Genomic DNA, 137112 nt, shown 5'->3' with positions numbered 1-137112 from the left:
GATTTTCGTTTGGATGTAGCTTATAGTGTCGGCGTGCGGCTCTCCGTGTTTTTCGCTGATCTTGGTTACGAGTTGTTTCACAATGCGCGATGCTGATGGCCCAGTGCTGCCCGAGCAAGCAAAAAACCAGTGCGTTGAAACTGCTTTGTTCGGATTCGCGGATGCGCTCTTCGTACTTATTTCGCTTGATGCTCTCGTGATATTTGTATGCATCTTTTATGGTCTTAGGGCAACTCTTCGCGTGAGGGTTGAAAATCTTCACATCGAAGAAATTGCTATTAAACCGACCGTTTGCCTTGATGTCCAGTTGCCTTCATGAGAGAGAATGGTCAAATTACCGATGTAGAGATGAGACGGGTGGCTATAGGAATTCTGTAAGTCAAAATGCAAAGATGGGCTTGGAGCTTTCAAGTTCTTTAATGCTGTCCGTCTATTGAGCATTTTAAATGCGTTTTAGGCATCATTTAGTAGAATTGCTTCATTTCCGGGATCATCAAAACTTTGGCGAAGTGAATGTATGGCATGTTCTAGGCCGCATTTCTGGTCCGGGCAGAGTTGCGTGTTTCCACCGAGAGATGTTAGATCTTGCCTGATACAGTCGAAGTTTATGCGTCAGGTGATGCGACGCATTAATTCACCAATACCAATATGTCTCACACCTGGACATTTATCCAGAGCCACTATTCGACAATCATTGTATGCAATCAAATCGTCCGGTGGTTTTATGGACGTGGCCAGCCTCTTAGCAAACTTGGCAACAAGCTTGCACAGGTTCGTGTAGGTTTGCCCGAAAGCAGAAAGTAGACTACGCCAGTCATCGGCATCAACGCCTGAGGGCCCGGCACTGCCACGAGTCATCATTGCATGCTTTTGGATGCGCCCAGCATTGATTTTGTCTAAAACAGCTATGTGGTAGTGAAGCGAGCGTGGATGTTCCCTCTGAATGCAGTTGGGCTCCAAGGGTTGCCCTTCAGGATGTTTGTTGCGTAAAATCTTGAGGACCGGTCTACTGTCTATGAGATGGGTAGATGCGAGCACGCCGCCTTATCCAAAAGAACGCGAATAGCATAAATGATCTTACCATGAAATCGTTGAACATCTAGAGAGCTGCTTTTTGTTCCTCGAATTCATTCTCATTTGGATTGCCTTCGCTTCACAGAACAGTTCTGAGAATTTGCAGCTGTGCCATGCACGCAGTCTGCGCTTGATGGTCTTATTTTTGATCCATCGTCCATGTTGTTTGTTCGACTGAGGGTTAGGTGCGGAAGTATCAAACAGAGGGTCATGGATATATCGGATGTATCCGTGTTTACGGCAATCGAGGAGAGGAAAATGTGAAGGGCTTCGGCGAATTGTTCCCATTTCTTGGTCTTACTGAGCATGAAGAACCAGGGCTTCCATGTGACGACCGCGCGGTGTATTTCACGCATTGTTACGGCGTGATGAGGCTGGAATTTATCCCAAAAATTATCCGATGGTGCGGCGACGGAACTTTCAGGGGCGTGCGATGTTTCAGGATCTATAAGTGTAGTGTCGGGAACGGTCAAAGCCTTGTGTGGTGCCAGTGTTGCGATTGCTGTGTTCGGTGGCTGTGGTGACCTCAGAGCAGCTTTTGCAGCTGAAGTTTTCGATCCAATCTTTCGCTACGGCTAAACCACTGCGTTTCACGTGAAAATATCTAACACGCATGATATCAGACGCCTCCCCTACGTAGGGGACCCTAATATTGTGGACAATGGGTTTGATCAGCCATCAGGCTATGGCCTGGGAGTGGGGAAGGTGTACTTAGGGGGACTAGATTAAGTTATTTACAGGAGCGTAATAACAGCATCGATATTTGAAGTATTGAATGATGTTAAACAGAATAATAGTGAAAAAATGGTTTCCATGAAAGGAGAAGTGCACGGTGTTTTTATAGAACAGTTTAGTTTCAAGAACATTTCTAAATGAGTATGAAACAATAAACAACTTTAAAGCACAAGAATCAATATAATTGTACAAAGCGCAGTTAAGGGCACTGATTCTCTTACTTACGATGCGATTACAGCTGGTGGGTATAACTTTGGGAACAATCAAAATATTTGGGCTAAGTTTAACAAAAATGAGCTGATTGAGAAATTTCCAATGCTCTATAAAAGTTTCAATACTACTACGGTGATCATTGAAGCCAGCAATTATTACAACAATGTTCAGCTTCTGATTTGTGTATTGATTGATAACAACACAGTGAGCTAGCAGTTTAGCACCTCGATAGGAGTGAACGCAACCCTGTACTTGACCCTCGTCTATATATTTGGTACGAGAAGTACCCAAGACCAAGTCCGAGGAGCTGGAGGGAGAGGGTTGACATCAAAACGTCCCATTCACGGAGCCTGCTAACATTCAAAAAACAAGAAATTGTTCTAAAAATGGAATCGGTTAGAATGGTACAACCTCATGTGATGAAGAAGATGGTTGGCATCAAAGCATCCCGTTCACGGAACCTACTAACATTCAAAAAAACAAAAAATTGTTCTAAAAATGAAATCAATTAGAATGGTACGACCTGATGTGATGAGGCGGGGTTGAAGATTGGTTCAGTCACCTACGGCTGGGGTGGCGAAGCTTGAAAAGGTGTAGGTTTGATTCATCCAAGCGCGCATACGTATTTTAAAATACAGCGGAGGTAGATTTGTTCGGGGGCTATTTTATAAGCTTATCACAACAATTAGGCTAAGTTTTATAGTGAACCATAATGTATGACATGCTCATAAATTACATATTAAACGCATAAATCGAAATTTTCACAAACAAATAGGAGAACAAAAAGAGATGGTTACTAATAGTAAACCGGATTTTAACAATATAGAGAAAGCATCATAAATAATGATGGGAATCATCATAGAATTTCATATTGACGGGACACGTCAAGGAATGTTTGTTCATGACGGGATTCGTCAAGCAGGTAAACCTGTTATCTGTTAGTTTAACTAACAGTGACCCGTGCGGTAGAAAATAACTATGAGAAAATCCCAAGGAGATTAACGAAAATCGGTAAAATTAACCTAAGATTAATTAACCATTGATAGGATTGAAACCAAAGAACATATTCAAAACTAAACCTTACACAATGGAGCTGCCTCTCTTTAATTGCTTTACATCTCTCATCTTCACAAAACTTCTAATATTTACAAGCAATAGATCTAACTTTGTATTAAACTGATTGTACATTTACATCTGCCCAATTAAATTCAAGTCTGAAATTTGGAAAATTTTCCTCAGTAACTCCGAGGTTTAAAGTGCTTAAGAATAACATCCAACCCAAACCGTAACCGTAGACAGTGCACGGATATTACACTGGCGACAGAGATTTAAAGGAAAATTAACATTTTAAAATCTTTACCAAAATTGTCGGTAGGGAGACGCAAATAAAAAGCACTTTAACCCCAAAAACTCCGAGAATCGAATTATTCTCGAAGCAAACACAAAGATTTGGGATAACAAATCTTCAATTACCACCAATTGCCACCAATTTTTGTGGGAATCAATTGCAGAAGCCACACTGGAGGACATCAATCACAGGACATCAGTCGCAGGAAAACAAGTGAGAAATTACTCGCGTGGCGCTATCTTTTACTCGTTGGTGGAGACAGAAACTTCCCCGTAAGGAAAAACCTCTTCAACCAAGTGAGTAGAAGTAAAGGGTTCCTTCCTGTATTTGTCGTTCGTAATTGTAACTGATCGCCACTGCGTAATTCTGATTAGTCTAGGAAATATTTTTTTCTTCTGACCTTAGTTACTAAATTGACTTTTAGAAAACGAGCGGCATAACCATCGGAAAAAAACAGTGCGGCATAGTCGCGTTGTTAAACCAATTGAAACAGTTGCTGAAAGTTATATATTGACTTTTTCTGAAACTATCATTAAAAAAAGAGAATATATAACGAAAAAAGTTGATCAGGTAACAATAAGCAGGCACCTAATATCATCCTTGCCGTAAATAGAAAAGAAAATATATTGAAAACATCAAAAAAACAAGGAAAATCGAAGTTCAGACAGAATCATATTAAAATAAAAAAGAGAAATTAGGTGGGACAGTCGTCTATAAGACTGTAAATTAAAACTTCCTGAAAAAGAAAGAAAAATAAATAAATAAGTAAAAAAAGAAATACCGTATTGAAATAAGCGTTAGATTTTTATAAACAAGAGTTTTTTTAAACATTAAAATAAAGAGACTGCTATAGAAATTCAAAGATAAAAATAGAAAACACCTTCCAGTGACAATCTAGGAAATATTTTTTTCTTCTGACCTTATTTCAAAAACTTAACAAAGTTTTAAAAGGGCACGATACAAGTAGGGGAACAAAAAAATGTCAACGGGCTCAACCTCTAGAATGCTATTACTGGAAGCATTTACCGGTTCAAACGACTTGGAAAGTTATGTGACGCATTTTGAGCTATTAACGGAACTACAAAAGTGGAGAAGAACTGAAGGAGATCCGGCTCGCGAAGTTGATGAACGGCCGCATTACTTTGCACTTAGGCTACAAAAATCTGCCATAGAGTTCTATCGAACTCTACCGCAAGCTAAACGAGAAAATTATGATGAATGCGTTAAAGCTTTTCGAGAACACTACAGCGAAAAACCGGTCGTTTTCCGCGGACGACTAGCTCGCCGCGTACAGCAACCAGGAGAAAAACTGACAAATTTTCTGGGAGATTTGAAGCAGTTGGCTTTGAAAGCTTACCCAACGGAGTCGCAAGACATTAGAGACCATCTCGTTCTGAGAGGATTTCTAGAAGGAATCAACCATAGTCAGGTGACGTTAGATCTCAGAAAGCAAATCGACGACAAGGATATGAAAATTGAGACAGTTTTGGAAAGAGCTTTGCATCTGGAAGCTGTAACAAGAATAGAGGAGGAAGAGCAAACACCAAAGGTTGCGGTAATTTGACGAGATGAAACAAAAGATTTAGTGGAGGCCGTCACCAAGCTTGTGAACCAATTGTCAGTAGATGACAAACAGCGAGAAAACCGTCGAAATCAATCTAGGGAGCGAAGCGGTTCCCGTGGACGTTGGGGTGACAACAGACGTGACAGAGGACAGCAACAAGATCGTGGGTTTAACGATCGGCGGCGAATTCCAACGCCACGACCTAGTCACCGAGACAGATCTTTTGGAAGAGAGGAACCGTCTAGGAGGAACGACAGGCAGGGTTTCAAGTGCAGAGCTTGTGGACAAGAAGGACACATTTCGAGGAATTGTCGAAATTGTTTCCTATGTGGAAGTTCCAAACACTTGAAAAGAAACTGCCCTTTTAAAACGAAAACCACCGAGAACTGCAGTGTCATTAGAGTTTGTTCGACAAACACAATTAAATGTCTAAACGCAGAAATCATACTTCATGGGAACAGATGCGTTGGATTAAAAGACAGTGGAAGTAGTATATCGCTTTTTAGCTGGTCCACATACGAAAAACTGGGAAAACCGGGAATTGTACAAACATACACAAAACGAGTGTTAACAGCCAATAACTCAGCTGTCAAAATAATAGGCAGAGTAACGCTTTTGGTATAGTTGCAACCAAGACTACCGGAGGTTGAACAAGAATTTGTGATAACGGCAGACGGAGGTATAGAATGTCTGTTGGGAATTGATTTCCTGAAAAACAATAAATGTGTTTTGAACTTACACGAAGAGAAACTATATAGCAGTCACTTTAAAATTTCAATACGGCTCACCACAGAGAAAACGCAAGGTGTTCAAATTTTTGCAATTGCGGGACAAAACACTTATATAAAGAGTGAAAACGAAAATCAAATGAAAATTAGATTAGCTGATGAAAACGGAGAAGAAATTCCGGGAGTGGAAGGATTACTGGAAGCAATTGAAGATTTTGAATTAAAGACTGGTTTACTTTTAGCCGCCTGTATGATATCAATGGAAGATGGTTGGAGTTTGATAAAAGTGTTAAATCTAACGGACGCAACAGAAACCGTGTATAAAAGCACTAAAGTGGGAACTTACTTTGAAAACAAACAGAACTTAGTTTGGAATGGAATTTTCACAAATCAAAATAAGCCATAAACATTGGAAACTTTTCAAATGGGAAAACACGCAAACTTGGAAGGTTCTAAACTAAATGACCAGCAGAAAGAGAAAGTACAGGAATTGTTCACGAGACATCAACAAATCTTCTCACGAAACTCAAATGACTTAGGATATTGTGACAAAATTAAACACCAAATTAAACTCAACAAAGATGCCCAGCCGTTCAGAAAAATTTATTGCAGTGTGAGCTTTGATAAAAAAAAAGCAATGAAAAAAATTGTCGAAGATCTAGAGGATGCAAAATTAATTGAACCAACCCATTCGTATTGGGCAGCACCATCAATATTGGCGAAGAAGAAAGATGGCAGCTACAGACTAGTTGTAGATTACAGAGGTTTGAATAAACAAATCGAGAAAACCAGTTGGCCGCTACCAAGAATAAATGACGTTATTGATTCTCTAGACGGAAATTGTTACTTTTCCAATATTGACTTGACATCGGGATATTTTCAAATGGCACTCGATGAAGAGTCACAGAACGTGACAGCTTTTTTAAATCCAATGGGACTCTACAAATGGAAGAGACTACCCATGGTGCCAGGAGCTTTCCAAAATTTAATGGAATTGATCATGTCGGGACTCTCCTGTGAAGTGGCTTTAGTATACCTGGATGACAAAATCGTCTTCGGTAGATCCTTTTAGGGGCATCTCAACCACCTAGATCTCGTCTTGGGCGACTAATAGACGCTGGATTGAAACTAAAGGCTCAAAATGAAGGTTTTTTTCAGAAAAAAATTCATTTCCTGTGACACATTGTATCAAATAAAGGCGTAGAAGTGGATCCGGAGAAAGTAGCGGCAGTCAGTAAAATGAAAAGCCCACGAACAATGAAAAAATTGAGAGCTATATTAGGACTAGTAGGCTTTTACAGAAGATTCATACAAGATTTCGGAAAAATAGCAGACCCGCTTTATAAGCTATTAAACAAAAAAGAACGTTTTACTTGGAGCAAGGAATGTGAATCAGCAGTTGAACAACTAAAACAAGCTTTACAGAAAGCACCAATTTTGGGTTATCCGAATGACACGGATCCCTATACTTTAACCACCGACGCCTCTTTGTTTGGCATTGGCGCAATTATTTCCCAAAGACAACAATGGGGTGAAAGAGTTATTGCACACGCCAGCAAAACGCTCAGCAAAAGTCAACGAAACTATTCTGCGACAAAACGAGAACTTTTTGCAATAGTTTATTTTAATCAACACTTCAGAAATTATCTTCTGGGACAAAAATTTTTAATTGTTACTGAACATAGGGTCCTCACGTGGTTATATAGTTTTAAGGAACCAGAGGGTTTATTGGCCAGATGGATAGAAAAGCTCGGACAGTTCGATTTTTAAATCAAACACCAAGCGGGAAAAAAGATCCTTCACGCAGACTGTCTGTCAAGAGTTCCACAGACAGAAGACCAAGTCAAAGACTGCGATCAAGTGAACCAAATAAATACGGAAGAAAAAAATATCTGGTCCATTGGACTAGGTAAATCTGTTGAACAACTAGTTGAACATCAGAAAAATGCCACCGACCTCATTATACTGAGAAACTGGAATGAGAACGGGGAACGCACTCAAAGAAATCACATGGCAGAAGCCTCTAGGGCACTGTGGAAACTTTGGACTGATTTCAGAAACTTATGGATTGAAAAAGATCTAATCAAGAGACAGAAACGTATTGACGAATTTAATAACTTAACACAAATAGATAGTCATTCAGAGATCACTTTTAAAAGAAATTCTACCTTTCCTTCATGAACATTGCGGACACTTTGGTATGGCCAAGACATTTGATCGGGTTCGAGAACGATTCTACTGGCCCGGGATGAAAAAAGATGTCCACGAGTGGGTAACTTCTTGCGACGAATGCTGTCAAAAGAAATCTCCAAACCAGAAACACATACACAACTTGACAACGTGGAAACCAAGTCATCCGTTCTGGCAAGTTGCCTTAAACATTATGGGACCTTTACCCGAGTCCAGCGGAAACAAATACATTCTGTTAATTGGGGATCAGTTTACAAAATGGTATGAAGCAATTCCCATGAGCAACCAAGAAGCTTCAACGGTAGCTAAGGCTTTTGTAAACGTATGGGTTTCAAGGTTTGGTTGTCCGGCAAATCTTCATAGCGACAATGGCAGTAATTTTATGTCGAATCTTTTCAAGAACATGGGTAAAGAGCTGGGAATTAACAGGACTTAAACAACAGCTTATCACCCTCAAGGAAACGCAATGACAGAGCGCACCAATCGCACAATCGAAGAGAGTCTTGCAAAATATGTGGGTGAACATCACAACACCTGGAGCGACTGCCTTCTGCTAGTAATGATGGCGTACAGATCATCAATTCACTTTGTTACGAAGTACAGCCCCTTTTACCTCCTTTTTGGACGATCATGCGCGCTGCCGACTGATTGCATGTATCAAACAATACAAACCAAAATCTACCCTACTTTGAGTGATTACGTTGGTTGCTTGAAAGACGAACTACAAACTTGCCATGAGCTGGTACGCGAAAGCGTGGATGTGGAGCAAGAAAGACAAAAAAACCTACTATGACCGTAGCACATTTGGACCACAATATGAAGTAGGTGATTTAGTAATGGTGTTCAACCCCACAATAACAACTGGCCAGACCAAAAAATTTAAATCTTTTTACAGCAGACCGCAGGTAATACGTGAAATAAAAAACGATCTGAACTTTGTTATTGAGGATGTGAAAACAAAAAAACAACAAAAGGTCCAATACGATCGACTCAAACGTTTCAACAGTAGAATTGCTACCACTGATAAAAAAGAACCTAAGAAGGGAAAGATTGAACCGAGAATAACACAAAACGAACTTACGGAGGACAATGATTTTGTGGAAATTGAAGTGGTAAACCCAAAATTGAATGATACAGAAAGAAGAGAAATTTTCCTGGGACAATGAGGTTTATATGAGCATGAGACTCTAGAGTATTTCAACACGGACTTAGAGTACAATAATCAGTTGCATGAATTGCTGATTTTTGAATACTTGGGTAATGAAGTGAAACAAATCTGGCATGTGGCCAGGGAAATAACCATCAGTTTGATGACTATTTTTATTGGATCTAAAATCATATTTTGTTTGGTACGCGTGCTTCCTTCAATCGATATGCTACGCAGTGGCACCAATCCTGTAATTGCACTGCAACCCATTAACCCAATGGGGGAACTAGGTTATTTTCATCATCTAAAACAACGTACAAAGGAACAAAAATTGACAAGAAAAAGGACAGTTGAACGGTGTGATGGTGAAAGAAACATCGTAGTTATAAAAGCAAAAAAAGCAAAATCTGTACCAGATATAGCAGAAATTGAGATTGATACATTAGACTAATTTACGTGTATGATATGTAAGAATGGCCGAACCAAAAGTTGGTGATTATTGCTACTATCTACCCGAGTTGTTCGAGGTCAGGTCGATAGTCAGGCACCAAGTGTATCAGATTGTTGGAGTAACCTCAAACAAAAGGTACGTGGTGCCACTGACGCAGCATCAACCACCCAGTATAGTAGATAGAGCCGCAATTAGCGTTGGGGAGTTAAGTGAGATGCAACACAGAATCGAGGAACAACAAAAGAAGATTGACAACAGCGAAATGCTGGGAACAGCCGGGGCTCGGCTCGAAGAGGAGCTCCGGCAGTTAAAATTTGAAAGTCAAAGATTAGGTGATCGATTGCTGGAGACCAAACGACAACTTGAATACCTGGGAATCAGCGGGAGTCCTGCAGGGGGCAGGTGGAGGCATTGAAGAAAAAGTTGGAGGAGGTTACAAATGTAGCCGAAACAAAAACAAGGGAATGTATCGCTCTGGTGGACGATCGGGAGTGCTTAGCTCGGGAGTTGGAGAAAGCCGAGATAGACAATAGAAAGCTAAGAGGTAGAGTAAAAACAGAGCAAACCTCAAAGGAGGTCATACAGAGGAGGCTGGAGGCGATCAACGCGCAGAGCGCGTTCAGTCGACCTCCAAACTTTTATGAACTTCTATTCCTGCCACAGGGGGCCACAACCAGTACTATCCAGAAACATTAAAAAACGTTGGCAATGCTCTGTCATCCGGACAAGGGTGGTCGTGACGACATGTTCAAAATCATTTTTCAAGCGAAGAAAATTATGGAAGACGAGGAGGCCCGTAATATTTATGACAAGTACGGGATTGAAAAAGCACAAGAATATATGAACTCGAAAATGGACATTTGAAACACTTGCTGTGTGAGTGAGTGGAACACTCACATTGTCTAAGAGGGAGGCAGTATATTGAACCATAATGTATGACATGCTCATAAACTACAAATTAAACGCATAATTCGAAATTTTCACAAACAAATAGGAGAACAAAAAGAGATGGTTACTAATAGTAAACCGGATTTAAACAACATAGAGAAAGCTTCATAAATAAGGATGGGAATCATCATGGAATTTCATCTTGACGGGACACGTCAAAGAATTTTTGTTCATGACGGGATTCGTCAAGCAGGTAAACCTGTTATCTGTTAGTTTAACTAACAGGGACCCGTGCGGTAGAAAATAACTATGAGAAAATCCCAAGGAGATTAACGAAGATCGGTAAAAATAACCTAAGATTAATTAACCATTTATAGGACTGAAACCAAAGAACATATTCAAAACTAAACCTTACACAATTGAGCTGCCTCTCTTTAATTGCTTTACATCTCTCATCTTCACAAAACTTCTAATATTTACAAGCAATAGATCTAACTTTGTATTAAACTGATTGTACATTTACATCTGCCCAATTAAATTCAAGTCTGAAATTTGGAAAATTTTCCTCAGTAACTCCGAGGTTTAAAGTGCTCAAGAATAACATCCAACCCAAACCGTAACCGTAGACAGTGCACGGATATTACACTTTCTTCTATTTAATAGGTTTATCACAACAATTAGTTCCGATTCCTCTGGATACTGATTTTTGGACCAGCAAGTTTTTTTTCTTTTCAAGAGCTTGATCGAAGGGAAACCAATTAGATGTTGCATTATAAACCCTGTGAACCGTCCCTTGATTCACATTTTTCTTATACGGAAGCGGTGTACAGCTGGGAAAATTCAGTATTGTTCCTGTGTTAGTTGGTTTTTGATATCAATGGCAGTTGATATTACGTTTGCTGCTCACATTTACGTTGATATCAAGAATAGCCAAATCACCTTCCATGTTCACTTTTTCAAAGGCAAATTGCAGGTTTTTGTGTAATGATTGTGCAAATTTTAAGTGCTTGTCCGGGTCACCACGAACCGTGCTGATAATGTCAACCGCCCCTCTGTCTATTGATTGCTGCACGAACGTACAAATCCGAACATCCTGCATGTTGGCGAATTCTTTGTCTCTGTGGCTTCTGTAACCCTGCCAAGAAAATTGTGCCAGCTAAAGACTGTAGGGTGAATTTCACCCCTGGTCTCGTCCTAAAACCTATCTGCTACGACTACATTCCTCATCTGTTATCTTTTGGAATTTAGTAATCTATGGTATAATCACCCATTCAAATTAATGACTGACAGTTCAGGATAGCATTTTCGTTGTTTTTTGTCAAGTTGAAGAACGCATTTAGTTTTCTGAGGCGAACAAACAACGGTTATTCAAAATTTTTCCTTGCATTTTTTGTCAAGAGTTTTCCAACAATCCACCCAAATTGACTCATAACCACGTGACGCAAAAGAAATTCCGAATCATTTCGGTTTTTCAAGAATTTAGGTACGAAAATTGCGGGAGCTCCATAAAATCGCTTTACAGTGTTTTTGTCAGCTTTTATTTGTCTCAATGTAACTTGGTGATTTTTTTGTCGAAAAGTTATACTAGAAGACTTTTCGGCTGTATGGCACTGACGTAAATTTATGTTCTGATAATTTAAATGGTTTTTTGGAGAATGGATATCTGCTTTAGGTTGGATGGAGTATCCGAGCAGCAATATACTGCGGCAAAAGTGGAAATCTCAGTCAGTGATGGAGGCTCTTAGATTTTACCCTGATGAAACTGTTTGGACAACACTCAAAGGCAAACTTTCGGTAGTAATCTATTTGAATAAGGTGCGGATGAAAAGCAGGCGCCAGCCTGGGGACTTTGTAGCGCTTGCTCCTGCAAATAACCGAATCTCATTCAATTTCAACAATGTAGATAAAAGAGAAATCTTATGGTCAGATGAATCCGATTGCATAATGGTAAACGCAAGTCCTGCAGTAAGGGACCATTCCATGTTTATCCCTGATAGGCAACTTATTTTACCCCAACTTGTAACTTCTAGTTCACTGGAAAAAGCCATGAGAGTCCAACTGAATTTAAACTCCAGTCAATTTGTTGTCGGATTCAATTCTCCTTTCGCTGGTGCGACCGTCAATCATCTGCATTATCACATTCTCTACTTGCCGTCATTCAACCTGCCAATCACTCAATTCAACTTTGAAAAACTGGAGGAGTCAAATTGCAAATTGTTATTTTCGGATAGTTTTTATCGGCGGCAATATAAAATAGTCATTGAACTGAAATCGGACTCTTTAGCGTTCTGGGCAGGTATTATCACACGCTGGGTAGCAAAATTGACTGAACTTAATCTGTCATACAACATGGTTATCATGACTCCAGAGAGTGGGTCTTTAGAACTATTCTTCTTACCCAGGAAGCCAATCGAGCTGCGCGGTGACTGGATGGCAACTGGGTTTCTGGAGTTAACAGGATTTGTTTTGATCAGTACAGACGAGGAATACAAAAAAGTGTGCGAAGAAGACGTGGTAAGATATCTCAAAGAGTGGGCCGAACTGTCAATAGATCAGTGCAATGAAATTGAGGCTATATTCCTGGATTCTTTGAAAGAGTCCTGAATTCTGATAATTAATCTGGTGCATTAATATATTTCAAGGTGGTAAACTTGGCACATAATTGTACATCTTGTATATTGTATCATATATTAGTATCCGAACAAAAGTTAATAGTAAAATGGACGAGTAATTTATAATTTCACGCGTGGTAATCTTTTTTATTATAGCTGTTTAATTTGTAGCGATGGCCATTGCCCGTTTTAGCAACCACAGTGTTTTTTTGAGGGGTCTGATTCTTGACTCCATTGGATTAAATGACGGTTGTTTGGCTTGAAATTGGTATGAAAGTAGTCAGGTGTTGCTTTGGGCATGATTTACATTTTATTGTTTCAACATTTTTAAGAAAATGTATGGAACTAAATTGTTGGAACTTTTTTTCTCCAGCCAAAATCGAAATTTTTCGTACGCGTTCTAGAAAGATAACGCGTAGGAAAGTACTATGCCTACAAGTACCATGATTCTATTAAAAAGAACACATATAAACAAAGAATAACTGAGGTTGAGAAAGCAGCATTTTGTGCGCTTGTCTTCGCATGCACTGGTGGAGCTGGCACATCAGCTTCAAAAGCGTTGAAACAAATGACAAAGCTCTGCGCGAAAAGAGACCAGCTACCCTGAGGAGTTCATCCTGGGTCCATTCGTGGGTCAAGGAAGCTTAGGCGGCGCAAAATTGTTGATGCTTCGATGGGAGCTGTGGTTGTAAGAAGGGAGGTTGTTAGTTTGACTCATCTACTTTCGCATTAGTTGTTTGTTTTCTAATGCTGTCTGTCGTTTGTTTTACTTTCTCAGCTGGTGTTTGTGTATATTATCATTTTTTGATAGATTTAAACAATATGAAAGTCTTTATATAGACGTAGCGGTGGGAGGGCCCCCGGACCAGCCAATATTCACCCAGTGTTGGGGAGGGGGAATTTCTTAATGTACCTTTTAGAATTAAAAAAATTGAAAGATAAAGAGTGGTAAATAAGAAAGCTTATTAGTTGTAGATTTGGAATCCAAAATTTTAAAAATTTTTTATCTCTATTTCTATTTTTTATCTCGAAATTTTTATCTCTATCTCTCTCTCATGCGTACCGCATGAATACGGCCAGCAGTGGTGCTGGGCGTATTCATGCGGTACCACTGCTATCAATTCTTTTGATTTTTTCAACAAACAGCACGCGAAGCAGTAAGCTGCACTCATACGTTGACTATTTCGTCCTGGTGTACTGCACTCAAACGTGGCAGCCGAACAAATAAAACGTTGTGAAGTTCGAAATAAAAACAGGAAATTGCAACCAATTATACTTAACGCAAATTTGCATTAAACAGATCGACTGGTACAACTTAACCTGTTGCATCTAAGCTTGTTCGTTGAGATGCACACTCTACTTCTCATTTCTCTGGACAGCAATGGTTACGACGCTTTCGGGGATCTACTTAGAGTTACTGAAGATAAAACCCGACACTAGAGGTGTCACGCCCCTTTTTTCGTACCTCATAGTTACGTGATGTTTTCCCTAAATAAAGTACTTAATATCCTTAAATAATTGCTATGATTTGGCTCATATTTAAGTATTTCCCAAGGCCATATTTTTTTATGCATATTTCATCTAGGACTGTGATCCCTAATTTGTTTATGTTTATAGAAAACAACCCCAAAACGACTGATTACTGATAAACATGTTTCGTACCCAAAAGCCTCAATGTTTTCCTTTTTAAGTTCGATGAAGATTAATTTGTATAATTGGTAAATACTGCGAAGAGAAGTTACGTACTTGGTGAAGTAATTATGCTGATAAATTACGTGCTATTACGCAAACGTATATGTACTTTAATAAAATCAAAAAACTTACAAAAGCCGGAAATTAACTTGTAGATCAGTAAATATTTATGAAGGACCAATACTACTCGAGGTACAAAACTGCGAATCAACAACCCGGAGAACCAATGTGATAGCGAAAACTAACATATTGTAACGAAGCTAACCTATTGTGAACTGGAAATCTTTGTCCAATTTCTAGTAGACATTAAGGAACTTGTCGACTAGTCGATATATCACACGTTCTATCCGCTCAAATGAAAGCTATTACTAGCTAATTGTATTCAAATTATATCCACTAAAATTGCACTCTAAAACAACTATTATAAGTCCTTGTAAATTGACGATTATTCTATAAATAATCCGAACATTAACTCTGAATATACCGATTTAATATCTTTCAAAACTTAGACCCTAACAAGAGGTGAATTTACCAGCGGAACAAATCGTTTAATTCAAAAGGGACAAATTTTTCTTCCATCACGCAAAATTGCGCTACAAAATAGTTGTCACTGTATACGCCCGCTGCAAAAAAAATCTCAACAAGTACTCTGTCTTGAAAAAATTTTCTGGGATTACTCTAGCAGTAAATATTACACAAATGCAACTTATTCGTAAATTTGACCACTGCAACAACTGGAGAAACCTATACTCAACTGAAACTAAATCATGGACTTAACGCAAGTAGTTGACAAACTCATGGATATATATCCGGAAGTCTTTACCACCACCACCACCATTTTTTAAATAAAAAACTCTGCTCAAAAATGCCCGCCAAAATTCATGTAGATCCTGTTTAAAAAAATAGTAATTACAATTTTTCCAGTTATTTAATGTTTGATAGTGGGCATACTGCACTACTAATTATGGGCCTGCTACTCAGCGCACTAATTTTGGAAATAGTTTATCAATTTGATTTTAGCAACAATAATTCTTTTAAGGGCAGAAATTTCTTGTCATATAAGAAATAAACATAGAAATAAACATAGCAGAAATTGTCAAATAAAAAAAAATTTCAATGTAACTGTGTTTGGTTTTTCAAATGCAAAATGTTTGCTTGACTGAAAGCGATAGCGAGGGATTGCAAATGGAAGCCAATGTAGCTGAGTAGTTAAGATATCAGACTGCCAACCTGGAGGTCAGTACCCCTGTGTGGTCGTGTTCTTCGCACCCATAAAACACTTCCAAGCTACACCCCCTCTAAATTAGATCCCTTCTGGTGGTGCGAGACCAATTCATCCGACGTTAGTCCGTTTATGTTTATCTCCTAAATTACAATAATTTTTTCTGCTGGACTATTTTTTCTGGGTCCTTGTTTTGCAGGCTGAGGAAACAACTTATTGGTCTGGAAGAATTTTCATTTGAAAAAAATGAATATTTGTCAAATTTTCTATTTTTATCATTCAGTCTATTCATCTGTATTTTGGTCTCAAAGCATTTCAGAGTGGTTTTGAATCAACTGGGTGTGCTGCGAGAGCAGAAATTTAAGGTTAAGATGTAAGGTTTTGAAATTTTGCCATTTTTGATGTTTGGTTTGGCCGACAAGTTGGTGGCTTTTCCTAAAACACTTGAGCATTTTATAAATTTTCTTTGAACATTTTTGGAGCCATATCTACTGTAAATGACAACTTGATAAATTATCCGGATTTTTTCTGAAAAATCTTTTTATAACTCCAAAAAATTCTCAAATTAATGGCGGACTATTTTTTTATCAGATGAGTTAAGGAGTAAGTTTCGGCAGATTAAATGTATAAAGATAAAAACTGGTTATCACCTATGTTCAAAAGAAGCAAAATAAGCTGACGACTCTAAAAAGTTTTTTAAATAAAAAAAATCAACGCGAGAATCAAAATCACTCTTTGCCTTTTTCTCTTATTTCTATTATTCTACATTTCACAATTCCACCCACTCGTTCGTGAACTGATCACCTCTAGATTTTTTTTGGATTTTTTGGTTTGCGTTTCCTCGTTTTCTAGATTCTCAATCATCACTCGCTCAGTTTTTCACTTCAATTTTAGCGATTTGTCTCAAAACGTTGTTAAGACTGTAACAGGTTCTAAATGGATCACATTCTCGTTAAAACTGTTTTGTTGGGGATCGTTGTCTGAAAAATAAATTGATCTACTGATATACTAATGTGCTGGTCGTCATTTGTTTTTCAGAGTTTTTAAATGTGTATAAGTAGTAGTCCTGTTTTTACAAAAAATGTAAGAAACAATGATCAACAGAATTAAGTAGCACCTCAAATTTGGACATTGATTAACATTCAATAGTTTTTGAAGAAAAACCTATTATCAACAGAAATTAAAGCTGTGTGCAATCAATTAATTTTTCGCAATATTGATTTCGACATCAGGAACAGACGAAGAAACCCAATCGCAAAATGTCTCATCGGAAAATCCACTTTTCTCGATCCGAATTTGTCTAACTTTGTTCTGAGAATGCTACCGGAGACTTATACATCAGGATAATTAATTGATGGATTTTAAACCAGTGTCTAATAGCTCTCGAACGAAATTTGAAAGAAATGTAGAGATGAGCTTAACGTAAGATCTATGCTGGATCGCCTGACTCTGACCTTGATGTTCTCGGAGCAATTCTCAGACTCCGCTTAATGGGTTATAGTCGTTATGTCTTTATCAGGATGGGTATTTGCGTTCAATTTTTCTTGGTGTGCTTCGTATGTATACCAACTTACAGTTTCCGATTACAGGGTGGTGAAGGAAATAATTCCCCATTTTCTAATTAGTTTTCTAGGACCGTGAAAATTAGTGAGAATCCCTTATTAGCGAAATGATGGCGGTTTTTCATCATCAAAGTTTTCCAAGATTGCTTTTTTCAGAGCTGTGAGAGCCAATTTTTGCCATCATGTTATAGGGTAATGGATTAAAAAATAACAGCTGGCAAAGCCTTCTGACCTTTCACGCCTTTTGCATTTTCCCGCGCTCAAATGCTTACAAGTCGATGCGCTACAAGTATCTCGAAAACCAAAAGTCGGTTATCCACATTTCATTCTGCCCTTTTAAAGATTGCTGCGCTCAGCAGATCATTCATTTTTTGAAGATGAAAACAACTAATCGACTTAGTAGTAGGCAATTTGAACAATTCGGCGCACAAAACTATGGTTTCACTTTTTTCCAATTTTTGAAAATATACGCGTGAAATAAGAGCAAAATGGGGGATGCAAAAAACTGACAACTTTTCACCCTCTTTAGCACTTTCTTGCCGAACCGTTACGTGGGCAGTTTTAACCAAAAAAATATATTAAAACCCAATTACAAGCTTGCTTTTAATGTCTACAATCTTCATCGCCGAATTTTTTGGCAGCTTGGCTCTCCGAAGTTAAGTGTTTGAACCCAGACGACAGTTGTGATGTTTATCCATGAATCCGTTGAACTCTCTTTTTAATTGTAAAGAACATATAGAAGACCTTTCGAAACAGTTTTTTTTTACTCCGGTTGATTTCTGTTATGCAAGCGTTTTCCAAATAGCGTACAAATATTTTAAGCTTACGTTCGATGACATTTTTTGAGTTTCTGCATAGATCTAGGACATTAGTTGGTTCTATTTAACCTATTATTTTGGTAGTATGTTATATGGCCGATAAAGCCATGTGTTGTATTTTTAGAGAGAGAGCATCTCAGTTTCAAACCACTAACAGCATTTTAATTATTTCAATATGAATGCATATAGGAAATGCATAGTTGATGAGGCTATGAAACACCTGCCTGTGGGAACAAGCGTGCGTGCTCCTGTTTTTGACATAGGGAGTTTTGTGGTTTAAGACACTCTAATACCATGAACACGCTTACAGCCATTGCTTAGTTGCGCAGTTGAGTCTAATCCAATCCCCTCTGTTGTTTATTCTGTTCGCCTTCTCTTTCTATATTATTAATGCTTTCACCTTTGTCTAAAAAACCTCAATGTAAACCATGGGTCATAATCTCGACAGTCTGTGCTTCTTCTAAGGGAATACTCAACCGATTTATATCGGTTCTTTCTCATTAACCCCCCTTTTTCTCTTTTTCTACAAATAAAAATCACGTCTTTGAGCCCAAGCCCCGCCATTAATCACCGTATACCATTACTGCAGCCTTAGCGGGGCTGTAATGTTGTGCGGGGGCTATTATTTTGTTGTATGTCGGGGCTATAATGGTAAAGACCACTTTTTCTTTTTAAAGTGTTTTAATAATACTCGATCGATGTTTTTTAATAGTGTTAAATGAGTGTAAATAGACAGATTTATTTAATCAGTTCACACATCATAGTTATATTTATTTAACACAAGGGGATTTTAGGCTTTAGGTTCTGGCTTAAGAAGCTAGAGAGCTATAATGGGAAAGAGCCGTAACCAGCTGCTCTAGAATCTTGACTCCTAATAGTCCTGCGCAAGAGTAGTTCAGATTCGCTTTGTGAGTTTTTCCAAAGAAGTCAGAATTTATTACCTGCCAAAATGTCTCTCGTTAGTGGCAGCGTATTTTCTATCTCAGTTTTACTTGACTTTTTAATTCAAACCTTTTGATTTTACAGTTCTAGAGCTATGTATTGGTGCTCTGAAGTTAACTAGCAGAGAGTTCCTAGAAAAGTTTGTTTCTCGGAATTAGTCCCGCGCTTAAATTTTACTTGCCATATTCCATTACTTGCCTGCAGTGATTATGTTCCCTAAGCTTGCTATTGCTTGATCAGTTTCTCCATTAGTGCTTTTTATCTGATACTATTAATTTACTCCTAAACGTCTTTTTCAAACTGATTTTTGTTTTTCTACTTGAATAAAAGTGTAGAAAGAACATCAGTTATGGCGGAGGCAGTTAAAGTTATCGTGCGTTGTCGGCCTATGAACTCACGTGAAAAGAATCTGGGTTGCGAGGAGGTCGTGTCGATGACGTCACAGACCCAGTGCACCATTGTGAACCCGGATGCGCCCGGTGACCCTCCGAAAGATTTCACGTTTGATGGTGCCTACTTCACAGAGAGCACAACTGAACAGATTTACAATGATGTGTGCTTTGACTTAGTTGAGGTCTGTCCTTGGGTGCTTTGTAAAATAATGCAACTGGTTTAATTTGCTGGTAACAGTTATTGGGGTACAACTTGTTGAAAGTGTTGGTAGTTTTGTCTTAGCAAAAACGTCGGTATGATCGTTTATAATTGGTTTCTTACGAGAATATCATAAGCCATGCAATCTCCTAAGAGGAAGAACAAAAATGCCGAACAAAAAGAACAAAAAGTGGAGAGATTTGTATGTGTTCAATAGGGCTTTAAACTTGACCTGACGAATTTCACTTCTGGAAATGTTTTGTAATGTTAGGAAATCCTGTCTGATGTGGAACTGCTTTGGCTTTAACTTCCTAACATGGCATCCCCGTGGGAGTTAGTGTTTTATGTCAAGTAGTTTTTTACTTTCAACTAATGTTTTTGGACCTAATGGTGTTCTCAAATATTAACAAGTACCGTGACCATTGTAATTGTTATTTTTGACCATTTTCAGCATATTTTAGACTTCTAAATGCAATTTTCAGCTTTTTTGTCATTATGCCGTTTTAGATACTTTCGAGCAGTTTTTATATTTATTTTGGAGTTTCATGTAGTGTATGGGTGGTGGATTTTGGGTGCATTTCATCTTTTTGTTTTCTGAATGTGGTCTGATCCGTATCAATTTTAGGGTGTTAATGATATTCATACTTTATTCAGAATTGATATACATATTTTGTTACCGAGAACACCTCGTAGAAATCTTGATTGGACAGTTTTTGCCAATATGGACCAAATATTAAAGTAAGTTTTGCTTCATTTGCTTTCGGCGGTTTTTATTTTTGTTTATTGCTCCGTCCATGTTGAGATGGTATGGGGAGTTTTCGGCTGAATAAATATTGGGGCGTGGTAATTTGCGAATTTTGAGATTTTTTAAAGATGTAAACAGATCTAGTTTTTCTTGTCATCATTTCTCTTCGGTTATCTCGATATTCATCATTTTCATTGATTTAATCTATCATGCTGTTGTATTTAGTGATCGGATAATCTTGCAATTTATTGATAAATATTTGTGAGTAGCAATTTGTTGTGAATTGCCAAAAAGAAGATAACATATTCGCCTTTTTGTGTTTTCTTGTTTTTTGCGTCGAAATCGAAATATATTGAAGTAGAGTAGATAGCTTATTTGTAGGTTTTAAGTCCAATCGTTCGATTACTTTTGAACTCAATTGAATGTGAATTTGAATTGATTTTCAATTGACGTTATATAAGCTAATTAAATTTAAGGCTAAATTACTCCAAAAACAAGTGTTTGAACTTTGATTAGCTTTTTGGTTTTCTTTTTGATGCTCCTTTTTAACTAAGGGTTTGAATATTTAATTGCGCCGTTATTGCCCGGCAATCTGCTGTCTATGTTGAAAATTTTCATAAAAGATATGAGAAGCTTCAACGGGCAGTCAAAGCACATGGTTTTAAACTAATTATTTTAAAACAACTGCACTGAATCAAGCAAATGATTTTTTGAACGAATCTGAAAACTGCAGCTGCTCACAACCGTAGTTAAGTTGTTACTTCAGAACGTTAATTGTTCCGACCCCACTTGTGGGTTGGGGGCTATATACTCAGTTTTTTTTCAGTCATTTTTGGCTGATTTATATATCGTAGAGAAATGTGAGTGGAGTCATTAAAAGGCCTTCAGCGTAGAATTTGAAGATTTTTTAGTTTCGTTTTTTGGGGTGATATCGAGGTTTAAATATTTGTGTGAACACGTGATATTTGGAATGATTTTGATCACTTTTAGGCGTGTTTTTTGCCCAAATTAAGATATTTTCTATCAAAATTAGATTTCACTCTAAAAAATGAAACAATTTTATGTTCCTAATAGACGAAAGGCAATAAAAAGGGCTAGTTTTAGTCTCATCGGGAAATTTAATATTAAAAAAATCGAAATCCATTGGAGAGCTTTTTTCTTTTAATCATATAGTATTTTTTCATACGCAGATTTCATTAATGACAAACCTCATTTACAATCAAATGAGGCCCAATGAACAAATAATTTGTTTTCAAGGAATACCTCATGTTTTTTTGCTTACACTTTTGTAATTTTTATTAAAATTTTAATTTTTTTAAAATGTAATTTGTAGTCCTATGGTTAAGTGAACTTATTTAGTGCTCTGAATGGAAATCTAATGGCTGTTATGGCTTTAAAAATTATTTTTCAAAAAAAATTGTTTATATACCAATTTTAAACTTATTCATGTGAACTTATATTTCAGTCCCACTAATGACAGAAGCCATATACTTTCTACTGAAACCAAATCTGAATTGGTTTGGTTTATTGTTCTAACTATTGGTTTTATGACTTCGATGCTACAAATTTTTATATTTTTTATTTTGATGTTTTTTTTAATTTTGTTTCTTTTTCATATCTTATCAACTTATATTAACCTTGACGGTTTCCATTGGCTTTGAGAAGACGTTCAATTGAACATAGATAAAGTTTTCAGAAAATAGCTTATGGTTTTAATAGCATCAACATTTTTTCTCCGACTTTTCTACTGAAGTTTTGACTTTCGCCTGTATTTGTTGTTATCATGGTCATAATTTTTCTGGTGATTGATGACAAATTTTTTGCTTAATGGCAGATCTCATTAGATTGCCGTGTTTGTGGTTTTTGCATAAATTTGTAATTTTTTAAAAGTTTTATATTTGTGTTTTTGAAGTCACAGTATTACAATAATAAGGATCCCATTGGTCATGAAAAAAAAACTATAAAAAAGACATAAACGTGTGTTAAGAAGCGAGCGTTGTATATGTTCATTTACACCTATTGAGGTGTAAATGAACATATTCATTGCTGTCAGCTGATAGCTTAATTTTTCAAAGTTTATGATATTCTTTGTTTGCAAGATTGTATTTTTTTTAGTTTTCAGTTTTTGTTGTTGTTTTGTCAACGCGTAACTTATTCATACCATTGAGAGATCGTGTTCTCTTTGTTGTTTTTAAATATTAACATAAATATTGATGTTTTGTTTGTTCAACAATATGCGTTTTCAGAAAAAAAGGTGAATGGTCAATATTTGCTTCTTGTTCATGTCTTATAGCGTTTTCGCTTTATTAACAGATCTGAATGATTTTCAAAAGAGACCCAGATGAACATATTTGATCGTTCGGTTTATTTTTAACTTGAATATTAATAATGATCGCTGGAATAATAAAATAAAGTTTTATGATTATAGAACATGGTTTCAATGGCTTCAATACGTTGTGTTTTCGTAAAGTGCTATTTTTTGAGTATTTCTGCATCTAGTCCGGTTCTATGGCTTAGTCTAATAAAAGACATGTCCTATTGGTTTCTTAGGGATTTAAGTAAATTTATCAAGAAATTTTTAGTTGGAAGGTAATGATTCTCCTGACTTTAAATTTTTTGGTTTAAAAATGTGATGGATTTTTGAACATCGCCTCTTTTTTCTCCTTTTGGTGACTTGTTGTCCGAACCTCTTTGCAGTTAAGTAAAAATAAGTTGTACCCATTTTTATAAATTCAAACATCTATTTTTAAACATTTCTTCATTTAGTTGACAGTTGCGTCAAAAATGTAGATGAGCTCGGGTCGGAACATTCTGCCAGCACACATGACATGGCCTTCTTGTTTTGTTTGTCTTTCAAATGGCGAATTTTTTTCGCTCTAATTTAAAGTAGAGTGAGAAAACGGTGTTTGAACAAAAAATCGCTTTCTCTCTAGTAGTTTTTTGTTCACATGTGGCAATTTCACTTTGATTTTTACTGTTGTTTTTGATTTTTTATCAATTTTTTTCTAAATGTTTTTCCCAGTCCATTGATAGTTTATTCCAGGCCTGGCTTATTTAACTAAATTTAAATTTCTCGTTAGTGTTTTTTGTTCACATGCGGCATTTTGACATTTTCTTTTTAAAATTTTTTTGTCCTTTTTTTTACAAATGGTTTTCCCAATTCACTCGTCCGTTCTAGGTCTAGTTTTTCGTTTAGTCAATGAAAATTCTTTGAAGTTTACGTCAAGACTTGTCCTGCTATTTTTTTTTAGAATTCGAAGAATTTGAATTGTATTGGGGCGCTGTGTTTTTTTACGATGTGTTCACACATTTTTCAATGACTTTGATCTTTCAAAACGGGTTAAACAGGTACAGCCCAGCGGGCATTAAGTTTTATTAGAGGCCCAAAGTGGGTTTTAGTCAACCTCTGAGTGCTTAGAGTGGTGCAGCTGCTCGGATGGGCTTAATTTAAGGTTGAAAGGTCATTTCTAAAGAGTTTTTGGGCTCAAAATGGTGCAATTTTTTGTGTTTGTTTTGAGTTTTTTGTTTGATTAGTCTTAGGTTGAAGTTTTTAACAGTTGATGAAGGCCTTTTGCGAGACAAAATTACTTGTCATGACCATTTAATGAGATATATGTTTTGGTACTACAAACACAAACTCGCAAAATGATACTAATTTTTGTAATTTTTTCAAGGTTTTGAAAATTTTTGACAGTTTTCCAGCTTCTGGGGCCAGGGAATCTCCTTTGAGATTTGGTAATAGAGCACTGCATAGTTTCTAGTAATAATGGCTTGGTTCTCCATATTTAGTGTCTCGAATTTCAGCATTATTTTTTGATAAAATTTGCAATTTTTTTAGGTTTTCTAAAGTTTTTGTCAATTTTTGATATTTGTCCATTCTGAAGTGCCAGAAAACCTTTTCCACGGTGTAATTAAAAAATTACTGCATGGTTGTTAGTTTCAATAGATTTGTTTTCAACAATTTAACTTCGAATTTTATAATTTTTTTGATAAGATTTGCAATTTTTTTCAAGTTTTTTTCGAAATGTTTGTATTTTATTGTTTTTTTGCCTCAGTAGCCAGGTAGCCTCATCCAGGGTTTCATAGTACGTTATTAAATAGTTGCTAGAGGTCAATGGAATGGTTTTCAACATTTTAATGGAACGAATTTCGATTGTTTGAAATTTGAAATTTTTATAAATTATTGCCTATCGATCTTTGAGCCCATGAATTTTTAGGGCTTGGAATTGGGTTACTGTATAGCCTCTCGAGACACAGAAATTATTCTGAAGGTATTTATATCACGATTTTCATCAACAATTCATTTAAATTTGCGATTGCTTTCTTTAGTGTTTCGGTCATTTTCGAGTTTCAAGGGCCAATGAATTTTTTTCAGGTCATGCAGATATAATACTGGTGTGATTTCAAAAACTAAATTTGGTCGTGAACATATATTTGAAATAAATATATTTAAAGGGATCAAATTTTTCTTAAGGGGGTAAAAGCTTCAAGAGTTTTAGCAATAAGTATGTTTTTGTTTAGTTTGTTTGATTTAGTTTCTCAATTTTTTAGATGATTTTGTTTGTGTTTTGGCTTGCATTGTTCAGTTGATCTGCTGGTCAGGTAAAGTACTTCTAAGTTTTTCATTTTGTTCTTTGAATTGTGTTTCAGGACTTGTTCTGCTATGTTTTTAAATTCGTCGTCTCCATCGATGATTCTTACGACCTGACTGCTTGGAATTGACTTTTTCAAGGACTTCAATGACTTCTACTACTTCGCAGTTTAAATTTGTGTGCGTGACGTCATTTCTGCTTCTAAGTCAATTGCGTGACTTACCCCACTAAAAAATGACTTCTGAACTTGCTAATGGAACTTGCGCATCTAAGTAGTGCCAAACTTATATGCCCTAATTCTTGAGTATTATTCTTGAGTTTTTAATTTCGAATATCAATTTTCAAAAAGCTCTTCTAGGGCTTTTTCCTTATAGACCGTATTTGTCATAAAATTGACAGACCAAATCTAACCCAAAAAGTCTAGTGGTCTATTGAAGGACTGGTGGTCGATCTGTCTATCTCATTTCTTTTGTTTCAATTCATGGAAGGCACAAGCGTCTATCGCGGCCATTTTCGGGCAATCTACCGGCTGTGTTGTTTTATCGTTGGTCTAGTTTTCCTCCATGTCTCCTCAATTGCGTGTCCTACTTGGCTGCAATTTTACTGCATGCGTTGAAAGGCTCTCGCTTCTCAATTTAAATAATTTAAGTGATCAGATGGTAACATCCAATACCATCTTTCGAGGCCCTGTAGTGAGTTTATAACCTCATGTTAAAGCAGGTTACAAGTCTTTGAGAGACATTTAGTCAAAGCTAGTCAGTCAGGTAGCTAATATAATTTTCAACATACTCATTTTAGGTATAGAAGATTACAATCTTTGGTGGGATTTTATCATAATTTTTGTCGAACATTTTTACGTGTTTTCCAATTTTTTGTACCTATCTTAAGTACTGTTTAGATCTCAACGATTACCTTAGAAGTTGCCAAAATAACGTGGACTATGTTTTCAGATCAGTGAGTGTTGTGCACGATTTTATTTGGGTCATTTTTTGATCGGGCTAACAGCTGACCATTGAAGAAATTCAGTTAACTGCTTTTACAGAATGTTCTGGAAGGTTACAATGGTACTGTGTTCGCATATGGACAGACTGGCTGTGGGAAGTCATTCTCAATGCAAGGAATCCCAGATCCTGTCACGCAACGGGGAATCATTCCCAGGGCGTTTGATCACATATTTGAGGCAGTCGCCATTGCTAAGAACAAAAGGTAAATGATATAATGTCAACTTCTTTAGATAGTTCAACAACTCTAAAATACGGAAATACGAATAGATAGAGACAGTCCGAAAATATATACAGAGGAAGAGATGAAGCTTCAGTGATATAAAACGAGCAATGTTCCTTAGATTGAGATGCTCGATCATTTTTAAATTTAACTAGAAAACGAAATTCAAAATGTTTTTAATTCCATATTCTACGCTGGACGGGCCTTAATGCTACCACTCACAGCTCCCTGCAATTGACTGAACAAAAAACAGTTGTATATAGTCCCCCCCCCCCCCCCCCCCTCAAGAGGGGGTCGGAACGATTAGCTTGCTAAATGAAATGTGGTGGGAGATTAACCATGATCTAGGTAATACACAATGCTGTATTAGGAAATAAAACGCAATTTTGCTGAACGTATTTTGCTGAACGTAATTTAAACAGCTGTTGACAATTTTTGTTCCATTCGTTAAAGCCATACTCAGTCAAAATTGTGAAATGAAATTGATGAGACCTACTTTTGGGCATCCGAAGTTCCAAAATTGAATTGACCTTACAATTTGAGATTACGATTTATATTTTGAGATCTACTGTATCCAAAATGCATTGTTTGTGAAAGAATGTTTTGTTGTTTGTAGGTTCCTTGTATACGCCTCGTACCTAGAGATATACAATGAACAAGTGAGGGATTTGCTGTCGAAAGATGCCAAGAAACAACTCGACCTCAAAGAACACCCGGAGAAAGGAGTTTATGTGCACGGTAAGTCGAAGTTACTGTGTTTCAATTGTTGCTTCTGACATCGCAGAATAGCCATCTTGGAAGACCCGTAGTTATTCGGATTAGGGCATCTTTAAGCTTGTGCATTTCAGTACGAGTCTTGTAAAAATCTGATGGGAAATCATGGTTATTTTGAAAAACATTACGCTTGAATTGTCTTGCAAGTTCCATGCCAAAACGCTATCTTTTTCGTCCTCAAAGCCTTACTAAGTGTAGAATCAAAAAAATCTTGTCAGATTTAATTTTTGTAAATATAAGATTTTGCAAGAGTCGGTCATTTGTTGCCACGATTCCCATTCAAGCTTACAGGAATAAGCAAGACTTCATTTTCATTAGTATGATTGAGGCAGACCAAGGACTCGATAAAAGGATATTTCGTAACTCTAAGAAAACCGTTTTTCCAAGCCACCAGAATCCTGGACTTAAGCAATAAATTGAAGCAACAAGATTTGGTAGTGTTTCAACAGGAAAATTAAGACAACTGTTGAGGAGGCATGAGTTGTGAGGGCAGATCTTAGAGTTTGAACTCCCAGGACCCCCCCCCCGCTCCTCCTCGTCCATCTCCCCCACTGCTCCAGCCCACCCTTCTCAATTAGCTTAAGCTAGCCTATCAGTGCCGCAGCTGGATACTGAAGAAGTCAACTGCTCGCCAGTCGTTTGAGAGATATTTGTCCAACGTTTCTGTCAGTTATGTTTCATATTGTTAATCCGGTTTTGCTGTTTCATTTTGGCGAGGGCGTTGATATTTGCAACTCATAATGATAACTGCTCTCAAATGAAGTTTGTGATCATAAGTCTTGTGGTCTTTTCTATGTGATTGTTCTCTTGACCGATTTGAGGTTCGGGCTTTTTGACTTTTGGTCATCCAAATTGGATAAACAGGTAAACCCAGAAGGTATTAAGGGTTCTTAGAGCCTTACTCGACTCTAAGTATGTTTTTCATCAAAAATGTTTGAGACAATTTTGTGGTGTGAAGGGTGGTTCTGAATCTTAAAAGTTTGGTTCACCAGCCCAGCCATCACCCCCTGCTCCTCAGTCACCCCTCCCACGCCCCACACACACACACACACACACACACACGCTATTTGATCCCCTCTCTCCTGTCGTCCGGCCCCCTAACGCTTTTGTCGCCCCTAATGATAGCATCCTTTAGCTCATCTGGTTGCTACTAAAGCCAACATCGCCGGTCATTTGAGAGCTATTTGCTGTCAAATGACCGGCGATGGCTATGTTTAAAGATGTAGATGTCCAAGAGTTTTAAGAGTTCCAATTCATTTGTAACAAAATCTTGAAGCAAATCATGCACCGCAAAGAAAATTTATATTATTATCCACCTTTCCTTATCGCTTAGTGAAAAAGTTGGTAAAGAAAATCAAATATTTGCATTCAAATAATCGAGTTTTTCTGAAAAATTTGCATTTCGAATGAAAGAGATTTTAATTGAGCATTTTTAAGTTATACACGAGGCGTCATTCACCTGTTCTTTTAAGATTATATAACATTGAGCAATTAGTAGTTCAGCCAGAAAAAGAAAATTCGTAACGACATTTATAAACTATATTGGGCTATAATATCACTCATTTTTTTCTTTGATACGGGTGAACTTTTCGATAACTGAATCCTAAGCAATGCTTTGGACACAATGCCAAATTATTTTTTATTGATTTCTCATAGATCAAAATGAAAGCAATCTTTATAGTTGTATGCGTGTAACTCAAAACTTCTGCTTCACAAAATTGACTTCGTGAATGACTCTTTGATCATTAAATTTTTGGGCGATCTTTTCTGATAATTGCTTACTCATTCAAGCTTTAAGCACCTGAACTCAATTGACGGCTTTTACTGGAATTATGCAATTGTGACAAAATTGGTTCATTTTCAAAAGCCGCACAGCGGTAGCTGTGGCTATTATTTGCCTTCTCTCTTTTAATTTTTCATGATTTTTGTTACAAGCATATGACGTCACAACCACTTCAAATCTGCTTTTTGTTCCTTCGTTCATGCAATTTCAACCGAAGTGCGTGCGTGACGTCATTTCTCATTGTTAGTGGAGCGCTTTTTTTTTTCGTTCTTTCGCGTGATTAAATTTTTGGTCACAGGTGACTCACCTCACTTTGACTTCCTCACTTTGAAATTGACCTTTCTTTACCTTAATTCAAAGAGATAAGGTCAAATGAATGTTTTTCACTCTAATTGAAGTCTATGAAAATTCTTTGAATTGTACGTCAGGAATTGTCCTATGTTTTTTTCGTCGTCAAGTTTTTTTTACGACCATATGACGTCAACAAATTCAAATCTGCTTTTTGGTCATTCGTTCGTGCAATGCATGCGTGACGCCATTTTTCGCTCTTAGTGGGGCGAGTTTTTTCGTCACTAGAGTGATTAATTTTTTGGTCACACGACTTACCTGACTCTCAAAAATGACTTCCTCACGTTGAAATTGACTTTTGTTTACTTTCATTCGAAGAGATAAGATCAAATGGGTGTTTGTCACTCTAATTGAAGTTTATTTGAGAGAGAGCAGCTAATAGAGGCAGCAATAACTTATCCGGATTCTCAATCAAAATATAACATCTCATCCTTTAATGAAGAGAGTAATTTTTTGTTCTGCCTTTTTGTACTGTATTTTTAAGACTGCACATCTACGAAGATATTTTCTTGCAGTCTGCCAGCTATGTTTTAAGTAAAGTGGATCTTTTAATTGCTCTCAAATGAAGTTTGTAGCAATTATATTAGTACTGTTGGTCTTTATGCGGTTTTTTGTCTGACCCATTGGACTTTTAGTCCTTAAAAACGCAATCAACAGGTAGCGCCCAGCACGCATTGTTTTATTAGAAGCCGTTGTCCGCGTTTAGTAGTCTTTTAAGTGCTTGGTGTGGTGAAGCTACGGGGAAGGCCGTAGTTCAAGGTTAAAAGGTCATTTTTAGGAGTGTTTGAGCCCAAATTGTTGCAATTTTTTGTCTTTTCGTCATTTTTCGAATTTTTTTGTTGGACCAGTCTGAAATTGAGGCTGGTTAAGGTTGATAAAAGTCTTTTTGCAAGACATTAGTACTTTTTATGACCATTTTTAGAGCTATATGGTTTGTTAGTCCAAACAGAAACATGCAAATTTATATTAATTTTCGTAAGTTTTTCAAAAAAGTTTTGGCTTTTTGAGTTTTTCAGCAAGATTTGTAGCTTTTTTTTTTTTACAAAACTTGCTTTTTTCCATTTTTAAAATTTATTGTCATTATTCAGGTTTTTTTTTCAGCCCAAGGGAACAAGAAATCTTCTCTAGGGCTTGATAATATTTTACTGCTGTTCCTGTTGGTAATAGAAAAGTTTTCAACCTTTTAACATGTGGAATTTTAGCATTTCTTTGGACAAAACGTGCAAATTTCAATTTTTTGTCATTTTTATTCAAGTTTTTCCAGCCCAGGGTCTAGAGAGCCCTAGAGAATCCTTAATTGTTTGATAATAAGTTACTGAAGTATTTTTATTGGCCATGGAATTGTTTTCAACTCTTTAATAACACAATTTTTGTTGATAAAACTAGCAGTTTTCTGTAAATGGTTGTCATTTTTTAGGTTTTTCCAACCTCAAGGTCCAATGAACCTCCTCTAGGGGGCTTGATTATAGGTTACTGCATTTTTCTAGATGTAATGGATTGTTTTTCAATATTTTAACATCACGATTTTTAGCTTTTTTAAAAAAAAAACTTGCATTTTTCTCAATTTTTTGTATTTATTGCCATTATTCAGGTTTTTTGATTTGTTGTCATTTCTTAGGTTTCTCCAGCTTCAAGGGTCAAAGAACCTCATCTAGCGCTTGATTGTAGGTTACTGCATTGTTTCTAGATGTAGCAGATTGTTTTTGAAGATTTTTACATCACGATTTTTAGCTTTTTTTGACAAAACTCGCATTTTTTTCCAATTTTTCTCTATTTGCTATTATTCAGGTTTTTCAAGCCTCAGAAAACCTCTTTTGGGGTTTAATAATATGTTACTGGAAATTTTTCATTGGCCATGGAGTAGTTTTCAACTTTTTAATATCACAAATTTTAACAATTTTCTTTATAAAGCAATTTTTTAATCACTGATAGTTTTTCGAGATTTTTGAAAATTGTCATTTTAGTTTTCTCCAGCCTCAATATTCAAGGAACCTCCACTAGAGCTTCATTATAGGTAACTGCATTGTCTCTAGATGTAACGGATTGTTTTTCAAGATTTCAAAATCATGATTTTTAGCAGTTTTTTGACAAAACTTGCGTTTTAATTTTTTGTATTTATTGCCATTATTCAGTTTTTATAAGCATCAGGAATCAGAAAACCTTCTTTTGGGCTTAATAAAAAGTTAGTGAAAATTTTTATTAGCCATAGAATATTTTTCAACTTTATATTACAGATTTTTTTTATAAAACTAGCAATTGTTTTTTATATGTTGTATATTTTTCCTAGTTTTTTTTGAAATTCTTGTCGTTTTTTAGGTTTCTCGAGCCTCAAGAGCCGAGGAACCTCCTCTATGTTTGGATTGTAGGCTACTGCATTGTTTCTAGATGTAATGGAACGTTTTTAAAGATTTTAATAACACAAATTTAAGCTTTTTAAATTTCTCAATTTTCTATTTTGAATAATTTTTTAAACATTTTTTGATCTTCGTCAAGAGGGGCCCAGGGACCTCCTCCAAGGTTTGGCAATAAACTGCTGCATAGTTTCTAGAGTTAAAGGAATTGCTTTCAATTTTTTATTGAAATGGTTCTGAAGATATTAATCTAACGTGTTTTGAAAGTTTGTTAAAATTTGCAATTGTTTTCAAAGTTTGAATATTTTTGTCCTTTTCTGATTTTCATGGTCATTACCGGCCAGCAAAATTTTTCATATTTTATGTCTTATAGATGGGTCACATGACAGAAGTGCGAAATCTGGAAACTTTTCAAATTTTGCTTGCACTTTTTAGTTTTTCTATATGATTTAATTACTAACAAGGCTAGAAAACTGGAAGTTGGAGCGTCGAACCTCATAATGGAAAATATTATAGCTCTCTCTCTCTCTTTCTCTCGGTGGATTTCTTTCCTTTTCTTTCTTGTTCACGATTCACCCGCTGTGCTAACCTCACGCACCTTCAATTAAGCTAAAGCTGGTCTCCCTAAAGCGTGGCTAGCTACTGACGGAGCCAACTGCTCGCCGGTCGTTTGAGAGCAACTCGCCTGGCGTTAGTCGGTTATTTTTAAGTTAACTGCATCATTTTAGTTGTCTATAATAGTTTCTAATAATAACATTTCATGCACCTTTATAAATTTTTGTCCAGAATTCAACAGCCAGTCAGAGGTGGTAGGCTACCATAGAATTCTTAGACTGCATGTTCGAGAGAATTTCGGTCGGTGTTTTGTCGATTAAATTCTTCATAACAGATGGTAGAATTTTTGGCTTTCATACAAAAATTTATTAGTTTCATGCTTTCGTAAAGTTTTATTTTTGCACAAAAATACTAAAAAGTTGAGGTACAAATTGCGTTCAAACATTTTTTCAAATGTTTGCGTGCAGAAAGTTTTCAGAAGAACGTACTTGCCAGCTACAATTTTGCATATTTCTCTAGTGCTTTAATAGGGAAGGGTCAATATTTCGACTTTTCTGTAATTGCGAAAAAATTGAGGTTTCAAATTTTTCATGTGTACGATTTTTTTTACGATATAGATCAAAAAATGACCTTTTAAGGATTATAATTATTACCTAAAAACGACAACTGTGATCAGTCGGCTTGCTTTAAGAAGACTGATAACTTAACTAATGATGATAAACTGACTACATCAGATTGATGGGCAGAAAATGGTAATTTTTTGTTTCGCCTGATCGAGTGCTGTGTAACGCAATTTTTTCTCAGGAAACACTTTTATCAATAGCTTTACATTGTAGAAAAAATTGAAATATTTTCGAAAATTTGTGATTGATTGGACGAGAATTTGCGAAAAAAATAGGTGATTGACAATTGATTTCTCGTCCTTGAAAAGGTACCGATGGACGGAAGTTTCACGCCATAAAGGCTTCTACAGATAAAAGCATGTTTGACTGCGTGAAGCTGCTTCCAGGTTTAAAATTTGTTTTGATTGACCTAAAACTCGGAAGTGCCGCCTGTGAAATGGATACTAGTTTTTAAATGTATCAAGTAAGAACACATGCAATTTTTGTGTTTCGTTTTTAATGTTTTGACTGTTAACAGGTTTGTCGATGAACGAGGTACGGAACGTAGAGGAGTGCCAATTACTGATGGCAAAAGGGTGGAATAACCGGTCGGTGGGAGCCACTCTGATGAATGCGGATTCCTCTCGCTCTCACTCTATATTCACAATCAACATTGAGATCATGGATGAGGCTGTCGGGGCAGGAGGAGATACTGGCGAGCATTTTGTGGCTTCTAAGCTAAACTTGGTAGACTTGGCTGGCAGCGAACGGCAATCTAAGACTGGTTAGGTCCTTACCTTATCTTCGATGCAAATGTAAAACCGTATTTATTGCTGCCATTCACAAGTTTCAATTATTTTGGATTCTCTAGAAATGTAATCTTTATTCAAAGATGCTTTGCTTAATATAGTTTGGGATGGCTTTCAATTTTGTATGTGTTCATAAAAGCCACTTTACTAGAAGGATCTTGCGGGGCGGAATGGAGAATTAGTTCATTCTACGTAACTCAACATTAATGAGAAAAGCCTAATCTTTTCGCTAATAAGTAGCAAGAATTAATGAAATACACACTATGCTTTGTACTGACGACGGAGGCTCTCAAGAGATACATCCTTTTATTGAATCGCGACAGATTAATAGTTCCTTTCAAAGTCCATTCAAATATTTTCTTCGAACACTTTTGTCACGACTTTTTATAATGTTATGCTTTTTAGGAGCTTCTGGGGACCGATTGAAAGAAGCGACTAAGATCAATCTTTCCCTGTCTGCCCTGGGAAATGTGATCAGTGCCCTCGTGGATGGCAAGTCCAAACACATCCCATATCGAGACAGTAAACTCACTCGACTTCTGCAGGACTCACTAGGTGGTAACACGAAGACACTCATGGTCGCCTGTCTTTCACCCGCTGCAGACAACTATGACGAGACACTCAGCACTTTAAGGTTGCTCCTGAAAAATAACAAAAAAATAGTTTAGCGCTGTTCTTTATTAAAATGGCAATGGAAGAGTATTGACGATTGATGTCTATTGAATGAGGAAATCTATATTACTTATGCGATAATCTGATTTTTCAACAAATTGCTCCGACCCCACTTGTAGGGCAGGAACTATATACTAAAATAGGTTTTTAATTGCTCTTGAACGAAGTTCATAGCAATTGTTGTAAACGTGTGTGTCTTTTTTATGCAAAATTTTCGCTTGACACAGAAAAGCTTATGGTTTAAATGGCTTCGACACTTTCTTCTCGCGTTTTTCAATTTTTTGGATAATGCCTGTATTTTTTGTTGTTGTTCTCATAGTCAAAGACTTATCGTAATGTCTTATTGATGACATATGTATAACAAACATCCTTGTAGTCTCGTCGAGGAGCTTCATTGAAAGCTATTGAGTTTAATGGCGTTGATACCCCGGCTTTTCTCAAAAATTTCGTGGTTTTAATGTATTTGTTCTTGTTTGTTGATTGATTTATTGGAGTCAAACTTATAAAAATAGGAATTCTTTTGCTGTTAAAAAATTTATTGAAAATAGAAAAATTTTTGCTCAAAAGTTAATTTTTTAAGGGCTTAGACACTTCTCGCTATTTTTTTTAATTTGTTGTTTTTGCCTGTTCTTTTTTATTCTTTAGGTAGTCGTAAAATGCTGACCTGTCGCATAAGCTTTTAGGATTGATTGAATGAATGCTGTTACCCGAAACAGTCAGTTTATTGCTAACAGTCATCAAGTATAGGATATTATACATTTTAAAGATTTTCCATCTGCTGTGTAGTTAGGAAAAAGTAAATCTGTAGTTAGGGTTTTTTGTGATTGTAATTTGACGTTGTTACTAAGTGCTATTTAGATAGTTTTTGCCGTAAAATTTTTGTTTTTTGCTTTTTGTTGTTTTTGTTTCTCGTAGTCTTTTTAATGGCAGATTTCGTTGTAATGAGGCATGGCTTTATTTAATTCAATTATTAATTTGGTTGTGTAACGTTGTTTTTAAACTCAAAAATCTCTTTGTCAAAAATGTAAGTCAAATGACAGTTAATTCAAAAATGTAGATGAGCGCGGGTCGGAAAATCATGTGCGAACGCACATTAACGAGCTTGTTTGTCTAATATTAGTTGGAAATATTAGTTCTGCTGTCTTGATTATCCTTGTATTCCAGACTAGCATTTCAGTTATGAACAAACTCTTTAAATCCAATGTCCAAACTGTGTTTAGATACCCTCGAGATGAGAAATCAAGAGTTATCTCTTCATTACGCTGGATTGTACAGATTTTGTTAAAAAGTGGCAATTTTGGCAGTGGTTAATACATTAATTTACTAGATTAATAGAGTAATAAATAATTATTCCATTTCCATGAAAAGAGGATAGGAACGTCAGTCTTGATTTGCTTTTGTCTACTGAATGCTCTTAAAAACGCAGTCTTGGGTAGTGGTTGTTGCGAATCGTAGTGACTCCTATGTATGCGAATCATGCCAAGAACATAAAGAACAAGCCGAAGATAAACGAGGACCCGAAGGATGCGTTGTTGAGACAGTATCAAGAGATCACTCAGTTGAAAGCAATGCTGCAAGGGAATCCACTGCCGATGCCTCAACCAGCTTTTTACCTTTATTTTTTGTTGTTTCCGTAGTCCTCTTGAAATCGTGTCACATTATCTTGACTTTGATATCTCCCTTTGGCATGGGGAAGACGTTCAATGGGTCATGGATAAAGTTTTCAGAGAAATGCTTATGGTTTAAATGGCTTGACATTTTCTTCTTGCATTTTTCTACTGACTAGTTGGTTTTGCCTGTATTTATTGTTGGTTCCATAGTCATAAGACTTATTGTTATGTCCTATTGAACACATATGCATGACAAATATCCTTGTCCTCCAATCAAGTCATAAATGAGGTCGTTTATTGACTTCCGTTGAAAGCTATTGATTTTAATGGCTTTTAGGACTTTAAAAATGATTTTTCGCGAATACCGATCTTTAACTTCATTTCGTGAACTGCAAGTCAGTTTCAGTAATGTCAGAAGTCTGTCATTTCTTTCTCTCTACTTCAACGAAAATTAATCTATTTAGCGTTTTTATCTTCCAGCTACTGGTGTTATGACTTCGATGCACGGGTTTTCATAATTTTTGGTTATTTTTTGTAAATTTGGTTTTTTTGTAATGGTAACACAATATTGATAGTTGCTTTGGATTAGAAAAAACATTCAGTGGATCTTACTGAAAGTTATCACAGAAAAGCTTATGGTTTAAATGGCTTCGACACTTTCTTCTCGCGTTTTTCAATTTTTTGGATAATGCCTGTATTTTTTGTTGTTGTTCTCATAGTCAAAGACTTATCTTAATGTCTTATTGATGACATATGTATAACAAACATCCTTTTAGTCTCGTCGAGGAGCTTCGTTGAAAGCTATTGAGTTTAATGGCGTTGATACCCAGGCTTTTCTCAAAAATTTCGTGGTTTTAATGTATTTGTTCTTGTTTGGTGATTGATTTATTGGAGTCAAACTTATAAAAATAGGAATTCTTTTGCTGTTAAAAAATTTGTTGAAAATAGAAAAATTTTTGCTCAAAAGTTAATTTTTTAAGGGCTTAGAAACTTCTCGCTATTTTTTTTAATTTGTTGTTTTTGCCTGTTCTTTTTTTATTCTTTAGGTAGTCGTAAAATGCTGACCTGTCGCATAAGCTTGTAGGCTTGATTGAATGAATGCTGTTACCCGAAACAGTCAGTTTATTGCTAACAGTCATCAAAGATAGGATATTATACATTTTAAAGATTTTTCAATTTCAGTTTTTGTTCTTTTCGTCAACTTGTGACTTATTCTCATCATTGAGAGGTCCCATACAATGCCTTGTTTCTTAAAATCTAACAAGTTTACTGATGTTATGACGCAACTGATGTTTTGTTTGTTGGACAATATGCCTTTTCATTAAGTTATGTGAGTGGTGTATTTGTGTTTATTTTCTCTTCCTTTAGCACAATCGCGTAATAAGAGATCCCAATGATTTTCAAATCTTGCCCAATCGAACTTATTTATTTACTCAGTTTAAATTAAGCTAATTTAGTATAAATAGAAATTGAAATAGAAATACAAAATTTTCAGATAATACCTTATGATTTTAATTGCTTCACTAATTTTTCCAATGTTTTCGCAATGTTTTTAATTTGTTGTTCGTAATTTTTTGAGTTTTTCTGCATCTTTAGTCCGTTCCTACGGCGCAGTCTAACCATAGACTTGTCTTGTTGGTTTCATTATGACTTTTTAGAAAATTTATCAAGAATTATTTCCTTTAAAGCTAATGATTTCTAAGATTTTCGAAATTATTTGTTTAACAGACGTTGATTGATTTTTGAATTTCGCCTCATTATTTCTTTTTTTCGACTTGTTACCTAGTCTCACTAAGGAGAATTTCCATCTGCTGTGTAGTTAGGAAAAAGTAAATCTGTAGTTAGGGTTTTTTGTGATTGTAATTTGACGTTGTTACTAAGTGCTATATAGATAGTTTTTGCCGTAAAATTTTTGTTTTCTGCTTTTTTGTTGTTTTTGTTTCTCGTAGTCTTTTTAATGGCAGATTTCGTTGTAATGAGGCATGGCTTTATTTAATTCAATTATTAATTTGGTTGTGTAACGTTTTTTTTGAAACTCAAAAATCTCTGTCAAAAATGTAAGTCGTAAGTCAAATGACAGTTAATTCAAAAATGTAGATGAGCGCGGGTCGGAAAATCATGTGCGAACGCACATTAACGAGCTTCCTTGTCTAATATTAGTTGGAAATATTATTTTTGCTGTCTTGATTATCCTTGTATTCCAGACTAGCATTTCAGTTATGAACAAACTCTTTAAACCCAATGTCGAAACTGTGTTTAGATACCCTCGAGATGAGAAATCAAGAGTTATCTCTTCATTACGCTGGATTGTATAGATTTTGTTAAAAAGTGGCAATTTTGGCAGTAGTTAATACATTAATTTACTAGATTAATAGAGTAATAAATAATTATTCCATTTCCATGAAAAGAGGATGGGAACGTCAGTCTTGATTTGCTTTTGTCTACTGAATGGTCTTAAAAACGCAGTCTTGGTTAGTGACCTGTTGCGAATCGTTGTGACTCCTAGGTATGCGAATCGTGCCAAGAACATAAAGAACAAGCCGAAGATAAACGAGGACCCGAAGGATGCGTTGTTGAGACAGTATCAAGAGGAGATCACTCAGTTGAAAGCAATGCTGCAAGGGAATCCACTGCCGATGCCTCAACCAGCTAAAAGTAAGATATCTACTCAAATTGTAGCGTAAAATTGAAAATGCTACCCAATTTTTTGAAGTACAAGAAGTTGGTTTTATCGGCTAGCTTGTCAGCGTTAGAGCTTTGACCACATTAAGTTCATTTGGTTGTAGAGCAATACGTGGGAGGGCACGACTAAATCTATCATGTTGGCTTAAATTTACGGTGTAAAGACCAGCTTCATGGTCCGGACACCCCTTTACCCTTCATCTTACTACAACCAATCTGCCCCCACTTCATCCCCACTTTCACGCATCTTTACCCAGTGAGTATATATCCCCTATGCTTAAGCTGGCGAGCACCGAAAGCAATTATGAAGTTAATAAATTATTAATTGCTCTGAAACGAAGTTTGTAGCAGTTATATTAATCCTGTAGTCTTTTTAATCCAATTTTTTGTGAGCTTTTCAACTTTCCGTCCTTAAGAACGGGATAAAAAGGTAAAACATGGAGGGCATTAAGTGGATGAGCAGCTCTCTTACGCCTTACTAGTCTGAAAGTCTGCGCCTCGCCAAAACTGTTGAGGAGAAGTAAATTCATGATGTGAAGAGCGGGTATTAATCATGAGTTTGGGACCCTCTGGCACCCCCGCCCTCATCCAACCCACCACCTAATGCTATCATCCCTAAGCTCCATTTGGCTATTACCAAAGCCAGCCAATCGCTGGCTGTTTGATGACAATAAAGAGTTAGTCGAGTATGTTTGATTTTCGGAACTAGAGTAATTCAGGCACGTTTCACTACCTTTGTCAGCAATACAATTTTTCTAAGATTTTTTATAGCTGCGAAGCTGTAAGCTGAGCGTAGCTATATTGCGGTGCTCTTGGTTTTTTTTTGTTTCGTCGTCTGACGCTCTTTTTTCGTTTTACATTTGTTCACACCGCAAAGCTGAAAAAGTCAAATTTTCTGAATGACTTCTTCTTCTCACTAACGGCATTTGCGCGCGTGACGTCATTTCTCACTCGCTTTAGCAAAAGTGTTTAGGTTATTTGCGTGATTAGATTTTGATCATACATGACTTACCTCACTCAATAAAATGACTTTTGCACTTTAAAACTTAAGTTTAATTTGAATTTGTTTAAGGTCAAAGGAACTCCTATGTGCAGTAAAGGTCCCTAATAAGAGGCTTCTGTGGAATGAATTTTAACAAGCTGTATTAATTTATTGCTGAATGTTTTTAGCCTAGTTTTTTGAGCGGCGTCAATTTTTTTTCAATTTAGATCTGTATCTGTTTCTATCTCTATTATATGGCACGCAGGTCTATTCTTTCGCAGCTATTCCGGCAATCTGCCGGCTATGTTTTTCAAATCTAAAAATTAATAATTGATTGTATTTCCATTAATATAATCAGAAAAAGGTGTTCAATCAAAATTCTGTCAAAAGTTCATTGGAATTAATTTTTTGCGGTCTCGTTAGTTTTATTCTCTTGATGAGTAACGTGTTCTTGATTTAAATTTGACTTAATTTTTAATCGCTCTCGAGCGAAGGTTTTGGCAAGTATATTAGTCCTGCTGTTCTTTTTGAATGTAAGTTTTTCCTCTACAAACTTTTCGTCTGATCGTTTTTTTGTCTGACTATTTGATTTTTTTGTCCTCAGAAACAAGATACAAGTGTAAATCGGAAAGCATTAAGTGGCTGAGCAGTTGAGACTTAGCATTACTATTCTCTAAGTATGCGATTCACCTGAACTGTTAAGGATACATGAAAAACAGTTATGAGCTGTTGAGGAATAATAAAGTGTGATGTTCAAATCCTATTTCAAACTTGTTTGAAATAGGATTTGAAAATCAGAATAAATTAGAGAATCTCAAACTTTATCAGCATTTTTGTATAATTACGCTCAAACGAAGATTGTAGTCGTTATATTAGCCCTGTGGTTTTTATGCGATTTTTTTTGCTTCACCGATTTTTCTTCTGGCGCTTTTAATTTTTCGTCCACAAAAATGGGATAATAAGGTAAAGCCCTGAGGGCTTTAAGGTCTCCCTGACGGCTCCATAGTCTCTAAGTATGTGATTCACCAAAACTTTGTGTGTTAGTGTGAGGGCAGTTCTTAGAGTTAGACCACGTTTTTCGTTTTACCTAAGTCAGCTTTCACGTTTGAATCCTGACCTGCCTCACTAACTGTTTAAGTGAGTGGATTTCAAATTTTTCAATCATTGAATTAAGCATTGTATTGAATACGGTCATAGTTGAAAGAGCAAAATTAATAGAAATGGACAAAACTATCCCAGGTTATTTTTAAGTTAATATGCATTAGGTTATCAAAGTTCATTGGAGCGGTTGCTAGCTGGCATTAGTATTGACTTGATGTCCCTTCAGTTTAGGGGCCGAATCTGACTGAAATTGAACACCAAATTAGAACACTATTTGACAATTATAATTTCTCTCAATTGAATTTTTTAGCACTTATATTAGTCGTGTGGCCTTTTTATGCAGTTTTTCGCTTGGCCGATTTCTCGTGTGACCCCTTTTGACATCTTCCCTATAATGGGATCACCAGTTAACGCACGGAGGGGACTGATTGGCTGAGCAGCTGTTTCAAAGCCCTGCGCCTTTTCTAGTCGCTAAGTATGCGTTTGACCTAAACTGCTTTTAAAGATAGTTTTGTGGTGTGAAGGGCGGTTCTTAATCTTAGAAGTTTAACCTGAGCACCTCAGCCCCCCCCCCACCGCCACCACCACTCCTGTCCATCCTCGAGCTGGCGATTTGAAACCCCTCCGTCCACCCCTTCCAACCCTACCCACCGCTACACCCTATCGCTTGACCCCACCACCACTCCACTCACCCCCATAATGCACCCCCCCCCCTGTCGTTTGAGAGAAATTCGCGCGACGTTAGTTGGTTATGTTTAATAGCCGCCCTCATCTTCTCAGCAAGCTATTATAGCGCTCCTATTTTTTTTTTTACTTCGTCGAACTTTTTTTCGCTTTACCCATTTTGCCGCTTTTTCGACATTTTGCGTGAAATCTTTTTGACTTCTCTAGGCTAGTTTCACTCTTCTGTCATTCTGCTCGAAGTCCTTTTAAACAGCAGCTGCTCAGCAAAGCAATTCAATATGAAGAGAGTCAGTATACAAAAAATCAAAGTCAGAGATAGAAACGGGATAAACCCATAAAGCCATTTTTAGATGCCCGGTACTTGAACTTTGTTCTCGGTACTTGAAGTTTTAGTTACTATCTATAATGCTTATTGGTATTGATACTAGACCCTGTAGCCTCTCACTGAGAGACAGGAGTAAATTTTTTTTTTACAAATATCATTTTTTGTTGATATTTTTTTAAAATCCCAATAGAGTTATGGGAATCAACGGCGGCTATTTTCCGGCAATCTACCGGGTAGGTTTTCTTTTTCTGTTTCATTCTCGATGTGCGTCAAGTGGGTCAACGGCGGCTGTTTTTGGACAATTTGTCCGGTTGGTTGTTCACTTATGTTGTTACCACGTTTGTCGTTGAGTTTAGGTTTCTTGCTTGTTCAGTACTTAGTATTGATCCATATTGAAAAAGGGTATTATAAGAAAATTTGGGTCACCCCTGAAAAGTCCTACTTGCTTGTCTTTTCGTTATTTTGGCGGGCGGTTTTGTTTGATGCAAGTTTTTGCTGGCTCTTTCTTTCGTCTGACTGATTAAAAGCCACAATCAGCCTCGCAACTGCTATTGCTTAGGCGCTCTCAATTTTTTGTTAACACTGTGACGCTTCCCCCTCCATAAGCTTAAGCTAGTTACAATCTAGACCCATGGGATTCATTTGAGAGCAATTCCTCAGACATTTGTCAGGTATTCTTATGTCCTTGGAATATGGTCCTCCTTGTGTACCACTTTTTGGCGTGCTTTCTGGGGTTTTCTCTCAGGAATTATAAACTTATTATGTTGATGTGTAAAAAGCAAATTTCAGATTTAACATGGAAAATAATACAATAAATACAATAAAAGATTCTGTTCTAAGCTCCCCTCAAGAACAACTTCTGCCCATGCCATAATTCGTGTCTCTGGACAGTTACCATTCGGACTTTCTGTTTCCACGGTGTTCCAATTCAGGGACAACTTTGAGTTCTTCTTCAATTTCTTTCCTTCAGGAGATTCGGCCATTTGTTTCAAATCAGAACAAGTTTGTGTTCGGGCCAAGTTCTTCGATGGTTTATCTGCTGGCCAATCTTTGTGCGAAGTTTCTGCAGCTGCATTTTCACCACAAGAGCTTCTTTGATTTTCCTTTGATGCTAATGGTCGAGACCTCGCCTTGCTCGATCCTCTGGACCTGCTTCTGCGATGCTCTCTATCTTCGTCACGCGGATATTTACTTCCTCCTGCTGTTTCGCCCCGTTTTCTCCTATCCGGCGATGATCGCGTGCTGCGGCAATGCTTGCGACTATTCTTCTTACCCTCTTGTGATTTTGACCTTGATCTCTTTCGCTTGCTTCTGTCGCCTTTGGAAGTCCTGGGTCGTCGGTGTCTTTCATCATCACTTGTTCCAGGACGACGACCAGATCTGGAACCGGATCTCAATTTAGATCTTTGTTTTGTCACTAACAGAACTTTTCTTCTTTGGTTGAGTCCAAACACATTTCTCGTTATTATCATCTCCCTTTTCACGACTTTCTTCGCTTTTATCGCCTTTCTTGCTATTTTCACGACTAATTTCATTTTTTTTGACAAGATCTTCACTTTCCCAGATCGACGAAACAATTTCTTCTGAAACAATTTCTCCCTCTTCAATTTCTGTTTGTTGAACGCCACTAGAAATAGAATTTGCGCTTTTCTTTTGGGCTCCGTCCATTCAGTTTGATTTTCAATCGTCCCTTCTCTATCAATGTTCTGCTCGTCTCTCTGGTTTGGCTCGTTTTCATTAGAGTCCTTTTCATTCTGTTCCATTTGGTCGCAGGCAGGAAATTGTCCCCCAGAATCGTAATCTTCTCTGACTGTCAACAGTTCTTCTTCGTTTGTTGTCCCCAGATTATTGCTTAAATTAAAACCAGAAACCAAATCGTCCACTAGTTTGATCACAATCACACCAGGAAACGTTGGAGAGAACGTTGGAGAGCGATTACTCTCATTCTCATTCTCTTTCCGACTCCGCTCTCTTTCTTCGGATCCGCTTTTCCTTCTGCGTTTCAGACTACGTGAGCTGCCCCTCCTTAGATCGTGCTCGGGTTCCTGTCGATCAGAAGCTTGTCGGTTCGCCTTTTTACTTTGAACGTCATTTTCCAGTTGCTCTTCCTGCCTTGAAGCGTCAGGCAGGAAATCTTCTCGGAATGGATTTGTACCGTTCCCTGCAATGTCAGTGTCCTTTCTTTTCATCTGTATCAATTTGTCTATCTCTTTCTCCCCATACAATTCTTTGTAGGCCGACAATCTAAAACAAAGCGTATAGAACATTCGGGATAAAATCAATTCTCCAACCTCTCAAGCCAGAGTAACCATGGTGTGGTGGTTACATTTCTTTTTCGTTCATTGAATAATAACATTAAAGAACCAAATAGTTAGTTTTCGCACCAACAGAAACATTGGACTATCTAAATCGGATCTTTTCCGTCTGTCCCCCCCGCAGTACATTATGTGCCCCCATTTATATTTACTAAGGAAGTATGATTTACTGATTTACTATGTAATGGCACGCACCATTACATAGTAAATCATTACATAGTAATATGCGCCCACTAAGCTGGATGGGGGGGGGCATAAACGGAAAAGATCCTCTAAATCTACGATTGATACTAAAAATGATGCAATAATGTATGATTTTAACTAACTTTTCGCTCAACTCTGTAATAGTTTGCTCTTGACGGTGCAAATTGTGAACTGCAGACTTGTATAGCCCGGAAATGTTTCGTTTCAGCACCTCACAGCTTGTCTTCAGTTCATTCGCCTAAAAACAGAGCAATATAATTGATCAAAACTCAAAGGCAGTGGGAAAATGATGCTTTGGACTTGTTCCCTCTTTCCATTCACTCACGTTGCTTGCTTATGACTGCTAGTTATTCCGACCAACTTTAGTGGGATAGGAACAATATACTACAAAACTTGTTTTTTGTTCAGTCAATTTTCACCGATCGATTTAATAATAGTACAGATTTGTGAAGAGCATCATTAGAAAGCTTGTCAAGCGTAGAATATCAAAAAAGATTTTTGAAGTTTGCTTTTTCCGAGGTTTAAACTTTAGTGAACTTCCGTTGTCTTGTTCACATTTTTCGTAATTTTTGTGGCAACTTTGATCAAAGTTGCTAAAATACGACAAAATTGTTAGAGTAGGTCTCATTTGTCTTACGTTTAAAATAACAGAAAAAATGTTGAATTGTCTGAATCAACTCTTTGGCTACATTTTTGTCTTTTTAACTTTTCAATAAAAATGACACCTAATACGCTCATTTAGCCCATTTTGTCAAAATTGATCGGTAGTGCATATACAAAAAGGCTGATGCAATCGTCCTTCTTCTTCTTCTTCTTCTTTTCCCGTTACGCCCACTTCTGGGCCTGGGGGTTTAAAGATTCCCACAACGCGCTAGATGCCTGGTCATGTTGTTCGATGTAATCCAGGCGCCGCATTGTTGGCATTGCTTTCTCTTCCTTATGCCAGTGTATGGGCCTGTTGCAGCATTAGTTGTTACCAATTCTGGTGGAGTGATTTTGCAGACTTTTTCGTGCCTGCGGTCTTTCCTCTTGCCCGTCGTGGTGTCAAGGAGGAGCGGCAGCAAAGGCCGGAACCCCTAGAGACACCACCATGGGCCGTGCCTTCACAAGCACGACTTCCTCAAGACCTTTGCCAGATGAGTTACTCCTGTTGGTGTTGTCAGGTGTACTCCATCCTCATCCGGAGGCTAACTCTTTGCCCACTCCAACGAACTTGTACCCGTGCTGTTCTCCGCCACCGCGAAGTATTCGGTTGATTTCGTTGATAGAGTCATTCTCTCCGGGTTTGCAGGCGTCTTGTTTCCGTTTGTCGTTCTTCTTGGGCGGTGGTCCATCCGAATCTGCTTTCTTCATGTCCTCCTTGCATCTTCGTTTAGGCACCCCAAGTATTTTTATCGAGTTTATATTCGTTCTCTTCAGATCGTCCACGAGGCCAAAGATTTCCTTCGTCGTCCAATCCGGCGTCGATATCGGTTTTCTGTTCCTCTTGGAACACACTGAGTTCCCACCGATGAGAATTGCTACGTTATCGATGCCGTTCAAAATCTCTGGTTCGCTTCGTATCCAGTCCCTGAGATCCTCCGGGGTTCCACCGTGCACGGCTCGTATGTTCCACATCTCGTTCTCTACGGGACTGATTATGGAATCTCCCATCAGTGGTTGGCCGGTTCCTCACGGTGGTCTTCTTTGGTCCAGGGTTTTGCTCAACATCACCCGCCTTTAGAAGGAGGAGAAGAGTCAGATCGGCGATGTCATCTGACTCTATTCCCAAAAACCCGGCTCCATCCTTTTCTTGCTGCTGTCTCCTGGATTCTGCGCGCTTGGGACCTTCGGATCGCCTTGTCTTCTCGGGTAGGGGTTGGCTCTCCCCTCCCACTTGATGAGTGTAGACTCCGCTCCATCCTGTTGCCTGGGCAACTGTCTCTGGTGGTTGTCTGCACCCCTTGTATTGGGTTTTGATCTCTTCGCTTTCCCCCACGAGACGGGACCAATACATCGGAAAGCACAATCGTCCTTCACTCAGATGAGGGATACTTTCCTGCAGTTCCCGAGAGTTATGGAACTAACAACAGCCTATCGCAAATTGTAATCAATTTTGTTAAATCAAAAATGCATAATTTGAACATAAACCGACAGATCTCGGAAGAATTGCTCTTGAACGACAGGCGAGGCAATACAATTCATCGTGGTCTTTAGTCTAAATCAATTTTCCCTTATGGGTGCAAATATACCTTGACCCCACCGGGATCCGAACAATAGTGGAAAAAACGGGGGTTACAGCCACCAGCCCAGTTTGTCACATTCCCCTCATGCTAGCTGCATTCGGGGAAATGAGACATATTGTACTGGAAACTGTAACCCCCGTTTTTTCCACTACTACATGCACTACCGAAAATGAGGCGCACATATAAACATTGCTTTATTTCCCTTTGTTTTATCCACTATATTTCCCTTTGTATTCCCTCAAAATCAATCATTTCCTGTCCCACTTAGTGCAATCCACTAATATCGAGTTAAGCTGGTAATTATCCTTTATCAGACGGATAGTTCGGGTTCTATCCCCACCGACTCCGGTGGACGTATCCCAGTACTAGTGTAACTGGAGAGACCGTGTAAAAAGGACGTAAAACCAACTTGCGAAAAAATTTGAAACAAAAAAAACAGCTTAACTCTAAACTTTCATGTTAAATCTTTCAACAATTTCCTTAAATCTATCTTTGGTTTGTGTGACTATATCTATGCAGATAAATACATAATCTACACGTCAAATTTTAAATAAGAGTGAAATCACTCTTTTAATAATAGTGAAATCCCTCCTTTATAGGGGTGATGCCTGAGTACAAAAATCACTCCTTTTTTTCATTTAAGAATGATTTCCCTCTTTTTATAAAATGTTTAGTTTTTTATTTTTAATTTTTATTAAATTGTAATAAATTTATATTTTCTTTTACTTTATTTATTTTTAATATTATTTATACCATTATTTTTTATTTATCTATACTCTTTGATTGAATTTATATTCTCTTATACTTTATTTATGTCTATACTATTGTTTATTATTTATATTATTTGTTATTTAATTATTTATTTGTGTTTACTTATTTATATTATTTATTATTTTTTTTATATTTATTATTTAAAATAATCTATACTCTTTAAAAAAATTTTATTCTCTTTTACTTTATTTATTTCTATTCCTTTTAATAATAAGAAAGGATACAAAATTATAATATTTACATGAACAGTATTCCCCATTTTGAGTTTTAACAAATCTTTCATCAGAGCAATTGCCCCGTTGATTTAAATTTATAGTAAATCCTCTGGTTAAATCTACATCTGGGTGTTGTTGCTTTATATGAGCCCTTATCCCATCATATCTGACAATAGAAGGACAATATAGACAATTAACTTTAGCTGAAGTACAACTTCTACATGTATACTTACTTTCATAAAAATCAGCTAGTGTTTTTAAAGAATTACATCTATTACAATTTCTAGTTAACGCTTTATTATTTCTGGCATCTGCTACACAGTTTGGATTAACATTAACATTTGGATTTGGATTAACATTAACTTTATTTGGATTAATATTAACATTTGGAATTGGATTAAAATTAACATTTGGATTAACATTCAACAACATTTGGATTTGGATTAACATTAACATTTGGATTTGGATTAACATTAACATTTGGAATTGGATTAAAATTAACATTTGGATTAACATTTACATTTGGATTAACATTAACATTTGGCTTTGGATTAAAATTAGATTTTGGATTTGGATTAACGTTAACATTTGGATTTGGATTAACATTAACATTTGGATTTGGATTAATATTAACATTTGGATTTGGATTAACATTAATTTTTGTATTAACATTAACATTAACATTTGTATTAGAACCAGAATTACAATTAGAATCAGGATTAGGCTTTGCCAATGTTGAGGGACCAGGGTCAAAAGCCCCTTCACTATTAGAATCAGAATTAGAGTTAGATCTAAAGTTAAAGCTAAAGCTAGAGTTAAAACTAGGACTTTTTGCAGCTACCCCCTTATCTTGGAATGAAGAATAGTATTGTAAACGCCACTCAATAATTTACTTCACATACACTTATTATTTTTATCCTTATGTTCTATTTTATAATGAAGTGGCAAACACAAAGGGGATCCACATTCATAATTGCACTCGAAACACTTTATAGACATTTATATTCAGCCAAAATTCCTATTAAATTTCTAGTATGATCTTTAGAGAAGGCAAACATAGCTAATGTTTCCTTACATAACTTATTAAGAGTATTATATTTATCTCTTTTATCTAAAATCTTTTCATTACTCAATTCTGTTTTATCTCCAATAAAATCTATAATTTAGTTTTTGATTATTATTATATAGTTCGTTTAAAATATTTCTTCCCTTTTTGTTTAAAGCTTCAGTCTCTTTGTCCATATATTCTTCTTGTAGGGCCTCATCTTTTACATCACCATAACCATAATTGAGTAAAGTATTTGTTCTGTTTAATGTTTTACTTGTACCAGCCGCTACAAGTGCAGCAGTTTTTGCTGTTGCATCATTACTCATATAATTATGTATCAAAAAGTGGCTATAATTCCACTTATGGTAGATGCTGTCTCTATACCATGAGCTTTAACTGCTTTTGTTAGAACATCATTCTGAATTTTAATCCCTTTTAATATAGGAAGTTTAGTAAAATAGAATTTATAATTACCCGTAATAATAATGTTTCTATCTGTAGCATTAATCATCAGAGGTTTCATATAAGCTATAAGTTTATCTATCTCATCACTTTCTAATTTATCTTTTAAACTAAAGGCTTTAAGATCTGGTAAACAAATTCTTTGAGTTATATATCATAGTTCTATTTCTGTCAATAATAATAAAGTTTTATCTTTGCTATTATACTTAATTATACCATAACGAAGATCAGAAGCCATTCCGTCTGTACAAATGTAATAGTTACTATTTAAGTTATTAATTATGTCATGGAACTTGTGTTCACATTTATATGTATCATTAAAATTTTGAAATAGATCCGCCCCATTATAAGTTGTTAAATAATTAGTATCACAAATCAGTCTAGCTGTATTAATTATCTGGGCCGCTTTATGACACATTGCAATCATTTGAATATTTTTATGTCTTCCGTCTGTAAAATAATAAGCTATATCCTTATTTAACTTATCACCCATATCATCAAGAACAACACTATCTTCGAAATTAGGCATATTTTTTGGTGTTATCATACTTATCTCACACATATCAAATCCGGCATAGGGCATACCAGTTTCCGGATCAATCCAATCTCTTTCATCTTTACATACTTTGATTATACGCTTTTGCTCTTGCTCTTGTTTCATCATAGACTTTTGATTTTGATCTTGATTTTGATTCTAATCTTGATCTTGATTTTGATCTTGATCTTGATTTTGATTTTGATCTTGATTTTGATCTTGATCTAGATCTTGATCTAAGTTTAACTCTAAGTATTGTTTAACAAAATAAGTCTTTCCCGTACCAATACCACCATAAACAATAGTATGTAATGGCGACTTTTCAAATTCAAATCTCACCATACTTTTGTTCCTAAACCCACCAAAGGTTTCTACTAGTTGGGTATATTTACTTGGTATTGTATCATATGCCATAAAACATAATATAACACCAATAGACAATTAAAATGCACGAACCGTCTCCATTTTTTATATATAAAATATAGACTTATAAATGGGCTTTGCCAATGTTTCACTATTGGAGTTATAATTAGATTTAGACTTAGACTTGGACATAGGCTTAGACTTGGATTTAGACTTAGACTTATAAAATGATAAATATTCATTCGAAATTTATCTTATAAAAATGCTTATCCTATCTTTTGAGGAGTTCAATAATGAATTTGGCATTGATAATAAGGCTATGAGTAATATTAAAATAGAAGACATAGGCAGAGATATAAGTCTAATAACAATAGAAATAGTAATGAGAGATCAGACACCTGATAGCGTCAAGTAACCTAACTCCAACATTATTATAAATTTACAGCCGACTGATAGCACCCATTGGGTTTTAGTTATAAGAAGAGAAGATGGTCCTGTCTATTACTTTGATAGTTTTGGTTTTGAGACTCCACCATTATTCTTAAAAGATTCTGTTGATCTGGGCTCTAATGAAAGAATACAAGAAAATAATGAATCTTATTGTGGGGCCTATTGTTAATAAATGATCTACCTTATTGATAATGGATATAGAATAAAGAGTGCCCTGAATGTTCTAGTTAATCAAGTTAAATGTCCTGGGGCATATAATAAGTGCTAGTGTTTGTATTGTAAAGTTAAAGTTGAAGTTAATCAGGGAATGGATGGCGTCAGTGGCATGGATGCTTGGCAGATGACAATCAGGGAACCCGCTTGGCAGATGATAATGTTAATGACAATGAGGGAACCTGCTTGGCAGATGACAATGTTAATGACAATGTTATAGTTATTGACAATGACAATCAGGGAACCTGCTTCGCAGATGGCAATGTTAGTGATAATTAGGGAACTTGCTTCGCGGATGACAATCAGGGAACCATCTTATTAGATGATGATGATAGTGATGGTATAATATTTAGTATAACCAAACAAAGAGAAAAACCCAACTCACTATGTAGATGTGGAAGGACCTCCAGTCTTGGTTCCCCAAAGGTAAGCAATGCTGGAGACAAGTCAAGGGATGACTCCCTTTCACCAAAGACTTCTGGTATTGTCTCACCATCAATGGGGATCTAATTTACTGATTGATGTTAATGGTAGTCTACAATCATGGCTGAATAATCCTAATATAAATGTTGCTGCCATATTCCCAGAAAACTTCAGATGTATAATATCTGGTCCTAGTGAATGTGGAAAGACATTCTTAATAAAGAACCTAATTCTAGATGATGTAGACTTTGACAAGTTTTATATCATTGCTACTACTGGTAATCAATATAATGATTTAGAGTATAAAGACATCGAGTTTATTAAAGACATAAAAGAAATACTCCCACCCGATAAAGTACCTGAAAACTAATGATATTTGATGATGTTGACCCCAGGGAACAAACTATTAAAGAATACTTCTGTAGAGGTAGACATAATAATTGTAATATGATAAATCTTAATCAAAATCTATTCTCATTACATAGGCAGAATGTTCTTAATCAATACAGAGACTTCTTTAATGATTTTGAACTTAGTTATAAAGATTTTTGTAAAATATGTTATAAGGTATGGAGAGAGCCTTATAATTACATTGTCTTTGATATGTCCAAAAATAAAAATATTAATGATAAACTAAGAATTAATTGGGATAGGAGTTTTATAGTTTAATAATATGAGTAAGTATAAGTGTAAGTCTAAGTCTGTCAGGGAACCCGCTTCGCAGATGATGAAATCAGATGGACCCTTGGTCAGCTAATTACACTAGATCAACAAAGTTGCTGACTACGTCAGATGGACCTCTGGTCAGCTAACTATGTTAGATGCAAAGTAAAACTCAATATACATCACCATTGAAGTCAATTGATCTTCCATACTCATCTTTAATATGAAATTCAGTATATTCTCTTCTAGCTTTCGTAACATTTTGATATAGTACATTATTTGGTATAATGTTTATCATGTAACCTGGTGGTTCTATTAGATTAAAAGTATATAGTATGTCTGTGTCATTATCATTATCTTTAGCACCAGATATAATATTACAGTGAATGTTAATAGTATTAAAACCCATAATATCAACAATCTTAGTTGCTAAATGCATACCTGTTGAATATATTTGTATCCAATTCTAGTAAAAAATCCTACTTAGTTATCTACATCAAAACTAATTACATAACACTTCTATTTTACATTTCATTATTTTTATCTGTCTGTTTTAAAATACTATTGTTTCTTGTTTTATTATATCTGCTATATCAACTAACTCATATGCACCAGGTGGTATAGTACTAATCTTACTAGCATATATAAAATTATTATTTCTTTCAGTTATATTAAAAACAGAATTATAAACAGATAACCTAATTAAACCTAACTTCGATGTATTAAGTATCGGTTCATTGAAATTAAATCTTTCTGTTGGTCTCTTCATTCTAAAGTTAAGAGTATGTTCATCTTTAGTTATCTTTTGTAGTTCCCATAGTACAAGGTTGTTGTTAGTCATTTTATTAAGATAAATATCTAGCTTTATTTTAACTATAAAAATGGACTTTAATTTGGATACAACTTATGGTTATAATAATGATATACACAAAAGTAAGATTATAAAATAGACCTAATAATCTAGCAACTATAATTACGGTTAATACTAATATTAATATCATTCTCAATAGAGAAGAGAATCATTTAAATGTACATGATTCATATCTAGAGATAGAGTTTGTTGCATCAAATAATGCTGGTGGTGTATTTGCTAATAATGCCAATATCAGATTAGTTAATTACGGTATCTTGGCATTATTTAGTTCAGTTAAGCTGGAAACTAGTGGTGGTAGGACTATTGAATATATAGATCATTGCCATCCTAATCTATTGTATAAGTTATTAAATGATGATGAATATGAGAGTGGTTTTGTCAGAAATCAAGGAAATGGAGATAGTCAACTTGAAGGTGATCATATTGCTGCGGAACGAGGTCATATGTATATGATGGTTAAGATGAGTGATCTATTTGGTTTTGTAAATGACTTAGAAAAGATTATATATGGGTTAGGATTTTAACTAATATTAAAAAGAAATAATAATGTTAGAGCTCTTTTTAGAGTTGATGCTGATCCTGGCCGGGTAGCTAATGATGGTAATATAGAAATTAGCGACATATCATGGTGTGTACCTAGTATTAATCCCAGTAATGATAAAAGAATTTGTACAGAAAGGATTAAATAAAAAGAATAATATAGACTTCAGTTAATATGAAACATTGTACAAGAATGTACCCAATGCTACTAACTTCTTATTTGATCTTGGTATGGAAAGTGGAATGGAAAGACCACAATATATAATAATTGGTTTTGAAAATAATAATGTTAATGAACAAACTAATGATGCAAGTGCATTTAATATAATGGATGTTACTGAATGTTATTGTAAGATTGGTAGTGAGTTTTATCCTGAGGATAGAATGAATATTAGGTATGGCACTAATAATTATAATGAGGCTTTTAAAGAGATTGATTTTTTTAATGAAGATTATAATGGATTACCTCATAATATTAAACCATATATAAATCATAGAACATTCAAAAGTAGTTATAGAATAAATGTATTTGATACTAGATATCAAAATAATCATAGGACCACAACCAACACAACTTAATTTAAATTTAGTGCAGCAGTTGCAGATGTTATATGTCATGCATTAGTATTAACTAGAAAGGTTATTAGTGTTAATAGTGAGGGTAATAAGATGGTTGATATAGTCAGCTAGCTGACATTTGACCGAAGGTCTATAGTCTCATAGTTATATCTAGTGGTATAGTCAATGTTATAGTCGTTGTTATAGTCATTATCTTAGTCATTGTTATAGTTCTAGATCTAGTCATTGTTATAGCCAATGTTATAGTCAATGTCATAGACATTACTCTAGTCATTACTCTAGTCAAAATCTTAGACAATGTCTTAGTCAATGACTCAATCAAACTATTCCTACTTGTCTGAACAGAACCTTTAGCAAAAATAATATCTACTTACTTTTTATTCTCTAGAGATAAGCCTCTAACTTCAAGTTTAGTCTTGGGCTTTGGTGTAGTCTTAGCATTAGGTAATGGCTGGGGTTTAGGCTTTATCTTAAGTTTAGTCTTAGCTAATGGCTTAACGACAAAGGGATTTTTCTTTTTAACTTCCATTTTTTTAATATGTAAATATGAGTAACTTTAATCAGTTTATAACTAATTCTTATTGTGTTGGAGGTAGACTCTATAGTGTTACTATTAATATTCAAGGGGTTATTACTTCAAAAGGTACTAAGATGTTAAAGGGTAATTGTACTAAATGCAGAAGATAAGTCAATGAATGTCAGTGATGCAACAATAGAAGCAGAGGGGTTGAAGGATTTCTTTAAAAGTGTTGGTAAAGCTACGGTTAACTTTGGAAAGAAATTTGCTAATAATCCAGTAAGAGCATTAGAAATAGCAAGTAAAATAGGAAGTGCAGCTGCATCTAGAAACCCTAGAGCTGCTTTATCAGCCACACCTGATTTAATTAAATTTGCAACTACTGGTGAAGGTATAAAGGTAGTACAAAAAGGAAGAGGGTTATACTTAGGTACGAAGAAGAGATAATTATTTGATTATAGTCATGATTAAATTTATGATTATGTTTATATTTATGTTTATAGTCATGATTATATTTATGTTTATATTTATCTATCGATCTGCGCAGCCAGTTCCTGGATAAATATTAATACTAATATTGTTATTACTAAACATACTATTATTACTAAACACTAATATCTCTAATCTAAAAAAATACTCAGCTTGTTTTTCTTGTTCTTCTTATATTCTTCATTTACCTTCATATACATCTGGTACAAAGAAAAATTATATAATTATATTAGAGTTTAAATAATAACTTTGTCTATGACTATGATTATGACTATGACTATGATTATGATTATGACTATGACTAGGACTAGATACATCTAATGATTGATATTAAGACTAATATTATTATTACTAAATACATCATTATAACTAATCACTTATAACTTCAGTTTAAAAAAATACTCAACTTATTCTTCTTGTTCTTCTATAATCCTCATATACCTTAACTAATTCTTTATGCTCATCATTATCTATTTTATTATCATTCATTGATTTAGTATATAGTTTTTTAAACTTGTCACTAAACTTTTTACTTAAAATATACATTTGTGAATACTTCATAATTTTTTTTCTTATTTTAGTATAAATTGTGTTTGATAATGAACCGGAAACAGTTGCTGTAGGAAAATATGTGGGTATAAAATAAGGCAGGCCTATACCTGTTAATGCAACTGATGTTGATGCTATAGTTGTTGCTATTGATGATAAAGTATTGCTGTTATCTCAGCTTTGTTAATATAATTTTTATATCTACATAACTTCTTATTATACTAATTAGTTTCAGTTTCATAATAATTTCTAATATCTTTTATAATGGCAATATTATTATTTATTTTATTATTGGCTAGGATTTTATCATTTATGTATTGTTCATTAATCCATGAAATGGTTTCACCGATGGTTGTCAAATTTGGATATAGTAATCTCTCACTCTGTTGGTTGACTCATTTTCATTAGTAAAATAACTTTCTATTTCTTTCATTTTTTCTTCCTGATTAAAATCATAATGCATCTCTAGTCTTGCCTGTTCTTTATTATCGAGTAACTTACTTTCTAGAAGCTATTATATATTTTATAACAATCTTTATCATTAATATGTGGTTTTCTCTTAAACCTATCCATCTATCAACACATGCTTCACCTAATTGAATATTAGTAATTGTCTGATCAAACTTAGTGTTATCAAACTCTAGTTTTAATTCATTATATTTAGAAATTGTATCGGCGGAAGCTTTATTACCAAATCGAACAATATTTGTTTCAATTTCAGTTAACTTACTGGCCAATGTGGATATATTAGATGAGTTAAGAGAAACTAGTTCAACTGTATTATCATCAATCCATACAGTACCTCCATTGGTTGTAGATGATGATAAACCAATAATGTTTGCATTTAGTTGACCAGTTGTGACTTCAAATTCACCTTTTCTCAATTCAGTTATGTTTTAACTTAAAATATTTAATTTATTATTAGATGATAATAAGTTATTGTCACAATACTCTTTAGTCACATTAATCTTTTTCCTCTATTGGCGGGTGCACATTTGTAATTTTATAGGTATCCTTGTCAATATTATCATTATCTTCTAGGAATAACCCGCGAGCCTTACTTAGTGTTAAGTTGTTGGTTGAAGTTGATGTTGATGTTGATGTTGATTGATACTTCGCCTGATTGAATCTATTGCTTGTCGTCTTTATATTTGTTTACAGAAAGATTTACATTTAATGTTTCCAAAACTTTATTATTAGATTCAAAATCAAAATCGGATTTTAATAACTCCTGTTCATAATATTTACCTTCTATTATCTCTCCATTCATATCTTCTATCTAATATGTTGGTGGTTGTGTTTTTAAAACTTCATTAACTTTAAACAATTCTCTATTCCAATTAGAAGTGTAACCTTTAGAGAAAATGTTACGTTTGTCCGCATTCCTGACATAATCACCACTTTAAATTTAGGTTTAATATTCTTAAAATTGAAAGAGTATCTGACTTTATCAGGATTATTTGAAGCATCAGCGGGTGTCATTTTAAAAGTAGAGTGAATGTTATTGTTATAGGTTATTACTGCTTCATTTAATATGTTTACCCAATTACCATCACCATTGATGAACATTGGTTTATTAATTATATGTAATAATGTTCTATTGAAACTTTCTATTAACACAGCCTTTAAATCACTATAAGTAGAATATAATTCAGTTTCATATTCTTTAAATAGATTTAAATGTTTTATTGTAAATCTCACTACCTCCATCTACCCATAACTTTTCTGGTTTTCGACTTTCAGAGCCACCTTGTTGACCTTCACCTAATACTATTAAGCCGTTAGTTATAGATAAACCAGATTTTTTCTTCAGTGGAATAGCCCATGCATATTTTGTGAATATATCTATAACAGTTAAAATAAACTTATTATTATTTTTGTACTTACTTTCTGATTTAAAAATTTGCTGTTCCGTGGAAAGTGATCGTCCTAGACTTGTGTAATTGGTTTAGATTAAGCTCTCCAATGTAAAATTTCCAATGTAGCATCAATACTAAGCTCAAAGTTGTTCCTGTCTTGAAGACTGCGGACAACTTTCCAGCCCTTTTAATTAGTGCTAAGATATTTTTTTGCCTTAAACTTGTTCTCTGAGGTTCAGGTCTTAGGCTTCTAAAACTGGAATTTGTTTTCTGAGCTGGTTATCTTTGTCTTTATTGAGACAATTCGCCAGTACAATACAACTGATTGATGTGCCATAGTTTTTGGTGTGTAAGTGAGGAGTTGTTCATTTCAGGGAGCCCCGAACACTCAAGTGACAGGAGCGAAGTTGAGAAAGAGAAGGAAGAGATCAAACGGGTGAGTCGTGAAGCTCAAAAATTCAAAACTTCCCGAATTTGTGTAAGTCAATTTTGGTAAAATGTTAATACAACATTTGGTGGTCACAAACTTTAGCGATAAAAGAGAATTCTATGACAACCTGCTGGAGCATTTAAATGTTGATATAAATTAGAGAAAACTCAGGTACTCATGATTTCAAAAAAAAATGGAGAAAAAAGTGTAAGGCTTGCAGTAAAAAGTCTAAGGCTTGCATTCCTATGAAATCAGAAAAAGAAGAGATGCCGCGAAAGAAGTAGTTCAACTTTAACGGTAGCCATTTCATTCAGTTTTGTGTATTTAAGGAGTACGAGGCCCACTTAAGACGTATGGAACAACAAATGAGTGATTTGAGCAGAGCTAAAGAAATGGTAGAGCACGAACTTTCCACTTTAAAATTGAAGTCCAATCAAAAACAAGGTAACAGCAATCGACAAAACGCCAAGGGTCAACCGAAAAGAGACGAGAACCACGTGGTCGATGTTAATGAGTTGGAAAATATTGTTGACGAAATCCCGGCAGAGGTGAGGGGAAACAAAACTAATGATAACAGCTATGAGAATGAAGACCAAGAGGACAATGACGAGGAGCTTTTCAATGAATTGTAAGTTTTCTAAGCACAGTTTTAGGCAAATATGAATTGCTCTCCAGCGAAGTGTGAAGCAATTATCGTGAACGTGCTGGTCGTTTTATGCAAAATTTTTGCGTGACAGTTTTGAATTTTCGAGTTATTTGTATGCCCTTGACTTCTTCGTTTTGCATGATCTAATTTTTATAGCTGCGAAGCTGTAAGCTGAGCGTAGCTATATTGCGGTGCTCTTGGTTTTTTACAATTCAAAGAATTTGAATTGTATTGGGGCGCTGTCTTTTTTTTTAAAGATCTGTTCACACATTTTCATGATTTTTGAAGTCAAATTGGAGTGGTGATTTTGGTCACGCCGAAACAGGAAATGGAGCGAAAAAGCAAGTGGTTTTGCGGCGTGATTTTTTCGCTCTAATTTTAAAGTAGAGTGAGAAAACGGTGTTTGAACAAAAATTCGGTTTCTCGGTAGTGATTTTTTGTTCACATGCGGCAATTTCACTCTGATTTTTACTGTTTTTTCTTTTTTTGGATCGAATTTTTTCCTAAATAGTTTTTCGAATCCATTCAAAGCTCATTCTGGACCTAGTTTTTTTGTGAGAATCAAATTTACATATCTCACTAGTGGTTTTTTGTTCTCCCTAGCAGCATTTTGACATTGATTTTCTGTTTTTTTTTTTGTTTTTTTTTCATCTAATGTTTTTTAGAAATGGTTTTCCCAATTCACTCATTGTCCGCTCTAGGTCTAGTTGTTTGTTAAGTCAATGAAAATTCTTTGAATTGTACGTTAGGACTTGTCCTGCTATGTTTTTTGTTTCGTCGTCTGACGCTCTTTTTTCGTTTTACATTTGTTCACAGCAAAGCTGAAAAAGTCACATTTTCTGAATGACTTCTTCCTCTCACTAACGGCATTTGCGCGCGTGACGTCATTTCTCACTCCCTTTAGCAAAAGTTTTTAGGTTATTTGCGTGATTAGATTTTGATCATACGTGACTTACCTCACTCAATAAAATGACTTTTGCACTTTAAAACTTAAGTTTAGTTTGAATTTGTTTAAGGTCAAAGGAACTCATATGTGCAGTAAAGGTCCCTAATAAAAGGCTTCTGCGGAATGAATTTTAACAACCTTTATTGATTTATCGCTGAATATTTTTAGCCTAGTTTTTTGAGCGGTTTTGATCTGTATCTGTTTCTATCTCTATTGTATGGCAGGTCTATTCTTTCGCAGCTATTCCGGCAATCTGCCGGCTATGTTGTCTCATTCACAAGTATCAGCAGCCGAACTCAAGTGGTTGCAGTTCACTACTAAAATTGCGACTAATTTGGTGTAATAGATGACCTGAATAGTTGCTTTTGAACGAAGTTCATAGCAATTATGAAAACGTGTGTCTTTATGCAACTTTTTTGCTTGACAATTCTGACTTTTCGAGTGACTTTTACGCCCTTGACTTTTTGCTTTTCGCGTGATCTAAAATTCTCTCGCAATCACAATTTCAAGCAGCTGAACTCCATTGGCGGCAATTTAGAACTAAAAATCAAATGAAAAGTGCGCCGAAACTGGTGCCCTTTTTTACTTTAAATCTTAGTGGTTTATGTTATCCTCGTTTATGTGGTTATGTGGTTATTTGAAGCCCACTATTAAACTTCTTAGTCCAATTTAGGTGCCCCTCCCCCTCCCTCCCCCCCCCCTCCCCTCCCTCCATTCCCCCCCCCCCCCCCCCAACTGAAGCAGGCTGCAATTGATTAGAGCTCCCGCTAGAGCAATTCTTCCGACGTTTAGTCGGGTATGTTCTTCTCAACCGTCTATTTTAGGGGCCCTATTTATTTTTGTAATTTAAAGAAGTTGAATTGTATTGGGGCGTTGTCTCTTTTTAAGATCTGTTCAAACATTTTCATGATTTTTGAAGTCAAATTGAAGTGATGATTTTGACCTCGCCGAAACAGCTAGTGGAGCGAAAAAGTGAATTGTTATGCGGTCTGCTTTTTTGTAGCGCAGGAAAACTGTCTGGCGTGCAATTTTTTGATCAGATGTGGCAATTTACTTTGATTTTTTTTTGTTTATTTGAGATAGTTCTCGATTTTTTTCCAAATGATTTTTCCAATCTATTCTAGGTTTAGTTTTTTGCTTAGTCAACAAAAATTCTTTTATTTGTAGGTCAGGGCTTCTCCGGCTACGTTTTTTTGATTCGTCAAATAAAAATTTGTTTCGCTTTACCGTAAGTCACAGCGTAAGTCCAATTTTTTGTATGAATTCTTTATGCTAGTTTTTTTTTTTTGTTTAATTCTGCTGCAAGAGCGTTTAAACAGCAGTTGCTCAGCAGACTAATCTATGCAACGTAGTTATAAAAGACGAAATCAAAAACAAAACCGAGTTAAACCCATAATACCCATTTCTAGATGCCCGATAGTTAATTGATTGCTCTAAAACAAAGTTTAACATTATATTAGTCCTGTTGGTCTTTTTTATGCGATTTTTCGCTTGACCAATTTTTCGTCTGACACTTTTGACTTTTCGTCCTCAAAAAGGAGATAAACAGGTAGTGCACAGCGGGCAATAAGTGCTCGTAGAGCCTCTCAGCTCAAACTGTATTGGATACTTATACTTATGTTGTGAAAGGCTGTTCTTAGAGGTTGAAGACACCCCCACTATTGACACCCTCCACTCTTGCCCTCACCGCCCCTCCCTACCACGCTGTAGCCCCCCCCCCCACGCAAGTTCTGCCCACCCCCTTCCTCCCCATCACTCCCACCCCCGGTGCACCCCCTTGCATTTCTAGCTACTGACGAAAAACCGATCGCTAAAAACACGAAGATTTATACTATTGTGCACAATTTTTTTCAAGTTTTTTGAAAATTTTCGTTTTCTTGTTTTTTCAGCCCGAGGTGGCATGGAACTTCCTCCTGGTCTTAATAGCAGGCTACTGCATAGTATCTAGTGATAGTAGAATGGATTCAGCATTTTAACATTACGAATTTTAGCATTTTTTTTTATAAAACGTGCAATTTTTTTTCAATTTTTTTGACTTTAATTTTTATTATCCACGTCTTTCCAGATACAGGGATCGAATTTTTTCCTAAATAGTTTTTCGAATCCATTCAAAGCTCATTCTGGACCTAGTTTTTTGTGAGAATCAAATTTACATATCTCACTAGTGGTTTTTTGTTCTCCCTAGCAGCATTTTGACATTGATTTTCTGTTTTTTTTTTTTGTTTTTTTCATCTAATGTTTTTTAGAAATGGTTTTCCCAATTCACTCATTGTCCGCTCTAGGTCTAGTTGTTTGTTAAGTCAATGAAAATTCTTTGAATTGTACGTTAGGACTTGTCCTGCAATGTTTTTTGTTTCGTCGTCTGACGCTCTTTTTTCGTTTTATATTTGTTCACAGCAAAGCTGAAAAAGTCACATTTTCTGAATAACTTCTTCCTCTCACTAACGGCATTTGCGCGCGTGACGTCATTTCTCACTCGCTTTAGCAAAAGTTTTTAGGTTATTTGCGTGATTAGATTTTGATCATACGTGACTTACCTCACTCAATAAAATGACTTTTCCACTTTAAAACTTTAATTTGAATTTGTTTAAGGTCAAAGGAACTCCTATGTGCAGTAAAGGTCCCTAATAAAAGTCTTCTGCGGAATGAATTTTAACAACCTTTATTGATTTATCGCGGAATATTTTTTAGCCTAGTTTTTTGAGCGGTTTAGATCTGTATCTGTTTCTATCTCTATTGTATGGCAGGTCTATTCTTTCGCAGCTATTCCGGCAATCTGCCGGCTATGTTGTCTCATTCACAAGTATCAGCAGCCGAACTCAAGTGGTTGCAGTTCACTACTAAAATTGAGACTAATTTGGTGTATTAGATGACCTGAATAGTTGCTTTTGAACGAAGTTCATAGCAATTATGAAAACGTGTGTTGTGTCTTTATGCAACTTTTTTGCTTGACAATTCTGACTTTTCGAGTGACTTTTACGCCCTTGACTTTTTGCTTTTCGCGTGATCTAAAATTCTCTCGCAATCACAATTTCAAGCAGCTGAACTCCATTGGCGGCAATTTAGAACTAAAAATCAAATGAAAGGTGCGCCGAAACTGGTGCCCTTTTTTACTTTAAATCTTAGTGGTTTATGTTATCCTCGTTTATGTGGTTATGTGGTTATTTGAAGCCCACTATTAAACTTCTTAGTCCAATTTAGGTGCCCCTCCCCCTCCCTCCCTCCCCTCCCCTCCCTCCATTCCCCCCCCCCCCCCCAACTGAAGCAGGCTGCAATTGATTAGAGCTCCCACTAGAGCAATTCTTCCGACGTTTAGTCGGTTATGTTCTTCTCAACCGTCTATTTTAGGGGCCCTATTTATTTTTGTAATTTAAAGAAGTTGAATTGTATTGGGGCGTTGTCTCTTTTTAAGATCTGTTCAAACATTTTCATGATTTTTGAAGTCAAATTGAAGTGATGATTTTGACCTCGCCGAAACAGCTAGTGGAGCGAAAAAGTGAATTGTTATGCGGTCTACTTTTTTGTAGCGCAGGAGAACTGTGTCTCGCGTGCAATTTTTTGATCAGATGTGGCAATTTACTTTGATTTTTTTGTTTATTTGAGATAGTTCTCGATTTTTTTCCAAATGATTTTTCCAATCTATTCTAGGTTTAGTTTTTTGCTTAGTCAACAAAATTTCTTTTATTTGTAGGTCTGGGCTTGTCCGGCTACGTTTTTTTGATTGGTCAAATAAAAATTTGTTTCGCTTTACCGTAAGTCACAGCGTAAGTCCAATTTTTTGTGTGAATTCTTTATGCTAGTTTTTTTTTGTTTAATTCTGCTGCAAGAGCGTTTAAACAGCAGTTGCTCAGCAGACTAATCTATGCAACGTAGTTATAAAAAACGAAATCAAAAACAAAACCGAGTTAAACCCATAAAACCCAATTCTAGATGCCCGATAGTTAATTGATTGCTCTAAAACAAAGTTTAACATTATATTAGTCCTGTTGGTCTTTTTTATGCGATTTTTCGCTTGACCAATTTTTCGTCTGACACTTTTGACTTTTCGTCCTCAAAAAGGAGATAAACAGGTAGTGCACAGCGGGCAATAAGTGCTCGTAGAGCCTCTCAGCTCAAACTGTATTGGATACTTATACTTATGTTGTGAAAGGCTGTTCTTAGAGGTTGAAGACACCCCCACTATTGACACCCTCCACTCTTGCCCTCACCGCCCCTCCCTACCACGCTGTAGCCCCCGCCACGCAAGTTCTGCCCACCCCCTTCCTCCCCATCACTCCCACCCCCGGTGCACCCCCTTGCATTTCTAGCTACTGACGAAAAACCGATCGCTAAAAACACGAAGATTTATACTATTGTGCACAATTTTTTTCAAGTTTTTTGAAAATTTTCGTTTTCTTGTTTTTTCAGCCCGAGGTGGCATGGAACTTCCTCCTGGTCTTAATAGCAGGCTACTGCATAGTATCTAGTGATAGTAGAATGGATTCAGCATTTTAACATTACGAATTTTAGCATTTTTTTTTATAAAACGTGCAATTTTTTTTCAATTTTTTTGACTTTAATTTTTATTATCCACGTCTTTCCAGATACAGGGATCGAATTTTTTCCTAAATAGTTTTTCGAATCCATTCAAAGCTCATTCTGGACCTAGTTTTTTGTGAGAATCAAATTTACATATCTCACTAGTGGTTTTTTGTTCTCCCTAGCAGCATTTTGACATTGATTTTCTGTTTTTTTTTTGTTTTTTTCATCTAATGTTTTTTAGAAATGGTTTTCCCAATTCACTCATTGTCCGCTCTAGGTCTAGTTGTTTGTTAAGTCAATGAAAATTCTTTGAATTGTACGTTAGGACTTGTCCTGCAATGTTTTTTGTTTCGTCGTCCATTTGCAGTTTTGCAATTTTTCCATTTGCAATTTTTCCATTTTTTTGGTATTTCATGTCATTATTCAGATTTTTCAACCTAACAGGACATCTACGTCAGGGTTTGATAATAAGTCAATGAAAAATGTCTTTTGACAATGGATTAGTTAACGTGTATCTCAATTTTTAGTAGTTTTGTTATGTATGCAACTTTCATTTTTTTCAATTTTTTTTTTTGAAATTTTGTCGTTTTTCAGGTTTCTCCAGCCTCAAGAGCCACATAACCTCCTCTGGGGTTCGATTTAAGGTTACTGCATAGCTTGTAGATGTAATGGCATGGTTTTCAAGGTTTTAATATCATTAATTGTTAAAATTAATTGTAATTTTTTGAATTTTTTCAAATCTTGAGTTTTTCTTTGCGACACCAGTGTCCTAGGGACCTCCTCCAAGGCTTGATGATAAGCTGTTGCATAGTTTCTTGAGTTACTGGAGTGGTTATCAATATTTAAATGACTCCAGCTTTAACACTTTTTTTGATGAAATTCAATTTCTTTTTCAATGTTTCGGAAAATTATTGACGTGTTCTAAGTTTAACGAAGTTCCCATTTGTAATAAAAGGGCTTCTGTGGAATGAACTTTTACAAGCTTTTTAAAAATATCGTTTAATGTTTGTACATATGTTTTTGAGCGGGCGCCAAAATTTTTTCGTTTTGGTGACAGTGGTTTAAATTTCATCAATTTTTAGATCAGACCTGGGTAGGTAATGAGTTAATGGTTTAATACAAAAAGTAATGGTTTCAGCTGCAATTACGGTTTTTTCTTGAAGTTATGCTGCTTCGAGTTGCTTCCGGATTTCTTCTGGTTATGTTTTTACGATCTGTTCACACATTTTCATGATTTTGAAGTCAAATTGGAGTTGTGAATTTGTTCACGCCGATACAGGAAGTAGAGCGAAAAAGCGAGTAGTTCTGTGGCGTATAATTTTTTCACTTCAATTTTGATTTAGAGTGAGAAAACTGTGTTTGAACAAAAATTCGCCTTCTCGGTAGTGGTTTTAGTTAACTTGGAGCAATTTCACTTTGATTTTTACTGTTTTTTTTTTTTAATTTTTTTTTGGTTCGGATTTTTTTCTAAATGGTTTTCCCAATCCATTAATAGTTCATGCTAGGCCTAGTTTTTGTTACAATCAAATTTACATTTCCCGCTAGTGGTTTTTGATATCGTTAGCGGCATTTTGACCTTGATTTCGGATTTTTTTTAAATTGATCTGATTTAGAAATGGTTTTCCCAAATCACTCATAATCCGTTCTAGGTCTAGTTTATTGTTTAGTCAATAAAAATTATTTGAATTGTACGTCAGGACTTGTCCTGATATGTTTTTTATTTCGTCATCAAGAATTTTGTTACCATCATATGACGTCACATTCACTTCAAATCTGCTTTTGTTTCATTCGTTCATGCAATTTTAAACTGAATTGCGTGCGTGACCTCATTTTTCACTCTTACTGGAGCGAGTTTTTTTGTTCATTCGCGTGAATATTTTTTTTTGTCAAACGTGACTTACCTCTCAAAATTAACTTCCTCTCTCAAATTAAATTTTCTTTTAATTCAAAGAGATAAGGAAATTAATAGTTCATTCTAGGCCTAGTTTTTGTTAGAATCAAGTTTACATTTCCCGTGTTGCGGCTGCTCAAGAATCGCAGCGGAACCGATATATCACAGCCTGATTCTCGAGTTTTACACCGGCCTGGTTCTTCACTGGGTTCGATTGACTAACGATCTTATCCAAATAATTAGTCGCTCGGACGTATTAAAGGACTGTAACTTTAATTTTGTTGATTGAAGTTAAGAAAATCCTTAGTGATAGTCTATGTTCAATCTCGTGCTGAAGTTTGTAAGGCTTCAGCAAGTAGCTAGTATTGTTGCTAACTTCTCGTTAAGTAAGCTCAACTAACTTAAAACTCGCACGATCTTAAGATCTAGCAAAACTTAGCAAAAAAGTTGTTAAAGAATGAAATTTTAGTCAATCTGAGAGCCAAATGCTCTTGGTAACAGTTTCTAATGGTTCTAAATACAATACGGTTTCACTAATCGAACAATTGGGTAAAGTTAATAATCAAATATATATCATTTATAACATCATCGCTACTTGTTTCTGATTGGTTAATCAAGAAAATGATTTAGGTCATTGTTTACATAGTAAGTGTCAAGTTACTGCAATATTTATTTTGTCGACATAAGCACGGATAGTTATTACGTGGCTCTAAATGCCTCAAATGTACGGTATTTGACCTTTAATGATCACCTAAAGTATCATAAAATAAACAATTTAAGAAATTTAACAATAAATAAAATACCGAAAAATGCCAATTTTGCACCATATAAGTGCTAATAGCCACACTTGTTGGTCTGATGCAATAACGTTCGTTGGGTCCATGAGTAGTTCAGAGGTAACCCTAACCGTGTGCCTTAACCTCAGGTTGCTCGGGTTTCGCCTTCCAAAAATGGGGTGGTGTACAGATTTTCGGTCCCAACTTGTAGAAATTTTCAGTTCAAATGTTATTTCTTGCTGTCTGATGGCTTTTGTAGCTCAATTGAAGTGGCGCCAACACCACGCTAGTGGTTTTTTGATCTCGTTAGCGGCATTTGGCCTTGATTTCGGATTTTTTTAAAATTTGATCTGATTTTTTTTAAAAATGGTTTTCCCAATTCACTCATACTCCGTTCTAGGTCTAGTTTTTTGTTTAGTCAATAAAAATTCTTTGAATTGTAGGTCAGGACTTGTCCTGCTATGTTTTTTTTTATTTCGTCATCAAGATTTTTGTTACCACCATATGACGTCACATTCACTTCAAATCTGCTTTTTGTTCATTCGTTCATGCAATTTCAACTGAATTGCGTGCGTGACGTCATTTTTCACACTTACTGGAGCGAGTTTTTAGTTCTTTCGCCTGAATAATTTTTTGGTCAAACGTGACTTAGCTCTCAAAAATAACTTCCTCTCTCAAACTGACTTTTCTTTTATTTAATTCAAAGACATAAGGGCAAGTGAGTGCCTATTACTCTAATTGAAGTTTCTTTAAAAGCAGCTAGTAGAAGCAGCAATGAGTTATAAAGATTCATAATCAATATATAACATCTCAGCATTTATTGAAATTTTTTTGTCTCTGTTACTATTTTTTGAGACTGGAGATCTGCAAATCTATTGCGGCTATTTTCTGGCAATCTGCCAGCTATGTTGTTGATTTCGCTATGTGATTTGTTTGTTATTTGTAGTGATGAAGATTTCGGGGAAGAGGAGGGTGGTGAAGATGGAAACTACTTGACTGTGAACGAGAGAGGGGACGCATCTGCTTTTAAAAAGAGCCCAGAACTTAGTTAGTATCTACTCAAGTAGTGTCGAGACAAAATTCTTACCGACAAAGTACCCAAAATTATTGCGCAATAATTTTGGAACACGTACAGATCAAACAAAAATATTTTTTAAATTGGGTAAAATTTCGGCGTAATTTTGCAGATCGTGCATTTTGTTATTGGATGTGTAAATAACATGTACCAAGCTCTGATGTGTCAAAAGTTATTTTCTATTCTCATTGGATTGAAAGAGCTAATTCATATCTTCATCAGCATTAAAATTTTAAACTTATTCTCCTGCTGGAACAGGCTTTTAAGTGAATTCAGTTTTTGATAACCTACTTACCTTGTAGGGTATGCTACTTAACTTTAACTCTTTAAATTTTAGGACGAAAGAATGCTCGTCCCAAATCCTCGGCGCCCAGTCTCATTTCCATTACCGAGACCGAAGCAGAAGGTAAGATTTATGATTTTATATATAGAACGAAATGAAGTTACGTGAGGCTTTAGCGTGAATTTATCTTGCATCCATAATTGGCGTATAATTATTAAATGGATTATTGGTTTTACCATTCAAAAAATTTTAGAGGTCGATGTCTTTTCTTCATGTGCTCACATTTAGATAATTTTTGGTCAAATTAGAGTGGTGATTTTGATCACGGTGGAACAGGAAGTGAGCGAAAGAGTGCTTTTCCGTTGTGCATTATTCACCTGAATTTTAAAGTAGTGTGAGAAAAAGGCGTTTGCCGTAGTCTGCTTTCTCGATAGTTATGTTTTGTTCAAGTGCGGCAATAGCACTTCTGTGATTTCGAGTTTTTGATCTTTTTGTTTAATTACTCTCAAACACATTTTTAGCAATTATATTAGTTGTGGTCTTTTTTACGCAATTTTTCGTCAGAACGTTTTGATTTTTTCCCTCTAAAACGAGACAAATAGGTAAACCCGCAGGCATTAAGTTCCTTTAGAGATTTTTGGCTTGCTAGACTCTAAGTACGTGATTCGCCGAAACTCTTTTGAAGACATAAATTCGTGGTATGAAGGGTGTTTCTTATATGTTGAACTCCCTTACACCACATCAGCTACCCCCTAACCCTTTAAACCCCACCCTACTTTTTGTGCGAGCCGTAACCAAGAGCGCTCAGATTGTTTTCGAAATCGTTTCCTTGTCATTTTTATTCTAATTTTGTAGTTAATGAAAATTCTAGGTCTATTTTCCTAGTCAATGAAAATTCTTTGTTGTAGTTCAGTAGTTGTCATTCTCTCTTTTTTGAAAAATCGTCGTTCTTTATGCGACAGAAAGTCACGCGCCGGGAAGTTAAAGAGCGAAGCGACTTTTTTCTACCCTTTCCAGCTGAGTTTTTTACTGTCTTTGGTATGAGTTTTAGTTCAATCATGTGGAATTTTAATTATCAGTTACCTACTGAAAATGATTTCCGTGCAAACTTAATATAGATATAATGAGGAGTAATCCCTAAGTGAATTTTAAAAAAAGTAACCAGAAATAGATGATAAATCTATTTCACTTGAAAGATATTGTTGTTAATTGCTCTTGAAAGAAGTAAACGTGTGTGTCAATTTTCGCTTGACAATTTTGACTTTTCGAGTGACTTTTACGCCCTTGACTGAAGCAGGCTGCAATTCATTAGAGCTCCTACAAGTCGTTCGAGAGCAATTCTTCCGACGTTCAGTCGGTTATATTTTAAATTCTGATTTGAAAATAAGGAAAGAATTTGAAAACAATTTTTTTAACACAGCACTTTCTGTTTTTGGTCCCATTGGTCTCTTCAGTTCGGTCAATTCCTTGCCGGGGCTATGTTTCACAGCAGTCTGGAGACTGTCACTTTTTGTGATTCATGAGCCACGTTGTTTTTTTGCAACAAGTAAATTAAGTTTTTACCATATGGTTAAATATTTAAATATACTTGAAACAAAAAATACTTCAAATTATTCAAGCAAAATAATGAAAATTAATAAATTTTCTTTTAAAATCACATAAAATTTTCTTCCGATTGTTTTCTTCCTAAAAATAAAATTAACGTTTAAAAGCTCCTTGGTTACTATTCGAAGGATTTTTTTCATGTAGTGAGAGAAGAAATCATTCGACATTTTCTTAATTTTTTTTTATTTTTTGCCAACCGAAGCCATTGTATTAAATTATTCCATTTTTGTACGCATTGACGAAAAATCGAATTCATTCCAAAGTTGGTTTTGACATTCTGTCTAATTTTGAATTATTTTGTTGCTGTGTTTGAATGAAGACCCAGATACCCGTGAAAATTTTCTGGTCTGCCTATATCATATATAAATTTAGTTAGCGACGTTATTGCTATTATTAGCTCAGCTGGTAGGATGTTTTTCTGTTTTAGCAGATCTCTCGTTTTTGTCATGATTTTTGCTCAGAAAGCACACCATTATACCCCAGTTAATCTGTCAATTAAGGCGTTTCAGGTTTTTTGTAGATTGATTTTGAAAAAAGGTTTCCGATAGTGATAAGTGTGAAAGAACAAGTAATTTTAAAAGAATGCGCTGGTTCAAGAGAATTTGATGTCTTATTAGGTATAATAGTCTTATAGCATGAGCCATCTTTTTCAAGGTTGTATTCAGCTGCTCATCGAAATTAAGGGACCTGTCAATTTGAATACCAAGGTATCTGCAACATTTTTGTTTTGTGAGAACTTCGTTTTTATAAAAATAGATCCGAGACCAGAATTATTGAGCGAGAAAAGGGTAATTCGGTTTTGTTTGTATTCATCAAAGTTTTTGTTCATCTCTGCATATTCGTTTGTTTTTTGTAGTTTTTCCTTGACTTTTCCATGTAAGCTACCTTCCTTTCCAGAACAGACAATATTTGTCATCTTCGAATTGAAATACTTTCTTCGTTGTGTTTATAATAGATGAAAAATCGGTCGCATATAAAAAATGAGTGGTCCTAACGCAGTTCCTTGTGGCACACCGTGATTCGCACTCAGAGAACATGTCATTAAGTTTTACTCTTTGTCTGCTGTCTGTAAATGAAAACTGTAATTCTTTCGCTTCCTGGGAAAAACCATACCTTTCAATTCTTAAGAGAAATATGCGATATGGAATTAAAAGCTTTTGCAAGATCTAGAAAATGGCAGCAGTTTCTTCGCTTTGATCTAAATGAGACAAAAGTTTTTCAACCAGCTGTAAAAGTGCATCGGTTGCTGACTTTTTTTTTGAAATCTGAATTGCTCTTAGTTTATAATTTTATGCTTTAAAATGAAATCCGTCATGTGAGTTAAGAGGAGGCGCTCAAAAGTTTTTGCAAAACTCGGAATTACAGAAACTGGGACATAGTTTGTACTGTCAAATTTATCACTTTTTGAAAATTGGTGTTACATAGGCAAGTTTCATTTCAGTTGGGAAAACTTTCTATACATTTCAGTTGGGAAATCTTTCATTATTTCTAGACGGAATGATATTTCACCAAGTCCTGCTGCATTGTTATCGTCCAGCGATTCAATGACTGAATAGTTGTTTTCTAGTCACAGCTCTGAATGTGAATTCGAGGGTTTTCAAATGCGTTTTTAAGTAAATGTTTTTACAGAATCGGCAGTTTTATTCACAATTTTTGCTCTATCATGATCTGGATTCCTTAGTAAAATTGCTGCGCTTGATGAAATGACGTTTTTGAGAGCCTAATACTTAGTTCTCAAGTTTCTGGTCAATCTTATTGAAGTAATCTTTATTTTAGTGGATCTTTTTTCAGTTACCGAGAATGTTATATTGAAGCTTTTAGTTTTTGGTAAGTCGTTAGTGTTTTAGTAATTCGTTTCGTTGTTTTTACGACCAACTTTCTTTGACTTCTTTTCGTTTTTAAAATCGTTTTGTAGAGTATGTTTTTTGGTAATCTTTCAGAGGCGTAGTTTTTTTGTAGTGCAGAAAAATTGTGTCTATATGTTTTCCAATGAACAATATTTGCTGTTCTGCTTCAAGATCTCATGTTTCTTTCTGGAAAGGAATTTTCATAATCATAATGTTTAATGAATTTCGAGCTGTGAATTTAAATTTTTGAATTAGTATTATGTATCATCAACTCCAATTCTATTGTGTTTGCAGCGCCTTTTTGTACTATTGAACGCAAGTCAGAAATTTTTCTGTGCTACCTGTTCATAGCACAATTTTTTTCGCAATTGAATATCAGTTAAGTAACATTCGAATACCTCCACGCTCATTGGTTGTTACCAACATCAAATTAGAGACTAATCAGCTTGATTTTCTCCCATTTTCATCTGACAAGAGAAATACACATCATTTTAGACGGAACAGTTAGTGTTTTGCCGACCTTCATCAAGAAGGAACATGTGAATGGGGTCAGGAACACCTGTCTTTGCTGCTACGTAAGTCTTCCGATCTGCCTGAAGAATTACCCGTTATTAATAAAACAGATATGCGTTGTCAAGCGATTCGTCGCCAGTCGTGGTTCCCTCGGAGTTTTGTTTCGTCAGTGAAGCCACACTTTTGGAAGTCCAGATAATGTCGAGGAGTGTCTGCCTTAATTTTCAATAAATTTTAGGGGGGAGGGGGGCAAATTTTAGCTCTGAGTTATGTTACCCATGAGGTGGCGCAGTGAGCCATGCGCCGGCTTGTTATATTGGTTGGCGACGTCAATGGTTTATTAATAGCCGCAATTGACTTTCAATTTCCGTGACTTCTACTGCTTTGCAGTTAAAATTTGTGTGCGTGACGTCATTTGTTCTGCTTTTAGGTCAATTGCGTGACTTACCTGACTCAAAAATGACTTCTGAACTCACTTAATGAACTTTAAATTTTATGAACATTTACTAGTTAAAGATCAATAGCGTGCATCTAAGTAGTGCCAAACGTATATGCCCTAATTATGTAGTTTTAGAGTCTTGAGTTTTTGATTCCGAATTTAATTTTTGAAGAAGCTCTACTAGGGCTTTTTTCTTAGAGCGCAGGTGTCTCATAAAAATGACACTCAGAATCTAACCCAAAAATTCGGATGGTCTATTAAAGGATTGGTGGTAAATCTATCTATCTTATTCTTTAGTTGTTTCAATTCCATGCAAGGCCACAAGCGGCTATTTTCCGGCAAATCTGCTATGTTTAATTGCTCTCGAACGAATTTTGAAGCAATTATTGTTAACATGTTGGTCTTTTTTTATGCAAAGTTTTCGCTTGACCATTTTTTTCGGTTTTGTTATAGAAGTGAGTTTGTCAAGCTTTGGCTCTTCACTTTGAGTGATTTCGATTCCTCTCAGTCTGAAATGAAGTTTTGCTAATGTAAAGATGGTTGTTAGCGGTTGAGTAACAACGCGGTTGTAGCTTAGTGGTTACGATGTCTAACTGCTATCCTGAATATCGCGGGTTCGAACACCTATCAGGTGCAATTTTTTGGACCCAAAATTTTTCTAAGCTACAGCCCTAAATTAAATACCCCTTCATTTAACGCTCGGCGGTCGTCTGAGAGCAATTCGCCCGATGTCAGTCGGTTATGTTATTTCTTCTAATGGTTGATTTGTTCGAAGATTGTATGTGCTGATGTCCACGTTATGTAGAACGAGGGATACATTTACGAGATCCAAAAAGTTTGGCTCAGCAGACGACCTTCTATCAGTTGAGTTAATATTTCAGACCACTTAAGTCTTGTTAATAGCCGCCCTCATCTTCTCAGCCGGCTATTATAGCGCTCCCATTTTTTTACTTTGTCGAACTTTTTTTCGCTATACCATTTTGCCGCTTTTTCAACTTTTTGCGTGAAATCTTTTTGACTTCTCTAGGCTAGTTTCTCTCTTTTCTCATTCTGCTAAAATTGATTTTGAACATCAGTTGCTCAGCAAAGAAATTCAAAATGAACAGAGTCAGTATAAAAAATTGAAGTCAGAAATAGAAACGGGATAAACCCATAAAGCCCAATTTTAGATACCCGCTATTTGAAAGTCGTTACTATAAGTCTTAGTTACCATCTCTTATGCTTATTGGTATTGATAGTAGCCCCTGTGGCCTCTCTCTAAGAAACAGAAGTATGATCAACTACGAAATGCCATCAAAATAAATCGGACTTAAAAAATGTTTTTGTACAAAAATCTTTTTTTTTCAATATCTTCTATTCTTTCAATCCCAATCATGCTTATTGGAATCAACGGCGGCTATTTTCCGGCAATCTGACGGGTATGTTTTGGCTAGCTTCTGCCCATTGATGGGCACCTAGTTGTTGCCATTTTTTTTCCAAACTAGTCGAGGTGACATCGTTGAGAGCTTTGGGTTGCTGTGTCACTGAAGTTGGTTTTTGACAATTGAAAATAGATCCTGAATGTAAAAGCGTCAAAAGTGGCTTGTGGGTTTTGCCTCAGCCGTTGTAGTGAACAGCAGGTTTGTTATTGTCATGTCAATATTTACAACTGTACATTTTTTGAATACTCTCTAGGATAAGCATTCGAATCTTTCGAAGTGCAGCTGGAAAAATGGTTACTTGTACTAGTGTGTTCCATAAGAATTAATTGATTAGTTATCAATGTTTTGGTTCTGTCGCTTGCGTGCGGTTGTTGTGAGTGCTGGTTGGTTAGTCCGTCTAGCTCAATCATAAGAATCTGCGTTAAAATGATTTAGAGTTCTTCCTGGTACGCTATCTCTTCGTCCTCCTTCTAGTAGTAGTGCTTGATGTAAGGATCCAAACATGCCTCTTATTAGTACAAAGGTTCCTTGATAATCATTGGCAAAACGAGATGTCCATAATTAATTCTTTTCACGAATTTCAAATGATACGTTCTGAGGGAGTTTGAAGGGGGTGACCGTTTCACCGTCTTTGACTCCTGGACAAAGTTGTGTTGTTTCTCAAAGTACGCAATGTCTGACAATCGAAACAAATGAATTGCAAATGAAAATTTTAATTTGTTTAAAAAAAGTGATTTTTTTCCAAACATGTAAATTAATAATATAACCGAAAGGTTAAAGTTTACATGCCTTCAGAATAATCAGGAATTTAACTGTATACACTCAGTTACGCAAAATTTACTTCAAAGTTATTGTAAGGGGGTGCTGTTGGGTTGTACAACGGTTTGTACAACGGGTTGTGCATCTCTACGTTCTTTCCCCAATTACGCAAATTTTCAAATCGCTGCAAAATGATCCTTCATCACAATCGGAGTCTTCCATGCATCCGAACTGTCGCTTGATTGCAGCTCCTCGACGTCTTAACGCAAATCTTCCTGGGATTGCAAGACTTCCCGGGCTTACAATCTTCATCTGTCATACAACCTGTCTTCCCTGTTGATTCTATAGAGGTCTGAAGAACAATGGCCTTGCATATAATTGCAACTGCGAATTTTGAAACCATTTTCAATTCTTGATTTGAAGAAACGACAACGTCACCGTGTTGATTTTAACTCACGTGTAATCTAATTAATTGCTCTCACGCGGAGTGTCGCAATTATATTAGTCCTGTAGGTCTTTTTAATAGCCGCCCTCATCTTCTCAGCCGGCTATTATAGCGCTCCTATTACAATTCAAAGAATTTGAATTGTATTGGGGCGCTGTCTTTTTTTTAAGATCTGTTCACACATTTTCATGATTTTTGAAGTCAAATTGGAGTAGTGATTTTGGTCACGCCAAAACAGGAAATGGAGCGAAAAAGCGAGTGGTTTTGCGGCGTGAATTTTTTTTTCGCTCTAATTTTAAAGTAGATTGCGAAAGTGGTGTTTGAACAAAAATTCGGTTTCTCGGTAGTGGTTTTTTGTTCACATGCGGCAATTTCACTCTGGTTTTTACTGTTTTTCGATTTTTTGGATCGGATTTTTTTCTAAATGGTTTTCCCAATCCATTCACAGCTCATTTTAGGCCTAGTTTTTTGTTTGAATTAAATTTTCATTACTCGCTAGTGGTTTTTTGTTCACATGCGGCATTTTGACATTGATTTTTTTTCTCATTTTTTGATCTGATTTTTTTTGAAATGGTTTTCTCAATTCACTCATAGTCCATTCTAGGTCTAGTTTTTCTGTTTAGTCAATGAAAATTCTTTGAATTGTACACCAGGACTTGTCCTGCTATGTTTTTTTTTTACTTCGTCGAATAAAAAAATGTATCGCTTTACCTCATTTTGCCGCTTTTTCAACATTTTGCGTGAAATCTTTTTGACTTCTCTAGGCTAGTTTCTCTCTTCTCTCATTCTGCTAAAAGTGATTTTGAACATCAGTTGCTCAGCAAAGCAATTCAAAATGAACAGAGTCAGTATAAAAAATTGAAGTCAAGTAGAAACTGGATAAACCCATAAAGCCCAATTTTAGATACCCGCTATTTGAACATCGTTCCTATAAGTCTTAGTTACCATCTCTAATGCTTATTGGTATTGATAGTAACCCTGTAGCCTCTCTCTAAGAAATAGAAGTATGCTCAAATTCGAAATAAATATAATCCATCGAAATAAATCGGACTTAAAAAATGTTTTTGTACAAAAATCTTTTTTTTAATACCTTCTATTCTTTCAATCCCAATCATGCTTATTGGAATCAACGGCGGCTATTTTCCGGCAATCTGCCGGGTATTTTTATGAGATTTTTCGCCTGACGCTTTTGATTTTTCGTCCTCAAAAATGGAATAAACAGGTCAGGTAGCGCCCAGCGGGCATTAAGTGCTCTTACAGCCTTTCAGCTCAAACTGTTCTGGAGACTTATACTTATGGTGTGAAGGGCGGTTCTTAGAGACGAAGACACCCCACCCCCACTGTTGACCACCTCCCCACTATTGCCCCACCCCCCACCACGCTGTTGCCCCCCCACGCCACAGTTTCCCGACCCCCTCACCATCAGCCTCAGGTCCACCCCCCCCCCGTAGCTACTGACGAACAAACGATCGCTAAAAACAAGCAATTTTATACTAATTTTTAACTTTTTTCAAGCTTTTTGAAAATTTTTTTTCAGCCCTCCTCTAGCGTTTTATAGTAGGTTACTGCATAGTTTCTAGTGGTAGTGGAATGGTTTCAACTTCTTAAACTATTCGAATTTTAGCATCTTTTTGACAAAACGTGCAATTTTTTTCATTTTTTGACATTATTCATTATTCACGTCTTTCCAGACGCAGGGGCCAGAAAATGCCCTTAAGGGTCTGATAATAAAATACTGAAATTTTTCAATATGACAAATATTAACAATTTTTTTTATAAAGCATGCTTTTCGCAATTTTTTCAGTTTTTAGGTTTATCCAGCCTCAAGAGCCACATGACCTCTCAGGGGTTCGATTATAGGTTACTGGATAGCTTCTAAATGTAATGGAATGTTTATAAAGATTCTAATATCACCAGTTTTTTTTTTAAAAATAAAAATCAAGCTTTTTGATTCGTTTTGACTTTACCATTTTCTCCGGCACGAGGGTCGTAGGGACCTCCTCCAAGGCTGGGTGGTAAACTGTCGCATAGTTTCTAGAGGTAATGGAATAGTTTCAATATTTTAATGAGTCCAGATTTAGCAATATCATGTTCCAAGTTTATGGATTTTTAGCCAGTCAAACTATTTAAAGCTTGAAATAGGGATACTGGATAGTCTCTTGAGACAATGAAATGGTTTTGAAGATTTTAATATCTTGAATTTTGGCAAGATCTTGTTAAAATTTGTTATTCTTTTAAAATTTCTGAATATTTTAACGGTCATTACTGACCAACGAAGCTTTTCAAGTCTGGCAGATGGGTTACTTGACATAACTCCAGAGACAAAAAATACTCTTAAAGAAAATGTTTTGAACATTTTCTTTGAGAAATCTGTCTTTTAAGTTTTGCAATATTTTGCAAATTTTGAAAATCAGTTTGTTATTTGATTTACTAACCAGGCTAGAAAACTATAAGTTGCAGAGTCGAATCAAGCCAAAGCTAGCCTCACTAATCTGTAGCTAGCTACTGACAAAGCCAATCGCCTGACGTTAGAAGCTTTCGATTTTTTTGAATTTTTTGTTTTCGAGGTTTAGTTGTGCTCCTATTGGTTATCAGTAGGTTTTATCTTGCCTTTGGTTGTTTGGATATCTGATGGGGGGGGGGGGGGGGGCATAAAGTACATTGTACAGAATTTTGATATTTTTCGTTCGTCATATAGTCAAGCTTTGTCTCCTGGGGAACCCAGAAGTATTCCATACTTGTCTCAAATATGCTTATATATATATATCATCCATGTTTTCATCGGAAGTGGATGTCGTTGCTGTCATTAGTCCGCACTTAATCTTATTTAACGCCAAAGCAGTAGAGCAGGCAATTAGCAACTTATTAATAGCCGCCGTCAGCTCCTCAACTGCTATTATTTAGTCGGTCTCCTTTTTTTAAAATTCAAAGAATTGGAATTGGGCACTGTCTTTTTTTAAGATCTCTTCTTACAATTTCATGATTTTTGAAGTCAACTTAGAGTAGTGATTTCGGTCATGACGAAACAGGAAGTAAAGCAAAAAAGCGATTGGTTTTGCGGCGTAAAATTTATTCAGTCGAATTTTTGAGGTAGAGTGAGAAAATGGTGTTTGAACAAATAAGTTTTCTCGATAAGTTTTTTTTAAGCTGCAAAGCTGTAAACTAAGAGGAGCTATATTGTGGCGTCCTTGGTTTTTTGTTTCGTCTTCTGACGCTTTTTTTCGTTTTACATTTGTTCACAGCTGCAAAAGCCAAATTTTCTGAATGACTTCTTCCTCTCACTAACGGCTCTTGCGCGCGTGACGTCATTTCTCTCTCTCTCTCTCTCTCTCTCTCTCTCTCTCTCTCTCTCTCTCTCTCTCTCTCTCTCTCTCTCTCTCTCTCTCTCTCTCTCTCTCTCTCGCAAAAGTTCTTGCGTGATTAGATTTTGATCATACGTGACTTACCTCACTCAATAAAATGACTTTTCACTTGAAATTTATTTTGAATTAGTTTAAGGTCCAAGGTACTCATATGTGTATTAAAGGTCCCTAATGAAAGGGCTTCATTTTATATCTGTATCAGTTTCTATCTCTATTATATGGCACGCAAGTCTATTCTTTTGCAGCTATTCGGGCAATCTGCTGGCTATGTTGTTCTCATGCGGCTTTTTGACATAGATTTTAACTGTTTTTTTCAATTTTTTGTATAGGATTTTCTAAATGGTTTCCCCAATCTGTTCATGGTTTTCATTCTAGGTCTAGTTTATTGTTTAGTTAATTAATAGCCGCCCTCATCTTCTCAGCCGGCTATTATAGCGCTCTTTATTTTTTACAATTAAAAGAATTTGAATTGTATTGGGGCGCTGTCTTTTTTTTAAGATCTGTTCACACATTTTCATGATTTTTGAAGTCAAATTGGAGTAGTGATTTTGGTCACGCCGAAACAGGAAGTGGAGCGAAAAAGCGAGTGGTTTTGCGGCGTGAATTTTTTTCTTTCGAATTTTAAAGTAGAGTGAGAAAACGGTGTTTGAACAAAAATTCGGTTTCTCGGTAGTGATTTTTTGTTCACTTGCGGCAATTTCTCTCTGATTTTTACGGTTTTTCGATTTTTTGGATCGGATTTTTTTTCTAAATGGTTTTCCCAATCCATTCACAGCCATTCTAGGCCTAGTTTTTTGTTTGAATTATATTTTAATTTCTCGACAGTAGTTTTTTTTGTTCACATGCGGCCTTTTGACATTGATTTTTTTTTGTTTTTTTATCTGATTTTTTTAAATGGTTTTCTCATTTCACTGATATTCCATTCTAGGTCTAGTTTTTTTTTGTTAGTCAATGAAAATTCTTTGAATTGTACGTCAGGACTTGTCCTGCTATGTTTTTTTACTTCGTCGAACAAAAAATGTTTCGCTTTACCTCATTTTGCCGCTTTTTCAACATTTTTCGTGAAATCTTTTTGACTTCTCTAGGCTAGTTTCTCTCTTCTCTCATTCTGCTAAAAGTGATTTTCAACATCAGTTGCTCAGCAAAGCAATTCAAAATGAACAGAGTCAATATAAAAAATTGAAGTCAGAAATAGAAACGGGATAAACCCATAAAGCCCGATTTTAGTTGCCCGCTATTTGAACGTCGTTCCTATAAGCATTAGTTACCACCCCTATTGATTATTGGCATTGATAGTAGCCCCTGTAGCCTCGCTCTAAGAAACAGAAATATGTTCAACGACGAAATGCCATCAAAATAAATCGGACTCAAAAATGTTTTTGTACAAAAATCTTTGTTTTTCAATATCTTCTATTCTTCCCGTCCCAATCATGCTTGTTGGAATCTACGGCGGCTATTTTCCGACAATCTGCCGGGTATGTTTGAAGTTTTAAATAGCCGCCCTCATAATCTCAGCCGGTATTATTGCGCTCGTACTTTTTTTTTTACTTCGTCAAACTTTTTTTCGCTTTACCATTTTGCCGCTTTTTCGACATTTTGCGTGAAATCTTTTTGACTTCTCTAGGCTAGTTTCTCTCTTCTCTCATTCTGCTAAAGGTGAATTTGAACATCAGTTGCTAAGCAAAGCAATTCAAAATGAACAGAGTCGGTATAAAAAATTGAAGTCAGAAATAAACGGGATAAACCCATAAAGCCCAATTTTAGATGCCCGCTATTTGGACGTCGTTCCTATAAGTCTTAGTTACCACCTCTAATGCTTATTGGTGTTGATAGTAGCCCCTGTAGCCTCTCTCTAAGAAACAGAAGTATGTTCAACTACGAAATGCCATCAAAATAAATCGGACTTAAAAAATATTTTTGTACAAAAATCTTTTTTTTTCAATATATTCTATTCGTTCAATCCCAATCATGCTTATTGGAATCAACGGCGGCTATTTTCCGGCAATCTGCCGGGTATGTTTTGAATTGTAGGTCAGGACTTGTCCTGCTAGCTATGTTTTTTAAATGGGCTTTATCTTTTGATTACGTTTTCCGTAAGTCTAACTACAAATAAGTCTAACTTGATTTCCGAGTTACCTCACTCACTGTTTCAACTGAATGAATTTTAAACTTTTTTCTCATGGAATTACGTAATGTAGGGTAATACGGTCAAATTCAAAAGAGCAAAATCAAAAGAAACGGGGATAAACATAATACCCTGTCATTATATCATAGTGCGTGAGATTATCAAAGTTCATTAACGCGGTTGTTAGCTGGCATTGTGCTAGTATTGTGCTTAAAAGCTTTCAGTTTAGAAGCTGAATTAAGTGTAATTTTAGAATATAACGGAATGTGCAGAATTTTGTCACCAAATAAGAACACTTTGACACTCATAAAAGTCTCTTTTTTTTCCGTTTCAATCCCAGTGTGCGACAAGCTGGTGAACGGTGGCTGTTTTCGGCAATTTACCGGCTATGTTTGTTTGTTTATCCATATTGAGCAGTGGTGCACATTCATTAATGTAATATCTTGACTAATTTTTGTCTGTTTTTAAGGAAGTTTTTCCTGTTGAGCATACCGAAGGTGTCGATAAGTTTTTTTCTGAATTTTTGTGTTTTTGAAATCTAGTTGTGCTCATTGGTTGTCATTTGGTTTTATTTTGCCTTTCGTTGTATGCGCAGTGGGTATTTTAATAGGGATCATAAGGTATATTGTTAAAATTTTGTCATATAGTCAAGCAGTGCACCCCCAATGAGCTAAGTATCAAATTGCGTAATTTCGAACAGACTAGTGCGTGTTCTGAAGGGAAATTGTAGCATCCCCTCTATAAGTGCCGTGAGATGACAGACAGGTCAAGAGTACGACTGTCAAGGAGTACTTCCACTACTACTACACTCTCCCTTCTACTCCTATTACTACCACTATTCCTCTACAATTGATTCAATTCGAGTAAATAAAGAACGTGCGTAAAGAGATATTCCCGCTAGTGTCTAGTGACGTGAACTATATTCTGTTCATGGTGTTCTATTACGTGGTAGATAGTAACGGCTTCAAATCAAGTTTTTTAAAAAATATAAAAATTAATGCGCATTCTCGTTTTTTTGTGATGTTTACTTTGTTGTGCGGTTTTCAATTTTTGTACAGTGTTCTATCATTAGAGGTGTTCAGATTTGTTTGATTAAAAAGTCAAAAACGTTCTCAAGATTTCTATTCAATAAATTGTGTACTTTTAAAATATTACTGTGCTGCGCTGCAGAAATAGTGAACAGTTTTTATGTACTGCCTTTTGATGCGTTTGTGATAAATAGTAGTCTTTTCAAACAGTGTTTGAGACGCTAGCACCAACCATCGAACAACATGAAAACGACAAACAGTCACGATTTATAACTTGCTATCTTAACTTTGCTTGATAGAACTGAGCTTTCATCATATGGTCAATCAGACTATGCGAGTCGTAACGACGTATTTCAACATTGGTACAGCTGTATATCTAAACTCTCTCATCATTGACTTCAAAGCATTATTGCCTGTTGGCGTTGATTTTGAGCTGATATTGTGAAATCAATTTCTCCAAGGTTCATTGCGAAACAGAACCAACTACGAAGAAGCAAGTTTGGCATAATTAACCCGTGAACAGAAACAGTTTTTCTACCGAAGACGACCATTTGGTTATTAGCGACAAAATTATTATTATTACAAAGTGAAATTATCAGCAACAACAAAAGAGATTATTAACGAAGCGAAGAGTACCTGTTAACGACACGACCTGAAGAATATAATGAAGTGAAAGGAGTAATGACAAGTTACAAATTTGTGATTAAGAATGTGTGCATGGCATGTGAGCTACCATTCAACAGTTTGGCTGAGAAGGTGCCTGGATGGGCTTATCACTACAGGTGCTTCATTTGCAGTGAGTATTGCACTCAAATATTTAGTATTTCCTAACAGACTTCCGTGACTTCTACACCCTTTAAGTATGTCAGAACATTAATCTAAACAGCTTAAGGTGTTTAGTTTTCTGCCACAATATTTTTGCGCCTGGTGCAAGACCCGATGTATGCTCTTTACGCTGAGATCTTTAAGAACGATGTTTTAAGAACGAATTTGTTAAATAACTCCTGTAATTTATTCCTGTAAATAAAGGTTCAAGGATGATTTTGCGGTCTTCAGAACACAATTTCATCAATGCAGATAACATTTTTGTCCTATAAAATAATCATGGCAGTCTCAGCTATTAGCAAAGAACTATTGTGAGAAGCTGTTTTGATGAATGCAGCTTATGAGTAAGATCATTGAAGATAGCTCGGCTAGGGACCTAATTTATGAGCGAAAGCTATTGATCTTTTTGTTCCAACACAAAATATTTCAGGATGATAAGTTTTCCATTTTTTTTTTCAATTTGATCCCACAGTATAAATTTGTTATGGGATACTTAATGCAGTAAAGAATTTCAACAATGTAAACGTCGAATTTGGTATCATTTGTATTTTTCGTTTCAGAAGCGTGCCAAAAAGTGATTGAAGGCGAATACCTGGCAGATGCCTCATCTCAACAGAATTTCATCTATTGTATGTCTTGTGGGGAGAATGAATTCAGGGAAGCACTAGCTAGCAACCCCGATCTCTACTTCCACAGAGACAGAGTGAGGAAAGTGAGACATGGGAAAGTGTTGCCTCTCGTTGGAATCAAGAAGAAAATGAGATCTGGACTGCACCTGAACTGAATTCATGCATTTTGAATAAACTACTTCTAAACATTTGTGATTAATTTTTCAAATGTATAAATTATTTAGGTCTATATATTATTTTAATGGTTATTTCGATTGAAGCTGATTTTGAGCTCAAGCTATTATAACCAAAAGCAGAGGTCGATCTCAACCTTTGATCTCTAAAACCATTGTTGGGCTGTTTACACTAATCGTTATCTTTAATATATGGCTTCTTGATATCATAGGAAGACATAAAGAGGATTGATTGATCCTATTTACAACCCCAATAAGAAAGAACTGCCCTCAATTTTTAATTCGCGCTAAAAATGAGAGCTGCTGAGGGCTTCCGTTAATGGTGTGTTTAGAATCCTAATTTTTTCACGCCTCTCTGAGTTCTATGCTTTGTTGCCGTTGTTCAACGGAATTCGGTAGCGTGATATGATTGATTGGATTTTTTTCCGTTGTTGCCCGCAGCTCAGTGGGTGCATATTATTTGCACACCCAGACGCAAGTAGTATAAAAAAATGACTAGAACCTCACCGGGGGGGGGGGGGGGGGGACGGACACTTTTGGAAGCCTGATTTTCTCGGCCCAACAACACCGGGGTGGGACACTTGAAAATTTTGAAAATCTGAATAAAATGTCCCCCCTATTTTGCATATTTGCATACATATATATATATGTATATGCATGTATATATGTATTGTGTATATGTATATATGTGTATGTATATGTATGTATTATGTATATGTATATGCATGTATATATGTATTGTGTATATGTATATATGAGTATGTATATGTATGTATTATGTATATGTATATGCATGTATATATGTATTGTGTATATGTATATATGTGTATGTATATGTATGTATTATGTATATGTATATGCATGTATATATGTATTGTGTATATGTATATATGTGTATGTATATGTATGTATTATGTATATGTATATGCATGTATATATGTATTGTGTATATGTATATATGTGTATGTATATGTATGTATTATGTATATGTATATGCATGTATATATGTATTGTGTATATGTATATATGTGTATGTATATGTATGTATTATGTATATGTATATGCATGTATATATGTATTGTGTATATGTATATATGTGTATGTATATGTATGTATTATGTATATGTATATGCATGTATATATGTATTGTGTATATGTATATATGTGTATGTATATGTATGTATTATGTATATGTATATGCATGTATATATTTATTGGGTATATGTATATATGTGTATGTATATGTATGTATTATGTATATGTATATGCATGTATATATGTATTGTGTATATGTATATATGTGTATGTATATGTATGTATTGTGTATCTGTATATGCATGTTTATATGTATTGTGTATATGTATATATGTATATGTATATGTATGTATGTATGTATGTATGCATGTATGTATGTATTATGTAAATGTATATATGTATATACATGTATATATGTAACGTGTATATGTATATATGTGTATGTATTCATGTATGTATATATGTATGTGTATTGTTGTATGCATGTATGAATGTATTTGTATGTAAATGTATGCTTGTATGTGTATGTGAGTATCTATATATGTGTGTATGGATGTATGTATACATACACACACACACACACACACACACACACACACACACACACACACACACACACACACACACACACACACTTTCATACATACATAAATACATACATACATACATACATACATACATACATATGTGACCCTGGATCCAGGGTCACATTTTTTTATACATACACAAGTTTTTACCTAAGTATGTACACAATTATGGTCATAATCACCCATGTCCATAAATGCATACATAAATTGGTGAAAACAACAGTAAAACAACTAACCTGTTAGTAGATGTATAAAATCATTAATGATATATTAATTGGAGAGTCATCAGATCATGCCCAAACATGTTCAGGGTCACAAAACTTTCCAAAATAAATTGACCAATCGGAGTGCTTGATTTATTATTCAAGTTGACAACCAATCAGAATTGAAAGATTTATAAACAAAAACTCTAAACGCTCACGTTCAGTAAACAGTAAATAATGAACACAATAGGAACAAAAGACATCAAGCTCATTCATGAGAAAGTTTTATCACTGAGAGGTAACATAAATTATACACACATACCTTATCGACAATTATATTTCGTAGCTGCTTGTTCTTTGTTAGATCCAGAAGTTGACGGAGAAATAGCACTTAAATTTAGACCCTATGGTGGTTTCATTGGAATTGATAATTCAAGACTAGATCCCTTATTGAAACGGAGCAAAGTGCTACGACTTCATGCTGCATTGCATGACGCCGCTGGATTTATAAAAGATTGCCGAAGCAAAGGCCCTGGATATGTTTACGCTTTCCGTTACTCACCAGTAAACAATTGTCTTTTTGGACACCTGACAGGAATATTATTCATTCTATCAGTGAAAATTTTTCATTCACAATTGTTTCGTGAATTGGAATGCTAGAAAATTTTGGCAGCAAAACCACAAATATTATTGTCCTCGATCTCGAAGGTTTCAAACTCAAGTCACTTGGATTCATTATAAAAGAACTCAGTTTGTGTTCCAGTTACAACGATACAATATTTTTCAAACCGCCGCTTAAATTCGCTGATTTACCCGCACACGACAGACAAACTGTTATTTGGCTGACCAATAACCTACACGGTCTTGATTGGGACGAAGGTGATATACCTTACTGTGATTTGAAAACAATCTGTCTGAGTTTCAGTTTCCGATTCACACGAAAAAATTTTTTTGCCAAAGGCATTGAAAAGTGTGAGCTCCTCAGTAAGCTTTTACAAAAAACTGTTTATAATCTGGAGGATCTAAATTGTCCCCGAATCTCAGAGATAATATCAGAAGAACAAGTTCCCTCCTGTTATCATCATTCAAACTTTCGTTCAACAAACGATCAATTATCAAATCACTGCGCGGAACGTAAAGCAAGAATATTTTCACAGTGGACACAAAGTGATGCACAGAGAAGACACGGCAACTTTAACAACTTATCTGTCAGACAACTTGAAGATATTCACTTGCTTGACTCCACTTGACGATCAGCCGATTGTAATATTCAACAGAGTTCAGGATCCCTCTCCACCAATACAGAATAATTTTTCAAGTGATCAACAGAACCGAGCGAACTATCTCAACAATAAGCCAAACACAGCACAACAATCGCGTTACAACTCGCTTTATAGTACAGCAGCAAAACGTTATTTTGCAACCATTACTCTTTCTCCCGACGAGCTGGACAGCTTTAGGGCTTTCCTGCCCGTGATAGATCATTTCTATCACTTCCAACTGTACGTAAAAAATAAACAGAGAGCTCGAGAACATCGGAATCAGTTCAATTATGGCTATGAACAAAACAAATCAGAAGCCTATGCAGTACCCCAAAGAGCAGCGAATCCCACGTTGGAAGCAATGGGCGGACAAAAAAGTTCCTCATTTTAGATTGAAAAAAACACCACCAGAACGTGAGATATCACTTAATGAGATGCCGAATGAGTTGCGGTTATATGTCTTGGAGCACCCCGAAGTTGAAAAAGTCTTCAATCAACCATCGTTCGAGGAAAATGACTCATCAACCGTTTGTTATAAACTAGAGATAAAAAGTCATATTAAAGGTTTCAATTTGTTTGAGTTCTGGTACATGAAACAGTTGCCCAGTAAATAATTCAAAAATTTAACATTTTATATCATCCTTGTTTCAATTCACTTTTCAATTAATAATTTTTCTCCAATGAGTCAAAGAGACGAGGCTGACGCAGGTATCAGTAATTTAGTCTTTGATGTGAACAACAAAGAGAGGCCACCATGGCGTTGTTGTTCAAATTCAACAGTGCCAAGGTCCGAAGTAATATTTTTTGTTCAAGTTAGTATCATTGTCTTAATGATCATTCTTTGCTTCTCTATGCTCTTTCTATTATCAGAAAGCTGTGAAGAGAAATCAATTTGGATTGCTCTCTTATCGAGTTTAGTTGGTTACATTTTACCTAATCCCAAACTATGAACAAAGTTATTCTTACACATGACAGGATATTCATGTCAATTGTAGGACCAAGTGGTTGTGGTAAAACAGAACTCTTATTTCGAATGCTAAAAGGTTTGACCTTTTATCCACGCTTTGAAAAAATTTATTATTTTTACAAAGAGTTCCAACCACTTTTCAAAGATATGCAACGAGTTATACCAGGGATTGAGTTTCTAAAATACTCAGGCTTTGATATAACAAAAAATCTATCACATTGTCTGCTTATCTATGACGATTCATGTGAAGAAATCTTCAACGACAAAGAATTTGTAAAAATAGCTACCTCAGGACGCCATCGCAAATTACATGTTATATACGTCAAGCATAATTTGTTCCATCAAAGCAAATGGTCCAGAACCATTGATCTGAATACAACACACATAATATTATTCAAGTCGCTTCGTGACATTCAACAAATTGAATATCTTGGAAAACAGTTGAATTGTCTCCAACTGATAAAAGAAGCATACAAACTAGCAACTGCGGAGCCCTTTGGACATTTGATGATTGATCTCGACCCAAAAACCAGTCAGGGTTTACGTTTTTCATCGCAACTAATTGGACCGGATCCTTCTATTTTTTACATTTCGTCCCCTGAAGCAGTCATTACAACAATTACAAATGAAAAAGAAACATTTGCTTATGCTCAAGCAATGGGCAAATAAGAGGAATGAGAACACAGCTCAAATAGAAATATTACATCAGGGCGATTTCATTTGGTTCTTGAGTGACTGTGTGATGAACGTGCTCTCTGGAGTTGTACCAATCAATAAAGTTGAATTAAAAAAATTCGAGAAACCACTACGTAAACTTGCAGACAGGCGAGTTGAAAAAAGTGAGAGAATCAAAATTTTTCGATCAGATTCTGGAGTTCGTCTAATTAAACTGATTGCGTTACCTTGTATTGCTTTTCTGGAGCAAAATGCATACTGAAGAGTTTGTGCTAATTCCTCGTCAAATGTATGCGAATGAACAACCTCAAATTGCCCAACTTCTCAACAATAAAAATGTCCGAGAGAAAGCAAAACAAATATCACTGTTGCAAAGAAGCAAGTCTCCACCAGCACCTTCTACCACGCAACTAGACACGCAACAGCAGACCGATAATATTTTGGAGAATATCAAAGATGAGTTGAATGAGACTAGAGATGACAAAATTGATACAAAAATTTCAACTGAAATCAGGGAGCGAGTTTTGAGAGATATTAAACACCTTGATAGAAAAAAGTTTGAAAAAGCGAGCATAATATTGGAAAAAATAGAAGAGTCAGAATCTCTATCGCTGGATCAGACATCAAGACTAATGGTTAATAAGTCAAGCACGGGAATTCTTGTCGCAGATTTTCTTTACGATCTACAACAAAAAACATCTAAGCTTTCACTTGAACATTACAAAGTCCTGACCTTTCTAGATATCAGTTCACAATTAACTTGTAATACATACGCAAAAAAATTTCTTGCCTTATCACTAAACGAAAAGTTACAGTTGTTTGAGGATGAACCAGAAAATGAAGAATCAGGAGTCTCGAGAACAGAAGAATCAAAAGCTTCTGGCGACGATGAAGGAAGCTTTGAAGATGCAAAAGACGAAATCCAACCGTCTAGCTCGTGGACAAATTACTTCCTCTCACGTTAAACAATTGAACAAATTATACACAAAAGGTAGTGCAGCTTTTGGTAGCATTGCTAACTTGAAGAAAGCCAGTGGTTTACCAAGATCCAAAGTGCTTCAATACCTTCAGTCGAAAGCCCCATACACAAAATACAAACAATTCAGAAAAACTTTTCCGAGACTAAAAGCTGTTGCATACAGAATAAACGAAATCTGGTCTGTCGATGTGGCGTATATGGATAAAATTGCCCAACACAACAATGGAGTCAAATATTTACTGGTGGCTGTTGATGTTTTATCGCGATACCTACGGGTGCAACCAATGAAAGCTTTATATGCAAAAGATGCTGTTGAAGCGTTCAAAAAAATGATCAAACAGAAAAAACCAGAAAGGGTTTGGACAGACAAGGGATCCGAGTTTAAAGGTGAATTCAAAACATTTTGTGAAAAGAAGGAGATTCATTTATATACAACAGAAAACGAAACCAAGTCGGCATTTGCTGAGAGGAATATTTGATCGCTCAAAAACATTATTCACAAATACCTGGAGGAAAATTGGGCTTGGACTTATATTAAAGAATTGCCCCAGTTTGTAAATACTATAAACAGTCGTGTTAATTGTGTTACCCAACTTGCACCTAATAAAACTTTTAAAAAACATGAACCGTTTCTAATATCCCTAGCAATTAGCACAAAAAAGTACAAGCCGAAATACGAAGAAGGAGACCTGGTTCGGATTGCAAAGCCAGACGAAATATTTAGGAAAGGTTATAAACAAAATTACACAGACGAAGTCTTCACAGTATTCAGGGTTGCCACCCTCAGTCCACCAACATACAACCTTATAGACGCAAACAACGTTATAATTAAAGGTAAATTTTATGAACCAGAATTAGTCCAAGTGAACGTCATTCCTGTCAAAGACTAAACATGAGTATTAATAAAGAATTTACTATTGATTTGATATCGAATGCATCAATGGGAATTTTTACCAATAATACTATGGCCAAGTTTCGAAATCAACTTGCTCAACCATTACAGTTAGATGGAGATTGGCAAGTTGCCCTTGCTTCAATATCATTTCCATCAAACATCAATAATGTAAACTCAGCCGAAATAGTTGCGTATGTCAGTTCTGGCGCTGAACTTGATGCTTCACATAACCGCACCGGACAACTTCGAAGAATTCGCAAAGGTATATACAACAGTTCAGAAGAGCTTCTGGAAGAAATTTTTCGAATCGCTCAATTGAAACAGTTTGACTATGATTTTGACACTGTAACGCAAAAGTTAGTTTTGAAATTTGGACCTAACGAAGGTTTGTCATTCGAAGATGAAGAAGTACCCAGTATTCTTGGTTTTAAAGGAATAAGAGATATTTCGAATCATGGTTTTATTCATATTGGTTACAAGTCAGAAAATGCAGGCAACTCTTTGAACCGACATGTTGGAGATTTTCCAGTTGATATTACTTGTGGATCACAGCTAATATTTGCATACATTGATATAATTGAACATCAGAACGTTGGTGATGTGAGAGCTCCGGTAATAAAAATCATTGAGTCTGAAAGACGTTTGAGAAACGGTAGCATAAACACAGTGACACCCATACACCACAAGTCCTACACAAATTTGGATTACAAGCCAATATTATCAAACAACATTCAGAACATCCAGGTAGAGTTGAGAAACGAAACTGGAAAACTAATTCCTTTTACTGGAACCGGAAAAGTTATAGTCAGTTTAAAATTTCAAAAAATTATTTGATATGGAGGCATACTACAGCAATCAAGCATCTCAATCAATGCCGCATTTTTCCGGACACTACAGACAAAGAGGCAGCGGTTTTGGAGCGCTTGCTGCAGGTATTGGAAGAGTTGCTCTGCCATTAGCACGCAAATTTCTCTGGCCCGCAGCGAAAAAGATTGGGCGTGACTTATTGGTTCAGGGAGCACCAGAGTTAGTAGAAGTTGCAACCAAAAGAAAGTCAGCAAAACAAGCACCGAAAAGTACAGTAGCCAAAACAGCTCGCAAACAAATAGGTGGATCTCTTCAATCACGTATTGCATCAGGTCGTAAAATAATTAGACGAAAAAGACGACAATACACGAGACCTCGCTCAAACCAAAAACGAAAAATCTCAACCAGAAGAATCATTTCTCAAAAACCCCGTCCAAAAAGGAGTCGTTTGGATTTTTTCTCGCGAGTGAAAAATGCGAACTAATATTGTAATACCATCTGAAGCTACTCACAGTTCTTTAGACTTATTTGAAAAACCACCTTTGCTGGTAACATTTGATCAATCATTTGAGCAAAAAACAGGACCGCTTTATTCGCCCTCAGGATCATCATTGGAATTTGAAGTTGTTGGTGATCGCAACAATTTTATTGACTTGCAAAAAATTTACCTGGAGATCAAGTGTCGAATACTTCAAACAGATGGAACGGATTTGCGCTACACAACTGGTGACGCTAATGCCAGTGATCTTCCATATTTTGCTAATAATATCCTTCATTCACTTTTCGCCGACTGTACTGTTTCTGCAAATGGTATCAAAATTTCAACAGCTAATGGACACTATGCACACAAAAGTTTCATAGAAACTGAATTCTCTCACGGTACAGACGCAAAGAAAACCTGGCTAAAATGCCAGGGTTACGAGTATGAGGAAAACCCGGGCACTATTCCAGCAGCAATATCAGATATAAGAAAAAGAACAGTGCGACAATCCGCACGTATAACGTTATATGGAAAGTTGGCGGTTGATTTCTTTTCGTGTGAGAAACATTTGGTTAGTGGAGTTACCTTACGCATTTCAATGAGAAGATCTCAAGATGACTTTGCTGTCATCAGTGAAGACGCAGCGAAACACTACAAGGTTAAAATAGATGAGGCTAATTTATTTATCAGGAAAATGACGGTGTCAGATAATGTTGTAGGTGCAATTGAGAAGACATTATTGAAAACTCCGGCAATTTACCGATACAATGAAGTAATTACCAAAACATTCTTGGCTACAACAGGCCAACAAAGCTGGAAACATGAGGATATTTTCACTAAAGAGCCAATCAGAAGAGTCATTGTTGCATTATGCGTTGGTACAGCATTCATCGGTACCAACACCGCTAATCCATTCCATTATCAAAAGTTTGGTTTAAGAGAGATAACCATTTATCGAAACGGTTTCGCAACGGCTGGAACTCCAATGTCAACAACTGACAACAAGAGGTTGTACTACAATTCAATGAGTGCATTAGCTTATGTAGAAAATGGCCATGGAATACCTCTGAGTGAGTTCGCAAACCATTATATAATGGTATTTGATCTGACTAGCACTCAAGAGGCAACCCATGACTTTATTCATCCAGAGCTCACAAATTCATCTTTGTCTGTTGAACTCAAGTTCGATGCAGCGTTAGCTCATAACGTTGAAATATTTTTTCTTGGAGAAAAAGCATCTACTATCTACATTGACTCCGCAAGAAACGCATCTAAAAACGCTCTTCCCATGATCACATACTAATGGACGAAGACCAAATTCATCATCAAGTGAAAAAGTGTAAACATCTCAAATTCAATTTCAGAGGGGTTTATGCCGCTGATAATTTTCCGCTGAACTTGCAAACCAACACATTTATTATTGTTAATGCATCACGATCCAACTCTATTGGAACCCACTGGGTAGTGCTAGCTAAACGATATGCATACCCAATAATATACTTTGCAGATCCATTGGCTCTACCCTTGACTACCTACAAGGATATTTTCAACCGTTTACAACAGTGTAAAGACTTGGAGATAATGATGGATATCATGGAACATAGAAGAGACATTCAGTCTCCATTGCAATCCTCAGACTCCCAGCTTTGTGGTTTATTTTGCATATACATTGTTCATTATTTTTATAGTGAGAAATTTCCATTTATACCTGATGTAAATGAATTAGAGTTGCTAGCCTTTGTAAAACATATGAAGTAAAACTTAATTTAATTTTGAAACAACAACATTTTTTGCATATCAATTTTTACAAAATTGAAAGGTTATGAAAGAGTTTGAGGTTTCTAGCACAAAACTCCCGTGGCCACTAAACAGAATATCCATTATCTGATAAAGAGTTGAGGAGTGTTCACCTTGCATAAGCTGACAGAATCGTTTCAAAGTTACATCAGGGACTGTAGAAGAACGTTTGTTGGCCGTAAAAGTACTAATAGATTTTGCTGCTGCCTCACTCAAGGCTGCTGGAAGTTGTTTCTGGTTCTTGGTAACTGAAGACGAAGAAGTTGATTTTGAAAGGTACTCAACAGCAACATGTAGTCGTGAAATAATTGCACCACGTTTAACAAAGTCTTTTTGCGTTGGCTGAATAAGTAATTTGAAACAATTAACGAGACACGGTATCACCGCAGGTACATAAAGAGAATCGAATATATTATCATCCTGCGAACCAAATTCATACATAACATGATAATGATTGGAGCCAAATGTACAACCTTCGATAACTGTTGCAGATGAATGATAACCATATGCATAATTTTCAATTGTTGTGTTTTCAAGTTTTGGTTCCGTCTCACAAATATTGTACTTGAAACGTTTTTGAAATTTGAAATATTCGGGACTGTTCTCATACATTGCCTCAACCATAACGAACAAAAAAAAACAAAAGCTAATTAACTAACTATGAATGCATAAACAATGACAGGAAGCAAAAGGTATAATAGAAATTATTCCGAATCCTCATCGACTTTTACAGACGTTTTTGGTATCTTCTTTTGGCGCTGAGTTGGTGTTTTGCCGGCTCGTTTTGCTGGACGTTTTGAGTCATCAGTTGAATCTGGTTTTAGAAGTGAATCGATCAAGCCAACTGGTTGATCAAGCATTTGTTCTAGTTTTTCTATGTTCTGACATATCAACCGAAACTCTGGCGCCGAAAGTGTAATTTTTTGATTGAAATCCCAATCGACGTGTTTACTATCACGTTTGAACAATTTCAAGGATAAGTAGGTGCCAGTGGTATGATAAGTCTTAACAGCAGCCCTAACAAGCCGTTTTTCATTGAGCGACAGATCCAAATGAAAGTCGCTGTACTCAGCATCCTTAGACAAAACATTACCCATAATGTTGTATATATCGAGGCAAACTGTATCAAAGTAATCTGAAATGATGAATGACTAATAAGTTACTGTTTATTCGAATGTAAACAATTTTAAACCCCACGCCAACATGTCTAGACAATATAACAGCTGAGCAAACAAACCCACCCGCCCTAGCGTGTAAACAAATCTATACACCTCTATATCAGCTCTGATGTTTATACGAAATATGAAATTCAAAAGATCTGAAAAAATATACCCTGCTGAATCAAGACCCATTCAATGTCACAATTGTCCAAGGCAATTTAAGAATTTCCATTCACTAATGCAACATCGCCGGGCCAAGCATTATAAAGGCCATAGCAGAAAACAGTTTTACAAGTCCCGACCTTTAAATCTAAAAACTGACAAATTTTCATTAGCAATGGATAAATTAGCTCGCCTCCTCGAGTCTATTTATATTTCCAGAGAGAACCCCAATTCGTCTTAGCTCAATATGACATAATTCTATTTATAGACATGACGGAATAATGATGAAATGGCAAAGTCAAATAAACAAAAACGTCTGCAACAATTTTTCAATCTATCCGCCATTGTTCTTTCTTGTTGTTCAATATGTTTTGTGAAAATTCTTTTGTTCTTTGGCTCCTTATTACATTACTGCAAGTCTTTTGTTACTTAACCTTCTCCTAGAATTTGCTTTCATCCTGCTTCTCCATTCAGTTCCATATCATATAAAAACAAGTTTTCATTTCTCTTGTTCTCAGAATTGATTCTAGACTCGGTGCTGTTAAGTCATTATAAAACTTTCCTTACAAAGGAAACTCTGTGCTTTGTTACCGTTTAAATCCGTAAACTCAGAACAAAAAACATCTCAATTGTTATCCATCACCTGCAATATGGCTGCTGAATATTTAGAGATTGCGAAAACAAGTGAGCGAGGCACTCGAACCCTTGTGCGAATGTGTCACAACTTCAAAAATATTGTCCTTGTAAAGGAAAGCTTTGATGATCAGACAGAATTATGGCACACAAAAAACAGCTTTATTGTTCCAGTTAATTACATTGAACCAATACTTGAATACACAAAACAAAACGATTTATTTCATCTTACAAAAACGCCAGAAAAATCACCAAGACAAGAAGAATCTCCATATGCTCATCGATATTATGGATGTATTACTCCCATTCAAACAAAAAAGCAGGATGTGAAAAAATTGGCGAAGCGAACAAGAAAACTTTTTGCAGACTACGATCATGAGTGCATTGAAATTTTTGAGAATCAATTGGGGCAGCTAGAAGAAGTTGAGCAAATATCTGGTTTTTGGAATTTTGATCAGTCGCCAAGTGAAGAAACAAAAACCCCGGAAAGTCTCCCGTTGCTTGTCAACAATTTTTCTGATGATGTCAACATCGATGAAACACCTCCATTGAGCCAATGTTATGCCCCCGTGAAGAAGGTCATCAAGTTATCTCGACTCTAAACAAAACAAACTCACCTCAAACTCATTGTACATATTGAACATTTCATTTGTTGCTGTTCATTGTGTTCCAACGTATGAACTTTGTGTTTCCTTCTTTAAACTAGTTCTTAATTTAATTTTCTCTAACAATCAATCTTAGCGCTAGACTTTGCATGATTTTTTGAGAGAAGGATTTAGGCGATGCGGCGAAATTCAGACATTGAACAGACAAGTATGTGAGACATTGCCGTAAACAAATAAGCAAAAACAGACCGGGTTGAAATAAACCAGTTAAAGCTTGGATTTTTCATATCATGACAAACAGTCAATAAACATATTTCACCATTTGCTATTATTCAGTAGAGAAAGTGAAACAAAACTAGGCTATGTAAATAAGAAGTAAAACTGTGAGCTCAGAATCACCTGTGATGAACCAACAAAAACTAGGAAAGCAGGTAAACAAGTGCATCTGTGATATTGACACAACAGTCTGGTAGACTTGCTGCCCCCAACCACTATTTGTGGAGCAGTAGTTTTCAGTCCCAAAAGTAAACAAAAAAGACGCGCACTCTGATTGGTTGAGAGTGTTGTAAAAATGTGTCCACTCCAACTATAAATTTTTCTCATTTGCTTTTTGCCTTAACTTTCAACTCAAGTTACTGAAATAATTTTCAACAATCTGATCAAAACTAATCAGCAACAGCAAAAAACTTTCATTCTTTCCTCTTGAAAACTTTCACCCCAATTTCTTATTTGTCTCAAGTTCTTACACCTGTAATGAATTCAGAGAAGTGTAGAGTTTGCAAAAAGACACTTTCGGACAAACGAAGCTTACGTCGGCACATGAAAGATGTGCATAAACATTATGCACAAACAAACGTATTCGTGTGCGATGAATGCGCATTTGCTAATGAAAAAGTTGTCGAGCTCGAGACGCATATGAGACAACAACACAACTCAACCCACCCACGCTATTGCCTATACTGCAACAAGTTTTTCACAGACAACCTCAAGTACATGGAGCACATGAATAAAAATCATGGACTGCCAGTATGGGATGCTGATGCTGAAAACAATCAAAACTTGGGAATTCTTCATTCCGAGCAAGCATTCGGCGGTGTGTTGAAAACATATGACATACCAGTGGGAGAGCATGAAATAGACTTGCTAAGTTTCATGCGTAGCAAACGTGATGAGATTGAAAACGTTGTTCAACTCAACACCCAAAATCAAGCACAAAAACTTCAGTTTAGCGCACTGGTACAACTCACAAAACCATCGAATGATGAAAACGTTAGCAGTCAGCCAGATCGCATCAAAATATACATCAACTCAAAAATGCAGCGGGTCGACTTCACAGGCTTGAGCAAATCCTGTTTCGCTGGAATGGTTGAACAAATGCTGCTCGCACTGAACAACTTTGCATCCCATGGTAGCGGTTGGACAGTAGATAGAATTGAAAACATTGAACTGAGACTCGCCAGGTCAAAGCCGATCGCAGCATCGTCGTATTTGGCCTTGCCTACTGAACTAGCAAAAAGCCAGTACCTGTTGAATATTCGCAACCGACAAGACGAGAAATGTTTTCTCTACTGCTATACAGCTCAATTTCATAAGACATTTGGGCCACAATTGATACCGCCTAATGCTCCATGGAGGCAAAAAACAAATCCAATCATGTACAGTTTGGAAAATCCAAGAGCAAAACAACCGGTTGGTGAATTCATGATGCCTATGGCTTTTCACCAAATGGAAAAATTTGAAGAGCTGAACCAGGTACGCGTTAATGTTTTCCGACACTCGAATAAGAAACTGATTCCTTTCCGCATATCAAATAATCGAAACTTTAGTTTCAACCTGGATCTGCTCTTGCTAAGTGATGGTTCAATGCATCACTATGTCCTGATCACCAACATCAGGGGGCTTATCCATAAGTATCTTGGAAAAAACCAGCGCATTGACAATCATTTGTGTCGTAACTGTTTCCATATCAGCACTTCATTGGATAGACATGGGAGACATGAAGAAATTTGTCATCAAAACACGCAAGCAATAATAAAAATGCCCAAAGTGGAACAGCAAAACTTTGAATTCAAAAATGTTCAAGCCCGATGGTTTGCGCCGATAGTTGGATTTTTCGATCTGGAGTCAATAATTGAACCAGTTGTCCACAATTACAACACACAACAAAACTCAGTTACTAGGGCATTGGAGGAACATAAACCATGCAGCTATGCTCTTCTCTTCGTTGCTTTGAATGAAACAAAGCCATTTTACTTCGACCTCAAATGTGGTCCGAATGTCATGGTTGAATTTGTTAAGTCACTGGAGCAGATTGCTAGGGATATATACGATGTGAAACAACAACACAAAAATTTTTCCGGCGAACCAACAATCACTAAAGATGAGGCTACCATGTGCTGGAATTGTAAAACTGAACTAAATACATCTTCAAAAGATCCCACTGTTCTAGACCACTGTCACTTCACAGGAAAATTTCTGGGATGGGCACATGCGCAGTGCAACTTGAAACGCAAAACTTTAAAAAACTTCACACCACTATTCGCTCACAACTTGGCAAACTATGACCTTCATCACGTAGTATTGGCACTGCAAAACCTGCATGAGAAAAATACAATTTCGGTGGTGCCAAGCACAAGTGAGAAATTCATCTCATTACAAATTGGAGTGCATATGAAAACAACACAAAACAAGAAAGGTGTTTGGACCAGTCAGTATGAGTATATCAGACTATTGGACTCATTCAAATTCATGAATGCGTCGCTCGACAAGTTGGTGCAGAACCTGCCAGCTGATCAGTTCACCTTATTGGAACAACATTTCTTATCTTGGCCAACGAAGTCGGTAAATTTGTTAAAACAAAAAGGCTCCTTCCCTTATTGCTTCGTCGATAGCTTTGAAAAATTACAAGAGGCTCAGCTTCCCCCTCTCAATAAATGGACAAACAGTTTGCAGCAGTACGAGGTAACAGTGAGTGAAGATGAATACAAGCGAGCCATCGAAGTGTTCAATTTATTCGAGTGCCGGAACATTGGTGACTACTACAATTTGTATTTGACAACAGATGTGTTTCTCCTCGCTGCAGTAGTACTGTGTTTTCGAAAAGTTTGTTATGACACATATGGACTCGACTGCTGTCAGTACTACACCGCTTCCAACTTGTCAGGGGATGCAATGCTCAAAATATGCAATCCCAAACTACATCTTCTAACAGAGAGAGAACACCTTGACATGGTTGAAAGTCTCATAAGAGGAGGCGTGAGCTCGGTTTACAGCAAGCGGCTTTGTCGCGCAAACAACAAGTTTCTTTCGGACTACAAACCAAAGAACATTTCTTCGTTTATAATAATGATCGACGCCAATAATCTGATAATGATCGACGCCAATAATCTGTACGGAGGAATCATGGAAAAATTCTCCCTACCCCTTCATGAATTCGAAATGTTTGACAAAAGTGAATGGACCAATGAGCAGGCCCAGGAAATTTTGCGCCGAATATTGAATACGCCTGATGACGATGAAGTTGGATACATAGTTGAGGTCGATTTAAATTACCCCGACAGCCTGCACGATCTACATTCTGATTTTCCTTTGGCACCCACAAAAGAAGCGATAGATGAATGCTGGCTCAGCGAGTACCAAAGCAGCTTGTTGGCCGATATGCAAATTAAAAAACCCCCGCAGGTGAAAAAGCTCATTCAGACGCTGTTTGATAAACAAAATTACACACTGCACTACCAAACTCTCAAACTCTATGTCGAACTAGGATTGGTAGTGACCAAGCTCCATAGAGTGCTTTCATTCAAACAGCAAAAGTGGCTCGCCCCATACGTGAAACTGAATACGGAAAAGCGAAAGCAAGCAAAGAATAAATTTGAGGAAGATTTTTTTAAATTGATGGTTAATTCGTCCTTTGGAAAAACTTGTGAAGGAAAGCGAAACCGAATGAAAGTCAAATTAACCCTCACTGAAGAGGAAACGCTAAAGTGGACAGACAAGCCCGAGTACCAATCGTCAAAATTTATTAGTGAAGATCTTGTCACTGTATGCCTTCAGCAATCGGAAATACTTTGGGACAAGCCAACCATAGTGGGTGCCTGTATATTGGACTTGGCAAAGAAGTTCATGTTCGAGTTTCACTACAAAGTCATGAAGAAAAACTTTGACTGCAATTTGCTTTATTCAGACACAGACTCTTTCGTATATGAGGTGCGTTCACGAGACTTCTTTGCAGAACTACAGCGGAAAAAGTCAGTCGCTGAGCAGTTCGATTTCTCAAACTTTCCACCAGAACACCCCTTGTACAGCAGGGACAATGCCCGAGTCACGTTAAAGTTCAAAGACGAAATGGGAAGCAGGCCAATTGCAGAGTTTTGTGGTCTGAAGCCGAAGCTGTACTCAATCAAGCTCGCTGAAGGCAAGTATAAGTCTTTTTTCAGTACCACTGTATCGCCATCCAAACGCAATCATTCTATAAAAACAAGCACGCATTAGGCATTCAGATAGTTAAGTTTTTTCTGCAGACAGGAAAGCTCGGATGAATTGCAAATGATCAAGTTTTTTTTCAGGTCCTGCTAAGCAGTCAGCAAAAGGAGTGACAAAAGATGCCCGCCGCAGTATGACCCACGAGCTGTACAAACGAACTCTTTTGGGCGGCGAGGTGGTGCGTTTGCTGAACACTCGAATAGCTTCAAGCAACCACAGGCTCCACACAATTGCTGTAAACAAGAAGTCTTTGTCAGGCTACGATGACAAGCGGTTTATTATGAGTGACCAAGTTTCCATGCTGCCCTATGGTCATCGTTCGATACGAGAGGATATGTTCTTCAAGTCAATAATGAATGGGCCCGATTGGGGAGCGGATGACTCGGGCGAAAGCGAGCAGGAAATCGGGCAGCAGGCGCAGGAAAGCGGGCAGCAGGAGCAGGAAAGCAGGCAGCAGGCTTCGGTAGCTGGGCAGCAGGCGCTGGAAAGCAAGCAGCACCCGCAAGAAAGCCAGCAGCAGGTGCTGGAAAGCAGGCAGCACCAGCAACAACAGTACAAAAACAAGCAGCAAACACAACATACAACAAACATTCCACATTCAAGCAGTATGCTCAACACAAGTTTAAACTCAATTCCCGACCCAGGTTTTCACCAACGCGAATACAGCGAGGATGAATTAAACGAAAACGTGGTAGATTTTGACAATTTGTCAGAGTTTTCGGACAGTGGATCCTCTACAGACCCAGCTTGTGATGGTTTTATACTAAGTCAAGCGGTAGAATCAGACACAGAGAGTCAACAAGTGGAGCAAATGGCTCTACCAGATCACAGGCAAAACAAAAATAAAAGACAAAACATGAGAAAAGCTAGAATTTCGAAGGCGAAAAAACGTCGAGCTGTGATAGTGGACTCAAGTAGCGAAGATGAATAAACTAATACGTACCTCAGTGATGTAGTAGACTTTGTTGATTCTCTTCATCTTGGCTATGGAACAAAGAAAAAGGTAGTTCACTTCACCCCCGGTGAAGCTAAACAAAACCTTTTTCCCTCCTCGCTTATCTAATACCTTTAATTTTTTTTTATATAAACTGTGGCACTCGTAAATTTTTGTGATGGTGGTGCTTGTGAATCAAGTTGGTTTCCGGGGTACTAAATCGGTCATCACAAGCCCGAGTGCCTAGGTTGATCAAACGTGGTTCTTCCCCCTTCAGTCCCTGGTGTACTTTAGGCCTTGTGATGTCTAATTTATACTTTATATATATATATAATAGCTCAGTGGAGTTATGGTAATTGACGCTGTTGCTAAACGTTCTAAAAGCAAGTGTTGAGCACAAAACACACTGACACACATTTTAAAAGCTTGCAATATATTCAAGTATCCCAGCCAGATTCTTCTAAAAGCCAAAGTTGCTACCCTTTATCCGGTTCATGTAAATAAAGGAATGATTTAAACAGAAAAAAAACCGGATAGAGCATATAGTTCCCACCCTTAACCCATGCAATAACAAGTTTTTCTTACTCAATGGTTGCGTAGAGTGATATGAAGTTGTCCGTTTGCACCCTCTTGAATAACTCGATCTTGAATATCAAAGATCCTCGGATTCCTGCACTTTCCACAGTGGCAAATATGGAGGTCAATGAACCCACGGTTGAGACACAATTTGATAGCTTAAACAAAAGAAAATTAAAACAGGTTTTCCTTATGATTAACATCTATTAGTCGATTAAAATTACACGATGTCCAAGGATTAAAAAGAGTTTGAAAAAATGATTATACCTCTTTCTAGTATTTTTTCCAGTTTCTACTATCAGTTCTCACCTTTATATATTCCATGGCAAACGTTTTCTTCCGTTGAAAATTGTAAGAGGGGGCTTGTGCTGCTCGAAAACTCGCGAATTTCTCAATTTGTTTCAGAAATTTTATCTAGAACTACACTACCATTTGTTTGAAATCTGTTGAAATCCCCTAACTCAAGAACTGTTTGGTGAAATTTCCCTCTACCCTCTTATTTACAGGACATTGTGAATTTACTTTCCTCTTCCCCCACCTCCACCTCCTCCCCCACCTCCACCTCCACCTCCTCCCCCACCTCCACCTCCACCTCCTCCCCCACCTCCACCTCCTCCCCCACCTCCACCTCCACCTCCTCCCCCACCTCCACCTCCTCCCCCACCTCCACCTCCACTTCCTCCTCCACCTCCACCTCCTCCCCCACCTCCACCTACTCCCCCACCTCCACCTCCACCTCCTCCCCCACCTCCACCTCCCCCCACTACTTAATGAAAATTATTCTGTTTGGAAAAAGAAAAGTATTGAGAAATTCGCTTTCGATTATTGACTGGTTTCCTGGAGATTGAAGATAAAGTGAGCGAGTCGATCAAAAGATAAACTGTTTCTTTCTCTGAATATTTAAGGTCTGGCTTTATACTAACAAATTGATCAACTGATCCAGAGCTGCTTAAAGGAAAATGATAAAGTTTAATTCTGGAGCGCGATGTATCACACAATTTTGATCTAGACAATGTTTTTTTAACCCCCCTCTTATGTGTTTTTTTAAGCCAAAAATGTTTTCAAGCTCGTTTCCCTGAGTCCCCCAAACCCTTTATTAGGTTCCCATAATCTTGAATTTTTGATCTGTCGGCGAATTTTTCTAAGATCTTGCCGCAAAAACCTAGTGGGGGACCAAAAAACTGAAAATTTGGAACATTTTTGGCTAAAAATTGGGTTAGGTTTTGTGGAAATCGGATAAATGCACGCTTAAAATTTGCAAAAGTTAGCAGCGGCGAACAATAGTGCGTAGAAATGGCGAGATAAGCGGTATAAAAGTGGGACATATTAACGCGCCTTTGTCTAGCTCTGCTTAGTTTTTGGCGGGAAAGTTGCAAAAGTTGCAAATAATTAGAACTGGTTCCAAATAGCCTAAGAACATTTTAGACGAATGAAATAATAATATAGCACCGTAAAATCTTAAAAAAAACTGACTAGAACTTAAAAATAAGGGGGGACATTTTATTCCAATTTCAAAAAAAATTAGACGTCCCCCCCCCCCCCCGGTGTTGTTGGGCCGAGAAAATCAGGCTTCCAAAAGTGTCTGTCCCCCCCGGTGAGGTTCTAGTCATTTTTTTATACTACTGACGCACCTGTCATATTTTTACACAATGATTTACTACGTAATGACACGCGCTCTGTAACTGGGGCCTGCATAACGTACAAACGGGAAAAGACCCCCTTCATTTAAAGCAAAAACTTTAACTTCTGTGTTGGGCTGATATGAAAATTTTGTTGGAAGCTTAACTTTGTGCTCCTAACTTAAAAACCGTCCTTAATTATGGCAATCTTGCAAAGATTAACACGGTAACACAAGCAGCATTGATTTTACAAAGTTTGAGAATTAAACTGAATTCTCGATGTTTAGCAGCTGTTGCTCTTCAACTAACTTAACGTGTATGACTAAGTTTTAATCTCTTAATGTAGGAATGGAAAGTTAAACTTAAGCGTTTTTCGGAAAAGAACCAAATTAATACTGACCTTGAATTATTCCCAACACAAAATCGAATTCCAAATTTGAAACTGTACACAGATAATAATGGCGAGGAAATTTAAACTGATGAGAACGGTTGAATAAGTAATTATGGACTCTGATTGAACATCAAAATTCTCACCCACGTAATGTTGGATTAGAAACCCAAATTAGGGGCCTAGGTTATCAAAGTCATGAATGACCTTCTCAAAACTTTTCCCAAAAAGGTATTTTTCACACGAAGATTCGGAACATTTGGTAATAATAGGACTAAACTATCATAACCAAACATAGATAAGCAGTATATATACGGCTCAATTTTAGCCAATTTTTGTAACCAAAATCAGTCTGAAAATAATTATATTGTCGTGATAATCGAAATTGCGGAGTAAATTTGATTCGACGAGTGAGTTAGCAGATCTCTGTCGTGGGATTGAAAATTGTAATAATAGTTTGAACTAGTATACCCTGGTAACCTTTCGTTAAATTATCTTAGCAAATTTTCCACTAATTTCTCTTTTTAGACCTTTTCTTATAACTTAGTAGAGCTTAAACTGGTATCTAGTAGGTATTTGCTAAACGCTTCGATACTTGGCACTCATAGGCATTTGTAACTAGTTGTTCTGAAGGAACCATAGCCTTGTAATATTTAAGGTTGGGTAAAACTTTATAGTTTCTTCCGGTTTTCTGTTAATCAACAGCGTAATTGAACAATTTAAGTAACTTCACAATGCATCTCTAAGTATCTGAAATCACGCTGTCTAGCTTCAATTTATTAGATTTAAATTAGTTTGGTGACTAGTAAAGTAGTAATCAACCAATCAATAATTAGGTTAAGTTAGGTTAACGAACTGGAGGGCAGCACCGAGTCCAGGACAACATCAAGATTGATTTCTGAGAGTTTTAATGGGCCAAGCTCCTTCCAGGAGACCGCATAGTGAAGCCACTCTGAGGGTAGGCCTGCCTGGTCGTAGAAGAATTGGCAAGTTAAGACAACCAATGTAGTATGGAATGGTGAACCAAGTAGACAATTAAAACGGTACACAGTAACCTGAAGTACCTGATGGGCCATGTCTTAACGTTCTATCAAGTTGGTTAATACTCGTCTGGTTGGGTTGTATAGTGAACACCGACGAGCTCTTCACGTCATCTACTATTTGTTTTAAGTTTATTGGTTGATCGATTAATTAGAAAGTGAATTGAGGACCTGGTATAATTCTCAATCTTAGAGTCACCAATTTATTTTTTTTTGGTTAAAACATTTCTTAGAAGCTAAATTATCATATAACATAGTGAGACATTACAAGCGTATTCTAATATCATCATTGTTATTGGCAATTGACTACAGTTCTATAGCGCCTGAAAATACTTTCTTAAGGACTTGAACGTAGGCCCTGGTATAACCCTTTAGTTTAGTTAAGAGTGGAAGGTTTGTGAAGTTACTATCCAGTCCAGTAGTTGTCTCTAAAGATAGTTTCTAGGAACAATTATGAACAGGGTAAAACCTCCACCCTAAATATTCAGATTCTATATTGGCGACCACAGAGGGATTCTTCTGATTAGAAGGCGGTTTTGCATTTTCAAAAAAAAACTAAGAATTAGAATTTGAGAGAACCGATGAATTAGATCTTTGGAATACGTTCCAAAGGTAAAACTCATCTATATTTTGTTCCGTGTCATTTTCTTTTACATCGAAAATTACTTCAATTACCAAAAATGAACAACGCACCAAACAACCAGCAACAGGAACAACAGAACCAGGTGAACAATCAGCAGCAAATAGTCGTAGCACCACCCCTTCTCACCCCCCTCCGATACCCTAGTCGCGACTTCGAGAGTTTCGAAAGATGGGTTCGACACTTCGAATCCATGTCAAATGCCAACAATTGGGATGACCAGAGACAACGCGATGTCCTACCCACGTGTTTGAACAGTTATGAGTTATATGAGCATTACAATCTCCCCAATCATTACTTTCAACAAGTGCAAGGACAACCAGCCCCGACCATAGCGAGAGTTCTGAACGCTCTTAACAACAGAATCGGCGACTTTCCGAACGCAAGGAGTGCCCGCAACGAATTCCAAAATCTTCAGCAATTGGAATCAGTCAATCCAAGAGTTCTCAAGGCGAGTTCGTAAGTTAGGAGAGGCAGCCAATGCTCATCTTGATGTTGCGGGACGACAGGAAGCTAACAAGGATGCCTGTATGGACAGACTGTTGGACAGCGAAATCAGATACAATCCTGATAGAAGAACCGGGAAGCTTCAATGCAGCTACACAACGGGCTATTGCTCTAGACGCCATCAGTAAAGCGGAATCCAGTCGACTGCGGGGACGAAGAAACGGACATGTGAGATGGACAAAGGGTGAACAAGATCATGGTGAGTAAGTAACAGCTGACTTTAGAGCACTTAACACCAGTGTGTCATCGGGTTTCAATCAAATGGTCGATCGAGGTTCAGACCAGAAGCTTAAGATTCTAGAGCAGCAAGAGCGACATACACAGATCATGGAGAAGATTCTTGAGACCCAAACAAGATTTCTATCGGAATCAAGTCAACCCAGATTTCAGAGTGGAAGTGTGGGAAGACCGGAAGGCTTGCGACCCAGAACGTCTGCGATGCAGTGCTATAATTGCCTTGAGTTTGGGCACTTGTCAAATCAGTGTCCGCAGAAAGGAACAATACAACCGGTATATCGGCAAACTTGGACACCGATAGACAACCAATCGTGAAAAGCATTTTACAGAGAGCGAACTCAGAGCAAGTGAGCAGTATCAACAAAGTTCAAGCCGAAGCAGTCTTTGGACCTGCAGTCTACGTGATGGTTGATCTTGACGGACGAAAAAACGAGAGTTCTGAACACCATAGCGAGAGTTCTGAACGCTCTTAACAACAGAATCGGCGACTTTCCGAACGCAAGGAGTGCCCGCACCAAATTCAAAAATCTTCAGCAATTGGAATCAGAGTCAATCCAAGAGTTCTCAATGCGAGTTCGTAAGTTAGGAGAGACAGCCAATGCTCATCTTGATGTTGCGGGACGACAGGAAGCTAACAAAGATGCCTTTATGGACGGACTGTTGGACAGCGAAATCAGATATACACTCCTGAAGGAAGAACCGGGAAGCTTCAATGCAGCTACACAACGGGCTTTTGCTCTAGACGCCATCAGTAAAGCGGAATCCAGTCGACTGCGGGGACGAAGAACTGGACATGTGAGATGGACAAAGGGTGAACAAGATCATGGTGAGTCAATAACAGCTGACTTTAGAGCACTTAACACCAGTCTGTCATCGGGTTTCAATCAAATTATCGATCGAGTTTCAGACCAGAAGCTTAATAAGATGCTAGAGCAGCAAGAGCGACATACATAGATCATGGAGAAGATTCTTGAGACCCAAACAAGATTTCTATCGGAATCAAGTCAACCCAGATTTCAGAGTGGAAGTGTGGGAGGACCGGAAGGCTTTCGACCCAGAACGTCTGCGATGCAGTGCTATAATTGCCTTGAGTTTGGGCACTTGTCAAATCAGTGTCAACAGAAAGAAACAATACAACCGGTATATCCGCAAACTTGGACACCGATAGACAACCAATCGTGAAAAGCATTTTACAGAGAGCGAACTCAGAGCAAGTGAGCAGTATCAACAAAGTTCAAGCCGAAGCAGTCTTTGGACCTACAGTCTACGTGATGGTTGATATTGACGGACAAAAACACAAAGCGTTAGTGGATACTGGGAGCAATGTGAACATTCTATCAGAAAAAGCTTACTCACAGTACGACCAGCGTTCCAAACTCAGACCTTTCCGAGAACAAGTTCTTTCGGCCACCAATGATCCTTTCGAAATACTTGGCGTTTTCACTGGCGAAATAACGTTCGACACCGGGGTTAAAGTGAAAGCCGATCTCTTGGTGACCCTAAACACAGACGTGCCTTTGATACTTGGAACCCAGGTGATGGAGGAGAATAAAGTATCAATCGACTTCCATTCGAAGCAGCTGATGATGGAGAAAGAAAGCAATGTTGTAAATTTGCAATTTATCTATAAACCTGAAGTCCCCAGTCACGTACATCTTTGTGAGACGGAAGCAGAATCCGGTCTTGATCAAATCGAAACAACGGAAGAAACACAGCACGGGGTAACTGCAGAAACAAACCCAATCTTATCATGCGATGAAGAGTTAGAACAGATTTGTTCTTTAGCATTTCCAGACAGAAATCAACAAGCAGACGACAGAAGAACACTGCTACGAGAGTTCAGAGATGTGTTTGCAATGAACGACAACGAACTTGGACAGACACACTTAGTTCAGCATGAAATTGACACAGGTGGTACGCTGCCCATCAAGCTTGCACCCCATAGACTTGCACCTGGAAAGATCACTGTGGTTAAGAAGGAGATTGAAGACATGCTGGCACGAAACATTATCCGACCATCAAACAGCCCGTACAGTGCACCAGTCGTTCTCGTTACCAAAAAGGATGGGAGCAATCGAGTGTGCACAGACTTCAGACGTCTAAACGAAGTAACAAAGAAAGACACTTTTCCCCTTCCTCGAATTGACCAGATACTGGATCATCTTCACGGAGCAACGATTTTCTCAAGCCTCGACCTAGCCTCTGGATATTGGCAAGTCCCATTAGCTGAGAGTGCTATACCAAAAACTGCGTTCGTCACTCCCGATGGTGGACACTACGAGTACCTCAGACTTGCATTTGGACTTTGCAATGCACCGGGAACCTTCCAGTGACTTATGACAAGCATCTTCAATGAATATCTCTTCTCGTTTGTCCTCATTTTCTTGGACGACGTTCTGGTGTTTAGTAGGAATGTGGAGGAACAAGAAAAACACATGCGCCTCGTTTTTCACGCTCTTCGCCAGTCCAATCTTAAACTCAAACCCAAGAAATGTTGCCTCTTTCAAGAATCCGTAACCTATCTAGGATACAAACTGAGCCCAGAGGGAATTACACCAGATGAAAACAAACTCGTTGCAGTACGGGACTGAAAACGACCAGAAAACGTTACCGAAGTGAGGTCGTTTATTGGATTTTGCGGTTACTACAGACGTTTCATCAAAGACTTTGCTGGGATAGCGAAACCTCTTCACCAGATAACAAAAAAGAACAGCCGTTTCACTTGGAACCCTGAATGCCATAATGCGTTCGAGAAACTGAGAGGCTTTGATTGATAGCTCAGTACTCAAGCATCCAGACCACAACTCTCCTTTTATCGCGGACACGGATGCAAGTGACAACAGTCTAGGGGCAGTACTCTCGAATATTGTCGATGGAGTAGAATACCCAGTGGCTTTTGCGAGCAGAGTTTTGACGCCAGCAGAATGTCGTTACTCAACAGCAAAAAGAGAAGCATTTGCAGTCATTCAGGCGATGAAATGGTTTAAGCCTTACATTTGGGGAACTCAATTTGTGCTCACAGATCATGCATCGCTACAGTGGTTATTTAAACAAAACAATGACGGGATGATATTCAGGATGCTTCAAAGACTGCAAGAATTTGATTTTCAATTAGTACATAGACCAGGAGACAAGCACGGGAATGCAGATGGACTGTAAGACAGTGCAGCATCACACCTGAGCTAACGTAAGCTGAGAGACTGGTTATGTTTGGAACTTGCCCATCAGCTAACTCTTTGGAAGACGCCCTCTGAAGAATTAACTTAGTTACAGCCGAGGACGCGAACGAACCAATGAGTATCCAATTTCAAGAAGACGTAAATTCAGTTAGGCTGGCTCAAAGAAACCATCCCTGCTTACGTCTCATCTTGCAATGGGCAAACGCTGAGAAACATCCAGACCAAAATCTACTGAAAGACTTAAAAATCAAGAAGGCAAACGCAATAGCACAAGAAGATGCAGTAGCGATGTGGGGCCTCTGGGACCAGATGGACCTGACTGATGGCGTGCTGTACAGGAAGTGGTATGTGGAAGGAAGCAATACAACCCAAAAACAACTTGTAGTACCGCAGTTTTGGAACAACTTTACGATTCAAAACTCAGTGGAGGCCATTTTGCTTTTCAAAAGACCTTGGACAGGGCAAGACAGAGGTTTTGGTGGCCAAATGTGAGAAAAGACATTGAACGAAAATCTGAGAACTGCACCCTGTGTCAAGCACGAAGTACCGCTGGAAAGAAAAGCATAGCCCCTCTCCAGACAATCAACGTTGGGATCCGATTCAGCAAAGTGGCAGCAGATATCCTGGGACCTGTTACCCGAGCAAAGGCAAGCGGTGCAAAATACATACTCGTATTGACGGACTGTTTCACGAAATACGTGGTTTGCGTTCCCTTAGAAAGAACTACGGCCAAAGATGTTGCTAGAGCAATTGTGGAGAAGTGGGTTTGGACGTTTGGAGCACCTGATTGCCTTCACACCGATCAAGGAGCAAACTTCTGGAGCGAACTACTACTAGAAGTGTGAAAAATTTTTGGAATAGAGAAGACAAGAACATCTCCATGTCACCCGCAGGGAAATGGTATGGTAGAACAGCACAACAGAGTTGTTGCGGATGTTATTTCCAAATACTGCGCAAACAATCCAAGTAGTTGGGATCAAATGATTCCCTATCTCAACTTCGTCTATAATACGACCGTACACAAAACAACGGGACAGACTCCATTCTCACTTGTGTTTGGACAAGAATGCAAATACCCGATTCACCTGCTACTCCCGAAAGCACCTGGTCACGAAATTGTCAACTACGAATTCACAAGGTGGCTCAATGAACAGTTCGGGGAAGCACATGTAAATGCCAGAGAGACACTTGGCTACAGAAAAAGACAAAAAGATTTGTACCAGAAAAACGTCTTTGGAGAGGAACTAAAGCCAGGAGAGAAAGTTTGGCTTTTCGCTCCCCAAAAAGCAAAATCAAGGAAGTTTTTCCTTCCCTGGATCAGACCATATAACATCATCGAAAGGACCTCAGAAGTCAACTATAAAATCTCAAAAGACAAACTCCAAGAAATGGCAGATAGTCCACTACAATCGATTGAAGCCTGTGAAGGAGGAAGACGAGTTACCCAGAATGGAAACAAGATCATCTCATCGGGAGAAATGGCCCAGCCGCCAAAATGCGTATGACCAGGATGTTCACATTGAAGAAAACAATAAAACTTTCACCCCAGAAATTACATCAAGACGACCCAAACAAGAGAGTCCCTTCAAATGGATGGACGAGGATGAAGAATTTTTCTACGATCTCTTTGCAGAGTGAGAGCATTCAACTAAAAGGCCCACTAAGACTAACATACCAGCAGAACCGATCACTCCGGAACAAGACAAAACACAAAAGAACCAGACCCCTTTCGTAACCCCAGCCAAAGAGATTGACTCTACACCACTGCCCCAACGACCACACAAGCCAAAAATTGTCTTGAGGGACCTCAGTGAAACACAGTCAACACCTGGAAGCGTCAAGAGAGAAATGTGCAAACGAAAAACCTTTGCAGAACTTTTGGCAACCAAAACTGACGAAACAGTAAACTCCATCGCTAAAACACGGGAAAGACGCGAAGTGAAGTACCCCAAACGATTCGAAATCGACGGCGAATAAAAAGATAATGTTTAAAAAATAAAATAGGAACTTTATTAAGTTTCTCTATATAGAATTGCCCAAAAAAATTGTAAAGATCAAAAGTTGAGCCAATTTTTTTTTTATTAAAGATGGGGACGATCCTAAAACATATTTAAATAGCACCATTAGAAAAAACTATCTTGCAAGTTAAAATATCACGGGTATTATGAAAAGAGCTAATTAGCTCACATAAATTTCAGCGAATTTGGGGGGGATTATTAGAGAATGTAGCACTCTTTCTAATACAGAAAAAATGCTATCTAGGTTTAGCGCAGTAATTAACCATAATGTGTAGATGTACAACTTTCTGATATTTATATTAATACTTGCGGTGCGACAGCAAACAGCGGAGAGTGCACGAATTACTGCGCATGTTCTCTTTCAACCTCAAATTACAGTTTCATTGGCCGACTCATATCTGACTCTGGATATCGCAGTCCCACTTCCAAAGCTGTTGAACGTGGATCTCCGACCAATTTATAAATTCTCTTCAATACTTCAGCAATTGGAACAGAAAACATGGAAGAGCTCCCAGTTTTGCAACAACCAAGAAATAAGCGCTCTGTTACAGCACCACTTTGACGGAATAATTTCATCTATTCAGATAGAATACGCAAGAGCAGAGAATGAGAGGACAAAGCTTGTCAAAGAAGTAGCATCTTTTGTAAACCAGACTATCACTCTTCAGTTACAAAGACGATCACCACTGATGTTTGCAATGGGAGCTGCGACAGCGATAACTTTAGAACCCTTACTGGAAAAAGCAGGCTGTGGACTACTCTCAATTTTTGGTCTGTGCGAAAGTTCTAAGCGAAAGATGGAACAATTGGAAGGAAGATTGCACTATTTGGAATCAAGAATGGTTCACCTGCACAACGAAGAAAGAGAGTCTATTCAGGTCATGGCCAGCAGTAGTTTGAAGCTTCATGAAGACACACAAAAAGTGCTAAACTACTCAGAGGATAACTTTGAGATTCTGCAAAGAAACCTGGAGGTGCTTCAAAAAACAATGGAAGAAATAGAACAAGCCCAAGCCTGTGATAATCGAAGGTCTGATGTTTTATGTATGCCTTTTGCGCCCAAAGTGCAATTAACAACGTATCATGGACTCTCAATGATATGCACAGCGAGTTGCAAGTACAAACACTATATTTGACGGAACAGAGAAACATATTTATTACAAGCATTGGAGTGCTATCCAAGGGAATACTGCCAGCCGCACTTGTACCCCACGAGGATTTACGAAAAATAGTTACAACTCTGAAGCTGGGAGATAAAAAGTGTTCTATACCATACGACCACTCAAGTTTACTTTACAGCCTGCCCTTAGTGAGAAATGTTTTTTCCAATCCACACGGACTGTTAATCACAATGGAGGTGCCAGTATACAGTGGTGAACCAATTCACGATGCCTACAAAGCAATCACTCTGCCACAACCAATCAAGAACACAACGACGGCCGCAACTCTAAAATTAGAAAGGAACTATTTGATCGTATCAAGGCTAGAAGAAAGCTATGCCGAAATGAAGAGTGAGGAATATCTGTCTTGTTTGGGGACACAATTGCTGATACTTTGCACCAAGCCAATAGCGTTGGTAAGAGCGCAAGATCAACTCTGTTTGACTTCACTCCTATATAATCACGAGGTAGCTCCTTTGAAGACTTGCACACGAGAAGTAACCGAATTGCCAATTTTACCGACAGCAATCTACCTTGGGAACTCTATGTACTTCCTCAACGCGGCAGACGATCAACAATTTCTTTATAACATAAAGTACAGTGGGGGCAGAAAGTTTTCAAACCGTGTACCAGCCTGTAAAAGTTGCCTTGTACATCCCTCCTGCGATGGCAAACTGGTTCACCCGAAGAATGGACTGGTCATGTTGCCCGATCCAGCATATTGTCTTCAACACAGTGGACTAATAGCAACAATCACAACTCCCGGACTACTGGATACCGCTTTCAACATCCCGAGCATTCCAGCGGTCACTCCTACTGAAGAGCGTCGGAATTTGATGTTGCATAAGATCAGATCGGCAATCAAGGATGTCCCTACGCTTGATGTCACGCCTGAATTAGTCAGTGAGATGGTAGACAAAATCCATCAACAACTGTTTGAGGAAAACAACTTCAAATCCTTTCGCCATGGGTCAACACTGCATACATTTAAAGAGCTGGCTGGTCTGCTTGGTTTCTCTTTATGGTGTCTTGCATTTGTCCTTTTGGCTGTCTGGGCAGCGAAGAAGTGTTACAAGTCCAAAAACACTACAAAACATATTCACAATTTGTCCAACGATGATCAACGAGATATCGGAATTGACATGCAGTTTGACGAGAGACTGAACTTAGTTGAGAGAATGTGAAATGAGGAGACAAACGCTGATAAAAAAATAACTGTCGTACCAAAATATGGTGATGGTGCTTTTATATACTTTTACTTTATACTAGTTTCACTGTATTGTACTATTCAGGAGAATAGTTTAGTCCGGATGGGTGGGAGCATCATTGATTTTACAAAGTTTGAGAATTAAACTGAATTCTCGACTTCTGTTTAGCAGCTGTTGCTCTTCAACTAACTTAATGTGTATGACTAAGTTTTAATCTCTTAGTAACTTTTTGTCCCACCGTTATGGGTCTGATTTACTTAAATGTTTGACGGGAGAATGGAAAAAGCAACTGTAATGACCAAGGTTATTAGATCATTTTAGAGCGTTATCAACTGCAGTTCACGTTGCCTTTAGACCATTTTCTGAACGAGCCTTTTGTCAAATCACTTTCAATATTGCTATTGTTATAAGTACGTCACAAGATTTAAATGGAAGATAATTAGAAAATTGTTTTTAATAGCCGCATAGCGATAGCTAGGGCTATTACTGGCCTTCTCTTGGTTTTTTACACTTCAAAAATTTTGAATTATATCGGGGAGCTGTTTCTTTTTACGACTCGAAGAGGTGTATTGTATAAGTCCTTTTTTTTTAAAATCCATTTTATTGGAGTGAATTTTGAAGCACGAAATGAAAATTTAGTGATTTTGTTGCTGAAGAAAATGAGGGCTGGAGCAAAAAGAGAGTGGTTTTTGTTCATATCGCTGTTTCCTAGAGAGCGAGAAATTGAGGTGTGAAAAAATTTCTGTAAGCGAGCGAAAATTTTTGTTCACGTGCGGCTTTTTAAAGCAGTTTTTTCGTTTTTTGTTAAGAGGTTTTTTATGATTTTTTTATTTTTAGGCTGGTTTTGGTAGTGGTTTGAAGGTTTTTGGCGATTCGTATGGATTTTATGCTAATTCGATGGTTTTTCATGTATTTTGCTGAATTTTGGGCTAATTTTTGCGATATTTTGACGAATGTTTTGCTTTACTGCCTCAATTGAGTATTGAAAAGTCCCCTATTACTTGAGCAAATTTTAGATAACAATTGGTTACGGTTTTGTGGATATTAAGCTTTTATTGAGAAATATGACCAAAAATGGCAAAAATTGAAACTATTTTTCTTAATTTTTGCAGTTTTTCGTTTTTTCTGCGTTTTTTTGCGTATTATGACTTGCCTATTGTTTTGCGATTATCTTGATACCTTATTGGCTGAAGGGCATTTTTCTATGATTTTATGTGCTTTTGCAATATTAAAAAGTTTATTGTTTATTCCAAGTTAAGTCCAAATTGTTTGTAAGAGCTTATTTTTTCATGATTTGGCTTCAAGTTTTTTTTTGAAAAAGTTCCCGTAAGTGGTTTTACCCATAGGTACTTGTTGTTTTGATGAAGTAATTTTGGCAGAGACAGTTATTTTTCGGTTCTCAATTCATAACAAAATTTGATCCATTTTTTAATTACTTTAACAGATTTGGTTTTCTTGTTTTTACTTTTTTGTTTTATAGTTTTGTTTCAAGATAATCATAAATAAGTGGAGCCACGTTGTGTCTGATGAACAGTTGGATGGCGTTTAAGCGGAATTCTGCTTCGAGTCGTTTCCGGAATTCTTCCGTCTATGTTTTAAGATCTGTTCACACATTTTCTGATTTTTGAATTCAAATTCGAGTGGTGATTTTGATCACGCCGAAACAGGAAATGGAATAAAAAAGCGAGTGGTTTTTGCGGCATGAAATTTGTTGGCTCTAGTTTTGAAGTAGTGAGAAAACGGTATTTGAACAAAAGTTCGAACACCAATTTCCCTTTGCTTTTTACTGTTTTTTCAATTTTCGATCGGAATTTTTTCTAAATGCTTTTCCCAATCCATTCATTGTTCATTCTAGGCCTAGTTTCTTGTTAGAATCGAATTTAAATTGGTTATGGTAGTGGTTTTTTGTTCTCGCTAGCGGCATTTTTTTGACATTGATTTTCTGATTTTTTTATTGGATTTTTTAGAAATGGTTTTCCCAATTCAGTCATAGTCCGTTCTAGGTCTAATTTTTGTTTAGTCAATGAAAATTCTTTGAATTGTACGTCAGGATTTGTTCTGCTATTTTTTTTTGTTTCGTCAAGGTTTTTGTTACGACTATGTCACAACCACTTCGAATCCGCTTTTTGTTCATCCGTAATTTTTCGCTCTTAGTGGAACGAGTTTTTTCCTCATTAGCGCGATTATTTTTTTGGTCACATTTGACATACCTCACTCTCAAAAATGACTTACTCACTTTAAATTACCTTTTATTTACTTTAATTCAAAGAGATAAGGTCAAATGAGTGTGTGTCACTCTAACTGGAGGGTATTTGAGAGCAGCTAATAGAGGAAGCAAAAATTTTTTATAAAAATGTAACATATCAGCCGTCGATGAAAAGCGTCTTTTTTACTGTTTTTTGAGACTGCAGATCTACGAAGCTATTGCGGCTATTTTCTGGCAATATGCGAGCTATGTTTTTAACTGCTCTCAAACGAAGTTTAGCTTAGATATTAGTCCCGTTGTCGTTTGGTGCAATTTTTCGCTTGATTGCTTTCTTAGGTGATCCTTTAACTTTTTCTCCTCAAAAACGGCTGGAGGGCATTAAGTTCTCTTAGAGCTTCTCAGCTCTAATTATGCGATTCCTCAAAACTGTTTTAGTGACATAAACTTATAAAGGCGGGTTGACTTTTTTTAATAGAGTTTGACTCGCTCCCCCATTTCACCACCACTTCAAGCCTCCTGCTGTACCTCCTCCCCCCCCCCCCCAAAAAAAAATCCCTACCCCCTGCGCATCGATCCACCCGAAGCCCAGCGTACTTGACCACCCCTACGCTCTCACCCCATGCCCATTCAGTTAAGCTGAAGGTACCCTCTCTAAACGGTAGCTAGCTACTGGCATTGCGCCCGGCGTTTTTCGATTATATTTAAAAAATGTTCACAGTGCAATTTCTGCAAATATGAATTTCTGCTCTAAGTTTCTGCATATCGTTGAATTTATATCACGAAATGAAGAGTATATATGTTTTTAACCCAAACAAAAGTCCTAGAAATCTAGCTATGAAATATTGCGAACGAAAAGGGAACACTTCTTTGCAAATTCAGAACCAAAGGGAAATATTTTTTAAGTTGGAGATAAATTGCCATTTCGTTGGAATACCGTGTGTCCTGAAAATACAGTTTAGAAAGAAGTCACATATCCGTCTGGTGAAACGTAAGGAATGGAACAAAGGTACGCCTTTCCATCCCGATTCCCGACCCTCTCAACGCTATCAATTTAGTCTAAATTTAGTTTTAATATTTAGCACAAACATTGGAATTTACCATAAATTGAAGATCTGTTTATTCCTTACTTTGTAATTGCTATCAAATGGAGGTTGTTCTAATTTGATGGGTTAATTTGATTTATACAATTCTTGGTGGATCGAGCTAAAATTTAAGAAATTCATGGTGTGGAGATATGAACACCCACCAGCCTACCTGTTTACCCACTTATTTTAAAATTGAAATCTCATTAATTTCTTTCAACATATTTGATTGAGTTATTACTGACTTATTTTTAAATGTGGCTTTTTGCTTCCTAACATTAGTTGTTAACTGTGCATTTTTCCTCAAATTTCTGTTAACTCCAGGAATTCGATCTTTTCAAATCTTTAATTTGAAATCAATTTTACAAAATTCGATGTGATTCCTGAAATTACCTTTTTGGGTCCTGAAGTTTTAGATGAAAACGTTTTCTTTTCTGGAATTACCTGGAAATAACTGTTGGCTTTTGTAAACTGATTTTTTTTCAAGATTATTTCAAAGGAGTGTCATCTTGTTTGTCCATTCTTATTTTACTTCGGGAGCTGCCGGCATACATGGAAAGTTTTTCTTTTTCATGAACATTGTGCCAATTAATGTTCGATTGTTTCTGCCGTTATAAGCTTTTCAAAAAACGTTTAACAAAGCATAAACTTAATCACATTAACTCTGCTTTGTATACAGTCTGCTAAGCCTGTAGTTCGTGTTTTAGTCTCTCCTAGACAGAGCAAAAGGTCTAATGCTGGAGGCAATAGAGGTGGTGCTGGAAGTAGTTGCAATAATAGCCAGCAGAACAACCAAACAAGTGCTAGTCGAGAAAGAGTGACAGAGTCTGGCGTAGAGGAACAACAACCTCCCAATTCTCTCTTGGGTGGAGAAGGATCAGACCCCCGCGGTGACCCAACCGACAATTGTGACAAAATTCAATCTAATTATGAGGTAGATTAACAACCCATTCTCACACCATAGTTACTGTTGCCAAGCCCTACTTACACGTAGGTTTTCCTCTTACACTTACGTGCCTGTTTTGTTTGCTGCCAAATTGCAGTTTGTAGTGAGAAATGTGTCACTTTTGGTCCGTTTTATTCCAACTTGTCATGCTCCTTTTAGTGTTTTACACAAATTGTGAAGTTTATTCAGGTTGTGCGATGGTGTGCTAAAATTAGAACAGACATACCCTGGGGTCTTTTTGAAATGTCTGAAAGCAAAATGCAAATTTACTGAGGCGGAAATTCGGCCAGAAATTGAAATAGTATGCACTCTCTTTGTCCTACGACATCAATGAAATGAAACTCAACGTTCATTACTGCAAAGATCAATCATAACCAAAAAAATCTCATGTACTGAAAAGGGGGCTGGGTACTATTAGTTTGAAATCACGCAACTAATTCCCGACCCGAGCATGTAGTGTATGGTTGCTGTGCGGCATCTTTGTGCATTTAGAATGTCATGAAATGGGTTTAATGCTGAGCATCTATTCCATGAAATCGGTACAAACTTAATTACTGTCCGTTCTTTTTCAGAACCGGACATCACTTCTAACCAACAAACTTGTCTTTTTTTCTTCAACCAATTTGAACTGATCGATTTATTTAGCCGAAAGAAAATCAATAACTAAATTGCTCGTGAACGAAGTTCATAGCAATTATTGTAAACGTGTTAGTCTTTTTTTAAGCAAATTTTTCGCTCGACCATTTTGCGCTTTTCTTCTAGAACATTCTTTGACTTCTCAAGTGACTTTTTCACGCTTTCGTTCTTCATTTGTGAGTGATCTCTATTGCTCTCACTCCGAAGTAAAGCCTGTTGCTAAAATAAAATCGATTGCAGCAGAAGAACAAGAAGCGCCTGGTAGCCGAGTGGGCAGTACTTCTGGTGAGAGAGCGGGAGGGCAATGTTTCCAATCCCGACGTGATCTACTATTTTAGCACCCATAAAGAAAATTTTTTTCTAGGCCTGAATTAAATCGCCTAGTCTGTCGTTCGAGAGCAATTCTTCTGACTTTCGTCGGTTTATGTTTTATTACTCCAACTTAATGATTTGAGCGCTTGATGAACTCATTCGAGTAAACTAAGGAAGTTTATGAAATTTGACTGGATGTTTTTTTTAGCAAAGATGTATTTCAGCAGAATCAAGAAAAATTTGAGTTCGGAAGTTCAATATAAAGTTTGTTAATATAAATTCGGTTGCAGCAAAAAGTGGCAAATAGCAAAGTTGGCAGTGCATATGGTTATTAAGTCGGAGATCAGTGGTTCGAAGCCCGGTGGGGTCGAATGTTTTTCCACCCGCCTGTCGTTTGAGATCAATTCCGGCATTAGTCGGTCGGTTTATGTTTGAAGCATGTTAAGTGATTATTTTAAGTGTTGTTTTTTTAGTGAATTCGATTTTTTGTCCGGCGATATCAGGCTAAAAAATTGCGGTTTTTTTCATTGTTTTTCAATGTGGAAAAACTGAAATATCGGATGTAAGTAGGACGAAGGGAAATTTAGCCATGACTTCAATTCTTTTCGTGGCTGTTTTCGGGTTTTTTTTTCAAAATGTTGTTAACCTCAACCGGAGTGAAACGAATCGCTCTGGTCATTTCTGGTAATCGCTCTGGTCATTTCTGTCATACACGAATAACCTCAGCGGCAATTTTCATGTAGACGAAAAATTAATTGAATATCAACAGGATGGTACTAACTCGTTGCCTTAAATTTTGTGGGGCACCGTTGATTTGACTCAATCTGGAGCTACATTTTGTTCAATTTTAGGCTCAATTTTCGACAATTCAAACTGTTTTGAGGTAAATTTGAGACAGAAAGCAGCTTTGACAGCTATAAGTGCTATTTTTTTGAAACGAGTAAAATAGGCAAAATAACACTAAAATAGGTTAAAATACTTGTAACAAAATGAAATTTCAATAATTTCTTATATAGTAAATCAGATAGTGTATCAATATCTTCGCTTAGAGTTCATCTTCAAATCTGTTTTTTTAAGTTTGAGCCAACGTTACTCTATAGCATTCGTTTTTTAAACGTATAGCATGAATTTGAAAGGAGTCTTTTTAGCAGTTAAAGGTTAAAACAATTTATCTTTTTTGGGTCCATTTTTGATTTTTTTTGACTAATTCTTTTCTCTACCTTGCTTTTTCTGAATAGCCTTCTTTTGACACTCGATTGAGTAGATCTGGACTAAATTGAGCCTTTGTCGTGAATAAATCACACTTAAATGTTTGATGTCCCTTTTTTCACAGTACGAAATCTCAGAACGACTTCAATTTTGCGAGATTTGGTCTCCATTAAACCAAGGTTATTTGAGGGCAGCTTTTCAAAACAAGTCTTTAGAGTTAATCAAGTTGCAACATCGGTGTTTTCAGCTGCTCTCGAACAAAGTTTGAAGCAATTAATGTAAATGTATTCTTTCTTATGCAAAATTTTCGCTCGACAGTTTTCAAAAAAATTCGACTTTTTTCTTGGGTGACTGTTTCACGTTTCACTTTTTGATTTTTGCTTGATCTAAATTTTTTTTTTGACAAACTAAGCATGTGTTGTAAAAATAAAAGCGACTATGAGCTGGGCTATCATATGACCCTGATAGCCGAGTGGCAAGGCTTGAGAGTAGGACGCAGCAGGTCGCAGGTTTGAATCCCTCCCTAAAGAAATGTTCATCTTTGCTTCAGCCGCCCTGAATTAATTTGCCTCGCCTGTAGTTCTAAACCGATTTTTCCGACCTTAGTTGTTTTATTTTAAGTGTATTTTGGTAGTCCTTTTTTCATTGATAAAAGGTATTTAGTGTGCTGTTTTGTACTATTTTACTTTAAGGAATAAGGTTCAAATGAATGAGTGGCAGTACAACTAAACGGAAGCTTTTTTCTCAAAACGCTAATCATGGATTCATTTTTTACCGGAATTTTATCTCGATTATTTTTGTTGCCTTTGTTCTCAGTTGCAGCTCTTTGGTTAGGCGTTTTTACTGCCCACCGTGGATTTTAGCATGGTTTCAATATCTCTCAAATGAAGTTTGTAGCAGTTATATATTAGTCCTGTGGTCTTCTTAATGCGCATTGTCCGCGTTTTTGTCTGACCGTTTAACTTTTTTCCATAAAAACGTGATAACCAGGTAAAATACGGAGGGCATTAAGTGGCTGAGCAGCTCTCCTAGAATGTTACCCCTCACTAGTCTCTAATTATGCGACTCACCAAAACTGGTTTGAGGAGACATAAATTTATGGTGTGAAGGGCAGTTAATCTTATAATATTGACCCCACCTCAGTATCACCACCACCCTCCTCCACCTGGCGATTTGGACTCTCCTCTCGTCCAGCCCTCCCAACCCAACACTCTCTCATCCACCCTCCTCCACCTGGCTATTTGGACCCTCCTCTCGTCAAGCCCTCCCAACCCAACACTCATCCACCCTCCTCCACCTGGCGATTTGGACCCTCCTCTTGTCCTGCCCTCCCAACCCGACACTCTCATCCACCCTCCTCCACCTGGCGATTTGGACCCTCCTCTCGTCCAGCCCTCCCAACCCAACACTCTCTCATCCACCCTCCTCCACCTGGCGATTTGGACCCTACTCTCGTCCAGCCCTCCCAACCCAACACTCTCATCCACCCTCCTCCACCTGGCGATTTGGACCCTCCTCTCGTCCAGCCCTCCCAACCCAACAATCTCTCATCCACCCTCCTCCACCTGGCGATTTGGACCCTCCTCTCTTCCAGCCCTCCCAACCCAACACTCATCCACCCTCCTCCACCTGGCGATTTGGACCCTCCTCTCTTCTAGCCCTCCCAACCCAACACTCTCTCATCCACCCTCCTCCACCTGGCGATTTGGACCCTCCTCTCGTCCATCCCTCCCAACCCAACACTCTCTCATCCACCCTCCTCCACCTGGCGATTTGGACCCTACTCTCGTCCAGCCCTCCCAACCCAACACTCTCTCATCCACCCTCCTCCACCTGGCGATTTGGACCCTACTCTCGTCCAGCCCTCCCAACCCAACACTCTCTCATCCACCCTCCTCCACCTGGCGATTTGGACCCTACTCTCGTCCAGCCCTCCCAACCCAACACTCTCTCATCCACCCTCCTCCACGTGGCGATTTGGACCCTCCTCTTGTCCAGCCCTCCCAACCCAACACTCTCATCCACCCTCCTCCACCTCGCGAGTTGGAACCTACTCTCGTCCAGCCCTCCCAACCCAGTACTTCACCCCCACTCCACCGTTACGCTTGCCTCCTCCCACGCCGCTCGCCTTCCTCCCCCTAATGGCAGCATCCCTAAGCCCCTGCTGGCTATTATCGAAGCTAGCTGCTCCACCGTTATTTGAGAGCAATTTGCACGACGTTAGCAGGTTGTGTTAAGTGTACGTGTGATATTCCAGTTTATTAGAGTACGAGGCTTTGGCTTCTGTTCTAAACTACCAGAGGAGCCGAAGCTTCTACTAACTAACACTTGGACTAACCTTCATACTTTGAAAACCTAAAAATCCATGTTTAGCATTTTAAGTTTTTATAGAAGTCTTATTTTACACGTTTGAATTCTAATCCGACTGAAGGCATTCTAAATTGGAACGTTTTTTTGATGCTCAGAAAAATTAAAATGTCAATTTATAAATATTTTTGGTTCAGTCCCAAATGAATTGTCCATTGTGGTTTGGCCATCAGACGATTACGTTTTGTTAGCCTTGCGCAGCACTGTTTATTTGGCATTTCTACAATCTTTGAAGGCCTTATTGACCTAATTTGACTTTTCTTCAGCAATACTAGTCTCGTACAGGTGTAATCCAGGATTGAAAAAGGTTTTCTTGAGGAGCAGTTAAATCTTAAATTTTGAGGAGCTTAAAGTTTTAATAGCATAGAGCATCTTGTCTAAGCTGATATTCATTGCGAACGTTTAGATGTCCGAGTGATATGCTTTTGTTTAGAATGGAGTCGAAGAGGAGGGTAAAGAGAACAACAATAAGCGAATGCAGCACCAACAACAGCAACCCTTAACTGCAGAGCAGGAAGCTGCAATGAAAAGGTAATCAATCCGTTCTCCAACCTATCACCTAATTGGTCATACTAAGGAATAGTTCACTCTTTCTTTTTACCTCGTTAGATTATGCTTCTCCATAACTGATTTTTACCCCTTTATGGTGCCATGTGATTACTTTTTAAGGTTTACACTAATTTTCTCGAAATCGTGAACGCAACATTCAAAGGCTTTAAAAAGGAACAAGGTTTTTCTGAAGTCCAAATATTTGGGTTAGGTGGGGTTCAAGACTTCGGACGTTAACGTGAAATTCATTCTGTAATCGTTTTCATTTCTGCTATCTAATTTCCATGGTTTCCACCTGTTATTGGGCTATACAACCCTAGTCAGAGAATAGACGCGCTTTAGTTTGTTCGCTGCGGGAAGCTCTTACAATCGCTCTTTTTAAAAGCCGCCCTCATCTCAGCCGGCTATTATAGCGCTCCTATTTTTTTACAAAGCAAAGAATTTGAATTGTATTGGGGCGCTATCTTTTTTTTAAGATCTGTTCACACATTTTCATGATTTTTGAAGTCAAATTGGAGTAGTGATTTTGGTCACGCCGTCGCTCTAATTTTAAAGTAGAGTGAGAAAACGGTGTTTGAAAAAAAATTCGCTTTCTCGCTAGTGGTTTTTTGTTCACATGCGGCAATTTTACTTAGATTTTTACTGTTTTTTCGATTTTTTGGATCGGATTTTTTTCTAAATGGTTTTGCCAAACCATTAATAGTTGGCAAAAAAACTAGGCTAGTTTCACTCTTCTGTCATTCTGCTTAAATTCCTTTTAAACAGCAGCTGCTCAGCAAAGCAATTCAAAATGATGAGAGTCAGTATTAAAAAAATCAAAGTCAGAAATAGAAACGGGATAAACCCATAAAGCCCATTTTTAGATGCCCGGTACTTGAACTTTGTTCTCATAAGTTACTATCTACAATGCTTATTGGTTTTGATACTAGACCCTGTAGCCTCTCATTGAGAGACAGGAATATGTTCAATTACGAAATGACATCAAAATAAATCGCACTTAAAAATGTTTTTATACAAAAATCAGTTTTTGTTGATTTTTTCTTTTCTTTCAATCCCAATAGAGTTATGGGAATTAACGGCGGCTATTTTCCGACAATCTGCCGGGTATGTTTGAAATAGCAGTCGTCAGTCTCTCAACGGCTATTATTTTGGCGCTCTCATTTTTATAATCCATGATTTGGATTGTAGTGGTACTCTGTCTTGTTTACGACTGGTAGAGTATTGGTATTCTTCAGTTTTTTTACGACTCGAAGAGGAGTATTGGGATTTTACAGGTTTTAAGCTAAAGTTTGTTTATGACTTGTACTTCAGACTTTTGTTATCGAAAATTAACTTATGTTTTGGCAACGCTGACTTCTGCTAACGCGAATAATGGACTTAGACAGTAGCTTAGATTAGGTACTGCTGGTTTTAATCACGGTCGAAAGGTCATTTTGAGAAAATTTCTTCCCGTAAGTTTTATATCCCAATTACAGGAATCGACACCTCCTACACCCCCACCCATCTACACCCCCTTCTCGCAGCTACCCCCACCTTGTCCCACCTACCCTCCCCCTACTTGCCTACCGCACTCCTCACCAAGCTAACCCCCTTTTATCTACATACTCCCACCACCAACCCACACCCTAAAACTGAAAAGTGCGTCTGCTTTTTCAAAACACTATAGTTCTATCAGGCTTTTATTTTTTTTCTTGATGCTTCCCATATAGGTAGAACACCGGCTCTTTCTTGGATATTTCTGGTTTGGGATACTGCACGACTCTGAGTTGTTTCCGGTTTTCAATTAGCCATGTTTTTTAGATGAAGCATTTTTTTTCCTAACTTGAATTTTATTTTGATTTCTTTCTACTGGAACATTTACATCTGTTTTTGAATGTTGACTTCTGTTTCAACAGTGGCAATTGTTCGAATTTTTGTCATTTTCTTGTTTATCGATCTTAAAGGGCCAATGAATTTTGTTGGGACTTGCAGATGGTTTTGTGGACAGATTTGAGGGAAGACACAATTTTGAACATAATACTTTCGCAAAATTTTAAATAAATTTTTTAGATTAAATTTTTGTTATTTTGTTTGATTTTGGTTTCTGCAATTTGGGACTGTTTGTCTTTGTGGCGAGCTTTGTTTTTTTTTGGCGTTTTGCGCAAATCATGATTTTCAGGTTTTACTAGCTACTTACCTCAGTTACTGTTTCAGCCAAATCAAAAGAAACGGGATGAACCGATAAAGCCCTCTCTTTAAGTCCTAGTGCGTTAGGTCATCAAGGTCCATTGGAGCAATAGGTAGCTGATATTTGGGTTAAGCTTTCAGTTTGAAGCCGAGTTGAGTACAGTTTTTGAATATAACAAACTTAATACCGAATTAGAATGCTTTTTGAGACTTTGGTATTTGTGGCATTTTTTTCTCTTCTTTTCCCCTTTAATTCCGATGTGTGTCGAGCGCTTCAACGGCGGCCATCATTGGCAATTTGCCGTCTATGTTTGTGTTTTGTAATGCCTGATTTACTCTGATGTTCAGTACAAAATGTACAGACAAAATTGAAATCATCATTTCTTGACATCAATTTAATTCTTTTGATTAATTGCTCTCGTAGAGAAGCAATTATTGTAAACGTGTGTGTCGTTCTTTATGCAAAATTTTCGCTTGACTGTTTTGACTTTTCGGGTGACTTTTACTCCCTTGACGTTTTGCGTGATCTAAATTTCTCTCAATCACAATTTCAAGCAGTTGATCTCAATTGGCGGCAACTTAGTGCTAAAATTCAAATGAAAAGTGCGACGAAACTGGTGCCATTTTTCACTTTAAATCTTAATTGTGGTATATGTTAACCTCTAATGTAGTTATTTGAAGCCCACTGTTGAACTTCTTAGTCCCATTTAGGCTCCCCTACCCCCCCCCCCCCCCCATTGAAGCAAGCTGCAATTGATTAGAGCTCCCACTAGTCGTTCGAGAGCATTTTTTCCGACGTTTAGTCGGTTGTTTTATTTTGAAAATGTAAGCAAAAGGTTACCATCACTCGCTGCTAAAACTCTAGAAGTTTAGGTTGGCTAACATTTGAGCACATTTTTTACGACCGGATGTGGTTATGGTAATCTATTGTCTACCCGGCCGAGTGGATGTGAATCAAACTGAAAGTCAATGGCAAACGCTTTACTTTTTGTAAGAGGAATATGTTTGAGGACTGGAGAGAGTGGAGGGTGACCGTTCTGTTTAAATTGGTTGTTCAAAGCTAGAGAGATAAGTCGGTATGATCGGTATGAAAAAGTTTTCGAAGTTCTTTAAGTTTTAATTTTTTGAAGTTTTTATTGCTGTAACTTCTTCGGTTGGTGGTGGTGGTTAAATGATTGCGGTTTGCTTGTTGCCTAACCAATAATCAATTATTGTGTTATATTTGCCTGGAATTTCCGGTTTGTGGTTTGTCATATGCTATCGAGGTTTTAGAGCTGGACCTATCCCAATAGGGTTTTACACCTAAAGCAAACGGTGAGCAAACTCGAAACGAAACGAAGAGTGTAATAAAATTATTCCGGTAAGGCATTTTATGAACTGCGTATAAGCAATGTTGAGCAGTTTCGCGAAGGAAGTAATACCTGTCTAGAGGTCAATAGCAGAGGTTACAGTAACTTAGCTCCAATACAGTGATTTTTTAAACGTAAGACATTTTAAACATATTGAATATAGATAGCGCCAAAGTTAGGTGCTATCTTACCACATTCGTGATCTCTGATGCAAAACTTACTCTGATATTAAGTAGAGATTTTACGTGCAACTGGAGTTATGGTGATCTGTTATCCTCTTTACCGGGCCTAGTGGTTGTGAAACAAAAATTCAATGCAAATGCTTAATTATTTGTAAGTTGTTGAAGTTGTAGGAATGGAGAGATCAGAGGAGAGTGTTTGTTCTGTTTAGCGGTTGATTAAGGCAAGGTTCTGTGGTCTTTCTGCTTGATCGATGTTTGTTTTCCCTGCCAATTTTGACGCTTCCTTCTCAGCGACGAGATAAACATGTAAATCCCGGAGGGCATTAAGTTTGTGAGCAGCGGCGCTCTTAGAGCTTTACCGGTCTTCAGGTGTATAATTCAACAAAGCTGGTGTGAGTACATAAATTAATTGTATAGAGGACTGTTTTTCCTCAGTTTGGAAACAGCCCCTCGCGCATCCAACCGCTCAAATTTGAGCCCGCGCTTCAGATGCTATAAGGCCAAAGCTTTTACTGATATAGTAGCACTGATGACAACGCTCAATTTAATTTCAATGCAAATGCTTTTGATGGTCTAAATTCAGCAGAATTTTATTCGGCGTGAAATTTTTAATCCATCAGCCAAGTTCTGCCCAAAAGAAGCCAAGGAAACCTACAAATATTACGAGGCAATTAAAAATGTAAAATATGAAGAAATTGAAAACCTAGTTTTGTTCTACTCGTGTTTTTTTGCATGTAGGCGCAGGGACGTTTGCAACACGCACTATAAAGCAACTAGGAACAAGAATCTCTGAAAAAAAGACGAGAGAATCTCAGACGACTCATACTCTCTACACATACGCAATAACACACATTTGAATGAAGATAAATTTTGCACTCCTACGGAATTGCTAGACACCTAATTGGCAGAGTATTAGTTCAACGCTTTTGTGCGGCTCCTAGAATCTAGCATATTTCTGTAAGCTTAAAATACAGTGCGTTTTTGCGCTGATTTTAAATACGCGGCTGTGGCTTTTTATAATGAGGGCTCACTGTTCCGTCCATTGGGTGGATCATACCCCTTGGTTGTTTTTCTAGGAGCAACAACAACCCAAAATATTAACGTATCTCATTTTTTCAATCAGACCATCATTTGTTGTTTTGCATTCAGTTTGAATTGTTGATATGCGTAAAGCAAAATCAAGATTGGGAGCTGGAAATTTTTGTTCACTAAACCAAGCTAAATCAAAACAGTCTAATTTGCAGGAGAGTAGAAAAAAGTTAAACAGTTTGTTCCATGGGGCTGTAATGTTGCACACTATCTGTTTCAGACTTGCAGAATTGGAGGCAATGTTCAGTAAGAAGTTTATAAAGGGCGGAGATCAGACTGCACTTTCTGTATCCTCAAGCATCGATGGTCTTCAAGGTATTTCGAGAAATGCAAGTGGAAGTGAACAACAATCTGAAGGTCTGCAGGAGAAACGATTGAAGCGGAAGAAACAACAAGAGGAAAAGAGGCGAAAGGTAACCAAATAGTTCACTTCGGTGCTTTGATTTTAGCTGATGATGGTCGAGTTTTTGTGCGCTGCATACAAGAAGTGATTAATTGTTTTGAACAAGTAATTTAAAATCAGTAACACTTGGTTGAAACGATAACAAAAAATGAGATGAGATCTATTCTGTTTCCTCCCCCCTCTTCCAGCTTTTTTGGTGTATTATATCTTCTACGCTCCCCTGGCTCACGTGCTAATTTTTTTACAGTAACGTGCTGTATAACAAATTATTTGTAACTGGGGCATAAAAACACGGGGGGGGGGGGGGGGGCAGGAACAGGAACAGAAACAGAATAGATCCGAAAAAGATGTCGTCAAATGCTGTTGAACATAGTACTTACAAGCGCACGTGCTATATTAACACTATTATTTGCTATGCAGTGGGGGATGGGTAAGGGGGTTTGGGCGAATCCGAAAAAATCCTCAATTTACATTACCTATTTTGCTGTTACTGATCTTTAATTTAATGTGTGTGTGGATTAGGCGCTGCGTGAGGCTGCAGATAGTGAGAATATGGACACAGTGGTGCAAGTGTATGACAATGTTATGAGTGAGATTCAAGACAGACAATTGAAAGAAGAGAGACTCAAACGAAAGGTAATTCTCATATTCATGCATACTAATAGGATTTTTAACAGTAATTGAAGGCAAAGGATTCAAGGCATAAGAAGGAATTAATGTGTAAATTCTGTCTAATCTATTTGTTATTTGTATCAACTATTGAAAAAGACAAGGCACAGATTACGCTTCTTGAGACGAGAAAACTTTGAACAAATTTCTTCCATTCAGTGAAATTTTGACAGAACCATGTTGAGACTGATCACGACAACTAATTCGAATTGTTTTAAAGTGAGAATAAATTGACCGTTTCCTGCAATTTTGGAAGGTTAAATTTACATATCGCAACCCGTGTTTCAGCTGCAAGCGGCTGAGGTTGAGATCCGTGACTTGACGAGTGAGTTTGAGGACGAGAGACGAGACTACTTAGAGACAATCAGAAGTCAGACTAAACAGATGCAGTTGGTCGAGGCTATTTTGGAGAAGGTGCAGCCTCTGATCCAGAGAGACTGTAACTATTTCAACATGCGCAAAGTGAAAGAGGATTCCAAGTATGATATTGATGGTCAGTGCTGGCGACTACCAGATGTGCAGTTGATCAAGACAAACCTGCCAAGCTTAGGTATTGTTAAGAAGTCAGTTTAATGTCAACGGTTACTAAAGCAGATTTCTGTCCGCCTCCTTTCATTCTTTGTGTCCAGAGTTATTGGGCATTATTAAAACGATGTGATTATTTTAAAAATTATTTTGTACTTAATTGGAGTGAGCCCTTTGAATCCAGATAATTATGTGCACTTTTTATTCTTGTTGTTTAGGGCAAGATGGTGCGAATGGCTCGAAAAGTTCCCCGACAAATAGTGGACCTTTTAACACCAAGATGCAGAGAGGCAATACAATGACACAGTCAACATTGATCAGAGCTGATCACCAATTGGAACAATCATCACACGGAATGAAGGTTGCTCCATTGTTTCAAGTTTGTGTTAAATACTAGAAAAGTTGGGTCAATTTCTTGTTGTGTATGTGCTATTAGCTATTCCTGTTATTCCCTTCTAATAGTCCCTACTAAAGGGTGAAGTGAGTTTAGCTGTGTGTTGTTTAGTTGCTTGATGAGAGTGGAGCTCAGGATGACCTGTTCCAGAACTACATGAAACCAAAGAGAGCACAGAAGATACTCGAACAAGGAGCAGGTAATACTCAAATAATTTATATCTCTATCTAGAAATACATCGATAACTGCTGTCCTAAATTTGATGAAGGCCCACACGATGCATACCACTTCATCAATAGCAAAAAGGGTCCAATGGGCTTTGAGATCACAAACTTGTTTGAAAGACCAGTAGAAATAGCTGGACATGATACAATCAGTCCAACATAACTCCACTGCTTCGAAATCCGATCTCTGTCCTCTAACCCGGGACCACATGACAAACACCAAGCCGTTGACGCAGAAAGGTTGTGCAGAGCCACTGTCTCTCGTTGAAGGCAATCACCTACTAGTATCATTAAAGCAACTTTTATGAAAAATGGCACTAAGTGACCTGTTCAGAACGGCAAACTGAAGTCTCTCCAAGATTACCCAGAAACAGTGTTACACAGCTACATCAACAACAACTACAAAAGCTCTCAAAACTTTCAATTTCGGTTGAAATTTCATTATTGTCGGCAGCTAAAGAAGGATATGCTATTAAAGCTAGGATAAATTTAAAAGTTAGATCACCCGGAATAAGCTATTATCTGCGAAATCTGGGAATCTAGGAAATCTGCCAATTACGTTTTTAGTAAGTCATCTTAAGAAGCTCAGTTAAAGTTTTCTATTCCCTGCGTAAAAAGTGTTCAAATGTGGCTGTAGTTTTGTTGATTAATAGCCGCCGCAGCTTCTCAGCCGGCTATTATAGCGCGCCTATTTTTTTTTACAATTCAAAGAATTTGAATTGTATTGGGGCGCTGTCTTTTTTTAAGATCTGTTCACATTTTCACGATTTTTGAAGTCAAATTGGAGTAGTGATTTTGGTCCCACCAAAACAGGAAATGGAGTGAAAAAGCGAGTGGTTTTGCGGCGTGAAATTTTTCGCTCTAATTTTTAAGTAGAGAGAAAACGGTGTTTGAACAAAAGTTCTCTTCGGTTTTTAGTGTTTATTAATAGCCGCGTCAGCAATTTCAGGCGGCTATTATAGCGCTCCTAAATTTTTACAATTCAAAGAATTTCAATTGTATTGGGGCGCTGTGTGTTTTTTTTAAGATGTGTTCACACATTTTTCAATGACTTTGATCCCCTCAAAACGGGATAAACTGGTAAAGACCAGCGGGCATTAAGTTTCATTAGAGGCCCAAAGTGGACGATAGTAGTCCTTCAAGTGCTTAGAGTGTTGCAATTGCTGGGATGGCCTCAATTGAAGGTTAAAAGGTCATTTTTAGAGTGTTTGGGCTCAAAATGGTGCAATTTTTCATGTTTTTGTGATTTTTTTGCTAGATTAGTCTTAGGTTGAAGTTTTGAAAATTTGATGAAGGCCTTTTGCGAGAAAAAGGTACTTGTTATGACCAGTTTATGAGCTATATGTTTTGGTACTACAAACACAAACACACAAAATGATACTAGTTTTTGCATGTTTTTTCAAGTTTTTTGAAAATTTTTGTCATTTTTTGCGTTTTTCCAGCTTCAGGGGCCAGGAAATCTCCTTTAAGGTTTGATAATAGGGCACTGTATAGTTTCTAGTAACAATGGAGGGGTTTTCAACATTTTAATGCATGATATTTTAGCATTTTTTTTGATAAAATCTGCAATTTTTTTGAGGTTTCTTTGAAGTTTTTGTCAATTTTTGATATTTCTCCATTCTAAAGTGCCAGGAAACCTACTCCACGGTCTGAAAACAGTTACTGCATAGTTGTTAGTTTTAATGGATTTGTTTTTTTCACAATTTAACCTTTCGAATTTTGAAACTTTTTTGATAAAACTTGCAAGTTCTTTAAATTTTTTTCAAGACATTTGTCTTTTATTCAGTTTTTCTTGCCTGAGTAGCCAGATAACCTCATACAGGGTTTGATAGTATCTTATTAAATATTTGCTAGGGGGTAATTGGATGGTTTCCCACATTTTAATAGAACGAATTTCTGTTTTTTGAAATGAACTTTTTTATAAAAATTATTGCCTATCGATCTTTGAACCAATTTTTTTAAGACTTGGAATTGGTTTACTGGATAGCCTCTAGAGACACTAGAATCATTTTTTAAGAAATGATTCTTAAGATATTAGTGTCACGATTTTCAGCAAGATTTCATTAAAATTTCAATTGATATCATTTTTTTTTTAATTTCTGAAAATTTTCGAGTTAATCGATCTTCAAGGGTCAATGAATGTTTTCAGGGCTTGCTGATAGAATACTGCACCAATTTCAGAAACAAAATTTGGTTTTGAACATGTTCTGAAATAGGTATTTTTAAAGGGATCAGTTTTTGCCTTAGGGGTAAAAGATTCAAAGTTTTATCAATGATTACATATTTGCTTAGTTTATTTGTTTGTTTCTCAATTTTTTGAGATTATTTTTTTGTGTGTTTTGGCTGGCATCGTTGAATTGATCTGCTGTTCAGGTAGAGTAAATCTAAGTTTTTCATTCAATTCTTTGAATTGTATTTCAGGACTTGTCCTGCTATGTTATTTACTTCGTCTAACAGATTTTTGTTTCGTCTTACCCTGACTTTCATGACTTTGATGACTTTTCATGACTTTGAGCTTTCAAAACGGGATAAACAGGTAATGCTCAGCGGGCATCAAGTTTCATTAGAGGCCCTTAGCCGCGTTTGGTAGTCCTTCAAGTACTTAGAGTGGTTAAGTTACTGGGAACTTACCGCACTTGAAAAAATGACTTGTGAAATCACTTAATGAACTTTAAATTTTATGACATTTTACTAGATAAATATCAATAGTGTGCATCTACGTATTGCCAAGCGTATTTTCACTAATTCTTGAGTTTTAGAGTCTTGAGTTTATGGTTTCGGATATTGTTTTTGAAAAAGCTCCCTTCGGGCTTTTTCCTTATAGAGCGTATGTGTCTCATAAAAATGACAGACCGGATCTAACCCAAAAGTTTAGTGGTCTATTAAAGGACTGGTTGTCAATCTGTCTATCTTTTTTTAGTTGCTTCAAATCCATAGAAGGCCTGAAGCGTCTATTGCGGCTATTTTCTGGCAATCTGCCGGCTATTTTTCAATTCTTTGGAGCGGATTTTTATATGGTTTTCCCAATCCATTCATAGTTCATTCTAGGCCTAATTTTTTTTGTTAGAATCACATTTTCATTTCCCGCTAGTGGGTTTTTTGTTCTCGCTAGCGGAATTTTGACATTGATTTTCCGTTTTTTATCTGTTTTTCTTAGAAATGGTTTTCCCAAATCGCTGATAGTCTGTTCTAGGTCTACAGTGTGTTTTACGCCGGGCAGTTAACAAATTATATGTTATAAAGCACATTACTATGTAAGAAAACAGCACGTGCGCATGGGGGGCGTAAAAAGTTTAGCGCACTAAGCTGGGGGGGGGGAACAGAATAGATCCGAAAATTCTTTGAATTGTGCGTCAGGACTTGTCCTGCTGTTTTTTATTTCGTCGAATGAAAATTATTTGCTTTACCTTAGTTCACAGCTTGTTGAAAATTTTTGCTTGAAATCTTTTTGACTTCTCTAGGCTAGTTTCACTGTTCTGTCATTCTGCTCAAAGTGCGTTTAGACAGCAGTTGCTCAGCAAAGCAATTCAAAATGAACAGAGTCAGTATTAAAAAACGAAATCAGAAATAGAAACGGGATAAACCCTTAAAGCCCGATTTTAGATGCCCGTTACTCGAACTTAGTTCTTAGTTACCATCTCTAATGCTTATTGGTATTGGTACTAGCCCCTCTGTCGTCTCACTACGAAACAGGAGTATGTTCAGCTCCAAAATGACATCAAAATAGGTCGCACTTTAACATTTGTTTGTACGAAAATCATTTGTTCACTATTTTTTTTCTCTTCTTTCAATCCCAATCTTGGTCAATCCCAATCAACGGCGGCTGTTTTCCGGCAATCTGCCGGGTATGTTTTGTATTAACTTAAGATTTCGTTCAATTTGTTGGAAATTACTGGCCCAGTGGTAGATAGAATTTATTGACTGAAAATTAAATTACAGCTACGAGAAATCTCCATGACGGTACTAACAGCAACAGCAACCTCCAATATCACAACGGAGGAAATGGGCAAACAAGGTTCTCAGGTCACCACTTTTCCCAACAGCAACAACAGCCTTCGCAAGGCAGTGGTGCTGAGCACCCTTTCAACCCTGGAACACTTCGCAACCCTCACCAGCTCTTGGATCAGTCATTTTCGTCACCGACGTCTGGAACAGCTGCTACTGGCGTAGGTGTTGGTTCTCAAAATGTGGCGTCGCCGAATAGTCAGTTCGAGATACCGAACCCAAAAAATGTGCGGCTTGAGAAATTGGACTTAAATGCCGAAAGGCCATTCTCGAAGACAAAGAAAAAGAAGAAAGAAAAGACATTCTTTTCGTAGTCCATTTTCAGAATGTGTTCACGTGAAAGGCGAAGAGTGGTGTAGTCTAAACCTCGCAATGCATTACAAAATATTAATTCTACCGGTGCAGTAATTATTTCATATTAAATATGTAAAAATTTAAGGTATTAATGAATTTCGTCTCAACATTTTTACCACCAATATTTAATTGCTCTCAAAGTTTTGTTCCAAACCCGAAGGAAATGGGGGTAAGGAACATTATGCCAGTCCTATTTTTTTGTTAAGCCAATTTTGGCTGTTCGGTATTTTTTTGTCGAGAGATATTGAATCGGTAGTTGAAGAGACATTTTCAATTTTTTAATTTGTTTAAAAAACTCTCTGCTTTCTTCCCCTTCAGCGTAATTAGATCTCTTGATTTTTTCCAATTTCAATTAACGGAATTTTTTCTGCAGGTCGCAGAATATACGTTTTGGCGTATCAAAAATTTTCATTGTTTGGTTTTGTAATACCTCTAGGACTTGATTAAAAGATGAACAGCTTTGGCAATCATTTCAATAAAATAAAAAGGTGAAAGCAGTTCATGTTTTTATTGAGTGGTAATTTTACCACTAAATAATTAGAGTGGTAATTTTTATCGCGCTGGAGTGCTAAGGGGCGCAAAAAAGCGAGTCGGTTTGATGTGTGAACTTTTGGATTACCATTAAAGTGGAGTGGTAATGGTGTTTGAACAAATTTTTTCGATTTTTTAGTACTGGTTTCAAACGATCATACATGTGTTATAATTATGCATAGTTGTTTTTGTTGAATTCAGCAAGAGTCAGTTAGTGGTTTATATGACCTAGACACTGGTTCAAAAAATATGATTTGTTTTAGTTCGGTCCGGATTTGTACTTCATTTTGTTGTCCTGTTCCTTAGTTTCATTTATGACTGGTCAGATTGGCGCTAGCATGAGGCGTAATAGAAGTTATCCAATAGTTTCAATTGATGACCAAAGGTTTTAAGTACTTCGTCAACTTGATTTCAAAAAAATATATGTTGTCAGATAGCGTTCCTCACTAAAAGCGAAAACTAAATGAGCAAGAAAAGTTTTTGTTCTTGCGCTGAGTTGGTTGAGTGACCTTTTGACTGTCGGCAATCATCGTCAATTTGTAGGCTTCAGATTCTAGCTGTAGTTTTTGTTTCCCGGGGTACCAAATTTAAATTACCTAGATATATATGAAATTTTGTTCTTATTGATTGCTTTGAAAACTCGATGTTTTCAAGAGAATAGCTTTTAATTTTTTACTGATTAAAAACTAATTTTTAATTTTGATGGTTTTTTGCTCATTGTGCATATAGGATTATGACTTCTGCTGGCTGTCTTAGTTGAATGTTTTGGAAACATGTTGATTGGCAGGTCATTAATTAATTGGATTCTGTTTAGATATACTACCATCGGGACTTGCCCTGCTATTTTTTTTACTTTTAATTCGTCTAACTTTTAGACCAGGTTTTTTATTTCATGTAATAGTGTCGACTTTTACGTTTGACTTTACTCAATCACTGTTTCAACTAAATGGATTATAAATTTATCCACTCATTGACTTACGCAATGTTGCAAATGTGGTCAAAGTCAAATGAGCAAAGTCAAAAGAAACAGGATAAGGCGATTAAGCCCGGTCGGGTCTTTCCGATTATAGCCCACGAAATTGTAGCCCAGCCGCCATTATGGTATTACTCTGATGGGGGGCCTAAAGATTATCTGAGTACTAATGTGGTGGTGATATAATGAGAGACTCGCCCGGTCATTGTCATAGTGCCTTGCGTTATCAAAGTTCTTTAGAGCGAATGCTACATGTCATAAGTATTGAGCCCAATAGCTTTCAGTTTAGAAGAGCAATTAAGTAAAATCTAAAAATCTGAACGGACTTAACACCAAATTATTATACTTTTTGATACTTGGAAATCAATTATGTCAATATTCAACTTTTTTCCTTTTCTGTTTCAATCCCGATGTTCGTCAAGCGGGTCAACGGCTGCTACTTTAGGACTATTTGACGGCTATGTTGTTCAAGTTTTTTGTTTGGTTTCCATTGAAAGTGTTGATAAACCAAAATTGAGGCAGGAAGTACAAGCGAGGTTTAGGCGGCTATCAGTAGTTGCTCAATAAAAGAAATTTTGGCAACTATTTTTTGGGATGAAAAATTATATTGTTAGCAGTGCCTTTGTTGCTTTGAGTTTTGCAAATGATATCTGATGAAAATTTTCTGCCTTATTGCGGTATTATGGCAGTATTGTGATGCGATCTCTGTGCCCTCTTTTTCACCTTTTTTTCTGTTACTACCGAAAAACTTTACAAACAATGTGTATTTTTGAGAGCTTGAAATGCAATGTACTTTTGTAGAAAAATTTTTTAACTGATCAGTTAATGTTTAGTTCCGATCAATGCCGAGTTAGTTTTTATATTGTTTAGCACGAATTGTTGGGCATTTTAATTTTAAACTAATGTTCTATTCCTGACGTACAAGGGAAAAAACGGTGATGTTAAACAACAGAATCCTTTGAAAAAAAGTCTTTGAAAACGAGTGGTTGTTTCCGGCTGAATTAACGTGGCATCTTAGGGCCACAGTTAACATACGCAACCAGTGTACAAATTAAGAACCGCAGTTTTCAAATTGCAAAAAAATCTGATGTTATTGTTTTCGCAGATAGTTAGATCTGAAGAATGTCTGAAAAGACTGTTGCTTGTTGTAACCCACATAATTTTTGTGACTTCTCTGTGACCTTCCAAGCTACGTTCTGTTCTCATTCGGTTGACGTTGCTTTTATTTGCTTAACAGTTTTCCTGTGATGATGGATATAAGCAACTTCGGAATTTTCAAAACCATAAATCTTGAAATTTTGCGATTTTTTCTGACTAATTGTCTTTGCCCGGTCGAAAACATTTGTAGTGGTTGACCGGGTAAATAAAGAGAGGTTTCAGCAAGTGATAGATTTCAAACTTAAAATTTTAAGCTGCTTTTTCCTTGGCTAATTTTGATGGAATTGTTGGAGTTGCACCCGATTTATTATACATACGACAATATATTTTTGATCTCTATCTAGACCCATTGACCTGGCATGAAAAATTCTAGCCCACTTCGCCGTGCGAACAATAATTTTTAGATTTCACTCTGCTATTCATTTTGAACCATCTGTACCACGCCACTCGTTTTATTAATAGCTTCGAAAGCGATAGCTGGAACTCGACAGATGCCTGTCCCGTAACTTGGCTTGGAATTATTATTCGTCTCCCAATAAGACATCATAACTATCAGGTAAGTTAAAAAGTTGCACTTTCTTTATGTTATTAATAGACATGAAGAGATGGCGAGGCTATTGCTGATCTCAGAGGTTTTTGCAACATGAAGAGTATTGGATTTTTCAGTTATTTTTTAACCTGAAGTACTATTGTTCAGTTAATAGAATTGACGAATAAAAAATTTATTGATGCGCAAGAAAAGTTTTTGTCCCTTGGCGCTGAGTTCGGTAAATGATCTTTTTTGTTACAGTGATAAATTTTGACATTGAAATGCTCGCAAAGGAAAATTGTCGCAATCATATTTTCCTGCGGTCTTAATGCAATTTTTCGCTGGGCCGATTTTTCGTTGACCGCTTGT

At 36.9% G+C, this 137112-nt stretch overlaps 2 protein-coding genes across 2 annotated transcripts; both read left to right on the top strand.

Annotated features, from left to right (window-relative positions):
* Window positions 1–18519: 18519 nt before the first annotated feature.
* Window positions 18520–133757, top strand: LOC142353950 (kinesin-like protein KIF17). Its single transcript, XM_075406183.1, has 19 exons — window positions 18520–18691; window positions 19169–19760; window positions 26157–26320; window positions 26955–27076; window positions 33290–33535; window positions 33966–34194; window positions 38349–38497; window positions 57285–57346; window positions 57670–57968; window positions 67067–67167; window positions 67533–67601; window positions 116881–117107; window positions 122077–122174; window positions 127199–127391; window positions 127904–128017; window positions 128339–128600; window positions 128794–128936; window positions 129081–129168; window positions 133133–133757. The coding sequence occupies exons 2-19, from the start codon at window positions 19536–19538 to the stop codon at window positions 133510–133512; spliced, it is 3171 nt and encodes a 1056-aa protein (XP_075262298.1). The 5' UTR covers window positions 18520–18691; window positions 19169–19535; the 3' UTR covers window positions 133513–133757.
* LOC142353951 (zyxin-like) lies at window positions 80638–82735 on the top strand. The gene is made up of 2 exons (XM_075406184.1): window positions 80638–81818; window positions 82408–82735. Exons 1-2 carry the CDS (start codon window positions 81704–81706, stop codon window positions 82629–82631), a joined length of 339 nt encoding a protein of 112 aa, XP_075262299.1. The 5' UTR covers window positions 80638–81703; the 3' UTR covers window positions 82632–82735.
* Window positions 133758–137112: the final 3355 nt, after the last annotated feature.

The sequence above is a fragment of the Convolutriloba macropyga genome, chromosome 15 (assembly GCF_964194025.1).
Source record: "Convolutriloba macropyga chromosome 15, txConMacr16.3, whole genome shotgun sequence".
Lineage (NCBI taxonomy): Eukaryota > Metazoa > Xenacoelomorpha > Acoela > Convolutidae > Convolutriloba > Convolutriloba macropyga.
This window is presented reverse-complemented; position numbering and strand designations above follow the sequence as displayed.

What these genes read in the sequence shown, in the direction of transcription:
- LOC142353950 (XM_075406183.1), top strand. Translation starts at nt 19,536, where the DNA reads ATGGCGGAGGCAGTTAAAGTTATCGTGCGTTGTCGGCCTATGAACTCA. An exon ending in GCCATTGCTAAGAACAAAAG is followed by an intron (nt 26,321 to 26,954) that starts GTAAATGATATA and finishes TGTTGTTTGTAG; the next exon opens with GTTCCTTGTATACGCCTCGT. An exon ending in CAGGAAGCTGCAATGAAAAG is followed by an intron (nt 122,175 to 127,198) that starts GTAATCAATCCG and finishes TATCTGTTTCAG; the next exon opens with ACTTGCAGAATTGGAGGCAA.
- LOC142353951 (XM_075406184.1), top strand. Translation starts at nt 81,704, where the DNA reads ATGACAAGTTACAAATTTGTGATTAAGAATGTGTGCATGGCATGTGAG. An exon ending in CTACAGGTGCTTCATTTGCA is followed by an intron (nt 81,819 to 82,407) that starts GTGAGTATTGCA and finishes TTTTCGTTTCAG; the next exon opens with AAGCGTGCCAAAAAGTGATT.